A 144,179-nucleotide genomic window follows, 5' to 3' on the forward strand; every position below is an offset into this window, starting at 1 on the left:
AAAACCCAGCCTTTTATCCAGTGACAGGGTGTGACAAGGGGGGAATACAGTCCTCGTCCTTGTGGGAGATATGACCACCAGTCTGCCACCTGTACTGTGCAATTTCCTTCATTTCCCTAAGATGACTCATCCAGTTCCCTCCCCCCTTTTCTCTTTCGGTATTGCTTGAAGCTTCTAGTGAGAATCACCATTGGCAGTGTGGCCCTTCTGCAGGCTGTGCTTCTGATTTACTGATTGATTTTAGCATTAACAACCAGGCCTCTTCCCCAGTAACTCCAAACACACACACACACACACACACACACACACACACACACACACACACACACACACACACACACACACACACACAGACAGACAGACAGACAGACAGACAGACAGACAGACACACAGACAAGTGGGGACGCACACATTATCTATTGTCAGACCTCTCCTGCGGCTTCAAGATAAGCTGAGCCTGGAAGCTGAAGTCTTGATAATGAACGGATGCAACAGAGGAGTGCATTTTCATCTTGTTTCTATTAGTGGTACTTTAAATCCAACTACACATTACTCAAGTAAATCTAGAAATTGTCACCTGTTTCTTACAATGACAGATTTGGTTGACGAATCGTGAGTTGGTTTGGTTGTAGCACGATTGGCATTATATGAAGTACAAGAATACAGAACAGTGGAAAATAATCTCTTCTAAACCTTCTCCATATCATCTTCATAAGTGAAATTTAGATGTTGTGTTCACATCTCGTTTCTGCTGCCCCCAAGTGGCCAAAAAATATGTTATGGTAAGTTTAAAGTGAGACTACTATGTAACTTTAAAAAGAAGAGAAAGCATGAAAAGTGGAACTCCTAAGCAAGAGAGAACCCTATGCTCAATTCAATTCACTGAAGGTTTTCACAGCTACAGTCCTACTTGGTCTGGTATAATGTTAGCGAGCTTTAGATAGACGCTGTGTGGCATGGGAGAGTTAGCTGACTTCATGAGTATTTTTAGCATTAAGCGGTTCTTATTCTCACCATTAATTTGAACCGACCCTGCTAGTTTACTGTGGACTGTGTTGCTTGTGCAGGAGAAACATGTACATACTGAAGGTTCTGTGTCCTGAAATCCTCACCTGCCGGCATGTGGCAGCCATGAGGCTAACTATGAAAAGAGGCACATAAAACACATACACACACATGTACAGCACAGCATGAACTGAAGTTGAATGTGCATTGAAGAGTTTAATTTGTCCATTAGTTCTAAGAGGAAAACATCAACCTCATGCTAATTTATAATTTATGTACTGAGGTATTGTATGGTGAAAATTATTTTTATTATAAGACAAACGCTGCTTTTTACTGACATGGATTAAATGTCTTGATGTTTTGCATTCATTTTAATTCTGAAATGAATTATGTGCATCTATACGTTTGCACAGCTAAACACCATAGCATTCTATGCAACTACAAGTATGCATTATTTGTGTTGTAGTGGTTTATTTTCTATCAGATTTATTTGATTTGATCAGTTTTGTTTACCTTTTATAAGCATGCTTGTCCTCTCTCTTTAACTCCTCTTCACTTTGAACACTTCAATGAAAACATTTTAAAAAAAAAGGCTCCAAACTGATTGCATCAGACCCTCATGGCCTGTTTGTTTCTACGTTATCTCTCGTCAGTAGCCATCCTAACAAGAGTGAAGGTTACAGGAGACGCACCAGCCACCGTCAGTGAAGCAGATACAGTACAATAACTGAAGCCATCCTGGTGTTTTTAAAATGGTCAGCACTGAATGTTAGATGTTGACACAGCTGTGTACAAATTGGCTGGACGATCTAATCAAACTGTGACCGTGTGCCTTGAAGTCACATTACAAGAAAGAACCACGGAGGGAGTAGATGTTGAACTGCTTAAAAGGAAACATAAGATGTTTAGGAGTTTGAAGGGGCTTAACAGCAGTGACTACTGCTATAGGTTGTAGGCCAACACACAATAATAACAATGAAACTCATCTTGAGAGACAAAGATCTTCCCTCATAGATGTCTTGTGTAACTAAGGGATAAAATGACCAAGAACACACATCGCTCAAATAGTGTAATATTTAGTGTGTTTTAAAGGAAACCCTATTCCCTCAGTGTTGTCTTTATTTAAGGGGGGGGGGGGGGGGGAGAGAGACACAGACAGGACTGAGAACAAGAAGAACACCTGGCATGGTTGAAACCGTACAGCAGGTTATTTTTGCAGAGGCATAGAGTTGAACAACTATTATACCTCTGATGACATTATGTACATTATTTTACTGAGCTTGAGCCTTTTTTTCAGTCTCTAACTTAACAAAAAGGTAAACTGTGTGGTTTGGCCTAACAAACCTGGCACTGCGACGACACAATAATCTTAAGAGGCAGTGGGTGGATGGACGGACACATTATAATCAGTATAAGCAGTGGATGAAATCTTCATTTAGGAAATGGCCAGAACACTTCTTGGCAACAAGCTCTATCCTCTCTCAGACGGAGGGTGTGTGTGTGTGTGTGTGTGTGTGTGTGTGTGTGTGTGTGTGTGTGTGTGAGAGAGTGTGTGAGACAGATCGCTGCATGGGGAGAGCTGGGGGGATGAAAGGAAAAGATCTGCTGAGGGCAAATTTCCATTCTGCCAAAGTCTGAAGGAAAAAAAAAATGAGACAAACGTCACTCTGTCCAACAGTTACATCACAATGACCCTCATAACATAATTCTCTAGCAGGACTCTGTGCTGCCTATTAGATCATTTTCATTACGAAGACCAGCGTCCTCTGCATTTTAAGGCATCTCAAGACAGCTATTGAGACACAATAACGTTTTTTGTTAACATCTCACAGCCGATTACGTCAAATGCAGTCTGTGTCCAACGGTCAGGAATTGGTCACTGAACAGGTATTTGAAATGAACTCTGGACTATATGTAAAATAGTTAAAGATGGAAGGGCGCCCTCTGGTGTTAGATAAAACTCCCAAAAAAACGTGTTGCATTTGAATCCTGCATGGGGGGGAAAGTCACTTTACGGGCTTCTCTAGAAGCTCACATGTTGCAACTGTTAAATAAGTCAACAATTGACAAACTAACTCAAAGTGTTTACCAGAATATTTGAAGACGGGTGTAAATCAAAAAGTTGGCCGATGAGCAAGGGACAAATCATTTTAGCACACTGTAAGACATGCATGTTTATTATGTGTCAACTTCACTTTTGTATTAAAAATAATAAAGTTCAGGTTAAATATTCAATGTTTCATAGCAATGCATGAGAGTTAAACACTACACACAGCATGTTCATTTTAACCAATATTCTTCCACCTTGTTCCAAACACAATAAAAGACAGTTGTGACTAAAGTAAACTAAGTGCTGCTACATTGTAATATTTCATCCATTTCACAAATGAAAATACTACATGACGGTTTTGAATTTGCAAGTTTCAGTTCCAGCTGTTTAGTCCGCCACTAAAAATGTTCTGTTGGTGCTTTCCTGACTTCTCCCTTCAGGACCTTTTGGGAATCAGAAAAAGCTTGATGGTCGATAAAAACATTGTGACCTCTGATGTTCAGCATGAGAAACATTTTTAGGTTTTAGGGCACACATTCAAACGTGATAAAAAAAATAAAAAAATCTTTTTTCCTACTTCCACTTTACAGTTTAGATTTATTAACACAAGTCAGTCTTTTGTACGGAGCAAAGGGAGGGACGAGGCGCGATTTAATAAAAGAAATCATCGTTAATGACCGTGCATAACCGGCCGTAAGTGTCGTGCTGCCTTCAAACGCAGCGGGGATTTCATGAACTGAAGGAGAAGCTTTTCATACTATAAAGCAGCTGATACTGTAAGAACCACCCACATAGATCATTGCGGACTGATTTAGGCCTACTTACCTCCTGATTAAACCAGTGTGTAATTTAAATAAATTACTTATATTTTATATTTAATAAGTTCTTGCAGCACGTCTGCAGCATGCACCAACGGGTATGTCCACTCCATAGTTGTTTTTACCTGAAATCTTTTGCAAGGATCTCGCAAAACTATTGCAAGTCTTCATGGGCTCCGTCCGCCTGATCTTGCTCTGTTTTCTCTGATCATTTCTGTCAGCAAACTCAGGATCACTAACTGTATTCACAACTGTAAGGTAGCAGAGACCTGTGACATTGCGTTGTAAATGTAAGTGTTGTTGAAGGGCACAAACTGGTGGCTGATGATCTTGATGGCCTCTTGAGCAGCAGATCCTACAGGAACACCGTGAAAAAAAAAAAAAAAGAACATATAAACATCTTAGATTTATCAGCACTGCTTAGGTGAGACGTGTGTCTTAGGTTCTTTCATTTCTGAAGAGAGGTAATATATTACCTCCCAAAAATGCTGCAACTGTGTGCGGCTCTGCTGCACCATATCGACAGCTGCAGAAGGGTAATAAAAAAAGATGTTCAGAATTATTTGGCAGTCTTAATCACTCTCACCAGCAAATCCAAAAGTGTCCGTGACTTACAACTCATGGATGTAATCGTCTTTGATGTTGACATTGAGGCTGTACTCCTGCAGTAGGCTGTTCACACAGAGCTTCAGTTTGCTGATGTCGTCCTCCACCTGGTAGTTATAAACTCCTGGTAAGAGAGGACATGTGGTAAAAGATGGGGGGGGAAATAAATGACACTAATGAAATAACTGTGTTTCTGTATTTCTGTCATTAGGAGGAATCATTTACAGTAACTTGCAGAAGCTAGAAGAGTGGCCAGAAAACAGCTGTCGCTTAAAGACAAAGAAATAGGAAACACGTTTGGAGTTTCCTGTATGCCTTTGGGCAAACTCCAAATATGTTTCTTTATTTTGTGGAGCCATATTTTTTTCCATTTTGCAAAAATGGATTCAATGATTTTAGCCTGATCTGTACTTTTCTAGAACTTTGTCCCTGACCTGTTTGGAGAGCTCCTTGCTTAGAGGTGTTTCAGATTCTGGGGTGTTTCAGAACAGCAGTATGTATACTGAGATCATGTGACACTTAGATTGCACACAGGTGGACTTCATTTTAACTAATATTATGTGACTTTAGATTATATTTAGGGGCATCATAGAAAAGGGGGTACAGCACCTCTTACCATTTCTATTATTGTTTGGAATATATAATCCCCAAGGGGGCAAGAACATTTTCAAGGTGCTGTACTTAAGTACATTTAGACTGATGTTTTTTAATTTTGTGAAGTCAGTAAGTGTTTCACATCTTGTTCAAGGGTTTAAAGAAAGATCTGTGTGAACCCGGTCCTTACCTGGGTAGCGGGAGTGCTGCTGATAGAAGCGATCGACAGAGCGAAGCATCAGGTAGAAGACCATCTCGCTGTCTGGATTGTCCATGCTCGAGGCTGAGGACACGCAGCTATCGTTAATAGGCGAATCATTTTTGAGAAAATAGTAAATAAACAAGACGGAGCAGTTTAATCAGAAAGTAAATGAATCTCCAACTTACTGATTTCATCTTTATTTACTGAATCCACACTATATTCTTCAGCCAGAGACCTGCAGCGCACCACCCTCAGAAAGGATGAACTCTTACCTAGACACCAACACCTACAGTTAGCAATTTACTTATTGCAGGAGCAGCAATAGAGCACATTACGCTCCACTTGTATGCAGACAGAGTTATCTTGAGTCCAGAGGGAGCATATAGTGACAACATTACAAATCTTAATCTCTCCATGTTCAGAGAAATGAAAACTTTTGAAGTCAGAAAAGGCAAAACAACTGCATGATGGCAACACATGACAGATACAGTGCTTTGAAGAGCTGCTACATTAGTAACTCTAATAAACGCATTTCATTCACGCAGCATACCAATCTGTGTACATGCATGTTTGTCTAAAAATAAATCCCCAGTGGGTCTGTTTGTATGAATACACTAATTACCATGAATAATGAGATCAGGCAGTGTAATTAAAGGCTGCATCCAATGTACTCATGTACTCTGCGTCTCAAAAACACTCTCTATGGTATGTAGTATAGAGAGCATATTGCATTAATCAGGTTGAGATCAGATTTGCGTGGATGTAAATATACCAACTGAATATAAAATGCATACTTCATAATACTTACAGAACAGTTTGATGTCCTTCTCAGAGATGCTCTCTGGTGGCTGGTGGAAAGTAAAAGGAAATTCAGTGGAACATCCATTTTAGTCAAATACATTGTGGAAGTAGCACAAGACTCACACATTACATTACAGTACGGTCATTTAGAAGACGCTTGTATCCAAAGCGACTAACAATAAACACATAAATTGAGTATTTCAGGGGAAAATGTGTCAATGCTATCATAATTTAATACCACAGCTGCACGCTAGACAAAGAACTGAAATAACAGCCAATTTTGTTGTAGGGGCTTTTTTGTGGGGCGCATCACATACTGTAGATAGAAGCAGCTAATTGTATAGTAGCGACAACAGTAATATGCTCACATTGTTTTTATTTTGAGTAAGCATTCATTGATTGAATTAAGCCCTAAATCCTTAAAGATTGTTTCACAACCTACCTTTCCAATAGACTGCAATAGACATTCTACATGCTTAGAAACAGCTGCTGCATCCTGCATGGCCTTTTCCCTGTAACTGAAGTAAAACACAAAAATGAACAACAACACAGACCTACATTATCAAACCATGACCCGTTAGAGAGCGAGCCATAGAACCACATCAGAGAATGTGTAGGAGTACCTTTCTGTTGCTCTTGTGCCCTCTACAAATCTATCTCCACAGTTAGCACCCATATGTTTCACACTTACACATTCTGAAGGCTGATGAACTTCCGAGAGTCTGCGATCATATCTGGGATGGTTCCCCGTACAGGAAGGCTTCCATTGCCTTCATTGAGAGAAAACTCCTTGACGGCTCGCAGCATCACCCAGAAGGACGGAGTCTGGTCAACACACAGCAACACAATTAACTCCACACGTCAAACAAAACATTCGTCTCAAAAACTATGATATAACAATGTGTGTATTATTAATAGAATGGTATCAGGAAAAAAAAAAAAAAAAGTCAAAACCTGTGATGTGATGTTGTTACACTCCTCACTGTTGAAGAGGTCTTCAACAGCACTGGGGATCTGCAGAAAACAAGAGACGTTACTAGAGGGGTCTCACTAGACTTGACTGTCAACTGTTACACTACACAAAACGGACTGTTTCGGGGCGTAACAGGTGAGATGTGTTGAATGGGACACAACCAAGAGTGTTTGAGATCAGGCACCTTGGTGGGATTCAGAGCAGTGTTGACATTCTTGATGGCTTCTTCAAAGTTTTCTTCATCCTCTGGGACACCGTTCTCCTTCTTCAGGATCCCTGAAGGAACACACATCACACATGAATTCACGTCACACAGCCAAGTCACCGGACTTATAGGCAAATACAATCCAGAGGTTCACGGATACCTTCCCGAATAAACTGTCTGAAGGCCTCTTTCTCCTTGTAATTCTTCGGTGGCTGACGGTTGTGCTACAATGACAAAATAAGAGTGAAATGTTATTGTACAGCAACCCTTACAAATGCAGACAGGCATACATATCAGTGATTGAGTACTTGTCAGACATCGTGGCTCTGGGGAGGCCAAAGAAAGTGTGCTGTACCTCACTGAGCCATTTCTCCAGGTGCTTGGCAACGATGATGATCCACGGTGTGTGACTGTGATCCTGCAGATTAAATAAAGCACGTAGTACTATCAGTTGTGTAAAGTGTAGTGTATACTGACTAAAGTGTATAAACAAATGAGCTGAAGCTAAAGTACTCACCTTCTTGTCCATGCTGTCAAGATCGTAGGACTGAATGTGGTTCTTGAATTCGGCAAAAGGCTGGAGCAACCTCAGGTCCTCCAAGGCATTGTCCGGATGGGATTCAATCACTGAGGAGAAAGGCACGGTCACAACACCAGCTAGTGTGCGCTCATGCAAGTTGCAGCAAGTAAACAGCGTAGCCCGGAGCTCGTTTTTTAATACTATGGAGGAGCCTTCCATTAAGAATCAAGAGGAGTTTTTAAAGGGCAGATCCGGGCTCATCTATGGAACAAGGTGACCAAATAAAATATGACAGGCCGGTCCAGGGGTTTTATTGTATTCATTTATTATTATTTATTGTGTTTTGATGTTATGTTTTTCCTTGTTGTTGTTAAGGCTTTTATTGCTTCTATTCTAGTGCTTATTAGTTCTGCTTTTAGGACATAAAGATTGTGAAGAAAATATACTTGGACAGGGTTGTGAAGTTAATTTCGGTTGTTTTTCCTTGTCATTGGTTTTGTTGCTCATCGTTTAAAGGGATTCTGTGCATGCTGTCTGTCCTGTTAAACATAATAAAATAAAACTAAATAAAATGTCAAACATCTTTAAATCTTCACATTTTACATGGAAACTATGAGCCACAGTGAAATGACCATGTACCAAAAAGTGTGTATGCAGGCAGATAAGATGTCAATAATCTATGTAAATACTCATGACTATAGAGTGTAATTTATGACATGTTGTTCATCACAGTAACTCATTTGCATTTTCATGAGTTCATGCTCAACTGCAAACTGAAAGCATTACCCATATATAAATTATAACACCAGTTCAAAGTGTAGACTAAAAGGTTGTTATTTATTGAATGTGTTACAGTTTCGTAATACGAGAAGTGATCCCGAGTGAAATGCTGTTGAACTAACCTGTGTGCTCCTGCACCACCAGCCTCATGTAGCCGATCAGGCCGTAGCTTTTACAGACCAGGAAAGGTACGGAGGCACTCCACAGAACGGAGCCGAGCCTCAGACATGTGCTGTTGGATGTCAGAGAACAAAAAATGACAAGTTAATTTGACGTAAAATAAAGCAATAACAAATCAATTCAACAGTATAAAATGTGGCGGTGCAACAAATGTAGACATAAACGGCTAATTCTTAACTAACAAAAACACAACAGTTCTTGGTTTTAGGTGATTGTACACTAATGAAAACAAAGATATAAATATTATTCAATTTCGGTCCCCTAAATCCTATACACTGTTCCTTTAACATCAAACCCAGCCAAAGTGCTCAAGGCTCCATCCATGATGGACGTTCTTTGAAATGATACTAAAAATTTGAATTCAGCATACTATAAGTTCTGACTATAAAAAGTGAGAGTGAAGATGAACTGTATATCTCATACCTTTCTGGCAACTGGACCCCAATGACTACGGTAAACCTGTGGAAAAACTCTGGATTGTTGTCCAGAAGCTTGTTTGGACTCTGCAGATGTAACAGAAAATACAAAGGGATTCTCTGTCACTAATCAGAGCAGTGACACCGATTCATTTACATATTTACACAGCACATGGACTACTCAGAGGCTGCACATGTGTGGCCCTACAGTCCAGAGACATGCAGCTTAGGTTAATTGATTACTCTAAATTGCCTGTAGGTGTGAATGGTTGACCCTGCCTCTTTGTCAGCTGGGATCGGCTCAATTCATACTGAAACATTAGAAGTGTTGTGAAAGGAATATGTGACATCATGTCAAAACTTAAACAGTACCAACCTCCTCCACAAAGTTTCCAGAGACATCACTGTTAAGTTCTTGTAGCAGCTCAGTGGCAGCCTGTGCTCTGTTCTGCAACAGTAAAACTAAGGTCAAAAACAGCTTCATGAATAACCAAGGAGGAGGGATACAGATGGAAAATAGTGTGTGCATTTGCATATGTTCATAAAACAAATTAATTTCCTTCAGCAAAACATACCTTTCCAATGCTGTTGTTGCTCAGGAAAAAACTGCAAGACAAGATCAAGAGGGTCAACCAGGATCAAGAGGGTCAACACCCAAAATAACAATTAAATTCAAGCTTAGATCAACTTTAATAAACAACAATACGTTCATACTTGTTTCCAACATCTTCCCCAGAAACGGTGTGTCCATCCACTATGGTGAATGCTCCAATACCTGACAAAGAAATCAAAGAATTGAATCAGAAAGATGCTTTCATCAGCACCTGCAGCATCATCACCGACGAGGAGCCACATCTGTTTTACCTGGAAGTACTAGATTCTTCAGTATTTCTGTTCCAGTTGCTGTGGCGTTGATGAGACAAACGTGTGCATTCTCCAGTGATTCCTGACCATGGTCACCCCACAGTCTGAAACACAACATGGACATGTGTTGCCACCTAGTGATACAATCCATCCTGAACCGCTGTAAAAAACACAGCAAGCCACCGAACGAGAATGACTTAAGCCAGCTCGTGTAAAGCTTCTATAGCGCTAGACTACCGTGTATTGTTACACTTGTATAACCATCAAACACAGTGAATATAGGGCTACATGATGCCAGTGACGGCTGTCATTAGACGAGCTGGCATGTCTGATGAACGAGCAAACACAACAACAGAGCAGCACATCCTATTAGCCGTATAGCTAACGTGTTAGCTCACCGATGCTGTAGTTACCACAACGCAAATAGCAAGCTAACGCTGGCTAACGTTAGCACTCGCGCCTCTTCTGGGACCTCTCAAATGAAACCCGCAGGACATTTAGCTGAAGTCATACGAAACCTACGATACAGTTTATATTTACCTGAGTTGCCTGTCGTATTTCTGTTCTTTGGAGGCTTTGGTGGCTGCCATAGTATATTTTCAATGAGTGAAGTCTACGGACGCATTTTAACTTCCTCAAAGACAGATTCGACACAAACATACCCGTATTAAAATCCGGCTGAGCACTTTCGACACAAATTCTCAAATAATGTAAATATAGTGTTAATAATAATAATAATAATAATAATAATAATAATAAAGTAACAGAAGCTCCCTTACCGGGAGTTAATGTATGCATAAGTATCTGCTATTGTACTGCCTCTAACAATTATTTCCATAATCAATTCATCTGGAATCGTTTTACTTAAATAGTGAAACATTTTCTAAAGGTGATGTCATCAAATTGCTAATTCTATCTTCAGGACAAACCTAAAGATAGGCCTGTTCAATGTGAGAAAAGCTGCAAATCCTCACACTTGAAAAAAAAAATTCTAAATCATAACTGACTGATCAATCAATCAAAGCGATCAATTAATCGCTTACAAATGTAATTGTATCAGCTCGAGCATTGATTTAATAACAGTGGAATTGATACACAGTCAGAGTACGTCAGTGCTGTATGACAATAAAATATAAATACATTGGTTCATTGTTTAGCCTATCTTGAGAATAAAACGAGAACAAAAATGTTTGAAAAGTATAAAGGGTACGATCAAAGATTTAAAACAAAAAACAACGTCGAAAAATATAATTTAAATTGTATTAAAGCAGATAATGTGTATATGACCATTACACATGTATTTGTACTTTTTGATTTCCCTCTAAATTGTGTATTTCTAACCCATATATTATAATCTATATTGATGATTTTGTCTAATTAGTAGATGATAAAATATGTTATTATAATTTTAGTATAGAAAATACATCATATATTGTAAACAGTCATATTGTAATCATCCAAAAAGGACTGACTTAATGCAGCTAAGCTGTAAAACCTCAGACAGGTGTGGACTGTGTGTGTGTGTGTGTGTGTGTGTGTGTGTGTGTGTGTGTGTGTGTGCGTGTGTGTGCGCGCGCGCGTGTGTGTGGGCGTGAAGGGGCGTTACACAAAAGGGATAATTGCCATTCCCCTTCGGCCTCTACATAAACTTCATCAATAGCTGCATGGTCTGATATACGTGTCCGTCCTCCACCTGCGCACCGGAGTGCAGAAGTCAGACACCGACAAGTTGAATCCGCTTACAGGGACGATGACTGGGAATCACTGGGGATATGGAAAAGAGGACGGTAAGATCTCACAGCATGCAGGTTTCTTTACTGCTTTCCCCATGATCCACAGTGGCGGCAATTAACCGTATATCCGACAATAACATTCATGATTACTGTTGTTTATGTTTTGCTGGGTTGCACGCAGAGGAGCAACGCTGTTAATGCGAGATTAGCCACATGCTTAAAGGGATGCCTGCTGTCACTTTAAACTGACCTTCCAACCGATTTGCACTGGACTCTTGAGTGCGAGACGTTACATTGCATCAGTGTCATGGCCAATTCAAGACAAGTTGCTCCACTTACTGTGGCACGTTGTTTGGTGTGGAAGAGACAGTCTCTACTCAATTGATCACTGATTTATGTTTTATTCATGGGGTTTTGATTTATTTCAGAATTGATCTTCACCATGAGAGCTGAAGCTGAAGGCACACATGCAGTGTTGTGTGTATAAAGACTGCAGTAAATTATCTGTTGATTTCTTATGGTCTTTTATGATAAGGTCCTTCTGTGTGGCACAAAAACTACCCCGTTGCCCAGGGGGACCGGCAGTCTCCCATTGACATTGTCCCTCATCAGGCTTCACATGACCCCAGTCTGGGTCCGATTGTCCTGAACTACGATCAGTGTACCTCCATCAAAATCGCCAACAATGGACACTCTGTTGTTGTGGAGTTTGAGGACTCGGATGACCGCTCAGGTGAGAAAAAGCTGGTCTTTATATTTATAAAATTTACAGTTGACTCTTTTTTTGAAGAAGAAAGCAGAAATCCCACCTACAAACAAAACCAACTAATCAGCTCAAATGCATTCTGCTTTTAGATCTGCACAATCTACAGAGGTCACTCTTCTAGATGTGGTGAAAAAATAAAACAACAATAAAAACAGAAATGTGACTGGTTAGCAACATCTTGGCAGAGATTATACATTTATATGACATGACCTATGACTGTATTAGAAATGTATTGACTGCAATTATTAACAGAGATAACGGTTAAGGGATAAGCTATCTGTTGCCAGCCGCATGCAGCGGGAAATCTGCGCTAAAAGTTTGCTTTCAATAAACATAATCTTGAAAGGTGGGATTACCTTGATTTATAAAAAAGTGCAAACCATGTGCATAACTGACCATAATCAAAGGTTACAAATAAACCTCTGATTATGCTGCAGGGAAATGCAGCCAGCAGTTAACTGTATGAGCATCTGTCTGCTGGACAAGAGATAATAACCTCAGGTGATCTCAACGGTTATTATGACCCCATTTGCTTTTATCACTGGGTGGATCCATGTTAACCACCCCGTCATTAACATGAATGATAAGCTCAGAAATGTTGGGCTGTTTGGCTCAGACAGTTTCCTCAGAGCAAGCAAGTAGCTATCACCTAAAGTAATTAATGAAGGTGGAGACCTGTAGGAAAACTAATGCACTTCCTCAGCACTTCTGCGCTGTTTAAATGAGGTGCACAAATCCCCTAAACCTGCTCTTGTCAGTTTGCCCCGTGTGGCCTGGTCTGGGTGTACACATGCATATATTCACATGTGACGGTGTTTTGTGTCGCTGTTCTTTTGGTAAGAAAAGGAGGAGGGAATAAAATGGATGCGTCTCTGTGAAGACCTATACGGACAAATATCGTAATCCAAACTTTTAACAATATATTATATTACGAGTTTAAAGATCTGCCTCTCAATGTTAGAACAGCAAACATGACGGGGTTGATTATAATTAATGCATTTCTTTTATTGTATTATTAATTTTGGCTTTTACAACATTATTATCACCTTTAATACCCTATTCAACACATCAGTTATTTAAATGTCTATCTACTAATTGCCTCATATTCAAGATGAATAATTACATTTTACTTAACAGATTTTCTTCTAATGGATCACACTGTTCTTGTGGTCATCCACATCTATATTTTAATATGGACCAGATGAGTGTTTTGCTCCTCGTTCCATTCATGCCTAACATGACCTAGACTGGTGTGGCCTGTTTGTCAGAAGGATGTCAGCAGCATCACAATGAATAAGAGTCAGATTAGACTGGCGTTCATACCCAGCAGTGCAAGCCATAGGCTCTGAAAACAGTCTGTATTACTCTGATAATGGGCTGAACGTCATCATGACATCTATGCAAGTTAACTGTTCATCCTTGTTGGCCAATAATCCTAAATTTAAGCTAAAACCAAACTAAAAGTAGCTTTAACGTTGCTTTATTTAGCATAGGAGTGTCTATTTGTGTCTCCAACTAAAGCTTGTGCCACAGAGCTCTTATGCTAGATTTGTTAGTAAAGCAGGCGGTCTTTCTGTCGGCGCTCATGTCTCAGCTTGGGAGTTAGAATTTGAAGAAAGTATGCTAGGTTGCCAGGTTGACTCATCCTGCAGTGGTACCAAGCTCACACAGGATGCTCTGTGTAGCTTTTTGCTGGAAAGCATTTTGTCCAACACCTACAGACAGTGTGTGTGTGTGTGTGTGTGTGTGGGAGGGGGGGGGTCTTAACCTTTTTTCATTTTATTTCTCTCTACATCTCATCTTCTACAGTGATCCGGGGAGGCCCTCTTGACAACCCCTACAGGCTGAAACAGTTTCACTTCCACTGGGGCGAAAAGGGCTGCCAAGGCTCTGAACACACTGTCGCAGGAAATAGCTATGATTCTGAGGTCAGTGTCTCGATACTTCACTGTGTCAGCATTTAACCCATTTTTGACTAAAGTGTAGTAAGATACATGTCGTAACATATTTTGGTCTGACATAAAATCACCAGCTTCGATGCTTAAGATTACCATCTTTTTGCATCTGTATATCAATGGCATATGTGACTTGATTTAATATATTTAACTATTAAAGCCATTTTTATTTCTATATGTCTTCCTATTTGCCCTTCTAGCTTCATTTGGTACACTGGAATGCTGTCAAGTACAAGACGTTTGGGGAGGCGGCAACAGCTCCTGACGGCCTCGCTGTCCTCGGCATCTTTTTGGAAGTAAGCTGTTTCTCTTAAGTGCAGTCCCGTATCCATCCCTGTGCCCCCTTTCCTCTACATTTTGCATTAGTGTAACAGTTTCACAGTTGTTTTTTTAGGTGCAACAGAGTCAAAGGCAGAATGACGTGTTGTTGTCTAGCAACTCAGTTTTTTTTTCCACCGCTGGCATTATTTGTGCGAACAGCATGGTAGCATAGTAATCACACTCAATTAGTATTTTCATTCACTCCACATTTTGAATTGCTGACAAAACTCTCAGGATGTGGGCGGTGCTTTATAATGTTGGAGAAGTTACAAGAGAAAAATGATTAGTCACAGCGCTGCGTTGTGTTTAGCTGTAGTGCTCTTATGATCACTGTCACCAGTGTTTTGGTGCTGCATGTTTTAGATACATGTCAGCTTCAACAAAAATGAAGATTTGTGATATTTTGTAGATTATATAGTATGTGTAAAGATTTTATATTGATTCCTTCCAAAAGTCACAAATCATAAAGCAATTTCGTCTGTTATGTAAGACAGGTGACGACCATAGATGGCTCCACATGATAACAGACGCTCTGTTCACAGTGAAGTTTAAGGTGAGCACTATACTGGATTTTATTAATTGTAATATTCTTGTTGTTTATGGCCTGCTCTCGGCATCATTTGCCGCCTTACAAGAGCTGTTGTATTTTTATTTCTGTTAAAGGGCAGTGTTGCAGATTTCAAAGGTTTCAACCCAAAGTGCCTCCTGCCCAGCAGTCTCCACTACTGGACCTACCTGGGATCACTGACCACACCCCCTCTGCATGAGAGCGTTATTTGGGTCGTCGTGAAGGAGCCAATCACTGTGTCGGAAAAACAGGTGCGTGTGTGTGTGTGTGTGTGTGTGTGTGTGTGTGTTGCAAACATGTTCCTTTAATAGATGCTAGATTTTCAGCTTGTAAAACACTGTAGTAGTTATTTATTATTCCAGGTCATGTGGCACAGCCATTCATACACAGCATTAACCCCAATCCAGCAGTGGGAAACCCTTCTGGCACAAGATCTATTTCCATACAACTAGATCTCCCACCACTGCTTAAAAGGGGATCTACAGTTCTATAAAAGTTTAAAACATCTCTAATATATATATTTTTTTCAAATAAATGAAAACAATATCAAATAGATATTCAAATCTGAATCAAGACAGTGATATGATTTTATACAAAACAGACATATTTTCTTAATTCCCAACTGCACATTGATGCATGTTAAACACTTTTGAGTATTACTGATTGCTTTCATATATTTCTTGTAGCTAATGATCCGCACCCATATTTCTCTAATCTTCTCTCAAAATGTGTAGTTTTTAAATATAAAAGGCAGATTCCGATTTAAATAACAGTTTATACCTGGAGACATGTACTGGTATGTTTTAGCAGTAAGTCAGTGGAGCTCAGTTGATGCTGCAGTTGATCAGTCAGTTGTGACATCCATGTTCCCCGGCCTGCATAATGTTTGGCTCTGCTCTGCTAGGCTGCAAGGATCCACTGCCTCTTCTGTTGTCAAACTAAAGTTGAGCGTCGGTATGCTAGGATTGAGTAGTTGTGGGGGTGGGGTTTACCTCTATGCTGTAGGATGTCCAGATATTTGCCAAGCATGAGGCTATATTTAGAGACCAGAACAAGAGCGAGCATCATTCATGGGGGATGCCGTGTGTAGGGTTGGCTTGTTTTGTATCCACCCGTCTTTGCACTGAATTTAATCAGAAAGTTTAGGTCCAGTAACTCCAGGTTGATGACAAGTTAAGCTGACTAACCGGATGTCTGCAGCACAAGCCTTCCAGGTCCCTCTGTGAGCTGGCCCTGTGGCGACTGCTGCCAGCCTCTGGATTATACTCGCACACATTTTTAACTCAAGGACTGTACACAAGGAATCGTGAGTTTTAATGATGGTGGCACCTCGGGTGTAGCCATGAGCGATCTTTCTGTAAACCCATGTGTGTAGCATAGCTGGGGGTGAGGCTTAAGCTAGGCAACTGGCCTCACAACCTATGACTCCAGTCTCAAGCCTTTGATCCCCTCCAGCTGATTATCCTGATGGATGGATGGCTGGATGTGTGCAGGGCTTTAATTGAGAAATGCTTGCATGGAGACGCAGCAGGGAAAAGCTCTTGCATAACAGGGTATTATTTTGTTTTTTAATTTTCCCTCATAATGGTAGACATAGAGCTGGAAAGGAAATGGCAAAAAGAGGGTTATGTGTGGCTGGTTTCAAATTTTAAAAGGGGCATAAAGAATATATCTGATAATATTCAATGTAGTGGGTAGGGACATATAATTGTATTGTTGGTTATGGTCTTTTAATGGGAGTTGTTGACAATAACGTACACAGTCTCACCAGGGTCTGGTATGGAGCTAATGTTGTACACAGAGCCTGTTTAACAACAGAAATTAAATTTCGTTGCAAAAATATAAGGAGAAAATTCTCTTTCTGTCTCTCCAATGTAGCTGGGCAAGTTAAGAACGCTTCTGTTCACTGGAGAGGAAGAGGATCAGAGGACGCGCATGGAAAACAACTTCAGGCCTCCACAGCTTCTCAAAGGCAGGAAAGTGCGTTCCTCCAATTAATGTGACCCCCAGAGATCTGAAGCCGTAGACAACAAAGGCTCTTTTTGACAACAGTAAATGCATTGATTTGATTGTACTTTATTACCCCATGGTAGCTTGTCCTGAGGATTTCTGATTTTACTTTGTACAGAAGAGTAATTCTCATCACTGCCAGCACATTGACATGCATGTGTCCCTCTTCTGGTCAGAAGCTTCAATGGCAGAGTGAGGAATCAGTTTTTGAATGTTTTTAGGGAAAAATAAAAGGGATGTCATTAAGCAATATAATAATATTAACTATTGGCAAGTTTGTTCTTTGACTACTATGATCTATTTTGAGATATTTTCATATTATTATAACAAGCTATATGTTAATACAGATTTACATGTTGGATGTGTTGCAAAAGCAAGCTCTTGTAAGTTGCTATCATATGTAACTATTATGTTATATTATATTATATTGCAGACTAGTATCATACCACTCTGCCGTCTGCAGATTCACAGTCTCAGCCTCCTCACTGATCCCGATTGATCCCCAGCTGATCCAGCCCATTGCTGGTGGATTCCCAGTCCCTATGGCCGTAGATCCCTTCCAGTCCAACAATCCCAAATGAAGGTGCTCCGTTTGGACATGACTTAGAGCATGAAAGTCTCTGGTCCTTTCGAGCTCAAGAGACTTTGATATTTGTCCCCAGCAGGGTGATAGATTTTAGTTAATTCTGGAGAGCTTGCTAAAAATAATATGATAACAGCTATTCTCATTTGGGATTTATTATTTATATCTCCTGCAGCTCAAACAAGATGCCGTGTGAATTCAATATTTCAATCTAACTAAATCTTTGGCTTTAAACTGCGTCCTACCTGAAGTGTTTAATTTCCCCGTGCTGTGTTTCTACTATGCAGGACGTGATACACACTGTTATCAACAGCTCACCTCTGAAGCCGCACTTGTAAGAGAAACACATGTGTAGTCCGGTATGTAAATGCCTGGTGTCTCACTTGGAAGAGTTATGGCAGCTTTGTCTAATGCAGGTCCTTATTTAGATAGACCTAGATTGTACTAATGCAGAGGTATGGCAGTGATAAACTTATTTTGTTCCCATACAATAAACGCACACATGAAGAATGGCACCTCAGTTATAATTATTTAGGTTGTTTATGTGAAAGAACATTACAATTGTAATTTTTGGGTGGTTTAAGTATTTATTTTATGATTCAAAATTGTATGATGTTTACTGAATGAAATAAATGAAATAATTTAGTTTTACAGTGTTTTCTCATTCTATTTAGAATCCCAGAGGTGATATTTACATATATAGAAACAAGTCTTTCTGTATTTGATCATTTGTTCTAGCCTGTGCTTCTCTCAACCAAACACAGCAGATTTCTGCTCTTGTATGTTTTTGTTTCAAAACCAGACAAACGGCACATGGCAGGTTGTTGACAGGAGTACAAGCATTGTTCACCTTCTTTGTTTAAGCCGCTGTGACTGAACCTTGTACCTGGTATCTACAATAGGTTTGTTAATTTGTCATTCAAGCAAATGTTTAAACTCACTCTCACTGATCAGAAGTAGCAATACTGGCCTCAAGGTAATTAGTAGCCAGGTTGTAGCCCAGAGGGACGAGGAGATGGAACATGGACTGTGATCACAGTCAATTATTTACTAACTGCATTAATTGAGCCAGTTATATTTAGCTCTTGCATTCAGCATGCTAGAGTGTTTTATAGTTGATAATATCAATAGGCTAATATTGTAAGAAATGCACATGGGCTGTAATGTGGAGGGAGGCCATTACACCTGTTTTCTCCTGTACCTTTGTTTCTGTCTTGGTTTTCTGAACGGGACAAATAGAGAGAGAATATCTTGTATCAATAAAGTGTCTTATCTGTTGAGATAAAGTAGATACGTTGATTATCATGTAACCCTGGCCCTCTTAAATAAGAGTGTACATACAGGTAGAAACCTCCCCCTCTCCATCCAGAGATACACAAACATAAATGAACAACTTTGTGTGAATAAATATGCCAATGTAATTTCATTCATTCTGAAAAACAGTTTCCCATTTGGATTCATTAAGGGAATTATAAGAAACAGATATTTTCAGTCATTTTTTTTTTCTGTCACAGTTTTGACAGTGGGAAGTATGTAAAGTATCATTTGAACACCTTTTTAAAAATCTTAATTGATTCAAGTCTGCGGCTTCAACATGTGGCTACAATATTTGTCCAGCAGATGGCAAGATGGAAGTTTATTTGCAGACTAAAATCCTATATTGTGTATCTGTACCCTGGTATTTTAATGATAATTGTAAGAAAATATTTTAACTGAAATGGATTGAAATGTTTAGCAAGGTCTGTCAAAGGTTGGATTGTGATGATAATAAATGCTAATAGTATCAATCTGAACTAGCCTGAGTTTAAAAACATTGGGGCCGTATGTAACACAAGGAAACCACAGAATACAGACTTGTACAGAAAACATAACACACCATTTATTCAATTACAGTTCGAACCCATTTAATTAGAAAACAGTTGAGTTTATTGACACCACATTGTGTTGTGCACAGTGACTTGAACTTGTGTAGGTTTTCCTGTAGGGGGCAGCATCTACTGTCTGTTGTACCACAAGCAGCGAGAACTCTGGTCTGTCGTTTACCAGACACAAGGATTTAATTTAAAGAAGTAAAAATAAACCACAGGCATCTTGGATGCACGGAAATGGCTTCAAGTGTTTCATAGAAAATGGCTGACTACAGCAGTAACACATATCTTACATCCAAAGAGACAGCATATTATTTGCTATCAGTAACACTTGACCTTGCCTTTGTCCGTCCTTCATGCCACTATGTAAGTATTGTTTGAATCAAGAGGTTGCATTACACCGTCTGGTTTCATTTCCATCTTATTGCTGATGGCTGTGGAAAAAAAAACAGTTTCAGGTTAATGAATAAAGAATGAAAGTGGGTGTGAGTGAAGTATATTCAACACATACAGTATTTTCAAATAATCCTTCCAAAATAGCATCAGTGAGCTTTATGGAGACTGAGAATACCTGAACGGGCACATCATCCTCAGCCACAATCGATGTGCCATGTAATATAATATCACAGTCAGGCCTCAGAAATAGAGTCAGTCACACGTATTTTTAGCATCAGGATATCTACTTGCTTGTTGTAGTGATTTTTCCCAGACACAGCAACATCTGAGCAACTATGAAATACAAACCTGCAGGACGAATGAGCAGCAGAAAAAGATGCTGGTCAGACAGACGAATTAAGTTTATGAGAGAATGACTGGATGATCAATGTGTTTGTTTAAATGACGATAGATAGATAGATATAAATTACTGGATTGAGATTCAGATTGACTTTATTCGCTGGTGCTTTCAGTACAAATACCTAAAACTTGTTTAGGAGCACTACTTCAATTAATGTTACATTCCACCACAGCTGAGGGCATGAAGTTTGAAAGATGAAGGCATTTACAGGACAGGAGGAGATTAACATAAAATACTAGTGATTTGCATTATGGGAAGTGTAGGATCCAGTGTTTTAGAGCTCAGCTCACATTAAGTAAGTAAGTAAGTAAAAAAGCTTGCCCTTTGCTGCTGTGTGTTGACCCCTAACTTTGTGACGGGGTAATATCAAAATGCTGTAGAGTCCCTTTAAGTGACGGTAAATTCTGATTTGATTTTTTTGACAGTCATGAAGCTGAAAAGGCTTAACCACGTGTTCCACTAATACCACAGTCACTGCTTCATGTGGACCAGACTACTGTATCTAACCTTTTACTCTCACAGTTTGTATGACGCCACAGTCCTCACAGACTCAGTCACTTCTTCTGTTTCAGCAGTAAAGCTGAAAACCAGACTCTCTACTACTTTCAAGTTTTCCAATATTGTCAAGGACAGAGACAATCAGGGAACAAAACCAATGGTGCAGTTGCCATGGATACAAACAGCACATGTAGCACAACACAATTGTTGGCCAGCTCATATCTCCCCTACTTGTCTACGAGCCGGTGATCCATCGCCATCACCCTGTCAGAAAATAAAACCATACTACAAAAATATCTGACCCTTTTTCCCCCTAAACACCTCTCTGGTGACACGTGTGTTTCTGTATTCATTAGGGAGCTTTATTTAGCAGCAGGTTATCTATTTTTCAGTGAACAGGCCTGTGATGTTCAACTTATTCTATCCATACACACTCACAGACACACACACACACACACCTGTCTATCCTGGATGCTGATGTTTTGCCTTCACCCAGGTTCATGGTCGGGGTTTTCAGGTTCAACTGTAAAAACTATATACACCTTTTATGAGTCGTGTATATACACCAAATACCATTAAGGGTGTCAGGCAGTGGCCTTGGTTCACGGAGTGGATTATAAATCACAGCAGAGGAGAAGAGATGAGGTTCCTTCTCTTGGGCACTCTGTTGGTGGTCTGTTATGATAATTAAAGAAAACAGAGCCTCTCGGCCATGGGAGAGGGGTCGTGATCTGTAATTCTATACTTGGCCGTCAACTCATATACCATAAAGGCTTTGATCTATGGACTATATTTCAGATAAAATCTGTTCGCTCCCTCTGGCCTTGGTATTTGGTTTTTGGCCTTATCTGTTACATGCCTATACTGTAAATGTTGACTGAGACGCTGACACTCAGTTTGTGAGGTATGACAGTCACACCCTGACACCTGATCTTCACAGTGTGGGCTTACCCAGCATTAAGTCATGACATATTCCGAGTAGGCAACAGACACCTACACGGTCTTCAGGGAACTCGTCTGACTTTACACGGTGACCCTTAAAGCCCAATGAGTCAATCCAAGATCTCACTGTTTGCACAGGGTGTCTATGACAACACACACAGTCAGCGCTGCATCACGGCTCAGTCAACCCCTGTTTATTTCATACACCTCTGTTTAATATCAGTGTCAGACACATTTGGCTTGCTGAATAGATACATAAGACTTACTGCAGTAGACTTAAGAATCAGATATTTACATCCAGGTTGATGAGAGTTGATATAAATGGTCACAGATATACATGAGTTGAAATTGGTTAGCTAGCCTGTTGCTTGGCAAACCGTTTCCAGTACTGAGTATTGACATGATACATTTTAAAGCCATCCTTTTTGGCACCATTGTTGTTGTTTTTTAAATGGTGTACCATCGAGCTGACACATCATATAAACTTCATTACAACGCCACCGCCGACCATTTATTTGGAATGACTGTTGATCATTAGACAGCATGTTTTCATAAGTGTGACCTTACAAGACTAATCCTGTGAGGCTGACTTACGCACAGTGATGCTTTGAGCTAAATGTTTGCATGTTAACACGCTCACAGTGACAATGCTAACACGCTAATGTTTCACAGGTAACATTTACCAGATCCATCATATCAGTTTTACTTTTTAGCATGTTAACATTTGTTAATTAGCGTTGAACACATCAGCACAGCTGAGGCTGATGGAATTGTCAATGTTTTTTGCATGTATCATAAACCAAAGAATTTGGCCAATTGAAATTTCGACCTAATTGTGGTGCTAGAGAAAAAAGTTAAGGGATCAATATTACAAGTCATCCTGAGGGGAACATGAATGTGCGTACCAAATTTCTGAAAGTAGAAAATGAGCTTATATATTTCTAGTGAAATATAATAGATGGTAAAGATGAATGAAGTTTGAATGTGAATGTATTTGGTCCGTGAACTTCAGAACAAGTAATTGATTTAATTTCAATTCAAGTGAAGCAGTTTGAGTGAACGTGTCCAAAGCTTTATTTAAATTTCCTGCCCAGACAGGCTAATTAAAGAGTGATCTGACAAATGAATGGGTCTGACTGGGATAGACCCATGTGATCATCTCTCTGTCTGTCTCTCTGGATTGTCTCCAAAAACATCACAGACCTTTGGCAGGTTTGATCCATCCCGCATCTGCTATCTGCTACAACTCCCACAACCAACCACCGCCGACACATTCAAGTCAAAGGGGTCAGTCATGCACCCAGAAGCGTCACAAGTTTCCAAGATCCCTATCCCCAAGTCCACTGGGTCAAAAATAGTCCCTGTTAGCCTTTTATAAATCAGAGTGTTTCTATAAAAAGCCTTTGGCTGACCAGAAACCTGGGCTGAAGCCACATCACCCTATCTTTAGCTTTATTTATGTCCTGGTGTTGACAGCGCCACTTGCAAAGCTTTCCAGTCACCGTTCAATAGGTCACATGTGTGCCGAGCCCACGGCCCGATGTTGGAAAGCACCGTGGAGTAAAAACGGTAATCAGTGGGCCTACAGTGCCGGTCAGCCTGCATCCCTTACAGAAACAAACCGCCTAACAGCTGCTGAGTTAACGGCTTGATGATTCTTGCCCTCAGATTCTTTCCATCCACTTAGTGTTTATGGAGCTTTCATCTGATGACAGATAAGCATGTCCACTATTGTGAAATGATGATTAGCTTTATGTCACCTGACAAGAACTATTGTTAGATGATGGCTGCAAAAATAGAAGGACCCATAACTGTGGCTTTCTTTCACTAATGTCACCGTCTTGCTTGTCTCTTTTATTCATTTCATACAAACTCATTCCCAGGTCTTCCAATGAGAGTCTCAATCAGTCATGGGGATAACGTCTTATTCAGGAGTTCATAAAAGCAGACAGCATTATCAGAAAGCTTTTCTATCACAAAATAAGACATGAAAAGAGGAATGAATGAATACAGGATCAATACAGACAACGATGACATACAGATGAATCTAGGGCGAGAACAAAGGATCATGTTTTGCAGTTTAAGTGAATGGAACAAATATATTCCAAACGATAAACAAGGTAGTTAGATGAGTCATTTATTTTATTTCAGTTCTTCTGACTCAAATGTGTGCAGATTAAAGATTGGATGTATTTGCAGGAAATGTGACTTTGGTCTGGCTCACTGGTTAAATTTCCTTATTTTTTGTCAGTTCAGTGCCTTTATTGTTTCCTGGTGTTGGTGTATCTCTCCCCTCACCCAATGCATGCTGGGATAGGCTTGAATTACCTGTGTGAAAAATATGACGAACAACGACTGCAGTGGACGAAAGGCAGCAAAATACACTGGGCAAGTTATAAAATCTATTAAAATGTACAACTCAATGCCACAAAGTAACACATATGTAATTGTAATAAAAACCCCACACTAAGCCTGTGTAAAGGTGTGACAGCTTTGCAGCTTGCTTTTAGAGTTGTGACCTAGACAACCTGTCAGAGATGTTAGCTTATGGCAACATCCTGATGTTCAATAGAGACTGTCAAATGTCATTTCATTAAAATAATAAAGAGTATAATGCAATGTAATTGTGGTGCTAGCTCTTCAAAATGTTTTACATTCAGATAGGAGAATAAATGCTAAGTTAGAACTAAGATATCTACCCCCAAACATGCTGAGCAAACACATCATTAAGGTGCACCTTTAAACACACTGTATATGGAGACACAGCATAGAGTGACAGTATATCAAAACAGCAATGCTTAAAACTGCTAAAACTCTTTTGGGATCTGGGATCCGTCAGCTCTGTGCACCTCACATTAAAGGAAACTCTGAGGAAGACTGTGTTTGTCACTGCTCCTCCTCAACCTTTCCTCTTCTTCCTCTCTCCTCCTAACCCCTCTCTCATGTGTTTTGGCGAGAATATTTCAGAGCAGAGTTTGCCCACACAAGGACAGCAAGGTCTCATCCCACTCAAGCTTTAGTTCATGACTGATGGCCGAGGCCACATTCAGAGTGAACAGAGACGGTGTAGGTGGACTGTGTGTGTGTGTGTGTGTGTGTGTGTTTCTTTTGTCTGTGTGCGTTGGTTTGTTACTCTCTTCACAAGACCACAGCATTGTTACACTAAAAGCCTCGGAGCTTCCAAATGTGGGGGCGGCATGTCTTAATGTACGAGTGCCTGTTGCTCTTTCAGCGTCTCCGTGAAATGATTATTTTAACCCATGCAGTAAAACGCCGGTCATTGTTTCTATTTATAATCTCCTATTGAACATGGCATTGTATCTGTGTTGAGTCTGAGGGGCATAATCATGCAAATGCTTGTTCCAAGATGGAGATGTGTCAGAGCTGGTAGATGATGTGTGTGGGATGAGTGATTGGAAAATGTTTTGATGTAGTTGTTTTGATGCTAGTTAGCAGTTTCTGCTAATGTCACTATCAGGAGATGTAGGTGTGTGGATGATCTGTGGTGGCTTTCCTCTTTATTACAAGTCTTTTAATATGATGATGACCATTTCCTCCTAAACGTTAAAATGAAATGGACTAAATGGAGCTTGAGGCGGGACTCGGTTTCCAATGTAAAAAATGAACAGACAACATGGACGACAAGAGCTTGGAAGAAAATGAAAATTTGAACATCTACAATACTACAATTCTATGTCAGCTGGGAAAAAAACTCCATCTGCTGATGAAGATCATGTGGTCGGCTAGAAAGCTCCAGAACATACTGACAGGATTGTTTTTTTTAATTAGCGATGGAGTATTCCTCATGCATGTAGTTGAATATTCAGCAACAAGTGACATTGAAATATGTGGAAGTGGAATTATACCTAAGTGAAAAGATACACAACGGCCTTTTATGTTACCATAGAAACGGGTTGCTGGGTAATAAAATCAAGGGGAGGGGGGGATGACGATAAGAAAGCAAATGTTCACATCCTTTGTTTCCTTTTCATGTCAGACTCTTTAACTGTTCCGTGCCTCCATCACTTTCACATGGCTTTTTCAAGAGTGCTGTGTGGAATATATTAAAACAATAATCATACAGGAGGCCTTTGTTCTGTTTGATGAATTGAGTTGTAATGAAATAATTAAAGGACAAGTCTGGTGATATGTTATATTTTTCTTATTGACACCAAACCACATGAAATGTATAAAACAAAAAACTAATTGATCCAACTAACCAGTATGACCTGAGTAGCCGGAGTCTACTTGAGGGAGCTGCTTTATGGGTACTTTATGGGCGGCTGTGGCTCAGGAGGGAGAGCGGCTCATCCATTAATCGTAAAATCGTTGGTTTGATCCTCCAGTTGATGTGACTGTATTCCAAACTGAGAGGCTGTGCAGTCGGTGTATGAATGTGTGTGTGCTTTGAGTGGTCTGAAAACTAGAAAGGCGCTATCCGTAAAGTTTTTTATATACATATTATTTTGGGCCAATGCACAGAATCTCAGTATTGCTGTAAATACTCACTGGAGCACCAAATCCTGAGCTGAAAATAGTCCCCTTTATTACTCCTGCTTGAGAGAAGTTTGCTAAAAACTACAGTATATTGATGACTCATTTTTAGAAGAATAATAAAAGTATAGAATATTGCCAATATTAGCACCTTTGTATTCATATTATGGTCAAACTCAAAGTGTAGACAAATAGTCAGATATATTTATAAACATAGAGTCACAGATTAGAGATTATGATGATGTCCCACAGTTAACATTGCTGATGTTGTGTTTATTATTCAGTAATCGATTAATATAATATCCATAGTTAAAGATGTAGGGGAGGGGAGGAAATTATTACATTACATATTTTAGAAGAAATGCGTAAGAACAAATCTGAATAATCTAAATATACATCTTAACAAAATAATCATTTATAAACTGTTTGTGTGAACACCTAATTCCTCATGAATTTATGAAAAATTCTAAGAAGTGTAATGAAGCATGAATAATAATTCTGCTAATGATGACTGTACTGCTGATCTACCACTGAACACTTCTGAAACCCCACATATTAGAGGGCGAGAGCAGCATTTTCACAGTGCAGTGTGACAGAGTCTGGTTTGCTTTCATGTGCGTATATTCCAGCTGCTTCTGAAAATTGTTGATTTCCAGCTTCCTGTCTTGATGGCCTGAAATGTAAAAGTGATTACAGTCCCTGAAATGCCATAAATAGAAAAAAATGACGCAAATACTCTGTCAAATGTCCATTTCATGTGACAAGCAGTTTAAACTGTCTTCCTGTTCAGGATATCAAATTACTGCATTGAACGAATTATAGAAAATAAGAGACAGAACTGTGACCCTTTGTTTTTTAAAGGCTTTATCTCGAGACATTTCAATTCTCATGTGTCCAAACCAGCAATTCTGCTGCCCTCTTTATTTGGTGGTTGTAATGCTAAACATAATTAATATTATTTTTACAAGGGACATTGTTATAATAGAGCACATCATCTTGCAAGAGTTTAACATGCTAAGAGAATATAAATGAGTTATGGATCTGCTTTTGTATAAAGACGGTCCCCTATATCTGTCCGTTTCGTCTGTGCGCTGAAAAATAAATCTGGTGTTCATACATGGCTCCAGGTCTGTAAAATGGAAACAAACAATATAAAAATACTGTGAGTGAACGTCCTGTATTGCAAATGTTACTTAGGTAAAAGTATATAAGAATAGACAGCTAAAAGTCCTTCAGGTATCAAAAGTATAAATCCTCATAAAATGCCTCAATCACCCACTTTGAGTGTGAAAATGATATATCATATTTATTGGATTATCATTATTATTACTGGTTGCATTACTTTGTAACTAGCAGGTAACTATCACATATACTGTTAGATAGTTTAATCTATAACGATGCATCATATTTTATAAAAGTCATATATGTTTTGTAACTGGTTCCTATGTCAAATAAATGCTTTAAAGTAAAACGTACAATACTTCCCATTGAATTGTAGTCAAGTAGATTTATAAATGAAAAGTACACGTCAAGTACAATCACCTAAAATGTGTACTTAAGCACAGTACTTGAATAAAAATACTTTGTCCTTCTAGCAAACAGGATTAATAGCGTCTCCTGTGACAACCTTATTTTAAAGATGAAGGAAGACTGGACTGCACAGTATTTTCATTCATGATTCCCTTTGCTATGAAAAGCATGTTGAGTGAATCTCAAAGTTTCTGCCAGATTGACTCTTAATTAAAATAATGTTACCGTAAAAGTGGACAGCTGGAGCACATCAGTCACAATGATGCAACACAACGCATGCCTGACTTGTGTCAATATTTTGCAGCGCCATCAGTGAATCAGTTTATGGAACAAATGGAAAGCCCTAACAGCCCCGGTACTTTCTCAAATGCCAGTAATTACAGCCAAACATAATTTACTGAAAGAGCAGGAGATGCTGGAACAACTTAGAGCAAGTTTAGAGACACTGCGGGTAATTTATTGCAGCATTTCTTGAGGTCATTTCAAAGGGGGAATGTCCATGATATTAACCTTTTAAGATTTTAGTAAAATATTAACAGGAAGCAGACGTCCTAAGTGCTCCTCTGTCAACGCCGGTGGGAGTTTTTATTCCACAGTTATTCAAATGAAAACGTGTATGCTCATAACGCAATCAGTGGTACTAAATGAGATGATAAAAAGTTGATTGCCTCCAAATGAATTGTGATCAAAGATGTTGCAATCAAAATTCCAATGAGCACTGTATATGAATCTATATTTAATCTTTGTACCTCTGTAATGTATGAACATACGACAAATCACTCTCTGACAAACAGTGAACAGGTCTCTCACAGAGACGTTGTCCTCAGTCAGAGTAGATTTGTATCGCGACAAATACAAATTGGATTTTGAGAAAGAGATGCTCAACCTGATTAAATATGCGTCAGACCGGGACAGTTTCTAATGCTTTTTGATATTTAACCTGCAGCTGCCCTCTGCCTGATGAACATAGGGGTTACGTTGTTGCAGCTTTTAAGCATTGATAGTGGGGGCTTTGCTGGGCTGATGTTAACAATCAAATTGTCACTTTTAAAGTATACCAGGTGATTATGGATGGTAAAGTCCTTTCATGGTATTAACATTTCTACCGTATCTTAGCAGTGATTTGGCAGCAGGAGCTGTAGAGTGTTTTTTGTTGACTCAAAACAAAACAATGTGATCCACTTATGGGATGAAAAATCCAACTAATGAAAATATAATAAGTATGTTTCTGGTGGTGTCTTTATGTTGCAGCAACAGTTCTACAGCTTAGTAATTATGCTTTTTTGCCTTCTTGCCAAGAGTCTGATGCGAAGATCAATACCACTCTCATGTCTGCACATTAAATATGAAGCTGGAGCCAGCAGCTGGTTAGCTTAGCATTAAGATCCATAAACTGAAGTTTCTGCTCCCGGCCCCAAAAAATTGCACGGCGCAAAAAACCATGAGCATTAAACAATTATCAACCAAACAAGACATAACGTGTTAATTAGGGAGAATTAGAGGTGCTGGTATGGGGCATGGCTTTTCCCCCATTTGGAAACAACGGGCTAGCTGTTTCCCCTTCTTTCCAATCTTGGTGCTAAGCTAACTCGCTGCTGGCGTTAGCTTCATATTTACCATGCCGACGGAAGAGTGGTATAAATCAACTCTTGACGTGAAAGCAAATACATTTTTCCCACATGCTTGAAAAAAAAGCTGTAAACTTTGGAAGCTAACTTGTTGGCAAACAATTGGCAATTTTCATATCCAGCAGCTATGAATATTTAGCAGTCAGTTGGAGTCCATGTGAGCCCATCTGCAAGTGAAGGGGCGAAAAAACATTTACTTCCGGTGGAGAAGCAAATCTGCATCTTCACATTCATAAGGAGTTAAAATTTGGTGAACTTTCAACGCTAATGTCGCCCCACCGGCGTTGGTCACTCGTCTGCACTCCCGCATGTGTGACCGTCCCTATAAGTGTCATATTTATAATAAAATGTCCTGCAGCAGTCCTGATACAAAGCAAGCCTCTGACAGCGGCAAATGGGAAAACTATCAAGTTTGGAGCCAAAGTGAAACTACACGATCTTCAAACAAGCTAAAAATAGCCGAAGCCGTGGGGAAACTCAGTAAAGAGGGAGGAGGGATTAGGAAAAATACTTGTCTGTGCCGGTAACCGAGCAATGGAAAACCGGCCAGTCGCTTGGGGAAAACCGTCCACTGCTTCACTGCTCCTGTCCCTGAGCGTCAGACTATATCTGGTGAATTATCTCTCATTTCCAAAGCTACTTGGAGTGATTGGAATCTCGCCCCCGTGGCTCTCTATGGCCCTGCACCCCAAGTCGGTCATCTGAACTATCTCTGTCCTTGGAGGATCTGTTGGAACATATCAAGGTTAAAGTTGGAGGTTCATTAGCTTCCAAACGTAACGCTTGACCCCATGTCACAAGCTAATCCCTTCCCTTCTGCTCTCTCATCTCCCTCTGCGTCATCCTCAGTGTGCTTTTCTGTTACTTGGAGCTGTGTTGCTTTGATTGGAACAGCTAGCCGGAGATATAAATAGCGTAATATAAATGGGCAGTGGTTGCGTAGGCTATCATCAGCATTGTCTGTATATTTGGCGAGTCACTGCACATTAAAATGTCCAGTTGAGTGAGCATCTAGCCTTGACACACATGTATTTGTGACAGTGAACATGTAAATGTGGTTATTTTTAGATTTGGCACCTCATTTCTGCAAAATTATAAACAGACTATAAGCAGCTACAAATCTGGTTATATGGCTAGTTTACTCCACAACACTCTACAAACCTGGGAGATAAAAAAAAAGATGCAGCTGGTAACCTTCATACAGATGAGGCCTGCTGCTGTGTGCGTAATCATCTATTCAATTCTGTAATTCTTTACTATAATAAAAAAAGATTCCTGAACATTGGATCATACTGATGAGTAAGGAGGAAGCTATTTTGGATCATTTATTGCTGACGCTACAGGACAATGTGTACATTTACATTTTTATAGGTGATGGCAAATATCATAACATTAATATAGTTTGGGTTAATAGGCCTTTTTTATGGAATACTGTACCTTGATATGTCACAGTAGGACAAGCACATGTGTAAATAATAAAATGAATGATGGCTGAGTTTGACTAAGCTTCTTCAGTGTTAGGGTCCTGGTATTCTTCAGGTTGACTGTCACACTGTCATGTCTTAATGGGACACTTGAATACAACAGAGCCATCGTTAATGTCATCAGTATTACCTGTGCTTTTCCTACGGTGTCACAATGTATGCTGTGAATAATGGCTCTATTGCTTTTAGGGGGGATTAGGATTAAATTGCAGTCAGTGTCAGAGTTCACATTTGTTGTAGTCGTTAACTGAGAGCAACAGGAACTGGACCGAATGTAGACAGAAGGGGAGGCCGCAGGATGATTTTGGCGATTTATTAAAGAATATGGTTTACAAGCTGGAAGTCCAGACGTAGGTAGATAATGGCAGTCAAGCAACAGCTAGTGGGTAGCAGGCAGGAAAACAGGGAAATGCAAATGACTGGCAGCAGAGCATAAACTATAGGAGCACAAAGCACTGGGAGAACTGCAAACAAGAACGTTGCTTACTGGGTCGGACTCTGACAACCTGACACTGAGACCAAGAAAACACACAAACTAAACACACAAGGAACTAATTAACGAATGGAACACAGGTGTGGAGGAAAACAGACAGGTAACAAAGACAAAGACAGGAAATAAAACAAGACAAGACACAAGAGGAGAGGACTTTCAAACTGAAACTGAAAACAAACTATAACAAAGCACTAAGAGCTACCTTGATTAATTTTAAGGCACTGCAAAAGAGAACAACTGCAACATTGTTCTCTTGTCTGTGAGAGGAACATTTTGTCGCGGATGAGCAATTATTTAAAATTAACTAAACTTTTGTCACTGCAGGCTAATGGATGAGTATGTAGCATCTATTCAATTTGTACAGCTTTGTCCATTGTGAATGAGAGGGGATTAGTTCATTGGACACTGCTGGGTCGTATTTATAGCAACACTTTGGTCTGAATATAGCTTTGCCTGCCTGTGAGGTTGTCTGGGTCAGCAATTATAAAGCCTTAATCACAGAGACTGGAACGCTAATGCAGTTACAAACACAGGACGATTTCAGGCTGTCTCATAAGATTCAAAATGTTTTGTTTTTTATTGTGGAAGCTAGCGGGTAGAAAAAGATGAAGTGAATGAGTGGATCCATTGCTACATTGCACTGATGCATTGCTACAGCACAGCTTATATACAGTTACAGTATACTTGGATGCAATGATAAGAACAGAAGAATAGATATGAAGATAAGAAGTTAAATGAAATTATGCAGTTAAGGTGCTTTCAACATGTTTAAATTCTGCATGTATGTGTTAAATTCGATTAAATCACATCTCAGCATTTTCAGGTGTATTTCTTGTGATTTATGGTTTTACAATAATATTTTTGTAACCAAAGGGATCAAGGAGATACCATCATATTTCACTGACCAGATGTGTTTCACAAATAAGAATAACAGAAACATGGAGTGTAAATTATGTATTTGTATTTGGACCAAGGTTAAAGAAATAGTGATTTTGAGAATAAAGTGAAAATATTTAATTTCACTTGAACTTAAAAATAGAAATATCACACATTTCGAATTATGACTTTAAAAACAGAATGAGTAGGATTTTCCTGAAAAACAATGTACTGATTCATTCAAACTCAAATAATATGTGGCAATCATCACTTATGACCAACTGGAAGTGTGTGGCTGTGTTTATGTCTGCAGAGATCCTGCCCTCTGCCTGTATTTTCTTATTTTGTTGTGTTTGGGCTTCAACCTTTATAAAAATGTAGCAACCAGGTGCCAGATTGTAAGCATGCATCCAAGAGGAAAGTAATACAAATGACGGACACAGTGCCAAATAACGCATAAATAGAAGACAAAGCTTGTGCCAAAACGAGTGTGAATCTGGAGTTGGCTTTCACTCGCTGGCGAGCACTGTAACCCTCGTTGAGGAGGAGGGGCCAACTTTGAATGTTGTGTTTACAAACCACAACTGAGAAATCCTACTCATTCTGTTTTTAAACTCAAAATGTCATGACTTTTTTTCACAAAAAATACAACTTGATTCTCTAAATATAGCAACTTGCTTTCCTGTAATATTATGCCTTTATTCTCACAATTAGTCAATTGTTTTTCTAAACCATCATCCTACTACTCTGTTGTAGTAAAAAGGCACCGGTTTGAAACAAAATAACAGGTCTACAGCAATAAAAAACTTACAACATAAGCCAACTTCCTGTCCCAGGCACAGGCCTAAGCACGAAACATACATTCTAATAATCTAAAATATCTTGTAATTTTGCTTTCAGGTAAGTGTACAACTAAACTTTGATCTGAAATATACATAAATTTTCAGAAATTCACAGTCACTTGATGAATTCAGTGCCCTGAAAGCAACATTGTCAGATGGGTCCAGTTGGCTGAGGCAGTGAGCAAGATAAACAATGTACTATCGCTCTAGTTAGATTGAAATCTTCAGGGGAACTCGCTCCTGGTTAGTTTTGCTCGGCTGTTTGGGGTTCTGGTAGGAGAGTCTCACAAACACAACAATGAGAATAGTCCCTGGAATTGAAAAACAAAAAAACACTGAGACAATCAACAGCATTGCACAGTTATTGTACAATGGCCCTGCAGAGACTACCACATACTACTGCACACACATTTATGATATGTTATAGTGGCAGTAAAACTGATTCTCATTCTCTCTGCTTACCGATGACTGCAAAGGTGCCAAGCAGAATTCCCACTGCAGACTGAATAGTTGGCATGCCCTGCAACTGCTTAGTAGCCATTTTGCAGTTCCCTCTAACGTTGCAGGGACACACTGTCACTAACAGGAGAGGAACAAGGGAGGTTAGTTGTGACTAAACAGGAAAAGAGGAAATACGACTCATTGAAAGACTTTTTCTATTATATTTAGGGTTGATGTTTGGCCCCGAAGTTATAAACAATTTGACAAAAACACTGATCAACTTATGATTTATTTGAGAATTCTGAGAATTCTTCATATACACTGTGCAGTAGACAAGTGAAATGTGTTAGTTGTTTACCTGCCCATACATATATTTATTGTCAGGGCCAAAGTACTTTCAGTGCCAGAGGTCCGACGGACCCTGGTGCCCCCTAATGCGTGGAAAGCCTTAGTTGGGACATAGTTGCTCACAGAATTTGATACTCACATTGCTCTCATCATTTCGGACATATTTCACTTGGCTTTCCTCAGTTCCACCTAACCGGAAGGTGGCCATTTTCAATTTTGTTTGCAAAATTTATATTTTATATAAACTTTTTCAGATTTTGGTCGGGATAACCCTCCAGCTAATGCTAATTGCTAAATTGCAAAGGAATAGTTGATACCTCAAATAATGATGTCATAGATCAGGGGTATTCAGTTCACAATAATGTCTTACTGGTGTTATATACTGTATATTGAAGTAACCTAACAGTTGTATTAACATCTGTATGTAGTCAACAACTAACTGACTGTTATTTCAAATATAGAAAGTCCAATTGAACAGATCTCAACAATATTTACTGTAAGATTTCAAATTTAACTGGATGAATTATTAATAATACATACTCTAATAATAAATAGATGTTCTTCTCTCATTTCAAGTACAATATGGGCTGCATTTAAAAGTAAAATACATAACCAAAAGCTTTAAAAAAATGAATTGAACAGAATTATCCTTGTCCTGCAGCTTAAATTCAGTTTATTCAGGTGTGAAGTGATGTCAACCAAAAAAAAGCCCTTTCTTCTCATTTTGTAAAAAGAGAAAATTGTGTGCAGGGACTTTATCTGTGGTTATTGAAAGCATTTGTTTCAGCTCTATTCCCCTCTCAGTTATAACATCACTGTTGGGCAGTGAATGAATGTGTTAGGATTCTGATCATATTGGGCTCTTATATTGTTTATTATCTGTGCCTTCATTTGAGTGGTTACATTTGCTCAGAAGATTTGTGCTTTGTTTCGTAGTGGCGCTTCACATTGCTGCAACTAATAATCGCTACTGCCTCTGAAGATACTGCGATGTACTGGTTTTTAACTATCTGTGGGAAGATTGAAAATATAAGTCTGTCCCTTCTTGTAGCTTCTGGTTTCGCTGTCAACTTTTCTCTTTTAGGAGCACGCCATGTGAAATAACTACTCTGACTCACGTACTTCTCCGACTATTCGGTCTCTCGCCTCGTTTCTCTCGTCTGTGTAAATCTCAGTCTAGCCACGTTGCTTATCGGAACACATATATTTGATTGGCTGATTAGCATCATGTGAGAGGATTTAAAACGCTTATAGCTGGTCTGTGTGTTTACTGGACCGCTGAACGAGTGCTGTAAAGGCTGGAAAAGCTGCGCCTGTTATAATAGATAACTTTACAGGTAAGCTTTTGTGTGTGAGGCGGGCAATTTGTATGTTTGGCCATGACAAGTTTTTGCCTCAAATTTCACATGCTGGATAAAAGGCCTGAAGACATCTACATGCCCATGTTGAGTCATAGTCATAATGCCGTCTACTGACAACAGGAAGTAAGCCTAATGTGACATAGCGGACCCAGGAAGTTGTAAAAAATGTGCAATACATAATTTCCAACGCCACGCAGGAAATAACATCTAAGTTGTGCGCTCAGTGTCCGAGGGTCACGGAAATGCAAGGTTACGTTAACGAGCAACTTGCAATTACTCTCTATATGTACAGAGGTTCATTGCTGCTTGCAGCTTATATGATTTCATATTGAAGGTGAGTGACAACACAAACTGAATTTAACTGCAAAACAGCAAGCAAAACTAAAGGACATTACTCTGCACACCCACTATTCACTGAACCATAGTTTATTCTAACCTGTGAATGAGACGTTACGTGTTCTTTTGTGCTATGTGTATAAGGTGTCAGCAGGCTGCACTGGGCAGAGCACAGTCTTAAGAGAGCTGTGTAATCACAAGCCTGGAAAAATCATTTGTAAAGCTCCATTGCATCATTATTAAACAAGAACAGCGCTAGCACAAGCTGGCACACACAGGGGTTGATTTGTATTGATTGTTCCTACGCTCTTGTCCCATAACCTCCCTGTATTTGCTTTAGCTTATCAGCAGGAGAGTCGACGTTACCTGGCAAGTTTATGAAGGTGCTCCTGGGAGGAGAGCTGCTGTCAGAGATGGTGAAGGGCACAGTGTAGACCTCAGGAGCCAGGTACGGGATGTTTAACGACAGGTTGGTGTGAGTATCTGAAAGACAAAACACAAAAATGACACATAACAATGTGATGTTAATTACAATTTTGTATTAAAAAGAATTACACATGTAACATTGTCCAATTTTTCTTCAATGAGGAGGTAAAGGTTGTCAAAGGCTAAGACTGCATATTTTTGTTTTTCTTATTACATTTTGTTTACATTTACTTATCATCAAATGTACTTATCAAACTCACTCTGAACTTGGCACAATAGCAGAACCCTAAACAAAGGTCCAAATTCACAACTGCAAGCTGTTGTACTTTTGATAACGTTGGAGAAATAACTAAGTGCATGTCCCCTGGTATTTATATTTGGTGGATTGAGATACATATGCACTATAGTAACAAGATTGTTTTCATATTTTCTGCACATAAGGAGAAACAAAGCATCCCTTCTTGTGCAGCAATACAATTTAGTACCAGTTATATACATCACACATCAGAAAAGTTCATTCGGAAAAGGTTTTAATATAAGCTTACATCCGATATGTATACAACAATATTTTACCATTTCTACTAGCAAAGGCATGCATACAACTGCATAACTACACAACACACTGAATAAGAGAGACTGATGGAGCTGTGGAGTGGTCTGGAGTGTGTGACTCTTTATCTTATCTCTGTAAATCAGTCTAAAACACACGTCTGGCTGTGTGACGTAAAAGCCCTGTTCCCTAAAGAGAAATGTTTTATCAAGTTGTTTGAACCCTTATCTGAGGGTCCTAAACTACACGCTCGCACCTCACCATCGTTCCCCTTCATGTTCCATTTGTCAGTCAGGGAAAAGCTGTGCAGGCTGTTAATTGATCCTCTATCTGCACTGCTTCTCCTCTGATCTGACGTTTTCACAGGTTGGATCTGTGACCACCTACCTACCCAGAACTATTTTGGATGATAGTGATACCAAAAAGTAATTTTTACATTCTAGTGCTATCAAATGCACATTAAGACTGTATGCTTCACATTTCTCTCTTTACTGCCGTGAACAGCTATTAGGAGTGGAGGTAAGTGGAATGAAAGTGTGCTGCCTCATTAATTGAATACAGCATTGAAAAGAACTGCCAATTATTTAGACATGGTACATTTGAGAGTCTCTGAAAGACTTGAGATGAATGGCGATGACACACACACATACTCTCTCACACACACACACACACACACACACACACACACACACACACACACACACACACACACACACACACAACCTTGTACTTCCATCTTTGTGAGGACACTGACTACGTTTACATGCACCAAATATTCTGTTTTTTGCCCGTATTCCGAAAAAGACAATATTCCTACTAAACTGAAAATTAATATTCCAGCAATCTTCCTGTTTACATGCAGCTGTGCATACTCCATGACGTAAACGGTGGCAGAGTGTTCGATCATGCAAACACAGCCTTTCTCTTTCATTTCTTCAACCACCTTCTTAAAAAAAGGTTGGTATTTTTTTCTATGTGTGCAAAACTGTTTGTGGATAACTACTGTACAACACACAGAGCTGACCGTAAACAAGAAAATGACTGTGTGTCGCAAACTGCGGTGAAAACTCCCATTAAGACTCATATTCCGAATGCGCTGTCTAAAGAACGTTCCCAAAAAACTGAATATTATCGGCATATCCCACATGTCTTAATCGGTAAAAGCTTAATTTGGGATAAGACCTATTTCGTAATATCCTAACGGAAAATTCCATTTACATGACTGATATCAAATTTGAAATACTGTCATATTCAAAATGATAGTGTAACATCAATGTGCATGTAAACAAAGTCACTCATAGACATGCTGCAGAAATGAGTTCTAAACATAAATTAGTTTGCATTTTGGCACTCGCATCCAAGTCAATGTTTTTTTTTGTATGTGTTTCTGGTTTGATGCCTGAAATAAGGTCTTTTTTACATTGAATACGTCAGTAGATAGCCCTCTCGTGAATTTTGAATCTTCTAAGTGTCTTTAAGAAGGCGGTTGCCAACTACTGGCTGAATGAGACTACTAAACGTCATCCTGCCGTACACAAGCCCACCTTGAGCTTAGTAGTGTTGATGTGAAGTCATGCGACCACGGTGGAGTTAATTTATAGCCTAATGTTGGCTTAGAACTTCTGGCGATTGCATTCATGCTTCAAAAATCATTAGAGTGGTGTTCATTTGTGAACATTATCTCACTGAACAAAACGTGTAGTTATCATTAAATTGTCTTTGCTACAGAGCTTATTTTCTGCAATAATCCAACATCCAAAGGAAAAATCCCATTGCCTTATTGTCTTCAGCATTCTATTGACATAATGCATGCCCTAGCCCCTTACCTTAACCTTAACCATCACAATGAAATGCCTGACCCAACCCTTACCCTAAACCAAAACCAAAGTTCTAACCTGAACCTTGAAACCAATCTGAGCCCTTAAAAACAGACCTTTGAAGTTCTGTCCCAAAGTGAGGACCGGCCAAAATATCCTCAATTTAAAAAATGTCCTCACTCTGAGGGGTTAAAACTCAAATTGGTCCTCACAAAGATACATAGTCCAAGTATACACACACTCACAGGCATGCCTACACACACGTGTTCTTCTCTGCATGAGAGGTTGTGGTTGTGTCACGCAAACCATACAACTCTACAGCAGACATTACACTGGCACAAGTACACATTTTATTGGTACGACCATTACTGGCTGCGACCAGGTGCAAAGCATTCTGGGAGATTCCTCTTTTAGCCTCCATTAGCTGGCAGGAACCCAACGGTGACGGCAAAGAAATTACACAGAAGATATAATTACAGCTCGGCTCAATCAATACCAACAGGAACAGGGAGTGAAAGAGGGAGATTAAAAAAAAAACCTGAGAGGGAAGTGGCTGAGCTGTTTCAATGACTTAATGACAGACGTCATTGCAGTAAATAGTTAGCATTAAATGAACCCTACACTAGCAGTTTACAACTGCAAAAAAAGGATAATTACACAACACCTTCCTTCCTAGATAGGACCGACAAAATGATGCAGGAAGAAAATAGAACAGAGCAATTTGCACATCTTCAGGGCCAGATCACTCTGTTTCTTTGACTATCCGTCCTCATGGACGCTACATCATCCATTTTCAAGTCAGAGTAACTCAAAACATTAAGCACACTGTGGCAAACTCAAGGTCCACAGGCCTTGAGGCTGTATGACATCAACTTGTCCTTTCCAATAAATTATCTTCCTCACTCTCTACATTTTTTTAAAAGCAGGCCTATTAATAGCAAAGCAAACATGGCAGTTTACTTGGACCATACCAGAAGACACAACTTTAACATATACATCTTAAACAATCTCAAACTACAGGATAATATACAATGTTTTTCATATTAGTAATTAAATGATTTGATGTAGTAATTGTGATAGATTTTGGAATTTGGGCTAATACTTCTTCTATACATCTATTAAGAAGCAGGCTTAAAGAGGCTGGCTTTGAGACCATGTTGGCACCCAGAATCAGACAGAGTACTTGGGCATAACTAATACTTGAAACACCCAAATTATAATTGAAACACATTATTATGGGTCGACCAGGTTCAACAAGTCTGCATTCACCTCACCATTAATAGGTGTAAGCTTCCAGTTACGACGGACTGTGGCATCGCTGCGCAGGGAGAAGTTGAGTCGTCCTCCATGCTGTGGCCCGTCACTGTCCCGTGAGGCCAGCACCAGAGCTTGGTCCTCCCAGCGAGGCGTACACAGGTACTTCCAGGAATAGTCTCCGACCAGCACTGGACTGTTGTCGTTCACATCCAGGATTTGGACCGTCACCAGGGTGGACGCAGATAAGGAAGAGTTTCCTAAGAGGACCACGAGAGATGTGGAAAAGATGTGGGCCCGAACAAATACATCAAACAAACTTCTTTTACATCTGTATTCTAAAGACTTTAAGATTATTCAATAGAAGAAAAAAAAAGTGTGACTAATGGTTTTTTCACATTTAAGAGAATATATTTAGAAAACCATAAATCAAAGAATATTATATGTTTACACCTTAAATAACATTTGGGTGAATTATTAATTAATTGGAAAAGATGGATTCATGAAATACTTGTGAGGCTTTTATAATCATGAAAGCGAACTCACGGCCATCCACTGCAATGACCTCCATGGTGTACGTGCTGTTCTCCTCTCTGTCCAAGGGCTGCACAGTCTTCAGTTCACCAGAATACTTCCCTATTGAAAAATATTTCTTGGTGTCCCCTTGAAGAGAATATCTGCAAAAAAACATGTGCAACGCTGTAAAATGAGAACTCTGAAAGTAGATTATTATTCCTACAGCATTCATCAGTTAAGGCTTACCTGATTGGGTGAGAATCAGGGTCGTAACCTCTGATGGTGGCGATAACCCGTCCTGGCTCCTCGCCCTCTCTGACAGTCACCTCATAATGGCTTTGAGACAAGATAGGACCTTCATTCACATCGTCGACATAGATGGAGACTGTTGCTGTGGATGCAGGTCCGTAACGGCCACGGACCAGAGCCACTGGGTTCTGAGCACTGATCACGAGGATATACTCACTCTCACGCTCAAAGTCCAAGACCTGTCGAACCACACGTACACACACACACACACACACACACACACACACACACACACACACACACACACACACACACACACACACAGGTGCCAACAGTGTAATCCTTACGTGTTTACAAAGTGAAGTTTACCTTGTAAATGATGAGATACAAATCATGTGTAATGTATAAAAATGAAGCAGTAAAACCCAAAACAGTACAGTTTCTTTATCTTACTTCCAAATAAACAGTTTTTACTGTTTTTTGCTGTATTTTCAATAATAGCCAAAAAACTGGTCACAGCGAGATGAGCCAATGGATTCACTGTGTCACTAATGAAACATTTTCCATGACAATGGACTTAGATCAACTGCTACTGTATGGGACAATGAAATAAATTCCACCGTTTGAGCTCAATACACTGTTAAGAAGATTTGAATGTACATTGCACAGTATTTGATATATACATTGTTGATTGTAAAAGACAATACAAAGCACATACTAACAAATTAATCACAATAAAACAGTTAGACTTCTCAACAATATTTGAGGTATAGAAAGATGAACTGCCTTATAATAGTGTTTACATTGCAGTCAGTGATTTTAATAGATTTAAAGATTTCACAGATTCTAGAAGCAAACAAATCTAAAAGAAGCCAAAGGGATCATTAATCATTAATGCAATCTTTTCAATACTGCAGCTTGTATTTGCTGTCAGTTTTAGCCTTAAATGTGTTCTGTCTGCCCATGAAACAAGATGTTATCAAACCAGCGCTGCCTGACATCATGTTGCTCAGGCAGGAGTGCGTCTCTGTTGCCAGGGAGAAGAAACGCAGACCTTGGAGGGTGCATGAGTACTGCCGTTGACTGGAAGTGATGCATCAAACTACTCAGTGCACCAGAACATGTGCGTGGACTCACTCGAGGCTGTAGTCATCTGAACCACTATATTACTCAATGTCTTCACATGATGATACTACTTTTGATTTGTTCATATTGTACCCTGAAATACGGTGGACCGCTTTTATCAACCTTCCCTCACCTGCACTGCAAACAATCTGTAAACACAACACTGACTAATCATCAGCTTTTAAGTTGATAACTAAACAGTTGCTTATTTTCACATCCATGTATGGAGCATTACTAACTAACAAGTCATGTTTCTGACCACGAGATGAATGTCAGACCAATATTCACTGACTTTTTAGCTCTGTTTTGGTCTCCACCAACTCCTGATGAAAATATCTGGTTCGTTTGTTGCTAAATGCTCAGCTATTTTCACCAGCTCAATAACGTTGTCTGTTCGCTGTTTTACGCTAAGCAGGTGGGTTTAATGTGGGTTTTTAGAGCTTTTCTGCTCCAAACAGCTGCTGCGGCTGCTGCCGAAAACGACACTATGAGAGTGGTGAGCGTGAACCAAAACAATACAATTGCGGGTTAGAAAACCTAACATTGTACCGAAAGACTCTAAGAAGCGCCATACAAATCACCTAATCCGTTATAATTAAAATTGAAATGAAGCAAATAACAAATCTCTTTGTAATAAGTTACATCATTTCTCCTGCATTCTCATAGTTTTCTTACGTTACAGTTTAAGATTTCACTTTAAACTGATGACTCACACCTGTAGTTAATGGATAAATATGTATTAGGATTTTTCTAGTAATAACTTTGAATTAATGAATTAATGGTATATAATATATTAACATGATTAATTGAACCGCTACAATGAGCTCCAATTAATTTAAACTTCAAATTAATTCTTATTTCATTTTTTTCTTCAACAAAATGGTTTTGTATTTGACGTAAGGTCCTGTTCTCCGCATCCTCATCCTCATCCTGATTAGATTCCCTTCTCTTCCACCAGTTCGTTATACATTTACCGCAATCGGCAGCCTCTAGCCTGTGTGGTAAACTGCCATTAGTGTCTGCTCACAGTCTAATTATTCACTTGGGCTGTAAACAGTGTGTGATTCGTAATAATTAAATGTGTCTGCCTTCTGGCGCTGACTTCACGCTGTAACACGATGAATTAAAACATTTGCTGAAGTGTATTTTAAAATTGATTTTTTTTTGGTGAAATATTATATTCATATAATTTAATAATATAAAATATTTATTTATTTTTCAAAAGAAAGCTAAATAAACTACAGTATCCCTTAATACAAAGCTAGTTGTGATAGCTCACAAGGTCAATACAAGAGCTTTAAACACAGCTGCTCAAAGAGGCGACAGTTGAATCTGCCTGATATCATTTCTAAAAAACGGAAGTCCTCTTGTGTTAATCTGAAATAAAACGAGATCCATTTTTAGCTTTTAGATATCTCCTGCTTTATCTCAGCAGAGCATGTGCAGCTCACAGTTCAATCACGTTCGTCAACTCCCACAGAGAGGTTGAAAATAATAGACTCCTGCCTGGCCCACTTACAGAGAGCAGACCATAAGTACGCACACACACACACACACACACACACACACACACACACACACACACACGCACACACACAGACACACACTCGTTCCCTCATGCATCCCTAAAACGTCCTGCGGGATTATGCTGGGCAGGCTAAGGGTGATTCACCCCGAAGGACAGGAGAGATTATTGGGCTAAAACATTCCATTGTCATCTGGAATAATTTTTATTTGAGGCATGTTGACGCATTGGAATATTCTTTTCCAACCTTTCTGTCGGTGCCTCACACGTGCACACTGTGATATTAAAACCATGTCCTTGTAAAAATGATCTCTTAGGACTGCACAGACACCGTGGACAAAGGAGAAATTTGTTTGTAACCTCTCACGTCCTAAACAGGATAAAGAAAACAATTATCTGTTTAATTTGGACTTGACAGGAGTCTTAAGCTGATCTTTGTATTTGTGTTAAATAATCAATAAGGTGGTGGTGGTGGTGGTGGTGGTGGTGTGTGTTTAGAGGTCACCGTGTGGTTTGTGTTGATTACCTTTGAAAGGATGAGGGAGACCTCATTGGTCTGCTTGTCTGTCACCAATGTAAAGACCTCCTCCTCGTTTCCAGACTCTAGACGGTAGTCCACCTGCCAGCTGTCTCCTCCTCGAACATCTGCATCCCCTGCCAGCACAGCTGTTACTGTGGTGCCCACTGGAGCGTCCTCTGGAATGTGAAAGGGCCCATACTGATGGGAAGGAGACAGGAAATGTATGATTACCCAGCAGAAAAAAATGCACTTAAAAGGGCAAATATATAGTAATGATTTATAATGCAATTTAATAAAATTAGCAATCTTCTTTACACATGTAAACTCAAATCAAACCTCACTGAGAGGAAACCCCTCAAGGAAAATGTTATGGACAAAAATACTGACTGACTATCTGCTTATCAATATGCCGTGCTGTCGTGACAGTACAGTATATGTGACTACATGTGAGTGTATGTTCGCCCTCTTGCCCTCCTGGTGTTAGCTAACCTTTATTCACACACCTTTGTGTGTTTAGACAGCCGTTTAATCTTCCACTCACAGATGTCCTCCAGTGAAGCAGCCATTCCTCTGATCTATCTGCCCCATCTACAGGGTTGCTGAACCCAGCCCTGTCACCACTCGCCTCCCACATCACCCCCTATAGTGCTGCCTTCACATTGCCATGGAAAAAGCTGCACTTCTCAGGCGTGACCTGCTCAAGAGCATTTTTTCCACCTCTGTATATGTGTGTGTGTGTGTGTGTGTGTGTGTGTGTGTGTGTGTCTAGTGGTCATTATCTGAGCAAGTGCACACATTTGTTTGTAACAGCTTGAAATGAGCTTTCAGCCATGCTTGAACACTTTTTGGTTAAATCCTAAAGTGTAAAGGATACCAGACAGATGTTGTATAGAAATATATATATATATATATATATATATATATATATACAATCTTGTGTCAAGTCTGTATTCAACAATACTGTCACCTGTGATTGAACTGTATATTCATGCCAAAGCTCTACAGGCCAATTTCCACTTTTAAATTTAAAGGCGGTACCTTCTCTCTCTGCTCAAAATAAAATGTTCCTTCACAGCTCACTTTGTCTGTGCAGCCTTTCATGTCAATGTGGTCTGACAGAGAGAACAGCCAGAGACGGGTTCCCTATTATCACAGCATGATGGCTCTCCCACGTAACTCCCAACCCTCATGGCTTTTCTCTCTTCTATTATAGGGCACATTTGGGTGAAACGTGTGGGGATTTCCTGTAACGGCCTATCTTTAGAACATTTCTCTTGCATTCCAGCAGCTACGTCAAAATGAGGGAAGCCACTGTCACATTTCATGCTGGGCATGCAGCACAGATATTGGCGGAATTTCCAAAGATGATAAACTATTACAAATATATTAATGAAATATAAATGGATGCAATACAAAATCAAAGTAATTAATTGTTGGATTGACATAATTGCTAAACTTTCTTTTGTTATTATTTATGCATGTTATGGCTTTATTAGACAACTGAATGTAGAGAGAAATAGAAAATGAGGGCAGAGAGAGAGAGAGAGAGAGAGAGAGAGAGAGAGAGAGAGAGAGAGAGAGAGAGAGAGGGAGATAGGGAACGACATGGAGTCCCTGTCCAGAAGTGAACGAGGGATGTTGGGCTGTGGTCGGCGCCTTCACCTCTACGCCACCCAAGGACCCCACTATTGCTTATCTTAAACACCCAAAGTGGGTGGGGGTATAGACTCAACTCAGGAAGGCTTCAAAGGTGGCTGTAAACAAGAAGTGGAGAAGTAGATTATGCTGAGAATGGTTGGAGAAATTTCTGTGGATTTGAATTTAGATTTCTTGTTTTCACCGCAAAGAAGCTAATGTTTAAAATATATATATATTTTTTGCCTTTGTCCGCTGTGAAAACCTTTCAGCATTGGAAAGTATTGTAATTAACATGAATACACCGTGACCACAGCTGCTGTTCTTCTGATAAATAAATACTTTTTACAATCTCCTTTAAGCAGAAAGTGTATGTTTAATATGAAAATATTTTGGCCACGCTAAGTACTCTCATGTGTAGATTCAAAGTAGTAAGCTGCTAAAATAGCTGTGATTCTGACATCATTTCTAACACGTTAGTGGCATTTAGTAGCAGTATAGTGTCGTCATGATGTAGATTTGACTATATTATAAACAAATGAGTGGAGACCACTCTCCAAAGAAAGCTTAATCAGATTAAACTCAGAACACAGTCCACTTTGAGGACAAAGAACTGAATAAAACTCCTCCAATAACATGATGGTGCCATTGCTATAAGCCTGAGATTAGAGGGCATATCTAGTTCCCCGCCAGGAAAATTAGATCAGTGACCTGCAGAGCGGATTCACAGTTACCAGTCCAATAGCCACTTACGATGGCCTGTGATGTTTGGTCTGCCTTTTTAAAAAAAAAGTATTGCTCATCATGTCCTGAGCATGTCTGAATTTGTGCTCTCGTACCTCGTGTTGGGAGAAGACTGGTGGGTTGTTGTTCTCATCCTGCACCGTCACAACCACAGTGCACGAACTGTTTAGACCTGCCAGGAACATCATCACAGCTTCTGTTAGTGACTCAGGGTCAGCCCATCACACAAATTAATGAAAAATGCTGAAGGAACAGCAAGTACCTCATCTTGCATCCATCACGACCCGACGCGTGAGTCATGCAGACCACATCTGTCACCCCAGAGGTTAGCATACATGCATCTCTGGGCGTCATAGTGTCAGTGAAGCTACTTACTAGATAACAAAGCTAACAGTCTTTTGTTTGTGACAGTCATGATGGAAGCTGCAGTGTTTTACATATCCATTATCCATTATACATGATGTTACTCCCCACAGTGACTGATTCTTTTATGACTGCTTTGTTTTCTGTCCCTACTCTTAACTGTCACCGCTAGGTCCCATTGGCACAACGTTAGAGCGTCTTTAGCTTCTGGACGGTGACGTATTTCCAGTGAAACAGAATATTTGAGTGTTGTACATTTACAAGAGGGATTTAAATTAAACCATTTGCATCTGATTGCTCCACACACAACTCCCTTATCATTAAAAGGTGAAGAATGATTGATGTATGTCATAATAGAATGGGTAGGGATTAACTAAAATAAGCACATTTCATATTACTATATATATATATATATATATATATATACGTATATATATATATATATATATATATATATATATATATATATATATATATATATATATATATACTGTATATAGTTAAATAAGTGTACAAAATAAATGGCGATGTGATCTAAAATGGTCAAAGAGGCACTTTTAATTTCATCTTGACTAGCTTGCAGCTAGATTGGCAAGCATTTCTTATCTTTTTTATCTTATCTTATCTCTTCCCATCATTCTTATTTAAAGGAGAATGTGATTGGCCATGTACTCTATACCATCAGTTAATAATAGGGATTGGGATTGGAAACTTGGCTCTGTAATCCTCCCAACATAATATCCTACCTCAACAACAGTTGAAATGGTATTTATGCCTTTTTGTGAGATTTAGGAAGGGTTGCGAAAGGAAGACTCACAACATGAGGAAGGCTGTATTTTACATTGATGCAAAGTCACCTTTGGCATCCTCAGCAGTGATGGTGAGGGTGTATTGAGGTGCTGTTCCCTCCATACTGTCTGCTTGGACGGAGATGACCCCTGAGTCACGGTCCACCCGGAAGAGGGCGCGAGGACTCTCTGGAATTTGACCAACTAAACGGTAGAATATCCGCACGTTGTCCGTCTTGGGATCGTCGTTATCGGCTGCCTGCACTGTCAGGATTTCTGTCCCTGGAGAAACATACGCCAGTAAAGAACAGTCCTGAAAGACGAGTGTCTTAAGATCTCTTAAGACGCAATCATAACATACAGTTTTCTTTTAAATGTTATACTCTAAATATCTACTACACTAGACTTTAGCCTCTCGTAGTTTCTGTAATACAGCCAAAGAATAAAAATGTTTTTCTCTCTGCAATAAATTACAGTCACAGAGCACACTGAATGGGAATAAGGAGGGGAAGGATACAACAATAGCGTTCTCATTTAATCCCCACTCAGTAATTCCATTTAGATTAACAGATTGTCCTGTCTAATTCATTTCCCAGAATCAAGAGTATTAAAGCATCAACAAAAAAGCTTTTATGCCGGAGCCTGATATGTCACAACACACCATGTGCCTTTTATGAGCGAGGGTGCTTTCCCTGCTGTCCTGGCAAAAATCCCAATCTGCTTTCATAAAAGGTATCTGGCACTCTCAGCTCTTACATTACTGCAACGTCCCTTCCAGCCAGTGTTTCCTCTACCTTGTTGTGAAACAAGATTCCCATTATGTAGTAAATGTAACAAAGTATTATTCAGAGGTCTCATTGTGTTGTTTTAGAATGATCCCTCACTGCATCAGGACTTAGAAATATAACAAAGTAGTATTATGTATACAGTTGACCAAAGGAAACATTGTGACTATTGACATGTTGGTTTTGCGTTGGGTTTTAGCTTGATCACCTCTGATATGCAATACATAAATATCCACCTGTAGCACATGTTGGCGTAGACAAAATAAGACTTTTTATTTATTTTTTGAGACTGCTAAAATATGATGTCTGTTACCTCGAGCAGCCAGTTCCTTGACCACAGTATGGTACTGTGCCTGTGGAAAGGTGGGTCTGTTATCATTGGCGTCGCCCACCATCACCCTCAATTCCACAGGCTTGGCAATCTCTCTGCCATCTGGACGCTCAACCACAATGCTGATCTGGAACTGACAAGGCAAAAAGAGACACAATGTCTGCCTGTAGCGTATCAAAGACACAGAGTGGTTAGACATATCTGGTCAACGAAAAATAAATAAACAAAATAAAATGTAATTTAATTTAAAATTATAAAGGTGAGAAACGAGCTCTGTGAATAGGCACCTCTAGGTGCCAGAGGTGCAGAATGATGAGCACAAAGCTTACGATGTGAAAAGGCACCATCAACACCATCACTCATGAAGGATACTGAGTGATGGAGCTGTATTTAGAAAAGTGAAGTTTGACATGTAGTGGCTCTTTAATGCCTCCACAGATTATCAATCATATTTTGGAGTGATGGTGCATCTGCAACCTTTCCATCACTAGAGGTAGAGAAATAACAACAAGCTAAAGTCTTCTGCATCTTTCATTTAAATGGTCATTCAAGAAGACAGATGATGCATGTGTTTAACCACGTCCACTGGTGTTGTTCAGCCTCTCTAGTGTTGTTCTTTGGCCACTTGAGCATGTGTGCCAGAATATACTGTTCAGTGAGCCATTCAAAGCTCTCAGGAGCTGACGCTGTATGCAAAACTCAAGAGCAAAATGCAAACAAACAATGCTTTTTAATTTCTAATCCAACTACAGTTAATGATCCTTCACTTCAGTATGTGAAGAAAAGATTTTAGCTTTTTTGTCATAATACAATAATTATGTTTTGCCACAGGCAGAATTTGTGCAAGGAGCTGTTCAGGATTTGGGTTGTTTGCTTAATTACCTATGTCTGCTTTAAAAATAGACTGTGCTCAGTGCTTAGCTTTATTGCAAAAATGTGTACCAGAGTCCCTTTAATTAAAATATCATTAGTAATATGAAGTAATTAAAATAGGACTTTTCTTTTAAGGAACAACATGAGAAATTGTTTAGTGCCATCAAATCTGTCACTTCGTATTGTTCTTCTTCATCATTTTGAATTCACTACCGAGCTCCCAGTGATCAGTTGCTGAAAATAATTAAAAAGTGAATGAAATCGACTGAAAATGATTTGAAAATAGGAAAAGTAAGAATACATATCACATGTGATTCTGTTGGTTTTCCTAGAGAGGATATTGTGATATCCAGAAAATAATGATCTTTTAATTCAGAGCTAACTTTATATTAAGATTATAGCATAAACACAGATTCATTATCACACGTGAGACCAACACAATGTGACAGAGTTCAAATAAAGCTGCTTCTCTCTCTCTTTAAGGAACCGTGTAGCACCTGCAGCCCTAATGTTTTGACGCTCTAACCAGTAATCAGAAACTGACATGTATTATTATGCTGGATATGTTTAGCTTGCAGTTATACAGACCTGGTCTTGTGTCTCTCTGTCCAGAGGGGCGTTGAGATAAATGACTCCTTCTCTGCTGATGGTGAAGAGCATCTCTGGAAACTCCCCCTCCAGACTGTACTCTACCTGGCTTCCACTCCATTTTACCTACATAAACACACACGTAAGCACACACACAGGACAACAACATAAATCTGAGTACATTTTTTTTAATCTAATTTTAATATAAACTTGGTAAACATTTTAAATATATTTTTTATGCTTCCAAGCCGGGGACAGCCTCGGCCGGAAGCCTTAAGTGTTTGGGTCGTCCGTCTTCCCGGCCCATTCACGGAACCACGATATCTGAACAACGCCTCGAGGGACTTCCTTCAAATTTTGCACAAACATCCACTTGCACTCAAAAATTAATTGATTTGATTTTGGTGATCAAAACACATTTTCATCACTCAATAATTATGGCAATTATGACAATTAAACACAAGTGTCTCATAGGATGAAATGATGAATTGTTGGCATTTTACACAGACATGGATGTAAACTGCAACAACCGCAAGACAGTAATTCTACAATAAGGATCTATAAAGTGTATGTAAATGTGCCATGCAGAATAAACCTAAAGAGCTATTCAGCACGAGCCTGCATGATGTATAAGTACAAAGCTAAGCTACGTTTGATTACATGATGAGGAGCCAACCAAATGCTCTGACAATGATGTGGAACAGAGAGCACAGCCAAAACTAACTATGCAGGCTGAAGGGGATTTTCCACTCTGCTTTACAGCCCTCTGTCAAGGGCTGTGCAGTGGGGCTGAAAGGGCCCTAGTAGCCATCAAACAGCACCCAAGAAGGAGAGGAGCCCGTTCGCAGCACAGCTGACGGACACCCAGGGCATGTGTATCTCCTCAACTCACTGTCACACACTCCTCCCTTGTTTTGGAGATGGCTGCCCAAACACTATGCTTCTGTATACACAAAGCGGCTTCACACAGCTGGCTGCCTCTCAGCGGTATGGTGTGTTTCTAGACCTCAGAACTTTAAAGAGATAGGTTTAAAGAGCTGATTGATGATCGCCAACTGCTCAATATAAAGTTCAATTCAAAACATCTATGAAGTCATCTGTTTTGCCTCTGTCAGTGTTTGAATTTGCAGAGCACGTTTTGTCTCCCCCGCTTGCTTGAGTTACGTCAAGAGCGACTCGTGTCTACGTGTGCTTTCATCCAAGACACAGTGTACTGGAGAGTAATCAGCTGCTGAAATACAGTAAAACAAATAATAAAATATGCTGCATAGTCCTGCATTAAACACAAATCAGGAAATACTCAAATATGACAACTGCACAATAGATTGTTAATCTACACTATATAACTATACTATACTATAACTATTTTGATCATTGTTTCAGTCCATTTTCAAGCAAAATTGCAATCCTTGGTTGCATCTCCTCAAATGTGAGGATTTGCCGTGCTTTTCTTTGTCATGAATAACAGTAAACTAAATATAACAGTAAACTAAATATAATTTGTTTTTGATTGTTAGCTGGACAGACAAATCACTTTTAAAATGTCACCTTGTGTTCTGAGAAACTATGATGGACATTTTATTAAAAATAACAGTAAATAGATTAAGTGAGAAAATAATCTGCAGACTGATCAATAGTGAAAATAATCATTAGTTGTAGCCTTTTAAAATATTGATATGGTATCGGCCCCCTCCGAGATAAATAGTGGATATCTTTGAGGGGGCAGAGGCCTTTTTTTATTGCCTGTGAGATCATCACCAGTATCCAAATCTAGCAATAACAGCTGATGTTGACTTTAGCTGGTGACAGATAAAACTACAGTTTGAGCTGGAGGGCAGAACACAAACATTAGAGAGGCACAAACAAAGGCAGAGTTGTCTTGTTTTTGGGGTTCAAAACATTAAACCTGCAATAACAGATTAATAACAAACAAAAGAAAGTTTTGGCTACTTGGCAGCAGCAAAAACAAGTTGTAAACAGAACACTGACATATTATGACCTCATTTAGTTAAATTGGCGAATAAATTAGCAGACAGTTGCCTATTTACAGCAGATACTGAGCAACATTAGCATTTATTGTGATCAATTGTTAAAATGATATTTTGGTCACAGCAGCTTTATTGTTGGCGTTATTCAAACCAACATGAGATCGCCTGTGATGACTGTTAGCTGAAGCATCACTTTGATACAACTATCATTTGTAATATTGAACAATGGTTAAGGGGCTACGACGGAGGTCTAGTGTGGCTCAAACTAATTCTGCAACAAATAATCAGATTTCATTTGACTGTGAAAACTGACAATTCAATGCAGTTAAGAGCCTTGACTCATTCATTCACAGGCTCTGAGGCCTCTCTTCCACTCCAACGTCTCAACAGATTGCATTACAGAGTTCAAGTAGTTCTACACTGATTGCATTACGTAATCAAAGTTTTAGGCAGGCAATCAGAAACCTGCAATACATACCAGATTGAAATTAACCTCCCTAGCCCTAGTGCCGATAGCAAATGCCTGGATTTCATATTTAAAATTACAGCCAGAGCTTATTTTCATCTGATTGCAGAATAAGTCAAATTGATCACAACAGCAATCTCGGCTTAGTTTTACACAAAAAAATATGATGGCAGAAATGCATGAAGTAGCATACGCTAGACAGGAAAAAAACAACATTAGTTACAGATGAGTGGATGAGAACATCACTGCTCCATTTATCTGAGACTGTAGGGGAGGTGAGATTCATCTCTGCATGTGTCATAACAGCGGTTAGTCCCACCACCTACTGAGCACAGCAGTACAATCACTCAGCGTGGGCAAAATGAGGCTTCCCCCAAGTAAATATTTATGTCAAACTAATCCAGTTTTGTGTGCTTTAGATTCTGGATGTAACTAAATAGTTATCAAGTAGATGCCGCTTCAGTGATGGAACAATAGAGGCTTCATTTCTCACTCTCTTAACACATTATTTTTTATTAGAAATTAAAGCAGATACACTGAGGGAATCTGCTCAGTGAAATATTTTCACATAGGCTCATTTACATAAAGAGGCACAGATGCTATTCGTTGATATAAAAATTATGAACATTAATTATCATTTCAAAGTCACCAAACTGTGTGTAATAGTATTGCCAATTATATTTTACAACTAAGAAACAAAAAGATAGATCATTATTGTAGATTTGAACTGCCTTTTGAAAGCTATGAATAAAAAAATCAAATGTGCCTACACTTGTGAAACCACACGTTTTCTGTGGGTGGAAGGGGCTGTTAGAACAGGAGAGATGAGAGGCTGAGGGCGAGTGTGGGGGAGGTGGGAGAAAACAGGAGGAGGGGGAGGTACTGTGATGTACCTACTGGCCACAGCGACTCTCACAACCGGCACAATGCATTTAAATCAGCACCAGTATCCGCTCTACGAGCCTCCGTGTTATCACAGTTATCAGTAGTGAATGAAAAAAGTTGTTTTTTTTAATAGTGCAGGCACATATTTTTAAAATGTCTTCACTGCCACTGCTGGCAGATTTTTGTTTTTCCATGTGTTTGAAAACCTCTGAGGGCTTTGGAGTTATTTATAGGCATGTAGCTGATATGGCTAATATTATAACAACCAAAAGGTTAGACAAGACCCGGGACAGACACAGTAATGCGTTAGGAGAACCTGAGGGAAACCTATTAACAGAATTCAAATTACGGCACTGCATTAATGTAGAGCAGTGCTTTAAATCAAGTCAATCTCTTTTTACCGGAAGTCAGTGACAACTTTTGGAGTCGGTCCACAATAATGACTCTTTGGGCTGTGACTGATTTAAGGGAAAAAATGTTGATTTATTTTGGATTTCCATCTTTAGATCTGAAAATGTGCCTATATTCTCTAAAATCACCATGGTTACTTCTGTAGCTGTTCTGTTATTCAGTTCCAAATTTTAATTTCAACAAACTTTATTGGCTGCAACCAACAATCATTGTCATCATCAAGGGCTCTGGTGGTTATTTTCTCGATTAGTGGATTATTTTGTTGGTTTATAAACTACCAGAAAATAGCAAAATATTCATCACAGTTTTCCACAGTCCTAGATGATGTCTTTATATGTCTTATATCATCCAACAAAAACAGTCCAAAACTCCAAAATATTCAGGTTACAATGATGTAAAATAATTAACTTTACAATGAGGTATGATGTAGAAAAACAACAGATCCTCACGACTGTGAGACTGGAACCAGAGAGTGTTTGGCATCTTAGTTTAAAAAAAAAAGATTGTTCTGTTCTGTTAAAACAATGACTTTGCCAAAGCAGACTTTAAGGTTACATAATAGTTCAGATATTAAGTAGACATGTATGCCAAGAAAAATAAATAATTACTGCCTATGGAGTTGGTCCAGTTTTTTTTCTAGATTGCGTGAAATACTAAAATATGAATACAATATGATTAAAACAACAAGTATGTGAAGTATATTTAGCGTGGATTCTGCCGTTAATCTGTTCCATCTCAGAGTGGTGGGGGTTGGTTGGTTGGTGGGTGGGAGAGTGAGTGATTATGGGAGTTAAAGGGACTCAGTCAGGAGGTAGCCTGAAAGGATCCATGGCATTTGAACAGCATCAATAATTCAGTATTCGGTCACTTAGGAGGACCCAAGAGCCACTAAAACCAGCAACTGGTTATATCATGCCACTTCACCCGGCCCAGGCTATTGACAGAGTTTGTTTTATTGTAACATAATATAACACTTGGAGCTGCATAAACAATAAAGTCAGCACTTACTCCCATGTTGTTTTGCATGATTTATGGTAAAGATCAAATAAGTCAAAGAGGTTTTAATGGAGAAAACACTTTACGTGCTAAAGTTGTGGATGTGTGTTTCAGAGTGAACACATGTTGTTGGGTGTTGCTGTCCCACCTGTGAGATGGGGATCGGGTAGGGGCCTGGGAGGTTCTCCTGGAGTCGTACAGGGTCGGGCGATGCCCAGGTGTTTCCCGTCACCTCGACGGTAACGATGCCGCTGGTGAAGAAAGCGTTCGCCCTCCCCGCCATGTCCTTCACCATCACTGAGAGCTTGTAACGGCCGCACATCTCCGGGTCAAGAGTAGAGGCTCCTGGTGGTCACAGTGGGACAGGTGATACAAGAGCCCCTTAAATGATTCTTTCATTTTCATTTTACAAAGATCTACAGAATACATTGTGCAGTGATTAATGCCACGATGTTTGCAACGTATATGAGGAATCAAAGGGAAATAACAAAGTTGTGGAGACACAAAAAGAGAAAAAAATACATACAAACATCATTTGATTATCTGATGGTTTATAAACCACAAAATCTATAACAGACTATATTTTCCCTTTGATTACTGAGACATTACACAAAGTGCTCTACTCATCACTTAATTTTCAATTTCCTGCTAAAATGGAGAATAAATACCAGAAATAACCCACTGGGGAGGTAATCATGGCCATCAATTATAGCTAACCTGAAAATAAAGTAGAAAATTAAGAAGGTGATTTTCAATTTTCACTGCTGAAGCTCTGTGGAAACCAGCTGTGTGGGCCGGAAGGGACCGGCAAGCGTGAAAGTCATCCAGCTCCTGCCAAGCTGTGACAAAGGGCGATACTAGAGCTACAGAAATAGCAGCAGCATACAGGACTTCACTGCATCTAGTGTAATTACAGTATGTCTGTGTATGTCTGTTTGCCTAAGAAGTATTATTGGCCAACAGGACTGCATCCTTATTGTACCCTTACACATCTTAATTTGTATTTAATTTCACATATAGAATGCAGTAAGGCTGAATGTCAAGTAACTCGAACCCTAACAAAATAAATGTTTTTCTTTGAAATGTCTCATGTTCGGCTTCTACAGGATGTATCTGTGAACCCTTTTACTTTTCATAAATGTAAGCTTTTCTCTCATGTTCATCATATTTCAAAAACTTCGATGAGTATAACTAAAAAGAATAAGACCTTTTAAGGAGAGGGGTCACATCTCTGTGTAGCTTCTCTTTGAGACCATGATTGAAAAACTTTATTCAATCCAGAGCTTGTTTCCAAATCAGCACTACTAGAGCCCGAGCAATACTGGGTTTTTGAGGCTGATGAACATAACAATATATCAGCTGACACATCAACAAACAAACTTTTTGATTTGAATCCCTTAATTTCTTTTAATGAAATGTGACCAACATTAGTACCAAAGTCGGTATTTTACATTTTAAAAATAAACTTGCCTTCAAACTATGGAATGGCGAGACTGACGTCCACAAACATATCATGAACATGTCTCTGCTGCCATTTCTTGTTATTATCTGCTAAATGTTAATGGACTGTGTTTATTATTATTATGTTATATTACATGTTAATAACAAAACAAGACTAATGGCTCCATAACTATGTGTCTTGTTCAAATTGCTAACATGCAATAAAAAGCATTCTTGAGTATGGAGAGACGAGGCCTCTGAAGTTGCAAGAAGTTAACCCTAAACTGGAGCACATTGTGAGCTCCCCGAACAAACAAAAAAACATTTGTATAAAAACTTCCCGTTGGGGACAAACAAAGTGTCACTGGATACTTTCACTACAGACAGTTGGGACTGACCTTCCTCAGTGAGGGAAACTTCTCCGGTGATGGAGTTGATGAAGAACATTTGGCTGGAGGGAATCCTGGGTGTCTGTTCCATGAGTCTGAACCGCAGCTCGGCGTGGGCGGTGTTGCGGTCATCACGATCCAGTGCGTCCACCTGCATGAATGGGATTCCTGAGGGACGCAGGTGGTGCAGGGTCAAAAATGTGACTTTCTTACACACCTCTCTCCACCACAAATTCAAAGCACATCCACTCTCTCAGGATAGAACATGGATTGTTCCCAATCAGCAGGCACCAAACCAAACACATATTTTATGTATGTGTTTGTTTTTTTTGTGATTTTATATATAGAAAAAAGTATATTGGTACCAAGTTAAAAGATGTTACAACGAAATACCTGATTTGCAAATAAGACAACGTGATCCCATAATATCTTAAGCCATTACTAGAGGAAGTGACCCAGTAGGTACATGTGCCCTCGTATTTCTAAGTGATAAGTAGCACATAAAAACAGCTTCAACAAGCAAGCAGTACAATAGTTTACTTTTATGCAATTTATCTGCAAGTCAGATGATATTTCTCTTTTTAAAATAAGCTCCAAAGTGTTTTTTGGGGGGGTTATTCTCCATCTTTCAAGGTACAAAGGAAATAAAGGAATTTGGATAAAATACATTTGTGGAATTGTATCTGAGCTGATTGCTAGCCATGTGACAGTTTGAAGTCAGGTCTTTTTTAGTGTAATCTAAATTTTACTGATCCAGTATGCCACATCATTGATTCTATGAATAGAGAAGGTTGAGGTGTAAATTGCATTTTTCAGGGACACATCTTGTGAGTTATTGTATCTCATGTAGCGGTACTGACACATGCGATCCAGACTGAAAAAGGTTGTGCAACGTGGTGCCCTTGGAGCTCAAGGTTCTCGTACCTTTGAGGAGCCCGAGCTGCACGCTGCCTCTCATGCTCTCCTCTATGAAAGTGGGCACGTTGTCGTTCTTGTCGATGACACACACTTCAACGGTGAAGCTCTGGCGGTGCTCTGACGTTCTGAAGGACACCTGCATTAAACAAACACACACACACACACACACACACACACACACACACACACACACACACACACACACACGCACAGTCTGTAGGTATCTTTGATTAAAGCATTTCAACCTCGTATGATGAACAAGAATATGACAAAAACCTAATCATATTTGTTATGTGAATTTGATGCATCTTGAATTAATGAATTTGTAACAATTATTCATTATTTACGTATAGAAAATTGCTATCACTACTATATGATATGACACAATGATGATATGCTACCTGCAGGGAGTAAGACGGCTGTTTCTCTCTGTCCAGTGGTTTCAGAGCGTAGAGAAACTGAGCGTCAACTCCAAATATCCCCTCATCATCCCCTGTTACCACCAGGTCGCTGTAATTACCTGGCAGGCTATGGAGCTGTACACAAAAAAACATCAGTTAGTGCTCCTATTTAAAAGTCAGCCATATGCACCGACAATAAAGTGTAGGAGGAGGAGGAGGAGGAGCAGCAACGAAGAAACTGCAGTCATCAGTGATTTCATTTTTAGCTGTATTTGAACAGGATGTTCGGTTGAGACGTTGACTAATTGCAGCTCATAAAGCAGGATTAAAACATAAAATAAAGGGAAGGTGAGAAACACATTGATAACAATTTGTTCACTAACTGAGACTGGTGAAAAGTACTTACTGGTGAAAAGTAACATGTTTATGGACAATGAACCTGTTATGGTGAAATGTTGAGACACAATAATACAGCTCCTATACTAGCTTCAGCTGATCTCCACTTGTCCCACATGCCTTAAAGGATACATCTGGTGATAATTTATATATTTCTTATGGTCAATAAATCCGTTAAAAGACCAAAACCAACCATGAATTGATCCAACTAACTTGCTATCTAAAATGATTAAAAACGCATTAATGAGCCACACCATTGCGTTTGGGGACATGTTCCCTAATTACCAGGAACATGGCCACTGCAGTTTAATTTGAGTCAGTTCCACACACACCATCCTGCTGCTTTAAATACTCTATAGCGCACTTTGTGTGTATTAATCCGCTGCTGAAAATAGTCTACAACAAATACATTAATTACTGCTGTTTAAATGTTTGCTAAAAATGACAGTGCACAGATGTTTTGGGGAATTACTGAGCTCTTTATGAATTAAACTATATAGTTTGTTTGAATAGTTTTTAAAGCTTTATGTCTTCAGCTGGTTTGGGAATGAGTGCCAGTGTATTAAGAGATGGACAAACACTTTTAAAGGGATTTGTTGACAATACAACATATATAGAATAATACCCACTTCATCCTTTACATTTTCCTTTTGCCAGCATCCTGCCACTAAATTGGTCTGATGACCAAATTGTTGTTATAACAACTGTGTAATACTTTAAAGAAGGCTCAGCCTCAACACGTATAAGCAAAAGGTTCAGATGTTTTGAATTTCCTAAATGAAGGCCCTTTAAAGCAAAAATATCTCAGGATACAAATGTTGGGCTGGTCATTCACAGTAACCTCGAAGATGATTAATGCTGCATTGTTGTCCGTTACAAGGTTTGCTAAATCGTTCAAGCATTTCAAATAGGAGAAGTGACAGGTGTAGCCGTCTCTGATGAGCAAACCATCATGAAGAGCTTTTACTTTGAACTAATCAGGAGCAATTATTATGTCCTTTCCATTTATAACAAAAAGCGGTTATCCAACTCCTCCATCCCGGCCATTTAACGTGCTATTTGAAGAGTGTTAATGACTCTCAGTCCGACGCAAAGACAGAAATTATTAATCATGTTCCACACAAGATGTGGGGACGTCACAATACAACCAATCAAAGTGCCAGATACTCATGGTGCTGTACAATCCAGAGGATGTCTGAGTGACATGTATGAACAAAACACTCCGCCTGCCTCGCAGCTGGACTGAATGCAGAGGCTGATGCCTGAACAGCACTGTGAACACTCCAATTATAGTCTAGTGATGACGGCAGCGTGTTCATACATCGTCAAGCCTACGTGCATATTGGACAAAAGAGGCTGACGCAATTTTGGCTAACTATACTTTCATCTTTTGCCTACTTCTGTGGTCTTTTCACCACGTTCCTCAGCACTAAAAGATGATCAAACTCCAAACTCAAATGGCTGGCAGGCGAAAATGTAGTCATGCAATGTTGAGGACAGTGGACTTTAGCATTAAATCTAATTAAATATTGAAAGATCACTCTCTTCATCTTCATCAAGTGAACTGAAATGCCTTACCTTGGACAGATACCATGGGAATATACCATCGTAGTTTTCAGGGACACCAATTTTAACATTTACCCCAGAGCATGGTGCAAACGTGTAAAGTACCACCAACTGCAAAACAAGATATCGAGTGTGTCTTAGTGACATTGTTCATGCAGTAACTTGTTCTAGTAAATGAATAAAGTATTCCAGTTAGGAGTGATTTCAAATAAAACAACATCTTACTATGATAAGCATTGTTGTAGCTCCTCTGTCAGCCATGGGTCCCTGTAAATGTGGCACATTCACAGCGTTTCAAACCACATGGCTTCGGTCTTGTTACTGATTCACCACCATGGTTATCTTTCATACACACAGATTTAACCGTTTATGTCAGAGGGCCTGCATTTAAATGTACAACCACCTACATAGCCATTTAGAGCTGCCGCTGTTACATAGCACAGACGACCAATAGAGCCACGTTTGATTTGGAAGTAAAACATTTGTCCGTAAAAAAAAAATATCAAGTTGGCTAAGATTTGCTGTTTTTAGCAATACCAAATCATCGCTTAGTCACAGTGTACAAGTGACAGTAATGCCCTATTTCCTCCATTATCGCAAATTCAAGTCTCTAAAGTACAACAACAAACTTTAGATATGCTGTAGCTCAACAACTGAATGTGATGACAATGATTAAGGTGGCAAAAAAACAGTAAATGGCTAAATGTATTAAATTCTCTTTCCATTTTAAACAAAAAGGTTCTGTATCTTACCTCGTCCAAATGATATGTGTTCCCTCTGAGAGGTGTGAGAGGAGTTTAAATTGGGTGGAAAAATTGCACACTTGTATTCCTTCGGTGGATTAATGGTTAACACCTTCAGATACACATGCTTAACTACCTTGTTTCCTTCCTGTGAAACCAATGGCCAGTGAGGTTCCATTCCACTGATACGATCAAATGAATATTCATGAGGATGTAAATCGCCTGAACAACATCTCCCTCTTTTCTGTTGCATTCTGCTGAACACTTTGATTCAGGAATAATGACGTAGAAGATTTTATCTTATGATGTTTTTTTTTTTATTTTATTGAAAAAGGAAATCAACGTAAACAAAGAATTTCCAAACAATGTTGAGGTTCACAAGACTTACATAACTTATTGCTTTACTCATACATTCACGTCCTGAATTTAATGTTATGGAACAACATAGAAAAACTGTTTTCTCATATCTTTGACTAGTCGGCAATAACTTGGCCGAGGCACGAACCTGCGTACCATGTTTCAAGTAAATATGACTCCAGATGACCAAGCATTGTAATTCTATACCATGTCTTTTAGGATAATGAGATGAAAGTTGCATTTCGCATCATTCATGTTTTAGTATTTACATCAATCTCCTCCAATTAAGGAGCGCAAAAAAAAAACCACAGCAAGGCAATCTGTGCAACTCATGACAAATAACAAGCCTTTGTGGATTTTTCATACATACACAGCATATTATGACAGCAACATGTTTAAGGCAGACAAAAATAATAACAAAATAAAATAGACGTTTGCAAAGCTTCATGCAGGTTATCACCATTATCATGATACGACTTGAATAGGGTCATCTTTATTAATCAAGTCCACTCTTTGCATTTCGTTGGTGTCTAAAAAGTAAAAATATATTTCTGTACAGCTCTATTAGTCCTTTAGGGTTAGTGTTAAAACACACACAGCGTCTGGTCTTCAGAGGCCAAAGAAAAAATGTCCGTCTGTCCCGTCTGCTCCTCAGAGAACTGTTAGGTCATGGCAGGACTTTGACTTCTGCCTAAAAGCCATCTTCTTGTTCTTGCGTGCAACCATGCGGCCCAGAAACCGCTTGGCCTTCTTGCCGATGCTCTCTCTGCGCCTGCAGTTGGCCATGCGTCGTGCGTTCTCCTCCTTGCTGTCTTTCCTCAAGCGGATCTGTCTGACGATGCCCTCGAATAGGTCATGCACATTGTGGTGAAGGGACGCAGATGTCTCGATGAACTTGCAGTCAAATACCACTGCACAGGCGCTTCCCTCTGCGATAAAGAACAAATGGAGAAAAAACTTTGAGTAGATGCACATTAGGGGAGCTCAAGTAGATTAAGGCTTAAAGATGAAAATGATAACCCTATAGTGATAATAATTTTCAAACTTTGGCTTAAGTTTCATGGGTATTTGAAAGTAGGCCTGGCCTGAACCTGAGCAGTCAAGTGAAATATGTGGCCTGCTGTCCCAAAGCCAGTCAAGCCTGACCAGCACTGTCAGATTTGATCATGAAAAGCCTCAAGAATAGCTTTTTAGTTTTAAATGATAAATATTAGACTTTTATTTAAGCAACCAAACATCCTAAACCACTTCCCCTGAGCTTAAAAGTTATACTATATTAACAAATCGATCATCTGTGGCACATTTTAGGTTCAAAGGTTAGTTAATCATTGTGACCTACCATCTACAGACACCTCTCTGGACCGCACCAGGTCACTCTTGTTGCCCACAAGGATTATGGGAATGTTCTCTGACTGCCTGGCCCGGCGCAACTGAATACGCAGCTCTGACGCCTTCTCAAAGCTTGATTTGTCTGTCACTGAATACACGATTATGTAGGCGTCTCCCATCCTCATGCACTGATCCTGCAGCCACTGGCTGTTATCCTTCAGGAGAGAAACATATACCAGGTTTAGCATCAAACATGGCTAATCCCATCTTTTTCCGAATGTAATATCCATGGAACAATATAAATGGAGCATACATAATATATAACTCACCTGTTCCCAGATGTCATACAACACAATGGATGACTCTTCTTCATCCACCACGATAGATCTGTCATAAGTATTCCCTGAGGAAGAAAACAATAAAATATTATACACACTGACAGAGAAGGGAAAACACATCTCAACAGACATGTTTGTTGCTACTTTTATTCTCACTGATTTTAGCACTTTCTTTTCTTTTGTAGTCTTTGATTCAGAAACGTGATCACAGCCTGTGATTAAGCCACTACTAGCCTTTGATATTTTTCCTTCACATTATGCTATTGGATGTGATTCTGACAGCCGTGCTACTGAGGGCAGGGCTGGTGCCTCGCTCTAGATGGAAATAGCAATAATCAATGCATGTACACTCATGCAAAAAGTTCTGTTTTTTTAATCCATCAACTAAACTTTTTCTCATACATAATTGTATTTATGTATGAGATTATTTATATTTATTATAACTTAAGTGGTGTTGCTTCTTTTAAGATTATAGGTAAAATATTTCAAAAAATAGAAAGTGGCTTTCAAAGTGTAAATATCATGAACATTCATTCACTAAACATTACACCTCCAAGCATGAGTAATTGCATCGTGTGTTGTTCAGTATTATGTTGACTAATTATTACATGTATCGCCATGGACAATAGGGGGTGTGGTGGTGGTAGTGGGGTTGCTATAGGGTTGATGACTCATTCTTAGCATCTCCGTTTACCTGCTTCATCCCAGTCGTGACCAGCCTCCTCAACCCCTCCGAAGACGCGCGCCAGGCTGGACTTGCCGACGCCGTGCTCCCCGAGGAGAACCACCTTGTACACCGGGGACTCCGCTTCGCTGCCGGTGGAGATGACGGAGTCGGAGGAGTCCGACGCGCAGCTGCCTCGGTGCTGCTCGTTCGGGGAGTAGGACGTGCAGCGCAGGAGGTTGGACAGCTCGTCCATTTGCCCGGTCTGTGGCATCGTGGCGCGCAAGTCCCGGTCGTCCACGGGCATGCTTCTCCTGTGTAGGTTTGGTAGATTCATGGGGAACGGCATGCTTCCTCTTCTCCTGTCCATGTTCCGCAATTTGTCACCCTTGTTTAAAGTCATCGTGCTTGTACGGAGGATCTGTGGATAAGTGTGACATGCGTAAATCTGTGCTCTTACGTTTAATCACATTTAGATAGGTCTACAGGGGAAAACAGTAAAAGTCGGTATATAGTGAAGCGTAATACCACACGTTTAAGTCATGTTGTAAAATTAAAACATCTATTTGGCTGTGTAGCATAATTAAGAAAATATTACATCTTCTATTTCTGAAATGTCTCTACTCAACATAAAACGTCTAAAACTAAAGATTAAAATGTAGGTATTAAAGATACTTACTGGGAATATTCAATCCAACGAGGGAAATCCAATAATCCTTGGTTTGAAGAGTTGTTGCCGAAAAAGCGGTTTTGTTTGAGTCTGATCATAAGCGCTGCTCAGGATATTTATATAGGTCTGGGAGTGACGTCGGCAGGGATTCGCCCCAGAAAATCACGTCTCCGTTTATTATAGTGGTGCGTAACGGCACCATCATACAGAGGAGGGGGTGTATGACTGGAAGAGCTGAGGAATCTCCCTTCCGCATCGCCAAATGGAGAGCTACCTCTGAGGGGGCGGCCAGAGATGAATCCTTGAAGAGGAAAAGCCCACTTAAAGCTAGAGTGATATGAATATTTAATGTTAATTTGGGAGATAAATTTAAGGACGGTGGAAGGATACCCACATGATGCAAGATGTTAATGTGTACAGCGTAATGAGGCTTTTGCGGAAATGGAATGGCTTGTCTTGTTCAGTGTATATCTGTTTCAGAGCCTCAAGGTGGAGGTCAATGCTATAATTATACAGTATCATGGGAATTTAATTTTAACATTTGGCATTGATTCCGTGACACCCTTAGGTTAGCATCACACCTGAATTAATTTCCGTGCATAGAAGCAAACAAATTAAATCATTTGGCATGAAAATGCAATGAGCACAGACAAATTCTACACACGGCATGTATTTATCATTCATTCCTATCTTTCCATTCACCACCTTGCTCTCTGAAATATGAAATGAAAGGAAAGCTGCCACAAAACCATGATTCTGTGCTCATGCAGTTGTAATTCTTCTGAGCTGATAGGCCTGCTCTTTACCAGCAACGCTTGGTTTTGCTGATCCATGCCTTACGGGAATAATGCAAATATGCTTTCAATTTAAAACAGCAAGGCTGTAACACATCTCGTTATGCTGTCCCAAAGAAGCTCAAATCACTCCAGATCAGTTTCCTTTTTGTTTTTACTTCTGCATATGTTTTGCATCCATCATCTTTTTTCATATATTTTCTTGCACACTATTATTGTAATTATGTGTCAAAGACTCTGCATGGTGTGTTGCTGCCCTCTTGTGGCTTTAGGTCTTGTACTACAGTTTAATCTTTTAAACTCATATCCAGTGAACATGTATTTTCTGCTTTGTCCCTTTGCGAAATGTAAATAGATAAGGAAATGAATGCTATTGCATTTCATTTTTAATCACTTATCCGTGTAAATATTGATCAGAAGCTGTCTTAGATTTTACTTGTTTTTCCTCCTAAATCCATCCTACATGCAAATCTGGATTGAGTGCAAATTGATAAGGCATTTTTGCTTTTTTATGTCTTGGACGTCATTGAATTTAATTTAAATGAAATGTTTTGATTATCTCTGTCTGTGTGTTTTTTTATTCTGTATTTGGATAGCTTCCACATACTGTTTTTTCCTGGGGTCCAGTTATTGATTTAGATTTGTTCCCACATAAAACAACAAATGATTGTCTGGACATGTTTTGCTTTCTTCAAATATTCCAGGTGACAGCTTGTAGAAATACTGCTGTAAATACACAGTGTGAGGATTGTGATCACACACTTCCAGGCAAACATCAGGTCAAATTTTGGTCAAACATCACTTGATTTCCCCACAGATACATGTTTTAAAGGAAGGTATTATGAGAAGACATGAAATAAATGTTTTAAGGGATTATTCAGTGTGGTTGCAGTTGACTGATCACTGCTAATGTGGGCTTCTTTCAATGTGAGCTGTTCCTTGTGTGGCCTTTATCATCTTTAATGTTTCATTTGTACAATAAAACAAAACATGTGAGTGGAACATATCCAGCACATATATATTGCTTGAAATAACTTGGATATGACAGCTAGTGACTATAGCTACTGATATTCTCATTCAGCTGGAGTAAATAGAACTGCCTTTGCCGCTGTAAATTATTCTTAAAAGGGAAATGATGTCACCACCTAATGGCCATGATAAACACAATGAGTATAAATGATAGCCCGACTGATTTTTCAGGCCGATACTGACATCGCTATGTGGTAGTGTTTTTTACAGTTGAAAAATCAACATTGCTCTCTGATGGAAAAAGAATGTCAAGCTGACACTGTTTCTAAATTACCTTCAACCTAGTTTGGCCTTTCTGTAGCGCATTGAAATTTCTTATTTATCTGCTATGACCAATGTATTTGCAGTAGGATAAAATTGGTCAATATATCAGCCTCTAACATAGATAACAAACTACACTAAGATAAACATTTACATTTGGTTATTTTCAAAAGATTTATATTCATATTTAATTTGATATTCTTAAGTATTTACTGACCCGGTCTGCGGACAAATAGAACAGTATAGAGTAAATTATCTTCGTAAAGCTAACACACATTATTTGTTGGACAAACATATTGACTCAACATTTGGGTATGTTGGGTAAACCTTCATTTCTAGTTGTGGTATACTGGAGTTAATTGCATTATTTGAGGGTATACCACATTGTATGGCTATTTAAATGGTCTGTAGGGGGTAGTAACAAGTAGCTTTTTGTGGTAATCTGCTGGTGAATAATACATTGTCTTTGCAGGCAGTGCCAGTACAATATGTCTGTGTGCTGTGGACGGTGCTGGTTTACTTCATTGAAAAGGCATTTAAACATGCTGTACTACGATGATGGTACATCCGGACGGGTTGTGTATGTTCTTATAATACATCCATGGTATAAAATCAGGGAACCGGAAGCCAACCCCTCTAACGTGACATTGCGCATGCGCATGTTTCTCGTGTCTTCGACCTCTACTACAAACCGGTGAGAGCAAACCTCCTCTGTCACGATCTGTGTGTGTGAGTTAAACATTTAAACGTGCCGCTTGTCTTTAACTCGGTGTTTTTGTAGCTCTGCCAACCGCAGCAGTGCTCAGCTCTTCTGCTTTTAAAACTAGCCTGCTTTTTGAGCGACATTGTTCGATTTGCAGCTAATCTTGACCTTACTTATATATGTGTGTGTGTGTGTGTGTGTGTGTGTGTGTGTGTGTGTGTGTGTCCACGTAACTTTGTACACTTTGTTCTTTCATACTTAGCACACTAGTTGCAGAGGCAACCGACCGAATCGTTTTAATGTTTCTCTTTCTGTCGACAGCAGACTGAATCAACGCCAGCTCCTTTGGTTGACCTGACCACTACGTCCCGTCGTCATGTATGCCTGCGCTAAGTTCGTCTCCACGCCCTCTCTGGTGAGTGAGTCTGCCCGAATGAATGGAGGTAAACGGGCTCATGTATTCTGCCTGTGCGCTTAGTCGTGAAAGTGTGCAAAAAGCTGTCAGTCTGTGGCATTCGGGGCAAACTACCTGCAGCTTTAATTCGTCTTGCTAGCGCTAGCATGAAGCTACGTAGCCGTCTTTGACCCTCTGCTAAAGTCAGCTAACAGTCCGTGATCACACCTGCAAGGACGTCCTTGTTTTGAACACTATCAAGCTCAACCTCGCGGGCGGTATCCTCGTGAGAAACACTTTTCCACCTTTTTGAAGCTAATATGAATCAGTAGCGTATCAAAGGATATAATTTTGTTAATTGAGAAGCATCCATATTCCAGTTGAAAACAGACCATAATGGGTCACTGTTAACAGTGAGTCAGTGGTGTTAATGCTAAAGTAACCTTACTGCACTTACGTGAACATTTTAAGATACTGAACTTCACTTGAGTATTTCCATTTTATGCTACCTTTTTCCCTACTTCACTGTATTTCAGAGCAAACATTGTACTCTTTACTTCATTTAAGAGCTGGTGTTACTTTTCAAATTTAAGATTTTACATACAATACACTGTCATTTACAAACTATGATCCATTGTGTCATAGTTTAAAACTAAGTAAGTTAAAATGAACTCCACCGTGACCAAAACCAACATGTATCGACTGCTTACACATAAATATGTCAATAATAATGGTCCAGTAATATAATGTATAACAGTGACAGTAACCACTCAACATTATGAGTATTTTTTACTTTAGTGAACATTTGAATGCAGGGCTTTTACTTGTAATGGAATGTTTTTATAATGTGGTATTGCTAACTTTAACTGAGTAAATTATTTGAACACTTCTTTCACCGTTGACCATATTTAGTACAAGCCGAATGTACTGTAGATGAATCCACATGCTTTTAATTCTGTCTTGAGCAAAGTTGATGTATTCTGAGCAAGTGTAAAGCTATACAGACAGATGTCAATACAACATGCTGGTAGAGCAGCTTACCAGTGCACGACTGTCAACTAAATGTCTTTTTTTTTTTCTTTTCCTTCTTCACACAGATCCGTGCTGGATCTCGGGTACTGTACAGACCACTGTCAGCAGCAGTAGTCTCAGATGCCAGGAAAGCCGAGGTAAGCAGCTATTTGTGCTGGAATTATATCTGATTTATAGACTGAGGAAGGGCTCTGCGAAGCTATCACAACTCCATCGGTCTCCTTAGCTCGTCTCTCACTCACATACAGTGACTAAACAAATAAATAAAAAACATGCATTTAAGTGCAGGTTAATTTAACAGTACAATAATGTGTATTTGAGAAACTGTCACATATTTTAAGTGAATTTTAAAATTGGGATTTTATTTATTTTGTATCTTACCCATAGCTATTACAGCACTTAAGACGCAAGGCTGCGTATTATAACATTGTTTGATGCAGCTAAGTTTTACACAGGCATGTTTTCATGTTTCCAACATTACGACGGACTGGCGAGGTGATAGTGTTGGAAGCTTAATGTAACGCGTCCAGCTTCCTATTGAATAATACCATTAGATGTTTTGTTGTCGGCAAAATAAATGCTGACATTTGCATTGAAAAGCTAGCTGTCCGTTAAGGCTAACACTAGCTAAATATAGTTGCCACCAAATGCAATGCCAACTCTGCATCAGTATGCACTAAAGCTGCACTTATGTTCACGTGTGTTTTTTGAAGAACTTTAAACAAGTACATAGTAGAGACAGAGTCAGTCAGAGTTTGGCTGAGCATGTTTAGTATTCCAGATAAATAAAGCCGATCAGCTAAAGATGTAACAACAAAACAGACTGACATTGAGCAGCAACACTTGCAAACCTTTGCTGATATTTTCTAGTCATTTCCTTGCTGCTCTCTGATCCTCTACTGTTTTGTTTTGTTTTGTACTAACCTCACTTATTTCTGTGCGTTTCAGTCCGCTTCCCTCCTGGCACCGCAGAGCATTGCAGCCTCCCAGCAGCAGGTGGCAGTGCGGGGTTTCCAGACTAGCGCTGTGAGCCGTGACATCGACACTGCTGCAAAGTTCATTGGAGCAGGAGCTGCCACAGTGGGAGTGGCTGGATCTGGAGCTGGAATTGGAACTGTGTTCGGTAGCCTTATCATCGGCTATGCCAGGTAAATTAAACACATCTGTTATCTTAGGACATCTTCACTGACTGACATTAGATGGTTGTTTGTTTATAGTAATATTTATGAAACCATCAGAGGTATACTTGATTCCAAATGTTTACATGGTCAAAAAATGTATTTAAATTTAAAGTGTAAAAATATATTTAACATTGTCGAGGATCGTTGCTAGAATTATTTTGTAACATGTGTTGGGTTCTTCATTGGGAGCCTTGGAAGTCACTGGGATTGTCGGCTGACTGAAATGTCGTGACAGATGTATTTTTAACATTTTGTACCTCCAATGTGTCTCAGCTGCTTCTCTCTCTCTCTCTCAACAGGAACCCCTCTCTGAAGCAGCAGCTGTTCTCTTACGCCATCTTGGGCTTCGCTCTCTCTGAAGCTATGGGTCTCTTCTGTCTGATGGTTGCATTCCTTATCCTGTTTGCCATGTAAACCAGTTAGGCATTTGCTGCAAAGGGATACATCACAATGTTAATAAAAATGAGCTGTTTGAGATGCCCTTGAATGATACGATAATGTCAGCTTATCGTGTTGCTTATGCTTGTTCGTTGGTGTTTTCTTAAAGCTAAAGATTGTGAACCCTCTGATGTAAGAAACTCTGGCAGACCCAAATCAGTTCAAATGATAGTTTTGCCATTATATTGTATATTTCATCAAATGTTTTTGTTAAACATACAACCAATAACATAAGTAAAATGTTTAATTCATCATGTTTGTTTTTGTACATTTGTAAACAGTTAAGATTCGCAGACAGGAGTCAAATTTAAAACCATTCACGTTTTCGCAGCCATGATTGCGGTATAAGTCAGTTATGTAGATTTGACGAGTTTAATTTGACTGAAGATTGTTGTGTTCCTTCACCCAGCCCCATCAGAATTGATGGGGATGCTTGGATCAAGCTCGTTGTACCAACAGCTAATGTAATGTAAATGTTGCCACAGCCAGAACAACGTCGGTGTTTACAGTACGAGAAGTTATTGCACCTTCTTGCAACCTTTCTGAACGGCACTTGACATTCAGGAGCAAACGTGTGTCTGCTTCCTCTTCAGAACAGAACTGGCTTAAGAGTGAAGAAGAACAGCAATACTAAATTCAAACTTGTTTTGTGAGCGAAGTGTTATTAAACACCCTCAGGAAGTGAGGGTTTCAGGTGGCAATGCACGTAAACTAGCATGCTAGCTTTCGGTTAGCTAATGTGATAGCGTGCCACATAACCGTTAATTATGCGTTTCTCCTTCCTAATGTAACTGTCAGTCAAAATAGAAACAATAGAAGCACTCGTTTTCTTAAATGAGGTACAACAAATGACAGTCATGACATTACAATTAAACGTTGTTTGGGTTAAAATATTTCTGCAGACGTCAAAGTTAACAAGTTTTCTACCTTTAAGCCTGGAGACAAACAAGTGGTGACATTTCATATTCATCTGAACAATGCAATTCAGGCAAAGATATACATGATTATAATGGTGAGGCAAACACTCAAACTGTAAAAATTAAAGTTCACCAGTGGTCAGATACTAATTGCCTCCATGTCTTAATTACATTTCTGAGTATCTGGGGACCACAACTATGTTTGGAAGTTACTGAATAACGTGACAAAATAACACAAATTAGAAAAAAGAAGAAAAAAAAAATTACACAAATAGCAACATTGCTTTTCCCCATTAAGCACCTCTTGAAGTCAACCTACCGAAACAAATCACTGACGCGTCAGGTGGAACTACAGAGCGACAGACAGAGTTGAGGGAGGACGGTTTTGAGAAGCGTACGTCTGTGTGCCCGAGGTTTATGCATGGATGTATTAAGAGAGCAACAACAGTTAGGACATGTTAATTAGCCAGTAAAAAAAGTGTCCGAATGTCTAAATATATGTTCTCAATACACACGTCTTCCAGGAGGATAACTAGTTTAAAAACTAAGAAGCTGACGCCGTCACCTCCGTGGTGTTCGTGGTCGGTTAACTGTCACACTGGTCCCGATGTTTTACAGCCGAACGAGCGACAAGGAGCTCTCAATAACCAGGTAAACATACTTTTATTAGTATGATAAAAATGACGTATTGTTTCCTTGTCTGGTTCTGACAACCAGACAGTTTTACTAACAGGACATATTTTACACTTTATGTCCACCAGGGGTAGCGAGTGAACAAGACTGTGTTCAGGAACATGAAGGGAAGTCCTCCTTAAACTAGAATGCACGTTTTGCTCTTCCAGTGGTTCTGTAACAGTAAGACCATTAACGTGTAAATTAGAATATCAAGACTTGAATTGTTTATTCCAACAGCGGATATTTTGTCATTTGATGTGTACTCATGATATTTAGGTCCAAGGGTCTTTGACAGTTTTGATTCAGAACATGTCCCATTGAAACTGCGTTGTGCTGTCACAGTTCACTTTAAGGATGCTGCCTACCTCCGTCCCTCTCTAGGATTTATCTCTAGATAACATTTTCACTGCAGTCTGTTTGTAACAGGTAACAAAAAGGCGCAGAAAAGCAAGATCTTCATGTCAGCCAGTGCTGGACTGCTTTGACCAGCAGTACAGTCAGGAGCTTGGAGACCTGTGGGCATCAGCGAGGTAGATTTAGTTTTTCTGAAACAATTATTGCAGCATACACACAGACAGGGTTTGTACCAATCCTTCATCGGGATTGCTTTTCTCCTGCAGAGCAGTGCTCCTGGACCCTCACTCTTGGCAGTATGGGGTCATGCTCAACCGCTTCAGCACTGTGGCCGGCATCACGCAGATCCTCCGATCTCAGGGCTTTTCCACGTTGCTTTGTAACGCCCCGTCAACAGTGTCACATTCAAAATACCAAGCAGGAAAAGACTCTCTGTTGCCACCTGACCACCTCTCCAAGTGCCCTCCTAATGACCCCCACCTCCAACCTGACGGCACCTCTCGTGCGCTCGGTCAAGACCTTCAATCAGAGCCTTCGCTCAGTTCGTCCCGTTCTACACTACAGTGTTACATCCATCCACGTCCACTGCGGTTTCCCTCTCAGGCTCACCGGCCTGGCCAGCTGAAGCAGTACTACCTCCTGAATGCTGCCTCCCTGCTGCCAGTGCTGGCTTTGAAAGTCAGAGACGGGGAGAAGGTTTTGGATCTTTGCTCGGCCCCTGGGGGCAAAGCCGTAGCCATAATGCAGTGTGCCACCCCAGGTAAAACAAGCACTTTAACAGGACTTTGCAAACTTTTATTTTATTTTATTTTCATCATGCAAAGAGCTATAAGAAAGTGGATTTAGTACAGTTGAAGATAAAGTAAAGTTAATCTAAATTATACACTTCTGAGTTGTGTAATTGTTTGGCAACAAGAGCTTTTTGCTAAAAATCTTTGCACTTTAATATGTATTATGTACTTTGCATGTAAGTTGCCACAGTTGAATCTAAATATAATTTTTGCCTGCTGTGAATAGCCTATTTGTCTTGATTACTATAATCAAGTAATGCTGCCCTGCTTGTGTTCCAGCACTTCTCTGCTGCAATGAACCAGACCCTCACAGGCGGGACTGGCTGACCAAAACCCTGGAGTCTTTCTTGTCTCAGTCGCTCACCAGCAGAGTGATTGTGTCCGCACAGGATGGACGATCTTTTGGGAACATTGAGGCGGGAACATATGACAAGGTGGGGGCCAGTGAGGGTCATGTTTATGTCAGCATGCGGCTGATTTTTGCTTCAGTGTTCAACACATAGAGGTGGTTAGAAATGAATGAGAACAGCAAGCCTTTGAACAGAAGCTAATAAGCCCAGCGGAAGAGAAGAAATCTGTCCATTAATAATTAGAGCCATGAAGAGGCAGACAAATGGCCAGAAGGTTTCAAAGGACTCAAAGTGATAATGGACTTAAATATTGAAGAAAAAAAAAAGGAAGGCGCAGAATGAAAAGGTTAGTGAGACACAATGTGAACAAAGACTGAAAGGCATTGGAGTGGTACAGACGGACTGCACAGATTCAAGCTGTGTTGTGACACTGAGGACAGATTTGTTGGAAGATTTTCAGCTGAGGTGAAAATGTAATTTGTATTTGTATTGTTTTACAGACGTCCAGCATTTTGTCTTTTTGTCTCCTGTTACCTTCATTAACTATTTACATTTTCTGACTCCTTCCCTTTTGCTTTCCTTCTTTGATCCTTTATGCCTCTCGCTGCCATTAGGCTCTTCAGCTCTCCGACTCTGAACCGCTCACATTTCTTTCTCTCTGTGTTGCAGGTTTTAGTCGATGCTCCATGTTCCAATGACAGGAGCTGGTTGTATTGTGGCAGCCAGCAGGGGGAACAGAGACTAAAGGAAAGAGCCAGGCTGCCTGTGCTCCAGGCTCAACTGCTTAGGTAAGTCCAATCCCCAACATAGAGAAGTGTCTGCTATGTGTTACTGTTGTGGCACCCATTACACATTATTACTTAGTATTACTGAATGTGATATATTACCGTTAATGTCTGAGGGTGGACTGAAACACAACATTGTTTTAGTTCAGATGAGCAGTTGTGAATCATGTACAGTTGCACACAAAGCAATGTAAACACTATATAGAAAATGTAAAAACCTGACGCCTTCATTACCCACAATGCAACTCTACAGTTTAGTCAGAGATTTGGATGTGTAAAGTCATTAGGGATTAATGTAGCCTCGAGCCGCTAGCCTCAACCAGAGATCAGCAGCAGGCTACAGCGGTCTGATCATATCACCAGATTTATTTTCATTTTCAAACTTTTACTCTTCACACCCTACTGACGTTGACTCAAGTGACATCACTCAAGGTAGTTTATCAGACTTCACACAGCTCTCACAAAAAGTCCTCAAGTCCTGAAAGGAGACTTTGATGTGTAAAGTAGGTGGAGTTCTTTTTGAAGTCCCTTGTCATTAGGTGCAGTATTTGCCGACTGTTTACAGGTCTGCGCTGTCAGCCGTGCGTCCAGGGGGTGTTGTGGTCTATTCAACCTGCACTCTGTCCAGCTTTGAGAACTTTGCCGTGGTTGAGACAGTGCTGAATGACTGTCCTGAGGCTGAACCCGAAGACCTGTGGGAGGAGATTGGCATTCCTTTATCAAAATACTTTACATTTAGGAGCGCTCACCCTGGTCATGGACAGACGCCTCACAAGCCGTCCCTGCAGCCACAGAATGGCCCCTCGTCCTCTTATCACCACAGACTCGGCATTTTAGTAATTCCTCAGCCGGGCAAGACCTGGGGACCCATGTTTTTGTCTCGGATTAGAAGAAGGAAATAGTGTGCATCCTCCTGTGCAGAAAAGATATGTGCAATAAAATGGCAAAACAACACATTTCCTTTGTGCAACTTTTGTTACCTGTACGTTTAAAGTACCTCCTGGAACTTGCTTGTAACGCAATCACACAAACCGACAAACATACTAATTTGATATGGAGATCTTGTGTTCACAGCTTTTTCATCTGCCCCCAAATGGCCAAAACAATCAGTAATTGCAGGTTTAATGGTTTTCGTTTAGCTTTTGCAGTCCACCCTCTTTTTATTTATTATTATTTTTATGATTTATTGTTGCTTCTATGGAAACTACTGACACTGCAGGTGTACAATTAGATGAAATCGACCAAACATGTTTTTTAAGTGCTTCACATTAATAACTGTGTCTGTGTTGTATAATGCAATTGATCATTCTATAAGCCGATGTGAGATTGTAATATTAAAAATGTATTCAGTGTATTCTATTAGGAGTGAGTGCTTATGGTGTGAGTTTTAGTTTCTCGTTAGAAAATGAGAGATGACATTAAACGACTTTGCACCACAGAAACTCACATTGAGAATCTCCTTCTTCCAAACCTTATCTCACTAAATCAGGTTGCATTCATAAAACTTTGATTGCATCTTGAATTGAGTCACCATTAAATCTTTTAAAGGTTTCTCTCTGAGCACTTATGACTAATGTTTATTGGCTTATGTTTGTTTTTAAACATCCAAGTGCCATAACACTATTGCAAATGTCAACACATGGACATTACATAATACATACTCGACAGGAGGCTGAAAGTTTCCTGTCAGGAAGATTAGTTTAATAACCAGGAAGAGCAGTAATGGTACAATTAACACCGATTCTCTTCCTTCATTCCTGTTATTACCTCCTGCATTGTCCTACTCTGAATTAACACATGCTTCAAGTCTCATGGGCAGCAGTCTTTCATCTGTCATCATACCTCCTGTCAGAGTGATTTCATCTCCTACAGTGGCTCATTACCCGGGTGGGCTGTTCTTGTGTCAGGCTCGAGCGAAAACTAGACTATTTCATCGCAGTGCTGTAGCTTTTCATCGGGCTGTGATAGCTCAGACCAGAAGCAGAAAGGTGTTTTGAAAACAACTGTCGACCATAACACACAAGAATTCATACATTATTACCCTTTTGAGCATCACAGACTGACAAAGACGTGCTGTTGCAAAGGCAGTTGTTTGAGGTGAAAGCCCTTATTATTTCCTCTCAGATATATACGGCTGGTGGTGGTGAGCGAGCCAGCCTTTGAGACACTGTCTTGGATGCGATTGCTGAAATAAGAAAGGTGCCTTGCACCGGTTTCAACCGACTACGCCGCGTGGCCATAGACGCGAGCATTTTTAGGTGCATTTCTATTGCTATTTTGTTTTGTCTGTTCTACTTTATCTCTACTTCTGTGTGTCGAAGTAGCTTCGGTCTCTGATACGAGGGCATCATTACGCCACCAGGACTTCAAGTAGCGAGATGTGGAGATGAAGTGGGCCTTCATTGAGGTGAACCATGTTGCTGACCTTTGTGTGAACTCCGGTTTGTTGATGTTCCCCATATTGCAGTGTTTCCTCAAGGGGAGAATCTCTAAGCAGCTTCTCCTCCACTTCAAAGGGGGAGAATGTAGGCCTGCTTTGCATAATCAGGTGGAGAACAGCTTTTTGCCAGAGAGGCAGGAATTAATTTGTGGCACCGCCAGATGTAATCATTAAAACCCAAGTCATTGACAATGAAGGGAGGAGGAGGAGGAGGAAATGGAGGTTGGATTTGTAGAACAGTATATAGAGAAAGAGATATGGAGTCCTGAATGCCAGAGGACAGTATCGCTAAGCAGGCTAATCTGGCGTTAGCTGTGCCTGGTAACGCTCAGCTCTGTCTGTCTATGCTGCATGTTTCATTACTATTTTAGTGGTGTACACAGTGATGACAACACATCAGGAGAACTGGTATTTAGGCAGCTATATGTCAGCCAAATACTGAAAGTCATTTGTGTAGGCTTTAAAGCTCCACTCAGCCTGTAAATGTACTGCACAGCTCAGTCTCACTGCTCTTATTAACCCCATTTTGTTTTCAGCAACAACAACAACAACAACAACAACAACAAAAAGCCCTCAAACCCACTGCACTCTAGCGGCTTAGCACCAAGCAGCAGACTGACAAAGTTAGTGAGTTAGGTGGTGACTTTTTGGGTAGATTAATATACACATTATGATCCATTCTCACAAATCACAGATTTATGAAATGGATTATTTGTGGGCTCTAACCCACAATAATCAACCCGTCAGTCTGACATTTCCTTCCTTGTGACGAATGTTTGACTTGAAGCGTTTGACACTCAATGTGCCAGACAGTTAACAAGTGGGTCTATAGATTTAGTACATTTTGGGGTATCCATCACTCATTTCAAATGTCATAATTTGTCAATATTCCATTAGTGGAAGTGAGAGACCTGGATTGCTGCTCTTGATTGATTGTCACACAACTACTGATCTCTGGGGGGGAAATAAAGTCTGCAATGAATGAATACTTACAGAGGTCAAGTCAAAGGGTAAATATGGACAGTGCAGGCAGTGTGGTTGCACTGGGGCCCGTGGGATGAGGGGGCCCATAGACAGAGAGGGCCGATGTGAGCAATTTACCTGGTCATCTCAGGAACACGCCTGTGTTCAAAGAAGAACTGTATCAAATTCATAATGGTGCCAATTCATTTGCTACACTTGCCCTCAAAAAGCAAACCCATCTCATTCAAGGTTAGGGTTAGGGTTACAATTTACAATATATAACAAAAGTATAACAAAGTTAACTATAAATACTATGAATGAACTTTAAAAAAATAAATGTTCAATTAAATTAATACATTTTTATTTAGTTATTTACTGTTATGCAATGATGATTGCCGGATAATATTTATATTTTTATATATTTCATGTGATGAGACAATAATATATAAGGTAGCTAGTTTCAGTGGAAAATCTGTCAAGACTGACGAGACGAGCACATCTGCATGCAGTCAAGACTTTCAAACGTAATAAAGACAGTAAGTAACTATAGGGCCCGTCATAAAAGCGCGCATTCGGGCCCGTCTAAAAGAAAATTTCCTGGCAGAGGAAAATAAATTTGAGGAAAAGTGAGAGGGTAACTGAAACAGCTTCAAGATAAGCAGATATTTCCCTCCTATTATCTGTCTGGCATACACTGACTACAAATGCAAAAGAAACTGCAAAGAGAAATAAAGATGATTGTTTTGTTTGTTTGTGTCTTAGAGTGCAACGGAACAACAACACTTGGATAAAACCATTGTGGTTGTATTCTAGTTGGATAATATTTAGTGTTGTTAAAAGCCACACAGGGTGGTAAAATGTGTTTGTTGTATTTTTGGTTAAATGTCTTTTACTGCAAACTTCTTTTAATTGAAAAGGGACTCATGGGCTAAAGAAAAAGCACTCGAGCATCAAGAGCACCTCAGGACTAACAGCAGTGGGGCCCCTGATGAGCTACACCAAGAACAGATGCGTGTGGTTGTTCCTACGTGAGCCTCGGCAGCTGTGAGGAGGAAGACATCCATAACATCCTGCACGAGAAGACAAAGCACAGGCTCAACAGACTGAAGGCAGGACAGATTACACTGGACCGGACATCCATTTATCCTTTGAGGAAAAGACAGAATTGATCGTGAGATATAAAAACAATATAAAAGCCTTGGACAGTCTTGCAGCGAAATCTGATTTGAGAGAAAACTACCAGGTCTTTTTTTCAGTAAAGGCATCACTTTTCCACAAATGAAATGCAAATTTGAACAGCAGATCAGTATAACATGGAGTGATTAAGGCAATTTAGAATGTGAGTTCTATTCTAACAGTGGTTCACTATCTTTTCCACTTGTGACCACTGCAAAAGCAACTGAAGACCACTCTGTATTACAAAAGGAAGGCAATGAGAAGTAAGCATGATGTATAGCAGAGTTACTGTTTGGTTTTCCACATCATAAAATATATCACAACCTGCCCAAAATAATCTTGTTGAGATATTTGAGGTACTGACCTAGTGTTCTTTACAGAATGACAACACATTTTTCATTTATTAAACAATAATACTACATGATAAAATAACACAAGAGAATCAGACTTTAATCAAAAGAAAGTATGTCATGAGACTTGAAAACTTGTATTTGCCCCTCACAACAAAAGGCAGATTACTATTTAAATGGAAAGTAATACAATTTGTTTAAATAATTGTCCACCTAATACAAGATTCTGATTTTTAACATGTGATAATCACATCAACCACTCTCTGAGCCTGGACTCCTGCTTCATTATCGGTTTGACATCATTTTTAGAAGATATTTCTCTCATTCCAGTACTTCTTATGTGAACCCGCTCCATAGCTGCAGTTCAGTTGCATTAGATCCTGCCTTAAAGGAACATACACACTGAAGCCCCGTGTTAACACTTATTTGACCTCTGCATGGATCCCGGCGGTACGTGCTCTCCAAGAATAAAATGTTCGTCCAGTAAAGGTGCACCCAGATTGAGTTGCCTCATCTAAATTTTCACTTCACTTCTATAAAACTTCCCAACTTCAAACCTTGTTGAAGTGGACACTCTCAGAGTGAAGGAGAAGCATGAATAATAGATTCTTCACCCAAAGGGGATAAAAAAAAAAAAAAGGGAAACGGAAGTCAGAGGGGGAGAGGTATGAAGGGGCTGATTAAAACTGATAGATTTCACACCAATGCTTTCAGTTTAAAACTTCATAAAAAAAATATTAGTGGGGGGTGTTATTGAAGCAATTAAATGAACAGCAGTTCCTCAAATTAAGAACATGTTCTCAGAGCAGTATTACAGAAATAACGAGGTAATTCAGAAATAATGGTGCTCCTCCGGAGCCTACCTTTAAAATGCTATTCATCACATTTTATGTTAGCACTTAAGCACTTAAATAATACATTTATTATTCATATTCAGCAGGTCATAGTTACTGTTAGGCGTTCCAGGGTGCCATCTCTCTATTCTCAATTTTTTTTCACACCATTTATTTCCTAGTTTGATAAAAACTTGAAAAGGTTGCCTTTGAAATCGAGTACTGATACAATGACACTGAATACTTGTGCTACGGTAATAAACTAACTGTGCTACTTTGGCAAGGTTGATCTATCACATCGATACAGTTTGGTATTTGTTTTAATACAAAACCATATAAATTGCTTCAGACTATCCAAAAAGTTGTATCTAACATGTTAGGAAACAGGAGCGGCTGCACTGAGCCACACTGCTGCTTTGAGTTAGTATCTACCATGTTCACGATCTTAGTTTAGCACGTTAGCATGCTAACATTTGCTAATTAGGCTGAGGGAAATGTCTTGAGTTTTTCGGGTATTGGACAGATTGAAATGTTGGTCTCTCGGTGGCACCTGATGAAATGTCAGAGGATCACCTACATTTATCCTGCAGAGGGACGTGAATGACAAATCATTCACTAATAACGTTAGTTGTTGAGATATTTCAGTCTGGGCCAAAGTACTGGAACGGCAGACCGACCAACCGACTGCCATTGCCACTGATAGAGCCATGCTGTGGTCATTGGTGCAAAGAGGATGCTGCTTCACACTGCAGACTTATTTCCAATTAAAATGACTCAGTTGTCAGTGTGCTGACCAGACAGGTTGAATGCCTGCCTTGTTCCAAGGGTTTCACAAGGCATACAGGAGGTGACACCGAGGCCAATGCAGCGCATAATCTGAAGTCAGCAATAAGGCAGGTGGCAGAAGGGAAATGTCTCCTATTTATCCTCCCTGTTGATTCTTTCTTTACCTGCCTCCCTGTCTCCTCTGTGCCTTCACAACTTGCTATTCTCTCGGTCTCCTTGTCGCTGGATGACTTTTTCCTCTCCTTTCCTCTGTGTCTATCTGGCTGTCTGTCTCTAACCCCTTCTTCTCTCTCTCTCTCTCTCTCTCTCTCTCTCTCTCTCTATCTCTCTCACTCTCTCTCTATCTCTCTCTCTCTCTCTCTCTCTCTCTCTCTCTCTCTCTCTCACTCACTCTCTCTCTCTCTCTCTCTCTCTCTCACTCACTTTCTCTCTCTCTCTCTCTCTCTCTCTCTCTCTCCTCTCTCTCTCTCTCTCTCTCTCTCTCTCTCTCTCTCTCTCACACACACACACACACACTCAGAGGCAGCCTTTGATCTTTCCAGCTCTAGCACACAGGTAGACAGTGATGCTGTATAGCTTTTCTCTGCCTATTAATGTCTTAACTCTTGCTCTGCCTTTTGCAGGAGGCCTACCGAGACATCATTTCCCCACACCACACGGCATGGACACCCTTAATCACAATCATACTGTGTGTGTGTGTGTGTGTGTGTGTGTGTGTGTGTGTGTGTGTGTGTGTGTGTGTGTGTCTGAGGAATAAGGTAAATTCAGATGTGTGAGAAAGTGAGGAGCAGGTTTAAAATCCATATAAGCTGAAATAAATGTGGTGACAGCAATAGCGCCTCAGTGTCCTTCTGAAAAAATGTAGCCCGCTGTTTGTTTCCATAAGTATTACACAGCACACACTGGCTTGTTGTGATCTGATGCAAATAATCATTGTGTGACATGACATAGATAGATAAGATATCAAATTAAATGAAACTGAAATTAAAAACATTGAGGGCCTTATTACAACTTCAAACAACAATATCATCACTTAAGCCATTTTATTACTGCATAAATTAATATATGAAGGTATCAGAACAATCTCAGAGTGAAGTCTGCCTGTATGTTTCATCCTAGACTTTGCATCATCTAGGTGTCATTATGTGGTCCTAAATCCTGAATCATTAATCATTCCAGGAGAATGGGACAAAAATAAAATGTCTCTGGCAATAAAGTAAACTGGTAAATTAAGATAAATATCCATTGTGCTTGGTGCCAAGATTGCTTTTCCTGTGTCACACAAAAATAATGATATCAAGAGAGCACAATCCTCACAGTTAGAGATTTACTGCAACAGCTATGGTTCTCAGCCACACTGACACGTTTACCCGTCACCAAAAAAAACAACAACCCACCTTTGAATATAGTTTTAATTCTTCAAACACAAGCAATCAATCAGCAGAGGAGACGTTTTTTACAGACCCCACAGTCGTCATGGGCAGAGGCTGAAGTCAGTTCTTCATATTTAATCACAATAAAACTCTTGAACTCCTAAAACGCACAATAATTGAAACCCCCAACCATGTCCAATTGAGAATCTGTTGCTAATCTTACTCTAAACATAACAATGTCCAACTTCTACACCCAAACTTAACCATCTGAAAGAATTTACCTACACAAAAAACCATTTTCAATCAACAATACCAACCAGCATTTTTATTATTTAATCATGACCACAATCTTCCCTAAGCTTGACCAAGGGATTTTAATTAACTACATCAGCCACGCTACACGATGAGCTAACAAATAACTTTAACGTTTTTCAGACATACTTAATAATAAATAATCTTAGCATCATTGTGTTATCTCAAAATTGTTTTTTGCAAGTATAAATATAGTTGCAAGTGAACCAAATTCAGAGAAGGCATATGCTTGCCTTGTTCTCGTCTCTCTCTGTGAACCAGTGTTACGTCACTCTTCCTCACCTCCTTCTTCTCTGTCTATTCATCTTTCTCTCTTGCCCAGAGTGATGGCTCTATTACCATTCCTCACAGTCGGGCTTCAAAAGTGAGCAAAAAGGGAGCAGGATTTCTTGACCGTGGTAAAAAAAAGAAAATCTTTTAATGTCCCCCCTCTACATGTGTGCTCAGTAGTGAGTTGAGACACCTGTTATACAAGAGGTTTCTGGAGTGCGGCTGGGCTTTGGAACGATTCAGTGAACTCAGTACTTAACAACAGAGGAGGGTAAAAACTACTGAATGTATGTATGAGGAAATCAATTAGTCATAAACTCTGCTTCCTAAAAAAAACTGATATGAACAAAGCAGTATCATGCCATCTAAGTTTTGTATTAAAATATCTTATCAGGTAGTTTCAGCAGTCAGAAATGATGGAAAGTCATTTTTCATGCATCTATTTTCCAGCTGCACATCCTTCCTCTGTGTATGTTCCCCGTTTCTGAAGTCCCCCCCACCCCCTTAATCCTCTCTTTCCCTAAGTGCTAGCTCCCAGCCCCGAGCCTCGGGGATCCACACGACTTGATTGTGTTTTGATGTTCTTGTGAAACTTACAAGTGCACTCAGCACTCAAGACCCATAACATACATTTCCAAGACCGTTCACCCAGAGGAAAAGCGGCGGAGGAGAAAGGAAGAGTATTTACTATTACCGCTGTCAATACAGTGTACACACTCAGGGCGGCATATTATGCATACAAAACCCTACATTGCATTACATATGAGGGCAAAAACAACATTCTGTATATCGACTTGGATGCATTTGTAAATCCATGAATCCTTGCCTCTTGACCTGGACTGACTATATGCTGTATGCTACTGTATTTTCCTGTCTTGTTATCTCATTATTTTAGTATATTTTTACTTATTTCTACTTTTACTTTATTTTTGTACTGTATTACAATGATCAACTATTGTAATTATTAACCTACATCAAATTTGACACACACAAGGTTAAAAACACATCACTTGATTACTTGATTCTTCCTGTTACTCTTTATGTCCTATAAAACCTTACATCTTAACTGGGATAGTATGACTATGAGTTGCGTTTGATTTGAGTCTTTATATAACTATCAACTTGTCCAACATTAGAAGTGTTTTGAATTACTCAGGTCAGTTTATTGTTGGGAGATGTCATCACACTCTAAGAATGACTCAAAAGAAGAGAGGAGGGAGGTGTCAATTAAGCACTGGTGGTACATGCCCACACACAGTTCTGAGTGGAGGTCCCAATTAGGCAACATAAGTGAAAACACCTGTGTGGGTAGACAAAGTGAATGAAGGGCCTTTATACTTAGTATCACATAACAAAAGCAGCCATGCAAACCACTTAATAACAACCATAAATTGAATTGCTTACTATAAGCATTAACACTGCCTTACATATAAAACCCAACTAACGAAAACAATGTACGAGTTCAACAAGGAATCATTCATAAAAATCAAATGATGAACCTATTTAATGTTGAGTCAAATATGAAAAATCTACAAGATAACTCCATTTAAAGACTTTTACATTTTTAAGCTGATCATGCTGTACTGATATAATTGTGAATTTGGCCAAAAATAAGATATTTTTATTAGATTTATTCATTCATTTGCAGATTCCTCTCTATGTGGATACCAAGATTAATATATATTTCTTATGTTTGTTTGCCGAACAGCAAATAGGTCTCCTTTTCTTAATTTTCTCACAGAGGAGCTGTGTAACACTCAGACAGTGGCGGGCTGTGTATTTTATACCTGGGCCTTCAGTGCTGTCCTACTACAGATGAACCACCTCCTAATAACCTCATTATGACGCCAGCATGACAGGATGCTTCGTCATTACGGGTAATGCATGTTGTCAAAATCAATGTAATTAACACAATGAAAAGAACAAACTCACAAGAACCAGTCACATATATTATATGACAACAAAGCAGGTAAAATAGCATAAATCCCAAATAACACAATTCAACAGGCCTCTGCACATTCCAGCAAAACTGCGGCACTAAAACACAGATTCCGCAACACATTCAAGAGCACCATTCAAATATTATTCACATCAGAGGGAACAATATTAACCATATCATAATAACGACATGATAGACAAATTTAAACAGTAGTAACGCTACTGCAGATGTAAAAAAAAAAAAGCAGTTCACTTACCAAAGTTGCTGTTCACTTAAAGACAAAGTCCATCATTCTTTTTTTGATTACAAAGAGTTTAATACCACGGTTGTACAGTACATCGGTGCGGTTCAGTTCCAGCAAGAGGTCGTTCTCGATTCATGGACGCTAGTGACAGTCGAGCCTCCCCAGTTGCATTTCTTGAATACGTTTTAATTCGTTTGAGGGCTGAAAATGTCCACTGGACTGAGGCAGTAGATTTTGGGATTGTCACCACCAAACATGCCAAAACATGAAACTGAAGAATCTAAATGGAAAGTCTTTCCTACATGTCAAAATGTAAACATATAAGTGAAAGGTTAAGGATAGGTTCACATATTTCAGGTATATCCCATATGTACAGTATGTTATAAGGGATATAAGTCTCTGTGATGTCTCTTCTGTCCACACGGATGATGAAGCAATTTCAATTTAAGAAATGTGGGAGAAATCCACACTTCTTGTTCTGTGTAAAAATTACTTCTAAAGTTCAGCTGAATCTAATTTTAGGCTTCAGCAGACCGAGTTGGTCAAACCAATCGAGTATCTTCCAAAGTTGTCCACTATGGTGCACAGAGTCAGTTGATGCTGAGAAAAGAGAGAGAGGTGGTGTTTGTGTTTTCATATTTCTCTTTCCTGGAGGTGAATCACAGCGATGTGACAGGTGACTATTGGCAAGAATATCAAAGCTGGACTGAATGAGGTCTTTTTGTCTTCTTCCTGAAATCAATAAGTACTATATTTGAGGAATAAAGCTTTGGGAATTCAATATACTGAAGTTATATTTATTAAATCTTGTATTATACCATACTTTAAATAATTCTTTGGGAATTCAATAAAGCTATTAACACTGTACATGTTTATATGTAAATCAAACTGTAAATAGATTGTGTGAGATTGGAAATGCGACAAATTCGTTGATGTCCTTCATGTGCACTTGTTTTCTTATATAAAACGATAAGAATCATGTCTGAACATTAACTGAACCACAAACTGTGGACCAGAAATTAATGTTTAATTATCTCCTCTCAGGGGGTCTTTTTCTTTGAACTGTTGTCTCTAATTTCATGCCACACACACACACACACACACACACACACACACACACACACACACACACACACACATGCAGACATGTTGTACATGAAAGTAAGTTCATATGATCATAATTATAATAATAATAATTATTAATAATTTGTAAGCATTTTTCATTAGCATTTTAGTTACCATCCTTTTGTATTACTTTCTAAACTGATACATATAAATACATGTGAGATTGTTTTTTAATTAATGGTAGTTGGAATGCCAACAAGCACAGAATCATGAATGTCAAAGCCTTGGGGACAAAAACACACTGTAGGTCTAAGTGTGAAAACATAAACAGACAGTCTTTTGTGTTGTTGCTGTTGTGCCACATTCATTATGCAGAGCTAGTTTAAATGAATAATGCATGTGACTAAATGGTTCTACAGAAGTAGTTCAATTATCATCATGAATTATAAATGTATTATTAAAAGGTGCTTGGAGATTTTGACAGTGAGGTTGTGCACAATCACTTTGCCAGACCTGTACGTCAAAAAACTCTTCTTCAACAAAACCCACCAATCACAAAAACACCAGGCAGAGCGAAACAATTTCACAAGAATGAATAAAATCACACTTGTTCGAGGCAACCGATGGCATTTACTCAACTGAAGGCAACTGATGCATCTTGAGTTGTTTACAGTCAGAAGTAGTTCAAATGAGCTCAGGAACAAAATGTAACAAAGTGTGTTGAAACTGAGTCATCAGCATGTGTTAACAATAAAAAAAACTCACATCTACTTGTGAGAAATTATCGTATTTCCTTTACCTTCTGTTGATCTCTTAATTAAAAGGTCAACTTCATTCTTCTCCACTTCAGCTTCCTTCACCCCTTTTCCCCAGTCATGTTTCGTTCCACTTGCCTGTCCAAGAAAATTAGAGGCCATTTCAATTATGAATGGGCTTTAAGATCCAAATTAAGCTTTAATAGATACACTTCAGCATTCCACATACATCCATACATCTATTTTTCATATCGCACCTGCTTAGTGCATTCAGTGTCGGGGGTGTAATGGAGCCTTTCGTAGCATGCATTTGGTAAAAGGCAGGGACAAACCCGTGTCAGGCCAAGGCCAGGTCAATATCCACACTTTTTTTGTTGCTCAGACTAAAAGAGAATGAGAAATCTGGTGTGACCAAAAAATGACCAAAGATTTACTTTTCGGCAAAAACAAAGCTGAACCAATTTTAGCTGTAGTTTTGCATTACATCATTAGTGAAATACAGTGCGTATTTGCATTTAATATGACAGCTTAATTTGTTATATACATTTACATTAGAGGCAATTAACAGATAAACCAGACAGATTTAAAGTTAATCCACGATGAAATGGTCAAAGTCTTCAAAATAAAGAGAGAATGTAAAAGAGAAGAAGAGCAAGGACTCTTTTTTTTAATGCAGAATTGAAGTCAATGGCATCCAGTGGTTAACATACTAAATAAATGATTGAATATGATTGAATGTCTTTACAATTTTGATGCAGATTCTGATTCAGACATGTGTGGCACTTGTTGAAGACAATTTGAGGACAAGTAAGGTTAATCATGTTAACTGAAAGGTAATGAGGTGGAAGAACTAGTGGAGATGAAGTAGCTGGCAGGAAGTAGGAAGACACAGCGGGTCAAATGAGCCTCCAACCGCGATCAATGAGCCATAAGTTAGAAGATTAAGTGCAAATGGACAGAGATGAAGAGAATGTGATGAAAGTGAATAAAACGTGTTTTATATGGGACAAGGCTAAGAGTCTAAGAGCCTCCGTGAGAATGTACTTTGGCACAGCGGTGCTTTGAACTAAATGCTAATGCTAGCTGTATGTTCACAATGGCAATACTAACACGCAGATGTTGCAGGTATAATGTTCACCGTCTTACATGTGCTTGTTAGCATGCTACCATTTGGTAATTAGCACTAAACACAAAGTGCAGCTGATGTAAATATCATTAATTTTGCAGGTATTTAGTCATAAACCAAAGTATTGGACAAATTAGAATTTTGACCTGATGATTCCGTGAAGGGAAACATTTAGGGATCACTAAAGTCTTACCGATGATCTTGAGGTGGATGTGAATGTCTATGCTAATTTTCATGGCAACATACAATGGTTGTCAAGACAGTTCACTAAAAACCACAAATATCAACCTCATGATGGCACTAGCAACAGTAAAAGTAAGTCATAAGGGTAAGGTTCATCCTCTGGAGACAATGATTGTCTGTACAAAATGTCAGAGCAATCCCTTCAAAAGTTGTTGCAAACTGGAAGACAAGGATTAGGGAGAGCAATAATATGTAAGATGAAAGGGGGAAGAGGTATACAGAGAGAATAAAAAGCAAAATGTTGAGTTTAATATTAACCAAATGTTTAAGAAAAGTGTTTGAAAACATAATTTCATGCAATATGAAGGTTTGCTCTCTTCAGATGAGAAAAACAAAGCTCAATAAATGCAACATACAAATACCAATCATGCATTATCAGGCTTGTATCACAAAGTCTGGGAACAATATTATGTTATTGAGTTGTAAAGTTCCTAGCTTGAACACTTCGTGGGAAGATCTAGCTTGCGGAGAGTTTGCTGTGCTGGCTGTCTTTGTGGTCAGCGAGAGGGCAGCAGCCTGGTGCCACTTCTGTTAAATCCCTCCTGGAGGAGTGATACTTGGGTGTCACTGACTCATCTTATCAAACTGGGCCTGAGTTTAATCCTCATCAGGTCACGTTGCTGAAAAAGAGAAAGAAAAAGCTGATATGGGAACTGTCAAAGTTTTGTATTGTTTTTCCTGGTGAGCTTTGGACTTAAATAAACAGACTTACATTATTATACTGTCTGCTGATCCAACAAAACTGTATCTGATACAAAAATTCAACATAGACCACTACTTTCATGGGTTTAAATGCAGTTTTGTTAAATCATTATTATGTATGTTATTATGGATTCATATAGCATTATCGATAGTTCTCTCAAATCACATTGTGTGCAGGCATGTAGTTATAAAACACCTTTGAAGGGCATGAAGCCTCTTACATCCCTTAATCACTCAGAGGATCCAACATCCCACTGGGCCTCTTAGACACAGCTTCAGTCCAATTCCTAAACCACAAATCTGGGCTTCCACTCCTGCCATTGAGATCGATCTTATAACAACAGGTGTTCACAGGTGTTCAAATGTGGTCACGCATCGACTGAAAGCCTTTCTCAGCTCTAGAACAAAGGAATTCAGCTCAGTGTGCAGCGGGCAGGGGAGGGCCGCAGTTTATGTGATGTCCTCTAGATGTTTGATATGTCACCTTCTCTTTGCACTAGAGATGTAGGGTTGAATACCCAAAACGTCCTCTGACTTGAAGGAAGACAGAGGATTTACTGCTGTATGGACAGGTGATACTCTTTACAATTACTATATTAATAAAGTCAAACTCAAAGTATGACAAACCTCGTTTACACATTTAAGCTCAGACTTTGTGAAATTTCTTTTGGGCAATGTGATGATGGTGGTGACTCATGAAGAGCGCCCTGTTTTGCATGTCTTAGAAGAGATTTTCATGTTATCTGTATTTATTTGTGTGTATCTATTTGGTACCATTTATTTATTTTCACAGTTATAGCAATTACTCCAAGGGATAAGAAAAAACACATTAACAAAATGTTAATTGTGACCTTTTTTGATTTTGACTAAAAGGAAATTTCTCCCTGAGGGAAATAAAGTTGATCAATCAAACACTACACGCTTGCAAAAGGGCAGAACGAGCCTAGAATGGATATTAAACTTAACATACGCACAACTTAATTTTCATAAGGCCCATTTTCTCGTTCAATGCTCACTGTTCCATTTAATAGCAATGAAGTTGTGGTTAATAGCCACAGTAGAGGTGGGCTTAGTCCACTGGACTGTAATGTTAGCGTTAGGATTCTTCCTGCTGACTTCACAGCTTTAAGGCTGTTGTGCCTTTAGATAGATAAGGCTCTGAGTTTTAAAAATACTGCTACTTGAAAGTTCAAATCCAGATTTTTCTGGGAAGAATGCATGCCTATGGAAATTATAAATCTCAGATGCTTTTGTGACTCAAAATGAAGTCCCAAGTGTATATTTTAATACTTTGGCTGGAATTGAAGAAAGGTAGGAAGAAATACCAACAATAGTATACACTTTGATATACATAAAGGAGTCCATGTGAATCCTGACAACCTGACAGGTAGCTGAACCACTTTTAAGTACTAGTTCGTTTTACAATTCTATACTGGAGGTAGCGCGGATTAACAGGTATGGTTGATGAGCACAAGTTATGGTCTGTACAGGGACGAGGGTACTACACTTGGCAACCTCACAATGACAAGACTGGTGAGGTGACATGAAGTCACTGAGCTCGGCTGTTGTTTGCTAATAACACCATGTATATCTCCCTACAACAACAAATCACTTTTTTAGATATAAAGTCTACAGCCATGCCAGCTGGTCCGTGAGGCTGTACTGTACCAGGCAGAGCTTTTGAGCTAAATGCTCACCATGTTTACCATCTCAGTTAAGCGGGTTAGCATGCTAACATTTGCTTATTAGCACAAAATTAAAAGTACAGCTGTGAATATCGGCAGACCAAAGTGGTGGACAATCGACACAGGGACTGAAATCTGGTCTGTGGAGAACCCACATAGCTCCTAGGACTTGGAGCCGCTAGACTCACAATCTGTCAGGAACTGATTGTCGTGCCTGCACACTTCATACAAATTCATGCATTGTACATTTCAGAATCACTTATTGAAAATTATATTAGCCTCTCTAAATGCATTATAATTCCTGTACACAAGAAATGATTATTCATGTGATGAACAGGGCCAGTCAGCAACAAGCTTAACCGATCCTATTCCCTCCCATTCACACACACATACACACCTTCTAAATGACTGTACCGTCTTTCTAATTTTCTATCAATTCCCTTCCCACTTTTTCTCTAATCATAGTCAATAAAATACAATTATGTGTCTCTGTCTTTCTCTGTCTGCTTCCAGAATATCTCACTTCCTCATCCTTCTCTCTTTGCCGAGCTCTCCTCCTCCTTCCTCTTCGCTGCTGCTACTGCTGCTTCTTCTTCTTCTTCTTCTTCTTCTTCTTCTTCTTCTTCTTCTTCTTCCCTGTCCTCACTCTTCTGCATGGCCAGTTCCATGTCAGCCCTTAATTGTGTTTTGATGTTCCTCCAGACCTGCAATCGAGCTCCATTCTCACCAGCCAAAACAGAACAGACATTTGTCAATGCACAGGCACCGTGAGATTCCCCACTCTCTTTTCCACATTTTCTGTGGTTGCCCTCCATTTCATCTCATTTGTCCTGCCTTTCTTCTGTCCTACTTTTATCCAGACTTTCCTTATCTATCTATCTGTCTATCTGTCTGTCTGTCTGTCTGTCTGTCTGTCTGTCTGTCTGTCTGTCTGTATGTCCTAGAAGACTTCAGAGAGTGTGCAATGGAGCAGTAACATTAATGTAGGAAGAGACCAAAGACCTCCTTTCCCCTCTGGGGCCCATGCCACATGTAATCACTGTTACTTATAAGGCAAACACACACACACACACACACACACACACACACACACACACACACATACACACACACGTACACAGTTAGTCTGTCCTAACACTGAACTAAACCCAGCTCAGAGAGTAAATATTTGTGCTGTGAAAGCTCATACAGAGAAAGCTCCTCACCTCAGCACTGTGCCACCAAATCATGAAATATTCACAAAGAGAGAGATGGGGGGAGGGAAGAGAGGACGAGGAGAGAGAGAGAGAGAGAGAGAGAGAGAGAGAGAGAGAGAGAGAGAGAGACAGAGAGAGAGAGAGGTCACACATACCAGAGTGAGATGGACGGAGTGAAAATAGTGCGTGGGTAGGTGGCTCGATGCAACAGCAGAAGATCTGAAGGGGAGGAATGGGTTGTTGGTGGAGAGGAAGAGGAGAGAGAGACGAAAAAACAGAAGAGGTGTTGGGGGAGGCCGAAATAATGAACAACAAGGTTGAAGGCTGAGGAGAGAGAGAAAGACACACAGATAGGAGAGAGGTTTAAGAGTGTGACAGGACAAAAAGAAGGCAAAAGGAGCAGAGTGGGAGAAGAGGTATGGTTGCTCTAAATGTGGAGGACAAATAAAGACGTCGACTGACAGGCAGACCAAATCAGGAATAATCAGGCAGCACAATGTGTGGTGCAGCAGAGGAGATGTATAAGAGCAAATGGATTGCAGGAAATGATGCTCGAAAGCTCTTTAGGTTCCAGTCAGTCTGCAGCTGAAGAGTGATAATCCCTATCCAGAACATAATGAGGGTTTATTCTTTCACAGGTCATTCTGTCCTGACTTCTCACGAGTAGATCTTCTCTATTCACTTCCACTCTGCTCACTTTGCAACGTTAAAGGTTCATTTACACGATTTCAATCTGTTCTCTCTTTTCTGATGCTTGAGTGAAGTTTACTTTGAGCTAATTCTACTTGAACAACAGTTCCAAAGCCCAGCTTTACTACACTTAAAAGCTTTCTGTTTTATCTGCAATTGTGTTCACTGTGCTATGCTCACTTTAGCCGTGCTAGCAGCATTGCTATGGATGGCAATGTCAGTCTGAAACCTGGTCCATAACTTTGATCCAGAGGGAAATATCTTGACGATTTGGTACAGATATCATGTTTCCCACAGACTGAACTGTAAAAGGTTTTTGATGATATCTTAACATACTGATCTTTCTGCTTGCATCATCCTCAAACTATTTCTGTAGCTTTCAGAAACTGACAATGTGCAGCATCATGAATTCTCCAGGAAAGAGTAAATGAGCACTGTTTTCCTTGTTTGACTTATCGTGTCTTGTCCCTCTCCATGACAGCAGGCTTTTCGCCCCACCTTTGATTGAGGCCATTTGGAACAGCTAAACACTTTTACTCCCAGACGTGGACGGAAGTCCTGCTGTTAGTTTGCATACCTCTGCCTACAGTCTTGTTCTCCTGATGCTCCATATAGAAACCTCTCACATGGTGCTGACTGGGTCAATTACAGCAAGGCTGTCTGTACACAAAATTACTTTTCACACACTTGCGTATGTGGAAAATGTTGTGATTATTTCCATCTAAAGTGAAGAGTTAGAACAACAGTGGCATCTGTAATGGCTTGTGTAATCTCTGTAAAGGATAAGTGTAAATGACGAATCAGTCTTGAATCATTGTTACACAAGGCAGAATCTGTGTTTCAATATTTGGAGTAACAAGATGTGTCAGTTATTCAGTTCATAGATGTACGAGATTGAAGGTGTCGTGGTGGATTTAAAGTGATTAAAGTGAGTCACTGAAAAAAGGGGAAAAATGTGTCTAGCAGTGCTGAGACATTGCAGGTTGTGATCAGAGCATGAGCCTTTGCACTCTGTACATCTGTTTTGTGTCAGGACAAAACATTTTTTTCATCTGTCTTTTTTTGCCAGTTGTGTTTTCTGTGCCAACATCACTTTGTTGAGCGTTGAACATTAAATAGATTTGCAATTACATGTGTAAATGACTGCAGTGTAGAGATTTGAATATGTACAGTTTATCTCACAAATAATGTACAAACAGATTTTGATAATTTAATCAAATCAAATTTAAAGATTATAACTAGGCCTACAAGTTTATATTCTCAAACGAAATGTTTCCTGTTCGTGCAAATAATCTATTCAAGCCCACAGCATGCAGCTATTCATTATTGCTTATTGTTTCCTGCTCCTTTACTGTAAGATCTGCCGTTTTAAGTGTTTTTTTATGAGCCTGAGAAATGAGAAAATGTATTGTGGTAACTGTGTTTATTGACACAAACGGGAAAATGAGGGTAAAATAAACTTAATTATGAAATTAGGAGATTCAAACAAAGTTTAATTCATGAAATGATTCCCATATTCATTTTTCACCTTCATGTTTTTCTATTGTAGCAGCTCTTTGACACGATAAATACTGTAATTCTAGACCTTGATTGAAAGCTGAAGTCCTTTACTCACCATTATTCATTAACGAATTGGTGGGTAGTCCACACATAATGCAGCTGCTGAACACTATCCCTGTTAACCTTTTCCCATCAGCAGGGCTCCAAAGACTCCCGTTTGCATTAAAAATCTTAGATGGATACATTAGAGTTTAGACAATGGCCTTCCAAGAAGATTTGCACTTCTAAAAACACATTTTCCAGTACTAACCATTACTGGATGTTCAAAAATCCCCCACTCTGCAGCCAAGAGCTCCATGTTATTTACTTGCATTCATTCATTTGACAGAAGCTTTTGTCCAGAGCCATATAGTAAAAGTTGAATGTACTGCAGCCCCTTTTGTCTAGAAGTTTAATGGCTGTACGTTAATTTTGTGAAAGCTAAACGCTAAACAACACCGCTAACACAAAAAGCAGAAGGAGCCAAATGTGTGTTTAGGGTTAAACAGAGACTCAGTTGCCGACACAGACATGAGGTACAATCAAGAACTGTAGGTCTAAGAGAGACAGCAGAGAGGAACATCTATGAAAACATAAATACATAAAACAAGGGGGGACTTGTGGTCAGCTGATAGTGAGTACAGTCAATCATTCCAAAAGTTTTCCAACCAAATGAATGGTTAAAATGTGGTCATTTTCAGTTATTGTACGGTCTTGTACTTGGAATTTTAAACTTTTTAAACAAAATAATGCTTTAAGGATACAATCCAAAATCTATTCTCACTTTGTATCTTCATCATATCCTGCCAATTATAGCAGAGTGGAAATACTGATGGGGAATGGAAATTGTCCAGAAACCTGAAGCAGCAAAAGCAGAACATTTTAATTTAGATCAAATTAAATATTTGGAATTAGGGGAAAACTCATTTCTAGTTGACTAATGCGTCTGTGCTAAGCAGGTTGGAAACAAGTACTTATCATGTAAGTGAATGTCTGAACAGACTAAGACTTTATTTTTTTAACCAAGCCCGTCAAAACAAAATCTCAGAGGCAAACTCCTCTGCAGTGTGGTGCCGCTGTCCATGGTGCTGAAATGCTGTGGTATTCTCAGTGTACACTGAGATACACTGAGAAAAGAGGTGAGTCCTGCTTCCTTCATTAAAGGAGGCCAGCCTTTGTCTTTTTGGGGGCCCCACACTGTAACGAATTGCTGTAAATTTACGGTGGATTTTCAATGGTATCTTACAGTATTTCATAATAACTGTAAGATACAGTTAAATGTTCATCCCTCGCATGTAAATTAACAGTTAATCAGGTTGCTAATATTGGCGGAGCTAACGTTAGCTCAGTAACGTTAGCTAGCTCGAGCTCAAGTAGCTTTAGAAAGGTTAGCGAGCTAACAGCATAGTTAGTTAAGGTAACATAAATAAAGTTAATCACCATTTACAGTGTTAAGATGTAACGTTAGTAACCTAACTTGTGTTTACTTGTGCTCTTATTGAACCGACTGAAGGACGATTATCAAAAGGGAGAGCGGACCAGAAATCACAGACGTGTGTTCAAGACGATGAACAGTTGAGTTAACGCTAACAGTAACGTTATGTGCGTTTTATCCCAGGAGCAACATTAACACCAGATCAAACTCATTTTAGTGTTGAATGTTAGTCCATTGTGGTCCATTGTCTTAGCTTCATTTCTTCACCTAACGTAATCAGCTCATCACATAGGCTAATCTGTTGATTTAAACTGTATGCTATTGTTGTATTAGCTCTCTGCAAAGACTTGCACTGATATGTCAACACATGTGAGGCACATGCGAACCCACAAAGCTTATTTTAGGTGTGCTTATCCTGGATGTCATAGAACTTTCCAGAAGTTCAGAACATTGTGTTTCAAATTTTGTTCTTTTGTTTGTTGTCACTGGTCATCAAAGATTGAGAATACCAGCCAGAAGCTGCAGTCAAGTCCTCTTTTAAGGTGTTCTCTCTGTTTATTGTTTTCATTCATGTGTGAGTTCATGCAATTGAAATTAACTATAAATGTGTATAAGACTTGTTAACAAGCTAGACTGTGATGCAGTTCTATTACACTGTTCTTAATGCTATTTTAATTCAGCGTTTCACCCTTAATGCTATTTTAATTCAGTGTTACACTGTTGATGCTAATGAGTTCAGTTAAGCTGGTCATAAACGATTTTATTAGTTTATTCATTTTCTTCTAAGCATCCCTGTAAGTTAACATTAGCCATCTACTCAAAAATGACTGAATTGTTCACAACCTGGGTTGAAGGCAAGTGGCAACCTCCGTTGCTGAGAAATGAAGCCAACTCGGAAGTTAAAATGGCTACTTGAAGCTGGCTCCGAAAGCCAGTCCAACTCTACTGACCCCAATGCTAAAATTCCCAACTATACAGAATAAATAAGCATGTTTACAGCCTGGTACAAAAATAATTTTGGTCTCTATAGCTAATATCCTGCTGCGTCACCCTGCACCCACCTCAGCTACACCAACAATCCACTTCTTTGCCCATTTTGGATTAGCCTGGAGTTAGGCCTAGTCATCACTGCCAAGATGGTGAGGCCAGAGCCACCCACTGATGGCTTTTTAGAAACATATGGGTGACGTCACGGAGACTATGTCCGTAATTTATCAAGTCAAAGCTTTTCACATGGGCGGCCCCCGAAAAACAGCGAGCACCCTGGCATTTGTCTACTTAGTCCATTTCTGAAGGCCAGCACCAACTTGGTAGACATGTTAGTTTGGGCTCTAAATGGTTCACTATGGCATTACCGTTAAAACTGTTGCAGCCCAAAAAGGAAACAAAGTTAGGTTTAGTAATCATCTTGGTGACTCACTTGGTGTCTGCACAGGGCAAGCAACCCAGACATCCACATTCGCTGTGTACATTATCTGCAACACCATTTATTTCCGGTTCAAGCCCATAAACAACATACAGGAGACAGCATTTGTTGTCAGCAACCTCATGCTTAACATTGTTGAATTGTTTGCCCTACCTAAATGCTGCAATTCCATTGTCAATATGAGGCCACAGCTATCACTCAAACAGTTAAAGAGTGACTGATTTAACCCATCAGTCCGAGCATCACATTAACAGTAGAGCTGTGATTCTGAAAGCAAAAGGGTCATTATACCTTCTCCCTGGGGACTATTAACAATCATCTTCACTATTGTGTTACAGATTAAAGCTCACAGGCCATTAGTCAGGACAGGCTGAAGCAAGGATGAAAATCTTCACGACGTGCTTTCACCAAAGCTCAATTACTATCTCAAGGTTCGTCATAATGAGCAGGTGCACTGTCGAGAAGTATCAACTATAATACGTGATGTAAGCACTTTAAAGGATTAAATTGAGAATCCTGTGTATTTTTCATCACTTTGTGCAATAAATTCCTGCAAAAAAAACCCCCCAGCAATATAAAAGTAATATGACAGTCTTCAGAAACTGCATAATATTAATGAACCACTGTTGTGCTGCACTAATTTATGTTGGCGAGAATGAGGAACATTACGTTTCGCTACATGAATGGGCAGCAGATTATTGCATTAAATTTTCACTAACAACGATGAAGTGACTTACAGGAACATGTAAATGAATGAATGTGTGTGTGTGTGTGTGTGTGCCTTCACCCCACCAGGTCCCATATCAACTTATACTCTATTTGTCTGCTCGCCTTCCTCCCCTGCCACCATAAATAGAAACTGGCCCAGACACATTACTATTCCTACAACATAGTCCAATGCAGGTAACCTACATCATGGCACAGATGGGATACACCGACTTCAATAATGGCTTCATATTTCCTCCCATCTCCTCAGCGTCTCCCCCTGAATCAATAACAGAGAAGCCCACACAGTCCGTCTGATGGAGGTGCGTTTTACATGGTGTCAAGTGAGAAATACCACAAAGACCAAGTTAGATTTGCACGCATGGACTTGAAGTATACAAAATTGGCTTGCGCAAGAGCATCCGTCCTCTAAAAGACGGAGAGAGAGAGAGAGAGAGAGAGAGAGAGAGAGAGAGAGAGAGAGAGAGAGAGAGAGAGAGATGCACGCAGTGATACAGAGACACAGTGAGGGATGCACTGGCTGAAAGTGCGGCGGGATTTTCCCCTTTTCTCTCCCCCGTCTCTCTCTCTCGTTTTGGGATAACAACATTAAATTAAAGGCATTAAAGACAAACAGGCTGACTTTGCCACAAACGCACATCCAGGAAGTTTGCTTTTGGACACTTTTTGGATAGTCTTCACCTGCCGATCTGTCCGTGTTTCCAGACAAATACTCCTCCATTTATTTGATTAACTTGCAACAGCTCAAGCCGGCGGGTTTTTCGTACGGTATGGCGGGTTGTTTTTGTCGTCTGGTCGCTCGCGTCCACATGGAGGGGTTCGGGATGGCTGAAAAATAATTAAGTAAGAACTCGTGTGGATCCGAGAGTCACCTTCCGAGTCTGGATACCGCGGGGAGATTTCAGTTGCCTCTTACATGAAACCTCCTTACCTCTTCATTTTGGGGATCTATTTAGGAGTCTGTGCAGCGTTTTAGTTCAGAGCGCACTTGTGTCTGAGTCAACGATGTGCTCCGGTGGGAAATACTTTGTGTTTTTGTTCTTGCTTAAAAGTATCCTGTCGGACCCGGGTACCACAAACCAAGGTGAGTACAAAGAGCGTCGAACCACAGACTTGGAGCAAGCGTGGATGCACCAATTTTAAAGATTTTAACCATTTCAAAGCATTTTTTTTTTGCCTAAACAGAACTGATCCTCTGCTCTTCCACACACACGCACGTCCACCCGCAAAAAAAAACAAAGTAACTTGATATTTTGCAGTGTTTTCTTAAAACTGTCTGCAACCAGAACATTTGTTTCACTTGTTAAATACTTTCAACACGCTAAGCATATTTAAAATGTACCTTCACTGGTCTTTGGTGCCATGCAGAGTAGTGGTGTAATCTTTTCACAGGTGATTCTATTTTGTACAATAGATAATAAAATGACACCTGACTGACTAATGTGTTTTTCTTCAGGTGTTTTGCTATATCCCTCCAATGTCAATTTGTTGGTTGAACCAAACTGAGTAAGTCTCTTGGTTTTAGCTTTAGATGTCAGACAACAACAACAACAGAAAACGCATTGAAACATGCATGTACAGCTTACAAATCTAAATTCCCCTTGCTGAGCTGAACCAATATGCCAGCCTTGGTTTCAGTAGACTTATCTGCCCTAACCACGGATAGCTTACACAACACCGCTTTGAAGGACTGGACATGGCAGTAATGATAATGTCTTTTAAAATATATCAGTCTGGCTCTGAATGTATCAAAAACACATTTATTCATGCAGAGCTTCAAAATGTTGGCTTAACCAAAAGATGTCAGTCTTGGTTTCAGTGAATTTAACCGTTGTCTCGATCACTGATACTGTGTTACAACACACATCTCTGAAAGACTTAACATGGCAGTATTAATACTGTACAGTTACTCTGTCTCAAAATAGATTCATTTGCCTCTGGATTTTACAAATAATGCACATCTAAAGATGTACAGCCTCGACATGAACTAAAATATGTCAGTTGCTTGTTTTTAGCAGGAGCTCAGTTGATCTATCTCTACTACTCATTGATAATATATAGATTACAACACACATTGTTGCCAGTGATTGTCATGTGGTTGTTACTTTTCTCTCAAAATATATCAATCTTATTTTGAATGTGTAAAAAAACCCAACACATTTATACATTTTACAGCCTCCAAATGTGTTACCTTAACCAAAATGGCAGTCTTGGTTCTAGAGCTAATCTAAATCCAATCATTGATACCGTATGTCATACAACACAAATCTTTAAAAGACTGAACATATCGATGTTCTTGCAACTTTTTCAAGCCATTCCATCTGAAAATATATTAACTTTGCTGTATTTTATACAAAAAAACCCCCATTTAAAACCCATTAAAAGTCTAAACATGTCAGTGGAACTCATGTTTCAGTAAGTTTTCAACCTAATCGAACCTCATCTTAAAAATTCAATCAATTGCTTTGAATTCCAATGAACACACACTGAGATACACATTTACAGCATCAAAATGCAAAAACGAAAATCATACCTATAGGTTCTGTTAGCTGTTACAGACTCTGAGCTAAATCAGCCAAATTATGGATGAGGCTCTGACATTATACTTCACCTGCAAAGTCTGAATGCGCAGAAACATTGCTATAGGCACCACAGACTGTAAATGTCAGCCTCTGGCATACTCTGCCAGCTATACTGATGCTTATGAGTTGCCTATTTCTGTCACTCTGTCTTCTATGGGTTCATGCATTCTCGGATGAAAATATAACAGATTTTGGCCCTCACAGACACTTGTGTTGTACTTACTTTATTATGTTATGCACCTATGTTGGGCAAGTGGTTGTCATTAAATTTACAGAAATACATGATTTCCCACTTCAGAAAAGATTCCCGTCACATGGGCAGTGTGTGCAGTTGTATGTATATGAGAAACACAGGACATAATCATTTCATCTCCCCTCAGCCGCACTCATGGGTGAATCGTTTCCATAACGTAATCTGTTCTTGACATCTTCCACTTTGCACATTTGCAGAGGTCAGTTTAATATTCCTTCCTGAATGTTTAATGTTTAGGATACACATTTTCAAAGACAACTGGAGCCCATTCGCTAGCCAAATGTCAAAGTCTCCTTCACTTAATTTTTCTGCGTCTTGTGTCTGTGTGTGTTTGGTGTGAGTGTGTGTGTGTTTGTGGGCTCAGTTTTCCCCACAGGATGCCTGTCTGCTTGTGGTGGTGACAGGCTTGAAGGGGAGGAGATACACACAGGGGGAACTTGAAAAAACGGCAACATGAGGAGTTTAAAACATAGTGAAATCCAACGTATATATATATGTGTGTGTGTGTGTGTGTGTGTGTGTGTGTGTGTGTGGGTGTGAGTTTTCTAATGAATGTGAATCGTTTGTGTATGTCCCCTCAGACTGTGAGAAAGTGACAGAGATGAGATGTTGTTTTTATATAACAAGGTATTTATTGGTCATATTGCTTTTTGCTGTCAATATACAGTAATGACCAACCACTGTGTCCGGCAAAGGGCTATCCCGTCGATTGGAGTGTAAACTCCTAGTTACAGTTGGCGAGCTATGATTGGACACCTGCTGTTTGGGGGAGGAGTTTGTCTGATAGGTATTCAGTTCACAAGCAAATCCTCACATCTGAGAGGCTGTAACCAGCAAATACTTGGTATTTTCTCTCGATAAATGGCTCACATATGAATCCATTACCCAAACTGCCATTTTTGTTAACCAGCTAATCACTTATTGACTAAACACGTAAACATTTCTTTGTTATCTAGTATGTATTTTAAAAAGGAGAGGTCTGGCATCACTGTAACAATTCATCCCGACAATCAGTAGCATTGAGGTCTTCCTCTTTAAATACAAGGATGCATGCAGCATCATCTGAATTAGATGCTGCTGTCGACTTTTATTACCATCTCATATAGAAAATAATGATTCTTGCTCTCCCAATGGCTTTCTGAAACCACATCCTGGAAACTGAAAAAAGACGAGGGCCCTTATAGAAATGTCTGTCTCTGAGGGAGCTCAGCCAAGTGCTTGTCTTCTTGAATATCCTCAGCCAAATACTTCAATAATTTAGGATTCTAACTTATTGCCTAGTTCTTGAGTCTACATGAGCCACTTGCAGGGAAGATGTATAGGAAACTTTTCCCAGCTTTAGTCAGATGTCAACCACAGACACACGCAGCAATTTTCAGAAAACAACAATAAAGGCTGTGTAATGAAGAGATCTGAATGTACGGTTGGTAGGTGAGGCTTTTTTAAAATTGAGAAATCACACATGTAGTGCCACTGCACAACAAGATTTGTTGTATTCACTAAGAGTGGTGGGAATTATAAGTCAAAAAAATGTGAAGGTAAAAATAATAGACCAAACTTTATCATGTCTCTTTAATAGAGGATGAAACCCTTGCTTAAAGGAATAGTTTGACACTTAAGGAAATACACTTATTTGTTTTTTATACTGAGAGTTAACTGAGAAAATGTATGTCATATGGTAAATATGAAGCTGCAGCCAGGAGATGGCTATCTTATCTTAGCATAAAAACTGGAAGAAGGGGTAAACAGATGGTTCTCTCAGTAGGTAAAACATCCGCCCACCAGCCCCTCTAAAGCTCACTAATAATCATATCATATCTTGTTTGTTTAATCTCTACACAAAAATAAATCTTAAAAGCGTCAAGTTGTGGTTTTCTAGGGACACTGGAGTTGTTGTGACGTTAACAGTGACTTTGTTTCTGTTCAGTGTCAGGTGCTACGTATGTTTAGTCTGTTTCTGGTACAAACGTTTTTGTTCAGTTTTGGTTCAAAACTAGGCCTATGCAAGCTCTGTTATTAAGATTAATAGCTCAGCAAATCTTAACCACCTACAGGAGAGTTACCACGTTGGGACCGGGGTTGTTTTCAGTGAGCTTGTAGCAACTGAATACACTCAGCTCATCTTTAGCATTCATTTGTACTGAACACCTCACTCAGCAAGTGTAGATATCGAGATATCAGAAGAGAAACTGGGGCGAGTTACTGCTATGTGGATTGTTTGTGCCCACCTTATTTTCTAAAATGTGACTCTTCCTATGGTCCTATAGAAAGGTTGCGGATTATTATGCTTCCAGACACAATACCCAGACAAGAGTAATGTGATTTGTCCTCCTGATAAATACTCATTGGCGTGTGTGTATGTGTGTGTGTGCGCGCTTTGAGTGAGAAATTCTGTGTATCAAATTCAGCACTATGGTCTTGGGTCATCTATTATTTCCTGGCTCCAAATACAGTTTCAGGAATTTAATTATGTTATGACTATATTACTGTGTGTTTGGGTGTGTGTGTATTTGTGTGTATGAAAGGGACGGACAGACAGACAGACAGTGAATGGAGTTGGTGGGAACATTTTGCCACTGTCAAACATGCTATGGAACATTGCTCATGATTATGAAAGATTGTTTTTGTAATTTTGTCAGAAATCAATATCTCTCTTTCTTTGTCTGTCTCGCAGTCTGTCTCCCTCCCTCCCTCTCTCCACGTCCTCCTCTTAAACAGAAGCGAGGCCATCTTATTATAATTCTGCCCTTAATTACCAGCAGGGGATCAAGGCTAAATGAAGTCTCTGTAAATACTGAAAGGGTTCATTTAGTCTCATCAAATTATCTATATATCTTCTCTGGTTATCTGACTTGTTCTTAAAACAGTAGCAACGCCATTGAATTAATCCAGATTTGGCAAAGTCGGGAGTGACAGGTCGTCTGAAGATGTGACTCTTTGGTCTGTAGTGTCGACCGCTGAAGTGGGACGCACTTTATCGATAGAGATTGTAATTAACTGTCTGTGTGGAGACAAAGGAAATTGCACATTCATCATATCAAATTGGCTCAGGGGGTTTAGCGAGGGCCAGATAATGGCTCTTCTCATGCCTGAGCCGTGACCAGAGTGCAGACAGCTTTAGATTGTCACACTTGTATGTGGACAATGTGCTCACGGTGGCACGCGAAGAAACAAAGTTGTTAACATGCTAAAAAAAACACACACCACCAAACACTGATGCTGAGATTAGATTATAGTTTTTAAAATTCAGATTGGCTATTAGAGCGATAAATTCAAGGCTGATATTTTTCAGTCTGAAGTCGACATAAGGCAGACTGGTGTGAACACACGCTTAACCCAAAATGCAAGTATGGTTGAAGTTGAGCGTGACCGTCCCTTATTATAATATACAGTATGTCTTGTCCTGTTTTACTTCCTGCCTGTGTTTGTTTCCTACCTGTGTGAATGTCTTGCCCCGCCCTCATGAGTTTCACTTGTTGCTCGTCAGCCCTGCTGTCACCTGTCTCTCGTAAAGTCAGGCAACTAAAACACGTGATTTAGTTCAGGGCACGATCATAATTGCAATTAATAAAACAGCAAATGCTAAATGAAGGTCTGTGATGGAAAAAAACCTCTGGTCTCCTGCATGAAAGACTTGCCACATGCCCATTCACCTCCACACTGTCCTGTATTGCCTTGCTGTATATAGGCTACACTACTTCCAGCATTGGCACTGATAATTGGAACTAGACCTAAATTGGGAGGAATCATCCAATATGGGCGTCATTTTTTTAAGGGCATAATTATGAAACGCCCTTCTTATCTTGGAAAGATACACCCTGCGTAGCATTCAACTGCTACGATTAGCCAGGTGTTCATGCTCGCGCAAAGTACCGGAATCCCAATTTGTTCAGGTACTGTGCCCTGAACAATGAGCCATCCCGACCCTAACGTCTAACCTCAACCAGCGACACAGGGCAGGTGCCACCAAGAAAAGCTTTGGAATTCAAAATTGAGCATTCTCGGGCTGTTTTAACACGTGACAGGATGATATCAATTGGCTCAAGGGGGAACTTCATTTCTCTGAAGAATATAATACGGTTCATAAAGGTTGGCTGTATTTGTCTTTTATCTTTCCCCTTTGTTCATCTCTGACTTATCTTTGATGTCATGAAGCACAGAAAACTCCTGACCTCTGAGAGGCAGAGTACTAATCACCCAGACTTCCAGATGGAGGGCGGATCTGTGTTAGTGTTGGTGTTGTCCTGGACTTTCCTAAGAGCTGTTATTTCATAGGTGGTTGAATCTGATAAGGGCTTTACAGCTCTGTCAGCTCCTCATTGACAGCTTGATAACTATTATCTGCTCTCTTCCCTTTTTGTCACCTCCAGTTCTCTTCTTTTTAAAATTCACTGTCCAACCTCTCTCGCACTCTCTCTCTTCCCCTCTCTGCTCTCTACTGTCACTCTTTGTGCTTATACTGTCGTTCTTCCAACTTGTCCATCTTACATGACTTTCTTTTGCCCTGCTCTCTCTCTCTCTCTCTATCTCTCTCTCTCTCTCTCTCTCTCTCTCTCTCTCTAGTGGTTCTGTTGGACACTACGACAGTGCTAGGGGAGCTGGACTGGAAGACCTATCCTGTCAATGGGGTGAGTGACATTAGCATTTCTTCAAATAAGAATATTCACTTAAGCAGTTTGGGGCTTTCAAACAAACTTACTGTATTTACAACTATACAAACGTGAACATAATCAGTCAAACAAGTTAGCAAATTTAATAATTTACACAAAAATGAAATGAAAAGGTTTGATGTACCAAATTTACTCATTAAGTAGAGAATATCTTAGACCTGAACTTCCAAACTGTCCCAACCGGATCTACAACCCTTTCTTTCCAAAACTGAGCCCTTCAGCCTGAGTAGTCAAAGTATGTAAAGTTTTGTGCTTACGGCAGATACAAGCAGAAGACAGGACCTTGGGTCTCATTAAAAAAATAACCAGCAGGCTACATATTTTACATGTCAACCTTCCTGACAGTAATCAGACCAATGTGCCATCCATTGGGTGACTTTTTGGTTAAAAATGTCTATATGGTTAAAACCATGCTAGATGTGATTGAAAAGTGAACTGTTTTTAAGATTTCCAAGTTACAATTAAATGTTTCAACAGTCTTTCAATGCTTTCCTTCAACATTTGCATCATCTCAATTAGCCGAGTCACGTGGAATGGATTATTATGTGAATGTAGATTTGCATTGATGTTTGGCGTCTAGGCCCTGACCTCACCAACACAAGGAAGCACCAAGCACAACACAGCAGGGAGTTGAAAGACTTAAGTTTTGCTTCATTTTAATGAAAAGCTGTTTAAAGGAATGCTTCTCTCCCAACATGAGCATTTGCATATCAATTACTCACCCTGAATTCTTGTTTTTCTTGCATGCCTCCACGGTGAACGAAGGATCAAAAAACTGAGAAAATTCTTGATGAATCGAAGCTCAGCACTTCCCAAACACATGCAACTTTGCTAAAACCTTACTATTTAAAACACTTTGGACTCCCGAGTACAAGTAGCACGCCTGCGCAAGCCTGAGACTGTTTATGTAGAAGTGGTCTAAATAATAAGGTTTTAGAGTAGATGTATGTGTTTGGAAAGAAGTGAGCAAATGACCGGATAAATGAGACTTTACTACACTAATATACTGCAAGAGTTGTGTGCGAGTTTGTAGACGGATGTTTAATTTAACAGGGAAAGGAAATGGAGCTGCCATTTCCGGACGGGGTTTTTCCAAATCCTGAAAACATGTCCTTGTTACAGAAACCCAGGCACATCCTTATCTTACTTTTGAGAAACCAAAATGTGTGATCCTGCTCTCTCAAAGAGAAACAAGAACCCTGTGGCATGTAAACACCCTATCCAGCTTCTGGATTTCTGATGGCTGTCTGAGGCCATGTCCACACTACTCCGTTTTCGTTTGGAAACGAAAGCGTTTCAGCCATCATTTTCGAAATGATCTCCGTCCAGACTAACACGCCTGAAAACGAATATCACGCGACTCTTCACGTACACTGGGCATGCGCCGATGTAAACAGTAGATTGGCGTATTTTTTGTAACTAAGCAACCAAAGTAATAAAGTAGTCTTTAATAATGAAAGGTTGTGTTTGATACTTAAGATCTTCTCTAAAATCTTCCTCTATAAACTCAAACAGATACAGTTCGTGGAAAGTTTTAGAAGTTTAATGTCAGACTTAACGTTAGTTACAGCGCTGCGGGTCTCTCTCTCTCTCTAACCGTGACTTCAGACGGCCGCTCCGTAGGTCCGATAACGCCGCTGGTCACGCCGCTCACTGATCGCTCCAATAACAGCCATGCAGACTTTAACTGAACAACAGCTGCTCGTAAAGACAACAAGGTCAGCAACGTCTGTAATCAGTTGTCTATGTTGAATTAACCTGGTAGTCGATCGATAATCAATGTTGTTATTTAAGTTTTCCGGTCACATGATAGGGGTGTGACGAATCAGGGAAAGACACTTCATGACTGCTAATAACCAATCAAGAAGGGAACGCGGGTGTCTACGTCATCATTTCCAAACTTATCCGTCTAGGTCCGTCCAGACGAATACGCTACCCGGAGTTTTCAAACGTACCCGTCCTCGGAAGCGTTTCCAAACTCCTGGTGCTGGAAAACGCCGGCGTAGTGTGGAAGCTCAGTGTAAACGTAGCAAAACATATGCGTTTTCAAATAGAAACGGAGTAGTGTGGATGTAGCCTGAGAATGCATTTCTGTGACTCGAGTGACAGAGTAATTAGGCAGAGAAACAAACAATGTGATGATTAACAATATCATGGTCTTCATGTTAACTCAGGTTAAAGCCTGACACCATGGTAAACTGGTACTAAGAAGAGGTTGTTAAGATTCAACCGGTGTTTTCCAACCAATTGGCTTGAGACCCTTTACAAAAAAACACAGAACACAATATTTACTTCTCTTCTACCTCAATAATCTAATCTCAGATTTATCTGATCTAATTGTGTCAGTATGTAAATTAGCTCCAGCTCAACCAGCTACAACAGGAACAAAATACTGCTTACACATGATTTCATTAGTATAAAAAAATGTATTAATGTCATATACTATAATATATCAGCCACAAGGGACATCTTCCTGCAGAACGAGTATGTTTAATTTATTTAATCCTTCAACTGTCGCCATGACGCTGTGTAGAGGCAATCTCAATCACAGATCTGAATTTGGAATTTTGTAGCTTTAAGTAGGATATTAAATTGAGAACTTTTGCTTGGAATGAGTATTTTTACATTATTGTACTGGTACTTCTACTTAACTACAATATCTGAGTTTAATACGCTTTATCCTAAATGCATTACACGCCTCCGTAGATGGTAGAGAGTGATTAGAAACTTGGGTAAAGTTACTAAGGAATGATCAGGGATATGGATAACTGGGTTACTCTATGTCCAATATAAACCTCATATCCTGAATATGAATGTTTATGTTTATTCAAATGGATTTATATCAGCTGTGTGCATGTAAACACTCCAGACCTAAAAGGCGGGATATCCACAAGTTTCTTGTGATGTTTTTAGTGAGGACCAGTTTGAGCTTGACATCATGAACCCTTCAGACAGCACGTAGCAGGTCCTGCCTTATTACAGCTTTTAACATGAGTGTTATGGATTATTAATGCAGATGGGTTCAGCAATTTAAACATTACTGGCATAATGTTACTGGTAGGATATTGCTATTTAAACATCAAGTTCTTTATCCTGTGCTCCCGCTTACATCAACTCTTTTCACAAAGAATGCGCGATTAAAATATAAATAACAATACACAAACTAGACTTTTAGAGATCATTTCTGAAATGCAAAGGCAGAATAAATCTCCTAAAACACAAAAATCTTGACTTAATAGTCTCTGGGTTTCTCCCCTCGTGTTTTTTATTAAACACACACAACAATGTTTATATGCAATGAATACAGATTTGATCAAGCCTTTAGAACGTCTAGATATCAAACTAATCTAATTGTAGCATATCAGTCTTACATGGCTAAGCCTGAAGGGAAAATGCTGTAGATTTCATTCTTACAAATATTTCAGCTGCGACTGCAACCATCAGCAACAACAATAATTTGTCCATGATGTTGTGTCTAATTTGGGACACGAGGTGGTGGCGGGACTGTTTGTGCTTTCAGGCTATTATTAAAAGTGTAATAAATCCTTTGGAGCAAAACCAATAAATAGTAACAAAATACTGAGATATTTTAAGGGCCAAATACCAATATTGCAACAGCTTCTCCTCCCTTGCACATTGCCTACACAGGTTTTTGCTATGGGGAGCAACAACGTCATTAATTGGTTGAACACAAACACAACGCCACCACCCAGATTCACATCGAATCAATAATTCATTACTACTACAGAGATTTAATGATATTTTCATAACACCTCTCTGTCTCTTTTCCCCTTAGTCTGACAATGACAAATTGTCTTATTTTAATCTAAACCTCATACCTCTCAGCCTCCACCATTGTTGGTAACACAACAGTATCTGTGTGCAATGTAGGTACAGGTGTGTGTGTGTGTGTGTGTGTGTGTGTGTGTGTGTGTGTGTGTGTGTAACGTCCTGATGTCTTTTTTAACACCTATTAAACAATGATCCTCACACTAGAATTTCACCTAAAATGGGATTTCTTTTATTTCCCTGCTGTACACATAATCTCACAGATTTTTGTTGATACTGGTTAACTCTCTTTCACTGGGATCGTCAGAGTTACTAATACCATCATGTTTTTGGTAGTGAGTTCATCTGAAAGTGGCTTTAAGTGACTCACTGGTCAATCATATCCTAAGCTGAGGAAACACTAGCTTTGTAGTATTGTTTTAACCAGGTAACCATGAGACCTTCTTCCAAGGTGAAAGTTTACTGAGAGATTTTGCTTTCTCTGCAAGCTACAAGTGGTTGATGTGACAGTGATGGTCAATGTGTCAAATGTGTCTCTGTCTGGGCTGTTATCATGCAGTTCGTAGCTTTACCCAGGAAAAGTCACGCTCTATAATTTGTATGTGACCCATGCGAGGGTCCAAGGAAAGAGGATGTTATATGTTGTCAGCTGAGGCAAATTTATTTATATTGGGCTGTACAAATAAAATAGTAAAATATTAAAGGTTAATAAACCTCACGGAAAAGTTTAGAACTTTAAGGCCTTTTCTTCAATCATATGGCCTCAAAGGATGAATGTGTCCCTTTTGACTATGAGGCAGGCAGCATTAAGGGTTTCCATATTTATAAACTTGGTCCACTGCTTTTGTGATTAAAGCTTAAACACTGATGATCCAAATCCACACATAATGATGAAATATGATCAGATGTAAGTTTTTTTTTGGTTGGTATTCACAACCTGTTTCTCACATATTCTGTGATATTGAGACAAGTAATTGGCCAGTGTCAGTATGTGAGCATGATTTATTAAAATGATCCTATACTGTAGTTTATAGGTTGAGGCCAAATGCAAAAGCTCCGCTGAAGGGTTTAAGTATTGTTCGGCATTAAAAGCACTGAATTAGCATTAAATTATCACTATAAATGGCACCTCTTTTGCTCCTTTTCTCTTGCTCTCTCATTTCTCACAGTTCTCCCACTGCCACCATTCGCAGTGTAATAACACACATAAGCCATGAGTAGGCGAGGAAAGGCAACTTGGTGGGAAGAGCAGTCATTGTGTGAGGCAAAAGTAAAACGTACAACGGCAGGCTTGTGTTAAACTTAGAAATAAATCAAAACTGACACATACATTCCATTTTTTTCTGTTTAATTTTTAATGAAGTTGATTGAAGTCAGTTGAAGCCACGTCACCTCACTGCTAGTAAAGGGAGAGGCTTCTGCTCATGTTAGTTAGCCTGGTCTCTATATCACTGATTTAGAAGATGATATATTTATCTGTGAGGAACATGTTCCATCTAAGCCTCTTTTCAGCGATGAACAACCTGCATGACAACTTTGCATTGACCAACTTCAGTAGCTGCCAAAGTTTTCTGTCAGGAGCTGACCTTAAGCTGCCAGGAGCCATGGTCCAAAAAAAAAACCCCTCTCATAACAAGTACAGTTAGAAACTCACCACAAGTTGTTAATGTCTGAATGTCTCTACACAATGATAGGGCTTGGCAACTGCTTCTGAATGACATGGAGAAGGCTCGTGTGTGTGTCTCTGTGAAGTCAGTGGGGGGCTGATACAAGCTGGTATCATCAATTTTCAAAGCAGGATGCAGAATGCTACTTTTCCTGAGAGGTAGTAATCCTCTCTGAAGTCCTAACAGTGGGTGGAAAAGGCATATTGGGACTTACATGCACAGGTTTCAGCCGCTCTGTCCAGCATTGAGTCCTGGGGACAAAAACTGTACGCAGAGGAGAGATGGGAGAAAACAGGCTGCACTGTGTTCAACAGCATCCAAGTCAAAGATTGTGCATCATCATTTTTTATACTGGTTTTTTATCATTTGTGTTTAAGCTGTCACAGACACAAATAAATCTACTAAAAAGAAGTAACAGAAACACAGATTAATTATAGTGGTATTTTCCATTTCATGACCAATTTTCAAAAGGAAAACGATAGTCAAAATAAAGTGACATCATAATCTTACACTGACAACTTCATTTTGGATTTGTAGGAGATATTCATGTCAATTAAGTTAGAGGCACTGTCGGCTGATCATCACATTTAATATGACCATACAGTGTGTCTCCTATGGTAACGGGACAAAAGGGATTCAAAAAGGATTTTCATTTTTTATTAGTGTTAAATTTGCACAGCGCATGCAAACGATGTTGCAGAGCCTCAAAGAGCAGTTGAAATACAAATTGCAACATGTTGTGCAGTCCTGCATCAAACAAGCTGACCGGTTCATAGAGCCTCCTGTCACCATGCATGGTCAAATCAGAAAGAAAAATATGTTTGCATTAGTACAAGTATATGGGTGACTGTCGCTAAGTGGAGAGCAGGGCCGCCTTTCAATCAGAGGGTCGGCGGTTCGATCCCCTGCTCCAGCTAGTCTCATGTCAATGTGTCCTTGAGCAAGACACTTAACACCAAAATTGCTCCCGTAGCTGCGTCTACGGTAGATAGATACTGAATTGTAAGTCGCTTTGGATAAAAGCGTCTGCTAAATGACTGATGCAATGTATGTAATGTATAAGTATAAAATAAAAAAAGTCAGCTACACAAATGTCTCTGATCAGCACAAGAGAACTGTATGTTTTTCCACATGCATACATGATTAGCATCTTCCACTGTTAACATATGAGAACTATCACTGCAGCCACAAGTGCTAATCCACTCAGCACCGCTCCACTATATTAATATGGCTGCTGTATGGAACTGATGTAAACTGAGCAGCTGCTATGTGTCTTTCAACTTCAAGTCTGAAGATGGACTGAAACTCTTCATGTAAATGATCATCTATGAAGCAATAATGATCCTCCGTGATTCTCCCACTTTTTCCTTTAAATCGGCATCTGTATGCAGACAACGTAGTCATTGATTGCTGTGTTGCAAACTTTGTTAAAATCTCTTTGGACGTGGAGTGAGTCTAAAACAGCAAAAGTCAAGAGGACACTTCATATGGGGCAGATCTAATTGTAGTGCGAGTGTGAGGTGTTTTAATTGCTTTTTGGATCAAGTGAGGACATTTTAACAAACTCAAGGGTCACGATGCCAAACTAACAAATTAGACCCAAAATTGTTTTTTGCATTAATCGTGGTTTTCAGTATTTCATCACAGGGGAAGCCTCCACACTAAGTAACAGTGAGCAGGTCAGTTTACCAGAGAACCTGGTATTGCACTCCAATATTGCAATATTAGTGTTAGTTTAACACATTAATTAGTTCCACACCTTGTACTCAAAACCTGGTATCTGTCTGCTACAGTCTGCTGAGCTCGGGGCTAATAGGCAGAGCGATTAGTAGGTGCATATCTGATTGCCTCAGAGAGCGTGGGCTGCAGCTCATCTTTCAAACTCTGGGTTTGCATTTGTTTTCTCTGCTCTGAACCATGCCACATCCCAAGGGGGCATTTTAGAACACAGAGGCACACAGAGTGACAAATTACCATTTTCTCTTGTTTGTATGCATAATGGAACTTCAATTACTTAATGCTGATCTTATGCAAACCAGAAAGCCTGTTTTCTGTAAAGATACAAAGTTTCTGTTTGTGCACTGTAAGGAGGGCACTGAAATGACTAAATATAGAGTGCATATGTTGAAGAAACTCCTCTCGAGCGTGTGAGTCTTAAAGCTTAAAGTTAAATTCCTTTGACTTCTAAAGCATTTCCTCTTTTACACACTAGCAGAACATCTCAGAAATAACAGGCTGACTGGCATGTAACAATTCACTGCACAGGCTGCACTTTGGTGAACACATAGGAGCGTTTGAATTTTGGATTTTCAGCCATGCTAGCGGCTGTGATGACAATGTCAGTCTGTCAGTCGGTCAACCACTTTGGTCCCGCTGGAAATATTCCAACAGTTTTCTGATTTAGCCATGGGATTTGCTGTGAATATAGTTCCCTTGAGAACAAAATGTAATGACTCTGGCCATCCTCTGACCTCTAGCACCCCCAGCAGTTGGCCGGATGATGATATGTAAAAACATTGAACCTCTGACCTTTCATGTAGGTCCATCATCAGGTCAAAGTTTCAGCTCATCTAATACTTCGGTTTATGACCAAAAACCTGAAAAACTATAGACATTCCCATCAACCTCAGCTGTAATTTGCTAATTAGAAAATGTTAGCATGCTAACAAGCTAAACTAAGATAGTACACACTAACATCTACATGCTAGCATTATAATTGTAAGCATGTTAGCATGCTAATATGAGCATTTAGCTCAAAGCACCACCATGGTGCTGAAAAAGATACGTTCACATTTTTGTCCCATACGAACATTAGAACAGTTTCTGCTTGCTGTGACCATAAAACAAATTAGTTGAATTAAATGTTGATTATATAATTAAATATATTATGATCAAATACCAAGAAGTTGCTCCTCCACTTCCAACAGCAATGATATATGCATGATTACTACCTCAGAGTCCACTTATCATAAAGGCACCGGCACAGTATTATTGTCAGGCTGGAGTTCCAAATGAAAGAGGAAGTGATTATGATTGATTAATCATTAGCCACTGGGTGTCTATAGAGCTAATTTAGATAGCTTAATTAATATTAGATTAATTGCTTTTGCACTGTACGCTCAAGTCAAGGTTAAAGTGTTATTAAATAATTTATATTTGAAAACACTCTACCTCACTTGTTTTAATTTCCTCTACAACGCAACTCTGTCTGTCATCTACCTCCCTTGGGTCTCTCTTTGTGCAACACCTTTAAGATATTCGTGTGTCTGTAGGTGTGTGTGTGTGCGTGTGTGTGTGTGTGTTCTAAAAAGAAAAAGTATATGTATATCACATTCAACACAGAAGCTTTGGATGATTTTCTCCTATTGAACATTTAATTTTGTAGAAATCACGGATTCAGAGTTTCTCAAGGTACCAACGTAGTGGCAAGTGAAATCAATCATAAGTGCTTTCAATTTAGCTTATATGCTTTATCACATTATCCATGCTCCAGTCTGTCTTAAATCTTTGAGAAGGCTTCACTCATCTTTATCTTGGAGAAGAATAGGACAAAAAAAACAAGTAAATGTAAAAGTTATCATGTAATCTGTGATATTAACAATAAAAAGATCATTTGTATCTTCACATGTATAGCCTATATTTAGTTTTAACCTGCATTTGTTTAAAACACTTGACATTGTACATTTTTTCCTGAACAAGATGTATTTATGCTATCCGAGCCCGTCTTTTTAGGCAACGTGCTCCCACCCAACACAACAATGAACTTTTAAAAATGTACTCTGTTAATGTAATTGCAGAGTGGGAGGAGTATGTATAAAATAACATGAGCCTCTAGCATGAGCTTCCTCGACCGTTACTTTTTGAACCCTCTCTGCATGTCAAACGAAGAGGAATGTGCAGACTGAACTTCAAGGTAAGAATATATATTTGTATTGTTGTAGAAATTATACAAAATAAACCAGAAGCTTTTTGTGTAATTTAAAACTAGCGTTAGCAAGTGGCTTTAAAATCTTTGCCTCTAGTGTAATTTGAAGCTATTCTGTTTATAAAATAGTTGCTTTATGTGTATTTGAAGCTAACATTAGCCAGTAGTTAGCTTCAAAATAGTTGCTTCTGGTGTAATTTGAAACTAGCTATAGCATGTACAATCTAGGGGCTGTAATGTAATTTGAAGCTGAAGTTAGCAAGTGGATAGAGAGTGACCTGCCCTAGGTTAGAGACAAGGAGACATCCAAGTGCACAACCTACACATTGCTTGATAGACAGAGTATACTTATTCCACATGCAGCAAAAAGTTTTTCTCTGTGTGCTGGCATGCTATGTGTGTGAGGTCTAAGTGAATATTTGAATATCAAAAGTGGCTCATATTCTTCTGTTTCTCTGTGTGCCGGCCAGGGTCCCCTCAAGCTGCACAGATTGAAGGCAGAGTTGCGCTTCCACAAGGCTGAAGTGTTGCCAGCCTTGTCCATGGTGGTGGCTCAGTAAAGAACAACCAACGAGTGAGGTGTAAAGTTGACAATGGACTCTTGAGTAAGCAAGCAACCTGCAGCACAGCTGACCTTTGGCCTTGGACTGCTCTCTCTTCTTCCCAGCCTCTATGACACGGATTGCTTCCCTCCCTCCTTAACCACTATGAGCACAGATATTTCACTTTTGGATTTTTTAGCGTTTTATGATAATAAACTGAGTTTTAAACTTTTCCTGTGATGTGGTCTTTTGCGCCTTGGTGAGACTGGTTGGTCAAATCTGGAATCTGAATGAAAAACTGTCCTTTGTTTGTCTTCTCTTGTGGGGTCGTCCGGGAAAAAGTATTAGACTCGCAGAAAGATAACCAAAAAGAGAGACAGACCAGGGTTTTGATTTTAAAACTTTCTATTTGATACATCACAGGGATGCATAGACAGTGAAAAACAATGTGCAAAAGTGCTTTGAATTCAAAAGTGCAAATGTTTCAGTCCATTTTGGACTTTCCCTGTAACTTTATAATGGTGCTTGCACATTTGGAAATACAAAGTAGATTCCAATTTAAGTAAGTAATATGTAAATCTAGAAAATGAGTAGATTTTAATTAAAAATAGACATTTGAAACTCTTAGAATTAAATAGATCCCTCACTAAAATATGACTAAATAAATGCTAGAATACAAAAAAATTAAGTAGTTTATACAAATACTAGTCTTGATATATGTCAACATTATAATCTAATCTAATCTTTACTTTTTTATTATTTCAGTATATCTAGCAGGATTTTTTTTTATAAAAGCAAAGGTTACATCCTATGCGGAAGTCTTTTACTGGATAGTGACACCCCTTTAATGTGAAATCTATTCAGTAGCTCTGTCCAAATTTAGGGGATGGATCCTGGAAAGGCAGCATTTCCAGACCAAAACCATTGAAATAGGCTGACATGATGTCCCATTGTGAGGATTTCTCCAAATGTGGTCAAGATATGGAGCCTTCTTTAGCTCACTCGTGTGACCTTTACAGCCCTCAGTATACCATGATACATTGTGCACCATCACTTGCTCAATGGAGCATTTGAGTGATCCTTGTTAACTACCCCCTCTGTGGGCTGCATCCTTTGGAGAATCCAGTCTCTGATAAGTGACATGGTTGCAAACTTGTCACTGCAGCTGACCTGATCACAGTGTAGAGAGTGAGCTGTTGTGAACATTACTGTTGTATTAATATTACTGAAATACTGTAGAGACATAACCAAAAGAAGCATTGATTTGAGACGTTGTTCAACCACAGCTTAGGGAATGAATTCCCCTTAGTTTCCTGGGAAACAGAAAAATTACAGCATGTTAACAAATTGAAAGCGCACACAAGTTCTCCCATGGATCTCATGCTCTACAATTATGTCCAGCTGTGTAACTGACACAATCTCAACTGACCAGTTGTTGCCACAGGAGTTGTGAGAAAGAAGTTCTGTCAATACACGTTTGGGCTTTTGAAGCTCCGATCATCACACCGTTAAAGCAGAGCAGACAAATGAGAGCGTCTGGCTGATGCAACAGCTTGAAAACATTGGTGAAACATCGGTGTCTTTCAAACGTCATGTTTTCATAGAAATTAAGTTTTACTACATGCAATAGGTGGTTCACAGTTTCTTATGGAACGGATCTAAAACCAGATCATTCATGGGTGCCTCTATTGTAAGATCCAAACTTACAGTAGGGTCAATACTAATACATTTTCTACAAAATAACATTCTAGTCACTCACACCAATCAACAAATTACGGTTATCTTAGGATCAGTTCACCCAAATGACACTTGATAATGGCACCTATTCATTTTTCAGATTGTATGCAATAATGTTACTCACTAAATACTTTTTAAATGTACTAATATTTGCTTCCTGTATTGTTACAGTGGGATGCTATCACAGAGATGGATGAGCAGAACAGACCCATTCACACCTTCCAGGTTTGCCACGTAATGGAGCCAAACCAGAACAACTGGCTACGGTCTGGATGGATCCAGCGGCAGGCTGCACAGAGGGTCTGGACCACATATCCCTTCCCTAAGACACATTTTACTTTGCAAGACATTTCAATCAAATGAAGTAGTCTTGATTCAGGGCCTGATTGTGACATTGTCTCCAGGCTGGCAAAGTGTCAGGGGAAAATGGCAGACATATACCGAAAAATAACAAAAAAATATGATTTCACGCTGATAGAGAGGATTCCATTGAAGTCAATACAGAACAGTGGATGATAAATCAAAGGTGGTGCAGTATTTCTTCTTTGCACATTGACTGGATTGCTGCTCATTATGTCTGAAACCGAGCTGTATCCCTAACTACCGTTAGTGACAAGACAAGTGACAAGACAAGACAGCAGTAGCCCGGTTGTCTTGAGAGATTTTTGAACGACTAATGTGCACTTTTTTGTGGATTGTATTTTACTCTTTTTACTATTACTTGTTTGTAGTTTTGTGCTGTCTTTTTTGCCTATTTATGATGCTTGCACCTAACTGATTTTTGTATAAGATGTAAACAAAAAGCCTGCCATTGGTCAAGCAATATGTAGAGCTTACTGCAAAATGTCTAATAGGCCTTTATTTGAGATGTTAAATGATCTTGGGATGACTTATTAATTAATCTATATTTTAACGCAGGTATATGTGGAGCTGCGTTTCACCCTGAGAGACTGCAACTCCATTCCTTGGGTGTCTGGTACCTGTAAGGAAACCTTCAACCTCTTTTACCTGCAGACAGAAGAACCGCTCTCTGCAGGGACACGGTTCAGGCCTACTGACTATGCCAAGGTTGGTTATGGGAGCCGCATCATGAAAAAAAGTTCCCTGTTGTGCTACTGGTATGATTCAGTAACAATGAACTTTGCTAATAAGGTGTTTGTTGTTGGCTTCAAGGTGGACACCATAGCGGCAGATGAGAGTTTTACACAGACAGATCTTGGAGATCGGGTTCTCCGCCTCAATACCGAGGTCAGGGAGGTGGGACCGGTGACACAGAGGGGCTTCTACTTGGCCTTCCAGGATGTGGGAGCTTGTATTGCCCTCGTGTCTGTCAAGGTCAGTGAACAGAGGCGGTGCAACTTATGTTGGCATGAGATACAGTTATGAACTTGTCAATTCTATTTCTTTCACAAGACTGGCAGTACTTCAACTTCCTGTTTTTCCATTTCTTATAAGGTGTTCTACAAACGCTGCCCGTCGACTTTAAGGAACCTGGCAGCATTCCCTGACACGGTGCCACATATGGACTCATCCTCTCTGGTGGAAGTAAGGGGCGCATGTGTGGAGAATGCAGAAGAGAGGGACACACCCAAATTGTACTGTGGTGCTGATGGAGACTGGCTGGTACCCCTGGGCCGCTGTGTCTGTAGTATTGGCCACGAGGAGATGGATGGCCACTGCCGGGGTAAGGAGTGTGTTTGTGTTTGTACTCATTTTAGAGCAGAACAGTGAACTAAAGCTGGAAATACAGAGAAGGAATCAAATGGTGAGAGAGAAATGGGGAGACGAGATGAGAAGGCATTGCAAAAACCAATCTCCAGGGCCTCCCCAGTCATCTGCAGCAGTTTGAGTTTACAGAACTACTATTCCCTCCTCTCATTCTAAGATCCTGCATCCTTGTCTGATCCTCTCAATCGTTCTTCATCTCTTCACAGCTCCACCCCTTGCCTCTCATCATCTTCTCTCCTCTCTTGTCCACTCTGTTTTGCTTCACTTACATGCCCCCGCCCCTCCTTCCTCCCTCTGTGTCCCTTTATTTGCTCTGTTTTCATTCCTCCCTTTTAATTCTCACTCTTGCTGCTGTCTCTCATCACCATCCTTTTCTGCTATGAGACCCTAAACAATGTGGATAAGAAGAGATTAGTGTATGTCACTGAGGATTTTCATTTGACATTTCAAAATGGCTCTCACGAGGAACCTTCTGGACTATTTCAATTATTTGGTTCAAATGGGAAAGTCGTTTCTTTTAATATCAAGCTGTTTTGGCTTTCTGCTGTTTATATGTCAGTTGTTGTCTTGATAAATATCATGCTGTGGTAGATAAATGCAAACATTCACCCACATAGCATTTACATAAACACTCTGAAATCGAACAAGTTTGATAAATACCACAAAGTTTCTGTGAAAGGCTTTTTTTTAGGATGCCTCTTCTCTAATTAGTCGTATCAGCATTATCAAAATATGGCCTTTTGTCAGCAAAACAGATTAAGAAAATGTTACAAAAAAAAACTGTTGAGTGGTTCCAGATAGTCTTTGGCCTGGTTTCGCAATTAGACTGTGCCGACAGACTGGGGGGTAGCTGGCTAATTGCCTTCATTTGTTAGTTTCACAGCTAATTTAGCTTGCACCTAGTCTTTTTTAAAACTCCCCCAACCCGCTCTTTTATTTACGAAGCTCAGACTTGCTGTTGTAATTAAGGCAGGTAAAAGGAGCCACACTGCATGATTGCAATTGAAGTGCACCTCCTGTTACTTGCAACATTTTGCAGACTTACAGAAGTCTCAGCTGGTCGGGGTGAAATTCATGTAGTACCCCTGTGGTGATATGGTTACTCAGGTTATTACAGAGAGAACTCCAACAGTCATTAGCACACTTGATATGTAGGGCAGGCTGTTGTATCTCCTTTATTTGCTCTGCGGGTGTAATTTCTCTTTTTATCTCCTGCTCTTTTCTGTGCTTCGTATTTCTCCTTTCTCTCTCTTGCTCTCAATCATCTCAGAGATGTAGTTAAACAACACAGAAGCCTGTCAGGAGAGATTACTGATGAGACGGCAGCTTAGGAGCAGCACTCTCATGGTGTCCCTCGTATATGTCCTGCATCTATATTCTCCCTGTTCCTCCCCTTTGACAGTAGTTGCTGCTCTCGATTGTACTGTAGCTGCAACAGTGTCTAGGGGATCTTGGCAGCCGCTACAATGAACGGGTCGGTAACTCATGTAGCAGGAACCCACTGGACACTTGGAAAACAATGTACGCTTGTCTATTTATTCACTCATAGTGCATGTTCTTTGAACTGACAAAGCTAAGTTGTCAGACACCTCAAGTTGACTGTAGGAGATTTTATGTTGCAATATTGATGTATATATTGCTTGAAACCTATTGAGAAACTGCTCATGCATTAAACAACCAGATTCGAATGTCTGTTTTCAAATAATACAGGAAAATAAGCAGCTGAAAAAGTTATTGTATCACATTTTTGTAAAAATCATGTACAGATCTAATATTGGCAATAAAGCAGTTCTGCTCTTGATTTGCAATGGTCGAATACAACCAGAGATATAAAGGACAGCTATCAAAGTATTAACGCAACAGCAAAAATTCCGACAGTTGACAGATCTTTATCGTCTCACAGTATATATCATCCTGTTGCCCAATGGAACCGATTTCAAGGAGATTTGAGGATGATTCGCCAACACAAATATTTTTCACAAATACTCGTGGTATTCGTTATCTCTAAGACTGCAAGTAGTATTGCCACTGTAGTCTTGATTCTAACCTCGTAAAGCTAGCTGGTTAATTGATAATGACTAACAGCACACAGCTCCTATCACACAGTCATCAGTCACAGTCAGCAGTAAGATAATTGTAATGTAATCCCAAGAATTTAATGCTGCACAATAATACTGTATACGTACATACTAGGGATGCTCGATCAAATATGCCGGATCAGTATCAACGGTGATACTGACTTTATTGATCAGGTATCGTCCATGACTTCAGTGTCGTAAAATTCTGTGTTTCCGCTTCCACATATATTCATTCAGTTTACTTACATGAAAATGATTTTAATGAGTTGAGTTATACAGATATATAATGTGTGGTTTAGAAATCAGTTTCGGTAGACACCTTAAGCTGACCTGAGTAAATGCACCTAAAGTTTGGTTTAGAATTTATTTCAAACTACAAACAACTACAGAGAAATGTAATCCACCGCAATCACGATTTAATTCAGAGGGCATCACATGCAACGGCCATACTGGTATTAAGATTAATTAGTGAGTTGTACACAATTACCTAGTGATTGATGTAGCCAGTCACTACATTACAGTCTCTGTTATGGTAATGCATTACTCACTTACACATATATTTACTGCATGTACAGCATGTCAGCAAAATGCAACATGGAAATAACACATAAAAACTGTTATGAGGCCAACAGTATTCAGTTTTGACGGAGCTAGACCAGCAGTTTCCCCTTCGGTCCACTCTTTGTGTCTGCTAAACATTTCCCAAAGTTATCTCTGCACTGGACATGGACATATTGTCTCACTATGTCTAAAAAGAAAACAAGCATATTTCCCAAAATGGTTGTTCCTTTTTAGATTCACCCTTCTCTGAAATACTGTTGTAGCATCCTGGGTAAAGGAAGCCAGAGCTACTGCTCTATTGGTTACAGTCGGGTTCTATCGAGTTTGATCTTCTCAAACTGCTTCTTTGAACTCATTAACATTAGCTTAGAAGAGGTGATCGATAGTAGGAACACATTATGGTCTTGCAATTAATGATTTATGGCGTTAATGAATATTTTGCATAGTTCTTGCAGAGCTTGTGCTGTAATGAAGATGTGCACTTTGCAAGTAGTTGCAGGAAGTTTAGCCATGAACTTGCGGTGACTTCTGCTTTCTCCTCGTTTTCATTTTGGAACACTGCTTCAAAGGGTACTGTGATCAAAGCTGTCTGAGAGGCAGCATGGGGAAAGAGCAAAAGAGGGAGAGAGAGAGCGAGAGAGTGTGAGAGAGAATAGGGAAAACCCCAGCGCTCTCAAATATAAGCAGAGAGCTGCGCGAACACGTCCATCTTTCCCTCCCAGCTGCCTAAACAAAGGCATCAGCGCTTATCAAACCCTGCTTTCCACCCCAATAGCATTCTGCCAGACTGTTTTGACATCTCAATCGAGTGTTTTATTATTCTATTCCTTTCATTCAGTCTCAGCCACAAGAGGATTACTCAGAGATAGGCTGGTTATATCATGACCTAGATAAGGCAACATCATAGTGCTAACGCATTTTGTTCCACGTCCTTTCGTTACACAATTATATTCAAAAGGAGGCAGTGAATTGTGGGCGAAGCTAATAGAGACGTCTTTTTGAATTTCATTTGAATCTAAATGAATGTGTAGACAAAAACAAAAACCTACCACTAAGCTAACTGATTATGCAATAACTAAAACATCTTCTATATTAAAATATTTTGGTTTAAGCTAAACCTTTTTAGTTGATCATTTTGGCAGCTAACACCTCCTGTACTTTTTATGAAGTCGATACGAACACAGATCAGTTTCTCTTCTTACTGGAAAGATGAATGATTTTCAGAGTCACACACTATAAAGTCCATCAGTGTTTTCCTTTTTCTCTTTGTCCTCTTGACCCATCTGTGTCAGAGTTCTCCGGAAATTGCCAAAACGTAGCTTTCTCACTGATGACCTCTGCTGTCTCAAGACACAGGATTGATTAGTACAAACTAGTGACCTTGAATTCAGGTAAAGTGGAATAGGAAATGATGAAATCAATACATTCTCTTAACTGTATCTGAGCCACTGCTCCCCTCCTCTGTCCATTAAGGACGGTGTTTACTCTGGCCTCTAACGCAGCTCAACCAGACTAGAGCATCACTCATTCTCTGTGAACTTTCCATCTGCATATCAAAGCTGAGAGTCCAGGGTAAACATAGTCTCTGGCTCCATCTGTTTCTGACAACGTAAAGCCAAGAGAAAACTTCCAACTCTACACACCCAAACAACTCAAATTCTCTTGGTTGGCATGTCTTTAATTCCTGCAAATGTGCAATTGATGAACTTCCTTTGCCCCTGTAGGATATCTATTTAAACTCAAATTTCTCACATTCTTAAGTGCTACTGTTGACCTATGCCAAAGTTTAATCACTGCAAGGTCTTTAGAAAAATGTATGTTTTAAGCTGCTCTGATCAAATTGCAATGTGTAATTTAAAAGGGATCACCTGTCGGGATGAACCCAGAGAGAATTACTCTGCAGTTCCCCCTTAGCTCGACAGAGCTTTACAGCATTTTGTAGGTCATTGTTTTGGTTTTCCAGCCTGCAACTTCACTGTTCTGATTCACTCACTGCTCTTATTAGCAATGTTTTCAGCAGGCAGGCAGTCGTTTTAAGCGAAAACACTCTCGAAACCCACTATACAAACCATCACCACTCAGACAAAGTTAGCGACTATTGGTAAAAGTAGTGGAGCATTTAGCAGCTAAAGAGCCAAGTACTCCCCTTAATAGTCTAGTTGGTGGAGACCAAGAGAGGGCAACAAAGTGGGAGATTTTTGGCCACAAAGTCAACTCCAAAAGAATGCAACTATAGCTCCGATCGGCTGCGAGTTGGTAATAGTTGATAATATACTGTATATACGTACAGCTTGTTGCACTGCCCCCAAGTGGCCCAAAAATATATTGCAGGTTTTACTTTAAAATGTTTTACTATATTCTGACATGTAATACTCCAAATGATTAATCAACAAAATAATTTGCAGAATAATTGATAATGGAAAAAATAATCATTGGTTTCGGCCCTGACGCTATTAACTGGTGAAAACGTACCTCCGTCTGCTTCATTTTTTGTATGTTATCTGTCGACAGCAGTATTTGCTCTGAATGGGAATACCTATTTTGTGCCAATATTGCTCCTTGAATAAGAATGTGTTCCATGACGAAAAGCCAAACAGCTGATAGGGTACAAATTGGATCTCATTATGTGCCGGTGTGTGCATATGTGTGTTGGGGGAGATGTTTTCTAACTTTTTGATAGAAATAGTGCTATGAGTATTGTAATTGCTTTTTGGTGGTGATCTTGCCAGCAAACAGCGTAGAGCATGGAGCAGCTGGAAATTCAAATGAATCTGTGTGTTTGTTGCCTTTGGCAGGAGCTCAACATAGGAGGAAAGTAATATCCAAGTGACTGAGGTGCCTCAAAAATTGGAAGCTGGGTGACAAATTACTCTTCCCATTAGGAGCTAAGCAGCAATGCGATTTTGGCGAGGATATATGTCTGTGTGTCAATATTTCATCTCTTTCCTTTTACATATCTTTATACTCAATTATGTCCACCTGTTTATGCAGATTGTTTTTTCCTTGTATCTCTTTCCTTCTTGCATATTTCATTTTCACTCTACCTTGCATGCCATCTCTCATTCGACCTCTACGTCAAAACCACTGAACATTGCTTGATTTAATACTGCAGTGACCTTTTTCCACCAAGTTTTAAGATATATATCGTCACCTTGTTAAAATAATTAAGTCATTTTTTCAAGTTTTTCAGGAAACACAAAAAACTGAGCCATATGTTCAATATATGATATTTTTTAATTATTTTACTCAACAAGGTTATGACAACATATCACTATTAACATACTAATAACAATGTATGTAATTTTTGTAACGAGAAAAAAAAATACTTAGGCAAATTTTTGAACATGCCTGTGTGACTTAAGCAATTTAACACCTTTAATTCTCTCAACTATAAAGCATAACAAACTCACTAACTTAACATAATGCTGAGGAGGCATGTGCATCTCCTCACTTCTCCTTCCAGCTCTACTTTGCTGAGTTCTTGACTGATGCCTATTAATGTGGCAAATTGTCAAAGAAGTGATGACACTCAACAGGCATGATGTGTTTCATTGACTGGAGGTCCTGGAACTTTCTCTCCTTGATTGGCAGAGCACATGGGAACATTCTTATCCATGCTATTGGCTCATTTGGCACCTGTACCCTCTGTGGCAGTGCCTCTCACACAGAGTCCTCTGAGACTCCGTGTGAGACTAAATAACTATGCCGTATTTATAGCCTAGCTTATATTATAGTAAACCTCATCACTTACCAACAGGGGATAAGCTTTGAATCATGGAAATAACTTCAGTGGCTTGGTAGATTTTTCTCCTCCTTGAAGCAGCCGCCATCTTGACAAGCTCGTACAATTGCCTAAGTCACATTGTCTTTTGACTTAGGCAAAATAAAATGGCCTAAGTCTCACTCTTGACATAGGCCAGTATACTAAAGGTGTAGAATCGCATGATCTGTTAAACTGAGGATGTAGGCGATTTTACCAGAGGTGGGCACTATCATAAGGAGTTGATCTAAGCAAAAAAAAACATTTTTGTCAAAAAATGACTTAGGCGATTATTTTAACAAGGTGACGATATGTAAAATAGACAGAATACAGAATAGTTCTAAAGAAAGAAAATTCAAATGGATCAACAATTAGTCCATTAATCGATTAGTCATGCAACAGAAAATCAATTGGACATGACTTTGATAATCCAATAATTGTTGAAGTGTTACAATCAAAAATGTGTGGATTTGCTGCATTTAAGTTGAATATTCTTTTAGTTTTTGACTGTTTATTGGACTAAAAGGGCAATTTTATGATGTCAGCAACTCAGGCATTCAGAAATCAACATTTCATAGACCAAATGAATAAAGATCATTATCAACAGATTCATCTACAACAGATCATTTTTAGTTGTAGCTCTAAATCTGGTGGTGAGGTGAAGCCAGAATTGGTGGTTAAACTTACTGGTGCACTGCGGTGAAAAGAAGCATTCATAAATCTTTCCGTCAAACAAAAAGAAAAGAGGTTGGCAATTTTTACATATTTTTTCAGCTTCAGGTGTCTTTAAATACAATTCATGAACACCTGAAAGCCAATCAAAACAGAGCATTTTCCATGGACAGTCTAGGGCTTACAGTTATATTGACAGTGATAACATGATATAGTTTTAGATTGCTGGGAACAAGAGATGAGATTCATTCCACTCACTATGCATCATTGGTGAAACATTTTGATAGTCAAAGCTCAACAAGATCAATCTCTGATGGACGGGAACAAGGGGAGACGTATTCAACACAGTCCAATTTATCTTTTCTCTCAAAATAGTATATTCCAGGCTGGAGTGACAGGCTGCTCTTCTACAGGTGGTCTCTACGCAGGGAATTGAGGTAGAGAGTGAATTATATTATCAACTGAATGAACAACTGAGCTGGTGATGGCAACAAGTTTCTAGCCTGGGGTAGACTCACGTAACAACAATCTAGCCTGAGGTAGGAAGTCTTATCCTCATTCAACCTGTACTCTCCCACAGGTCACCCAAGCTGACAAACATGTAGATGCTAGAGATACTGCATCAGTTGGTCTGCATTACAATCTGAGGGATTTAGTGTACCTAAAACTACTGAATTTATCAAATTTGAATTTCCATTACTACATGAATATAAGTAGAAGGAGCAATTTAATTCAACTTACTTCCAATTTACCAGGATAGTCAATGCACTAACAATGATTTCTTACAAGAACTACCCAGATACTGGGTAGCAGCTGGACATTACTCATGCAACGTATAGTATAAAACTTATCTCTGTAAAATAAAAAGCGCTTGTATCAACAGAAGGATTATAGTGGTGATAATGCATCATACAACAACAGACTTATGTTATATGGTCTCTGTCTCTGACGATGTGAGGAAGAAAAGAAACAAATGTGGCTCCCTACTCGTAGGTGTTGTGGGGAAATTATTAGAATGCTGAAATTATAAAATCCCTCCGGCTGTCTGCCATGAAGTTTTGATTGAATTTCATTACACCGTCTTATATCTGGCATATTTATTTGATAATTTTGAAATTGTTACCCCACCCACACATATATTCTCATACAAATCACTCTGCAAAAATGATCCCCAGATTCCCAGAATATTATATAATCACATTGTTAGTGTTTTATTTCTCTCTGCTGAGATAAGTCTGGGGAGAAGGAGGCAATCTGCAATGGTTTTGTCATCTTCTGATAAGCCTTAAGGGAAAGAACGAAGCAGAGGACAGCAGGAGGATGGATGGGAAAAGGAAAAATATTGGAAGAAAGATGGAAATAAAAAAATCAAGAAAGGGTGAGATGTGTGGCAGAGCAAAACAGTTAAAGAAAATTGGAGAGATAAGGAAAGGAGAGTTGGTTGAATAGATGGGAAAAAAGGAAACGAAAAGGTCAAACAGGAGAGAACTGGAGGAAGTAATGAGGTCGGAAAGTAAACCGGGGTAAGGGCAGAAAACTGCAGAACACTTAGGTCAGTAGAATGGACCAGGTAAGTGGATGGAGGTTTTAGTCTGAAAGCAGACTATAATTGCATTTTCATAATACATTATTTGTATGTTAATAGCTTTTTTTTTTTAACATGCCAGACAAACAATACCAACTTTCCTTTGTGGGGCTCCAGAATATTTTCCACAACTTGGTGTATACAGTATCTGGAGGCTGAGGTGAGGACGGGCCTTTCATAGCATTGTCACCAGCTCCTGTCCATTGCCTTTCACTGGACACTGTTTTTAGTTGTTAATGTTTCTAACATTCCTGACGACTTTTGGATCGTAACAGGAAGCCTAACATGAACAACCTTTTGCTGTTCAGCCTATTTTTATATAACAACTAAAACATCTAACGTTAAAGGAAATGCCTATTTAGCCTTACTAGACCACAATGAAAAAAAGAAAGAAGATGTGGTGCTGTAGGAGAAATGGGGCCTTACAGGGGTTCGCCGTTTGTTAGACTGGACAATGAACAGCACCTTAAGCATGGGGCGTATACGCCATTAAGGGATAACAGTGATCCACCTAGATCCACTATTCTAAATGTTTCAGTCCCGATAACAATACCTGGGCTTTGGCTATTGGCCGATACTGTGTACCGATCCGATAACAGTGTTTAATTAATAATTCCACTGTGTGGAAGTGACTGGGATCATTCTTTTATGTGTACAGCAACAGGCATCAGGCTTGACTTAAACAATGCTTTCCTAACTTTGTAAAACTAAATGTCACAAGTAAACACATAGATCTAAATTAACTGAATTGTTGTTCATCAAAATAATGGTATCCGATACCAGATCGGCCCATCGTCACCGATACCCAATCCAGCTATTTGAGGCAGTAATGGACCGATATTAGTATCGGTGCATCTCCAATAGTACCTCAAAAATAATAATGTCAGACCACAGGTGAGGGGAGAAGCAGCTGGAAATGTAATTAAATGTGTGTGTGCTGATGTAAATGCAATTGCACGAGGAACATTGAACTTGTGTAATTGGCTTCTTCCTGCCCCTCTCTTTTTCCCCAGCTTGTAGGCCTGGCTTCTTCAAGGCATATGCTGGGAACACTGAATGCTCCAAGTGTCCTCCACATAGCTCCAGCCATGACCAGGCCGCCACCATCTGTCACTGCGACAAAGGCTTCTACAGAGCTATCAAAGACTCCTCCACCATGGCTTGTACAAGTCAGTAAAGTAGTTACTAAAACTCTTTCTTTCTGCTGGGTCATTCTTAGTTCCTGTTTGCATGTCTGCCATTTATTTTGGTCATCCCATCCCTCCCCAATCCATTTGCACTTTTTTATTTTAGCAAGATGATTAAGCTAAATTTAGATCTATCCTCCATAACTATAATCCTCAGTATTTAAATAAAAACAAAAAAATCAATTATGATGTACCTCATTTATACCATAAAACATTCTGAGAGTAGCATCCATGTAATTGACAAGTAGCATGCTGGAATTAAAGAGTTAGGGCGCTCTGAAAGCTTACCACCCACACTAGCTAACACATATTTAAAGACACACTCACTCACTCACTCACTCACTCACTCACACTAACTTCAGTTCTGGTCACTTTGCCAAACCAGGCATTGCAGAGTTTTGAAAATTGGAAAAACATCAGATCTGTGTACTATCCAGGAAATTGATACACAGGCTGTTAGAATAAAATACTGCAAAATAGGTTGAAAACCAACCATCTACCCAAACACCCACTTACCTACGCACATCGCACACACATCACATGACAGATTCACATTCTTGCTGCTTTTGGTGATCATGTGCCCAATTAAGCTTCATTCACTATAGGTCAGATGAGTGGTATATTTGCTGTTTGCTTAATACTGGTTCTTGCATACAAACCTGCATTTTTGCACAGTAGTATTCCACAAGTACGGTGTTATTGCTGCTTATTTAATAATTTTTTGTTATACCGTAGTGTGTCTACGGTATACCAAAAAATATAGCTGGTTATATATCTTAGTGGATCTCCCAAGAGGTCTAAAGAATCTCAAATGGCACCATTGGTCATAGATCATGGGTTTTGGTTGACTCTATTCAATCAGGCAATAACCACACCCCTCTACATGTGTCATGCTGTATTTGCACAATACCTGATAAAGTGATCAGTGCGTTATCAATGAGTAATCTCTCTCTGATTGTCTTTTCTTTCCCTCCAGGGCCTCCATCGGCTCCCAGGAACCTGGTCTCATTGATCAATGACACGGCTCTCTTCTTGCAGTGGATGCCTCCCAGCGACACAGGAGGCAGGAAGGACATCACTTACAACATCCTGTGCCAGCGCTGTGATGGAAGAGACGGCGACAGTGGCGTGACACAGTGTGAGCCATGTGAGCCAGACCTGCGGTTCATGCCACGACCGCTTAGTCTGACCGGTACCTCAGTGGCAATACTAGATTTTGCGACGCACGCTAACTACACCTTCCATGTAGAGGCGGCAAACGGCGTCTCTGGGCTGGGGGTGTCTGCACGGTCACTGGCGAATGTTACCGTCAATACACAGCAAGCTGGTGAGTTGCAGAGCTTTTGTTCACTTCAGTGCTACTTTACAGTTCTGTTTGATTCACTGTCTTCAAATCCAGCTGTGGCAATGATGACAAGCAAATGTACCTCCCGCAGAATTATCGGGGTGAATTATGTTGATATTCTTGACTTGGATAAGATTTACAATTAATTACTAATTTCATGAGTAAACAGATTAAACAGAGAGTGAATTAATTGATAAATCCATCAACAGACAATTAATTGCAAACATTTTAGACATTTATTAAGCAAAAATGCCAAGCATTTCTGTTTCTCATCACTGTGATTGAAATACCTCGGGTTTTGGACCGGTGGTCGCGCAAAAAAGCAAATCAGAGACCTCACAATGGTCTTATTTTAACACTATTTTCTGTTTCAACTATAACTTTACAACATATTTAAAAGACTAATAATGAAAACAGTTGTTAGTTGTGGCCATGGATTTTATAATTAAAGAAATCAATTTTAAAACATTTTGCAGGGCTGAAATAGTACATGGTAAGCTAAAAATATTGCGACACATTCATCATGTTAATCCTGCTGGCACGGGCAAAATGGCCATCTGGAAAGGTGGGAATTTTCCCGGTGGACCACTCAGCTGGGATGGCAGGGAGCCAAGCAAAACCGGTAAAATAATGTTTACAAACAAGCAGGTTACTTCATCACAGGTTTATCTCGCCGCTATACAAAAATACACCTAACTACTTAACTCACATGAGCATTAACAAAGTGTTGCCCAAAAATACTGAATTGATTTATAACAGGATGTGGAAAAATAGTCCACAATTTACCTTTTGGGGCATTTGTCGGATTAAATGTGGACTGGATGTGAGGGACCATGTATAGTGATACCTGGTAATATGACTGTCCTCTGTGTTTAATCAATTACACTGTATCTCAAGGCTTTGAGTTGAGTTCAGCAACCTTGGTGCATAACTATTGATTGAGTTGTTTTTTGTTTACAAGACATCTGCAGTTTATGTATCCCATTTGTTGCCCTTCTGGTGGACAGATTGTTGAGAGTTAACATTCAACTAGCCACATTAGCTCTAAAATATTAATATAGGTTAAATGTGCATGCTTATGCTTGACATATGCAGATGCTGTAGTTACATAATATCAGATTTTTAGCTCATAAATACTGTGTTTGCATGGGAGCAGATTGAGATATTTATGCTATAGTTGCAGGACCGTTTATTTATTCTGCAGCTAGATTTGCCATTCTCCCTTCTGAAAACCCGTGTCTTTTTCCACAGTCTTTGTCTTTCCGTTCAGCTTCATGTGTCAAAAAGTGAAACACAACTCTGACCCTTGAATAGCTGACAGAGCCATTATGACCTGAATCTAGTCCTAATTAGCAATATCCGGCTGACCTGAGATCAACTACTGATAGAAGTTCTCAAGGAAGCACTTTCTTTGGCTTGAATTGGGAAAAATAAGAGACCTGAGTGTTCTAGTGACTGCTGGATCCTGAACCTGATATTTTAAGGGCAAGAATATTGATGGCATGATTGATGGAGAAGGTTGAAATGAAAGAAGAAAAGGGAGTGGATTAATACATTATACTGGGATGTATGTGCACATTTTCTAGCAAGCCATGAATGTCTGATGATAACAAGACACAGTCATCAGTGGCTCAGAAATAAAAATAGGGAATTATCCGTGCTAAATCGTCTTTGTGTGTGATAATAGGCTGCCATGATTGTAGCCGTAAGATTGTTGCAGTTTGTCATTTGTATTCTGCAGACTGAAATGAAGTGCAAAAAAACATACATATCATACAACAGTTTATCTAATTTTCCACTATTTGTGTTTTTGAGACAACAAGCTGAAAGTTTAGTCTGCAATTACAGCCAATCTGTAGGCTTACAGATGGCTGTTTGTCCAATTATGTGTACAATAGATGGCAGGAACAAAGTCTCTTATCTGGTCTGAATTCTCAGTCTCAGTTTTGTGGTATCTTGATCAGAATGGTGCTATTTAAACAAGACTGTCGATGCTAGCATTCTGGTGTTTAGCAAGTTTAATTTGAACCATGTTCACTAGCTTAGTTTAGCGTGTTAGCATGCTAACTTTTACTAATTAGTACAATACATTAAATAAAGCTACTGTTGAATGTTTTGCAGTTTTTAGTTTGCAGTTATTTAGAAGTAAATAAAATGATTTGCCAAAATACACAATTTTGACCTGATGGTGGCGCTAGAGGAAAAGTCAGGAGATCACCAAAGTCGGTAAGATTCATCCTGAGGAGGAACATGAATGGGCGTATGTATTTCATGGCAATCAATTCAGTAGTTATATATTTTAGTCTGGACCAAAGTGGTGGACCAGCACCAGACTTTGTTAAATTAAAAAATATTACCATTTTCTTTCTATCAAGTTAATATCATTTTTTTACCAACCCTTTTGTGTTTATTGGCTCTTCTTTTTAGGATTTAGTATATTTGGGTTTCTGCTTCTCTCAGTTTCTCAGGTACTATGGAGTGTATGGTTGCTAAGGTCTTAATGAAATATCACCGTCATTCAAGAGAAGTTAATTCAACGATTCAGTCAATTTACTTCAACAGTCATTTATTGTGGCTTCTCCCCTATAGTATACAGTGAAAACTAATCAATATTGAAACAAATATTTTGCTGATAGGCTGTCATCATACCATGGAAACCAGACGTCTGGTGTGTTTGTGTCACTTCACACCCATCTCTGTGGCAAAAGCAGCTCGACTGACGAGAGGAAGTTGTAATAATCTCTGTCGAGGAGGAGAAGAAGCCTGTGGGGATGTTTTCATTAGGATGTTTAGAATGGATTAACTTGTCAAACTGCCTCTCCAGGTAGACACACTGTATGCACACACAGCCAGGCAAGCATGCAAATAAGCAGGCAAACAAATCCATACACATATGACATTCGCACACACATTCGCTTCACCCATGTGTACCACCTACAGCCGTGCACATGGTCTGTTGGTCATTTCCCAGCTCTTCGCGGTGCTCACTCTCGTTTTTCTTTCTCCCACACACAGGGATCATTTTTTTGTAGTTCATTGGACTGAAATGTTTACATAAATCCACCGGTAATTCTTCTAAATAACTCCCACACTACTATTGAACAGGTAGCATGCATGTGGTATTTAATGTGTATTTTAGCTGTACATAGAGGAAACTCTTTCAAGAAGCCTCTTGATGAGGCCATGTAATAACAGACCAATATTAGGTGGTTGTTAAATGCAAAGCATCCGTCAAGCACTCAAAGAAGCACTATAGGTTCAGATGAGGTAGAGCGCTCGTTGAGCTGGGCCAGAGGCTTTTTATAAATCTGCGCTTGTCTAAACTTTTGTTTGGATGGACTTTGGATGGACAGGCTCATTGCCAATTAACACATTTGCTGAAAGATGATTCATGTAATTGATTGTGATATTATGTCAATGATGGAAAGATAGCCAATCAAAAGCAGAAATAGCAATTAACAGATTTTTTTTGTGTGTGTGTATGAAGGAGGGGACACCATTTATTTTCTGTTGGCATGCTATCTGTTTGTAAATTGCATATTAATGTCTCATTATTCTTTTAATGATGCTAAACCTTCTCTTCCCTAATGCCGGTGTGCTTGTCTAACCTTGATAAGTTATAATACCCAGTTTAGCAATATGTATGATCGCTCTGTCTTTGAACAGAGTGGAGTGTTTATTGCCTTTGTCGACGATATGATACACTGGAGTTATCATTCAGTTTTGTAGCAGTGAGAGCTGAGCAATGTTTATTTAGTCACAGATTCTCAGAAGACACATTTAATCATCTGGAATGCCTCTTTGTGTGCGCACTTAATTTCACTTTGCAAAGCAGGAGGCTTGTTGAAGCTGATGAAGGTCAGCAGCTGTTGTCCTAACGCCTCTCAAGGCAGCAACGCAGAGCAGTGTGAGCAGGATGATCTCTGTGTTTACGAACAGCGAACTGCACTCCGCTCAAAAACACTGTAGTTATTGCTCAGCGGAGCGTTTCTCACCGACCATTCCTCCCACAAAGTTCACTGCAGCATTCTGTGACGAGGCAGAGAGAAATCACTGCAAATTTGTCTGAGGTGTTTGCTGCACAGAGGAACAATGTGATCCTGTGACAGGAGCAGAGCGACAACCACAAAGACAGACTCACTCTGTGATAAAAGCTTGTGTCCTAGACTGGTAGAGGCTGAAAATGACGCTATTGAGCCTTTGAAAGTTTGGAAAAAAAAAGATTACACTTGTGAAGTTTTCATGTGTTTGGGTTGGTGGCACACGTTTTATATTTGTGAAGCTGAAAGAATCTAAATTAATTGAATTACATATCTAATCGAATCAAATCATTCGCAAAATGATTTAATGATGCATTGATTCTGAGATAATCAAAATCGAATAGCTGCCGGTCTAAATGGTGAAATCCCTACGGAGTTGTGCTCATTGTCTTTCAGTTAACTCAAGGCTCTACTGCTCTGCTACTGCTTCCACAGATCACACTAGTCTTTAAAATCAGATCCACTTCTTAGTAATAAGTCTCATTGGTATTTTTTTGTATTGTCAGCTGACTCATTGTTGGTCATATTTGACAATAGCAAAAGTTTGAACAATCAGTGAGTTTTTAGGTCACTTCACGTTTATGAGCATTTCTAGCCTGTGGTTTGCAGTTTGATTACAGCTTCACGCGAACGGTGACTTCATCACCATGACATCATTTTAGGATTGACAAATATTAGAGAGCCTACCCTCCAATCTGACATTGAGCCAGTCGATGCTGTTGGCCCTTTTTTTTTTAACATCTATGCCTCTCCACGGCATAAATGTTTGTTTTCGCGCTGTCTGGCACTGTTGGTACTATCAATCAATTAGGGCTGTTTTCCTAATTGATTCCCCTCATCTTTCTTCTTATTCAACAATCAAGAAACCACAAGCCGTCAATGCCAGTACAAGGCGAAGAACGACAGTTGCAGCTTTTCAGGAGAATTCCCAATGTGTGTTCTGAGCATATTTTGACTCTATTTAACAGTGCATAACATTGTTAACATCTTTCCGCAATGTTTTGAGATTAAGAACCAAGATTTCTAGATAGTTCTTGTACGTGAACATTTGCTTTTTATAATCCTTACAAGCGTTCACACTATTAGAACACTATCAATGTTTAAATGTACATATATAGTATACTGTAAATGTCAATGTGACTGGTGTGCTGTATGTATTTCTATGGGCTGCTGACAAGTTGAAACATTTGGGTAAAAGGGTCCTGAGGAGAGGTTTATGTATTTAACCTTTACTCAAGTCTATCTCACTTCTGAATGTTTACTATTCTATTTTTGTTTTGTTTTAGCTTTGGTATCTTCATCACCCTTCATCAACATTTTTTCCTTTACAAAACAATAACAAGAGTCAAGCAAAGGTCACACATTCTAAATCCATGTGTAAACATTTCCCAATGTTTTGCAGTGCCCTGATTCAGGAGATTTTCTCTGTTTTACTTTGTTCTCTTCCTCTTTCCCCCAGTGCATTCCCTTTCTGTTTTCATCTCCTTTGCTGTGGGAATAAGGCTGACGTCTATTTATATACTCAGATGCTGGGGAGATGCAACCTCGTGGGATTTCTTTACAGCTCTCCCTGTTAACTCTTTCTATCTTCTACCCCTCCTTTATCTTTCTTCATCTATAGATGAGGGTTAACCTATTTTCAGATGTTGCCAATAAACCATCTATAAAGTTAATTTGCTCTCCATTATCTTTTGACGTGTGAATCGTGATCAAACTGTAATGACCGCAACGGCTTCTTTGAGCCGCTCATACATAGCAGTAGGTTTCTAACCAACGGATTGATTCATCCTGCACCTAAAATAGCTTCTTGCGTAAGTGTTCTGAGGGTTTTTATAGAGTTTCTCACAAAAATGTCCATGCACAGAAAAGCCCACTGCTCAAGCACCGTTACACACACACACACACACACACACACACACACACACACACACACACACACACACACACACACACATACATACATGCTTGGTGATAGATACATAACATTATACCATATGCTGCAAAAAGAAATCCCCTCTAGTAATGTGATTTTCATGGACATTTTTATCCCATAAGTGGGTTGTGCATATTTATCTGCCTGGTTTCACTGGTGCCAACTGAAAAACATCATCATTTCCTATTAAAACATGAAATTCATGAACACCATTCTTTCTTTGATATGTTTTGACTGATTCATTAATATCACAAGCCCATATAGTTACACTTTCATCTATTCATTTAAATGCATGATGCATTTAATGCAGTTGATGCATGATTTTGAGATTTTAGTTATTGTACATTTTTACTTTTCTTAGTTAAAATCCTTTACTGCTTATATTACTTATTTATGATACTTTTTGATGCATTCTTTTTTTTACTCTGTCTCTTGTTTGCACTGTCCACTTTGCTGCTGTAATCCTGTAAATGTCCCCACTGTGGGACTAATAAAGGATTATCTTATCTTCATTCAAGGAATCCTTTCATGGTTATAAATGCTTGTGAAACTAGCAATAAGCCATAACAAACATACTTGTGGTCTATGTGGAATGTTTTTTTTTTTAATTACAAACTGAAGAGTGACAAAACGTGACTTGGGACAGATTTAGACATGTCTGCTGGTCGTACATAGAGCGATATGTATTTTGTAGCTGTTCCTCTTCAGATAAGTTGAAGTTCGCCTCAGGTTTTGTCTTTTTTTGCCTTTGCTTGCATACACTTTTACAGTGGATAACAACAGATATTTCTGTCAGTGCTGTGTGTTAAAGCTGAAATTATAAGTAGTTAAAATGGCAGACGGACAATTAATCCTTCTATTTTGAAAATCAATCACTCATTAGTCATTTTTTAAGTAAAATAAGCTAAATATTACGGAGAAAGAGTTCTTGATCCCTATCTTTGCTTTATGAGATCGTCAGTTGAATATGTTTCTGCTTTGTGCTGTTGGTTAGAGAACACAAGTCTTTTTTTTTTTTTACCAGTATCTGACATTTTCTAAACCGCACATTAATCGATTAACAGAGAGAACAATCAGCAGATGAATCAGTGAAAATAATTATTTGATGCATCCCTACTGTGCAAATGTAATTAGCTTTTGTTAAGGATTACAGTGTTCACATTGTATTGGCCATGTGTTCACACATCAATCAGACAATAAATAAACAATAAAATATCCACAGCTAAATCTGAAATGCTTCCAGCTACCTGTCATATTTCACCTTTGACAACTTGCTGAGAGATTTGTTTGAAGGAACTTGTGTTTAATATAGTGCGCTTTGTAATTATGACTGCTTTTTTTTTTCTGAAGTAGACTCTAAACCGGTCAGTATTGAGCTAAAACATTCAGTTATGGCATGGATGACAATCGCAACTCACTGGAGTTTGTCCTTGCCTGTGCACTTTTGCACCGAGTGTGCTGTCAATACACAGTGTTTATTTGTGTTGGTGTGTCTGCTGTTTGCTATTAATAACTGCGACGGGCGGCCACACTCAGAGGCTTGAGATATTCCCACAACATCTCCAGGCGTCTCTGTGCAACTCAGGCACCACCTGCCACCAGGACAGAGAGGACACATGTTATCTGGAATAGCATGGCTGACATGTGATGTGACTCTGCAAACTGTTTAATAGACAGCACAGTCCAGTGATTGGGATCCTGTCCATGTGTGCTACGTGTGATGCTGTATGTTTAGGGTGTGTGCTGATATTTTGATGCGCTTATGTGGGCTTTGTCTCCTTGGATAACCCTGTAAGAAGTGTAGGATTTTAATTAATATGACACACCTCTGTTTGTTGTCACAGTTGAGCTGCTGGACTGTGAAGCATGGTGTCTGGACCGAGCTGCTGCGAGGAAATCTTGGCCTCGTGACAAGATGTGAAAGTCGCATCTGAAACTCAAGTCTTCTGACTTAATTCAGTGACACTTACCTTTCTGAAGTGCTCCATCCAGCCTTTGGCCTTCTGTGTTTAGTCGGTCATCTGCTTCTCTGAGCATTAAGACAGTCTAAGACATCAATCCGGGTTAGAATTTGTATTCCGACAATGATCTCTAAAACAGCACGCTCCACAACAGAGCGACTGGATCTGTTAGTTTGCCAGATCTCATATTCTGTTCAAGCAAAGGCTTTATGAATAATTGATGGTAAATATTTGACTCTCTGCTGGGTTATTTTGTGTCTCCTCAGCTGCCTTTTGCAAAATATGACCCCAAATTCAGCAATAATGACAAACATGATAAACAGTTGCTGTGCGTCTAGTGGTTTGGTTAACAAAAATGTTTCTCTCAGGCTGTACATCACAATGGAGCTGGACAGTAAAGTAGTTGCTTCTTGGCCCTCCTTTCCCTTTAGGTATTCCTGTAATAGACAAACAATTCTCTTGCAAACTGCAATGAGGATTTTTCATTTCTCAAAAATTGTTTTTCTTGAGATTTTCTTCTGTAAACCGGAGAGTGGAGGAGTAACATATGCAGCATGTGTTTTTCTCAGGCTGTGTTTCAGACTTTCTTTCCAGTGTGGAGTTTTGAAACTTTTTTTGTTCAGTGTTGATATAGTTCTTTCGTGATTGCTGAAGATACTTTTAAAATGTGTTTTACAGTCGAGTCTCTGAGCTCAGTGGATTCACTTTAGAGTTCGCTGCAGTGGCTCGAGCAATACATGGCTGAGATCACTCATTTCTTCATTCCCTTGAGCTTCTCGGACAGCTGACTCTGAGTGGCTCAGTCCTGCTGCAAACTTGCCATTTTTCTTGCTTGTGTTTTTTCCCAATCCTTACACCAATTACTCTATGGCATATGACTCTTAGTACATACGTTAGTCACTAAGTCTAATAAGTTCATTATTTTGTAATCACAGCTGAAATCCTTGCACTCTGACTGCATCCTCAGGTCCTGCTCTGGTGGGTGTAGTCAGGAAAGACTGGTCCTCTCAAAACAGCATTGCCCTCTCCTGGTCAGAAGTGGAACAGCTGCCCTCAGACATAGTGGACTATGAAGTTAAATACTTTGAGAAGGTAAAATCTTTGATTGTACTAAATGATTGTTTCTTTTGAAGGCCATCCATTACGCTGTGTTTGTAATGGACTCAGAAGCTCACTTAGTGAGGGACTCAGGATGCCTCAGTGTTCTACGGAACGACTCAGAAGGTCTTTGTTCCAGCAGCGCTTAGATTTTTTAATAAACACCTTTAGATGGGTTTTTTAGATTTAGCATCTTTCTGATGTCAATCATATTTCATATGGCATTTTTCTGGTGTTATTTATTCGTTGTAATGTGTTTTTGTCTGTTGTGCACTGTGGACTGTGTCTATTGTTGTCTGTATGAGTTTCTGGTGGCAAATGAGTTTTCCCACTGGGGATTAATAAAGTTTTCTAATCTAACCTAAAATAGATAGATTATTTTTTCTTAGGCCATGTTTATGTGACATATGTATTAATTGCTTTGTGTTAACAGCAGTTTGCACTCAAATGAACCCCAAGTGATTGCATACAGTACACATCATGCTACACACAAACGATCACTGCTCACAGAACAATTAGCATTTTTAGCGTGCAGAAAGTGTAAGTGCAGAGTATCTTTAATGCAATGCTATGTCTGCTTTTTTCACCATCTGCTCTGATAGTTAATAGGATGGAAATGTGTTTGGTTGAAAACGTTGATGTGATAATGGGTTTATGCAAACACGTGTTTATCTGTCCTGCCAAAACATTAAGCTTTTCTTTATCAACTCTAACAATCTGGTTTTTTTTAGGAGCAAGAGCAGCTGAGCTACTCATCAACGCGGACTAAAGCCCCCAATGTGGTTGTGACGGGCCTCAGACCCTCGACTGTCTATGTCTTTCATGTTCGTGTTCGCACTGCTGCTGGCTACACAGCGTACAGCCCCAACTTTGAGTTTGCCACTGCAGCTGAGGGTACGCCTGTGGGGGAGAGAGCATGAGGGAATTGAGCCTTTTGTTTGTGTTTGCGCTGGCTGTGTTTTAGGAAGGAAAGGCACTGATATTCACTCATCCAGTCAGTGAGATTTGTGTTGAAATTCCATTGTATAGAGGTCTTGTTTTAAAACAATGCACTGGAGAAGAAAGGAGGTTTAAAGCCAGAGAAGTGAAATCATCTGTGTTGATCAACAACCTTATAAAATCTTGGGATAGGTTTTATGGTCATTCTCTGCTATGGATCAGTGAAACTCATCAGTGCTTCTTCAGGCATGAGCCATTTATTTAAATGTTTATAAGCTCTGTAAGTTCCTGATGCACACATTACGCTCCGCTGATTCTAATCCTGAAATATGCAAAAAATGCACATCCTCCTACAAAATACACACTTTAGGTGATGAATATTTAGATGTCCAACTTCATATTCTCATACTCCCATATGCCAGTGCAGTTATATACTCGGATTGAGCTACAAATATTCTCCCTCACCTTATTCAACCCATACAATGCTCGCTCTCACATAGCGTTATGTCACAGAGTGCAGTGATGTTTGAGTTTCTGGGTTGTTTTCCTACTTACCTTCATTTTATATTAACTGTTGGAGAAGTCCAACAATATCAAAAAAGTTAGCCTCAGTTAAATGTAAAATAAATGCCACTTTAGATTACTAAATGAATGTGTATCACAAATATAATATTAATATTTCCAGCTGCTCAGTTTTTGCTATATATAAATAAATAGACACACCGCCATGGAAATAAAATAGGACAGGAGTGAATATTCCCATTAAAATCAAGCAGCACAGAAAATAAATATATATTTTTACCATTGTTTTCATAAAATTGAAACATCTTCATAGCACCAAGTAGTGGGTCAGTTCTGTGGTTTTAACCCTGGGAGAGAGCTGGTCATAGTAACATACTGACTGGCCTGGCTTTGCTTTGTTCTCACTTTCCTCAGATCCTGATATTGCTGATCAAGGTCAGGTTCTGGTGGTCGTCACAGCATCTGTAGGAGGCTTCTCCCTGCTGGTCATCCTGACCCTCTTCCTCCTCATCACTGGACGGTAAGACACCCCCTGTTTCTCTCTGGTGCTGGCTTACTGTTAACACACACACACACACACACACACACACACACACACACACACACACACACACACACACACACACACACACATACACACACTTGCACACACCTTTGTTCTTCTCTTCTCATGGTCTCCAGTGTGACGCTACAACCCAAAGTCTGTTAATGGACTCTCTTTTTGCCACCAAGCAGACACTCTTATTTTCCAAATGGCTGAACCAATTTTCTGCCTAATTACTCAGCATGTAATGCAAGTACCAGCAGTTTGCTCTATTCCATTAACTTCCACAGGTTCGCTCAGACCGTTGTCTTCACTTCGCCTCTGGTTCACAGGGTTTTACCATTAGAGGCACTTATTAATAAACAATGAAAAATGGCCCCGAATCTGTAGGTAATTTGTCTGGAGTTTTACCAAATTATGAAGTAAACTGAAGTAATAATCTTAGATCACACAATTGGCGAACTTAAAATGCTGAGAAGAACGAATCGATTCCTACGAGTGGGTCTTGCATGATATCTAATAAGATACATTTCCACAGTGCAGTCCATATTTTAACACATGTTGAATATGTTCAATGAATGCATTTTGGGAAAGGGCTGTGTTTCTTAGAAAATCTCAGATATCCACTCCTGCTACTTCTGGCTTCTGGCCCTTTTGTTTGTCCGTAGCATACCTCTAAATTTTACCAGTCCTGACATATATTTGTACAGCATTGGATACAAATACTTATTATACGTTAGCCCACATCACAGCTGACTAGATATCTGTCAGAAACCTTTATGGCAAGGCAAATTAATTTATATTGCACATTTCAGCAACAAGGCAATTCAAAGTGCCTACATAAAACATCACAAAGCATGAAGACAAAGTGCAAAAGAAATACGCCACAAAAGGACATTCAAATACAATGAAAGAAGTCATTAACGAGTCAAGAGAATAGAACATTAAAACAAGCTATGAGAATAAGAATGAAAGCTACAGTTCAGAGTAAGAGGAAATTAATAATGAATTGTATAATAAAAGGCAGTGGCAAACAGGAAGTGACTGTTGCAGCTGGACTGTAATTTTCTGTGAGTTTGTGTCAGATATATGGAAAATAGAAGCTGAATGCTGCTTCTCCATGTTTAGTGTTGACTCTGGGGACAGAAAGCAGACCTGTCCCAAACGACCTGAGAGGTCTGGATGCTAGTATTTTGAAATCGATTCTTTGACAGACAGAAAACCAATGTTAAGACCTCAGAACTGGAGTGACGTGATCCACTTTCTTGATCTTAGTGAGGACTCGAGAAGCAGCGTTCTGAATCAGCTGCAACTGTCTGATCGATTTTTTTAGGGAGAACTAATGAAGATAAATGCATGAACAAGTTCCTTCCAAATCCTGCTGAGACATAAGTCATTTAATCCTTGACTTTGTAATGGTCTTAATGTGGCTGTTTAAATTCAGTTCTGAGTTCATGACTAGATGAAGATTTCTGGTTTGGTTTGTCTTTGTTTCATGGAAGACAATTCTGGCACATACAATCATTGACAAAGTAGTCCCTGTCCTTTAAGTATAATTTAAACCAGTTTAGTACTGTGCCATAAAGTCCCACCCAGATTTCCAGATGGTCTGTTTATATGTTGTGGTTGATCATGTCGAATGCAGCACTGAGATCCAGTAGTACTAAAACTGAAGTTTTGCAGGATTTTTGGAGGATTTTTGTGTATTGTTTCAACTTTCTCAGGTGCCAAGAATTAGCCACAATACAGAGCCACTACAGTATGTGAATGACACTTGACATTACCTGCTTTATCTCTTAATTTCTCTTTGGCGTGCAGGTTCAACTATCACTAAAGGTTGTTTTTTTTTCATCCAGCTTATCAACTATTTTCATATAAAAAATCTCCTCTAAAGTAAGAAGATGCAAAGCATCAGTCAAATTGAAATGGTATGATCATTTTATCTTTATATTTATCTTCTGTATGGTTTGTGCATGGAGGAAGCAAATTGTTCTTTTTGTTGAATACTATGGCTTGATTGCGACTTTTGTCCCGACACTCCCTCTCTGTGGCGACTGAGCCTTGAAAGCCTTGAATTTGTGGGAATGTGAATAAGATAAAAGCTAGGAAATGGAAGAAAATCAAAAGGACTACATAAAGGCAAGAACAAAAAATTGGCCAAAAATAATGGGTTATAGAAAAGAGGAAAATTACTCTTTTTTTCCACCAGAAATAAACCATAGACCGGTGACAGCTTCTGCCGTGAACAAATGTTCATTTTCCACCTTTTGTCACGAGGGCAGTGAATCTGTTCGACATCGGTCCGTGTTTCTTTTGGTCATTTGATTTCTGTTTCAGAAACGGGTTTTAAAAAATGTGTAGTTATTTGATTCTAATTTCATAATCAAAAGGGGATGAGCAAAATTTAAAGTTTAATTTTCTCTTTCTATTCTGTATAACAAAAAATAAAATCACCAAAGATAAATTAATTTTCATATTCTGTGGTCAGAGGACGGTACCATCCAGCATCAGACTTTCATAAGATAACAGAGCCCCCGTGCTTATGTGCGCATCAAACCTGTCATTTTGATGAATTATTCTGCACATCGACGGGCATGTTGGAGAAGAGGTCACACAGCTCCATGAAAAAATATGAATGACTTCAAACTTCGCTCTGCTTACAACTTCCTCAGGACAGTTTGTTTTTAAATACCCATTTCTGAAAGGAAAATTAAGTGACCAAATGATACACCGACCAACGTTACGTGTGCCTTCTGCTGTAATGTCAAATAATGAACTGTGTTGTACAGAAAACACGGAGAGGGTTGTGAGCAAAAAGAGAAAGGAGGGTAAGGAACAAAAATGGGATGTACAGGGGTGTTTTATGAGGTGATTCTTACTCTGATGCCGACTGGTTCACCTGTACAGGTGTCAGGGGTACATTAAGGCCAGGATGAAGTCAGAGGAGAAGAGGAGGACTCGCTACCACGGTGGACATGGTACTGTATATAATGTTTCTTATTCTGTGTGTGTTTCAAAATTGCTTGTCTGGGTTTTCACATCAGTGAGCATGCATTCCTCAACAGACTGTATGCTCCAACTCCCAGGGCTTTTGTTTAGACACAAGTTAGACAAAGAGCGGCCACAGTTTGCCTCGGAGTTGCAATTTCTTTTATTGCAGTCTTCATCATGAACCACCACTCACAGTATCTCATACACCCATTATTGGATTTTGACAAAACTGGGTAACAGCTGCTCTGTTTTAGGAATTACAGGATTGACCCCAGTGTGGTTTGTCAATTGCAGGTAAAAACAGGGTTATTGATTGGCACCACAGGGGAGGCATATCGTTCTTGGGGAACAAAAATGGTGTCCTGTGATTTACTAAGACAGTTCAGTGAGAGCTCTTGTAGGATTCGATCTGAGGCCTGCAGGGACACAAATGTGGCTCCTTAGAAAAATCCAACCATTCTATCATCTGTGCTCCTGATTTGGTGATTTGTGATTGATCCAAGAAAAACATGAAGGACTGTGAATGAAAATATTGTAACATGCTGACATACAAATACCCCCCCCACACACACACACACACACACACACACACACAATTTTACTCAAGGCCTGTCTATGTGTGCACTACTTTTGTGTGTGTCTTCGGGCTTTCTCCTTTTCCTCCAGTATGCAGAAAGTTGGACAGACTTTTGCTGCAGAATTATCTAGTCATACTTTTTTGCTATTTTAATTTTGCATATCATCAGTCGTCTAGTTTTACTTGCAGAACATGATGAAGAATGATAACAGCCTTGCCAATACATAAATATTACGAAAATAATTTGAATAGTTATAATCCTTGCCTCACACAGACTTATTTGTTGTTCTGTTCTTTGCTGTTGTGTGCTGCGGAGGCATCACCTAGGCAGGCGAAGCCAGCAGCCTCAACAAACTGTAAGAAAAGGCTTGTTCTACCACGGAGCTGAGCTTAGACACCCTGGAGACAGAGGAGAGTGTAGACGCCAAACTGGAATCTTTCTCAGACGAAGCCTTCAACCATCTACAATATGAGCTGACAGAGCTATAAAGTACATTTAGTCCCCAGCTCATCTGCTCGAGGTGTACCAGGGGCTGCTTCAAGTTATCATTTGTGCCAGTCATCGTGCACAGTGCTCACTGC

The 144,179-nt window shown here is 39.5% G+C and overlaps 7 protein-coding genes across 14 annotated transcripts in view; 4 read left to right on the top strand and 3 right to left on the bottom strand.

The window, feature by feature from the left end:
* Positions 1–3,150: 3,150 nt before the first annotated feature.
* On the bottom strand, positions 3,151–10,640 carry nae1 (nedd8 activating enzyme E1 subunit 1). Its single transcript, XM_068730210.1, has 20 exons — positions 10,555–10,640; positions 10,015–10,118; positions 9,865–9,925; positions 9,726–9,756; positions 9,527–9,598; positions 9,158–9,237; positions 8,677–8,786; positions 7,772–7,881; positions 7,610–7,672; positions 7,415–7,478; positions 7,234–7,325; positions 7,031–7,090; positions 6,768–6,901; positions 6,519–6,594; positions 6,084–6,123; positions 5,461–5,547; positions 5,264–5,356; positions 4,489–4,603; positions 4,350–4,399; positions 3,151–4,228 (listed from the first exon to the last, which is right to left on the bottom strand). Exons 1-20 carry the CDS (start codon positions 10,602–10,604, stop codon positions 4,119–4,121), a joined length of 1,602 nt encoding a protein of 533 aa, XP_068586311.1. The 5' UTR covers positions 10,605–10,640; the 3' UTR covers positions 3,151–4,118.
* Positions 10,641–11,678: 1,038 nt separating this feature from the next.
* On the top strand, positions 11,679–18,601 carry ca7 (carbonic anhydrase VII). Its single transcript, XM_068730211.1, has 7 exons — positions 11,679–11,801; positions 12,283–12,480; positions 14,323–14,441; positions 14,669–14,764; positions 15,280–15,342; positions 15,453–15,608; positions 17,236–18,601. The coding sequence occupies exons 1-7, from the start codon at positions 11,765–11,767 to the stop codon at positions 17,353–17,355; spliced, it is 789 nt and encodes a 262-aa protein (XP_068586312.1). The 5' UTR covers positions 11,679–11,764; the 3' UTR covers positions 17,356–18,601.
* A 13,635-nt stretch (positions 18,602–32,236) lies between these two features.
* On the bottom strand, positions 32,237–60,662 carry cdh16 (cadherin 16, KSP-cadherin). 3 transcript variants are annotated; one of them, XM_068730207.1, is made up of 18 exons: positions 60,585–60,662; positions 60,058–60,099; positions 59,845–59,943; positions 57,871–58,005; positions 57,476–57,605; positions 56,561–56,719; positions 54,871–55,067; positions 49,977–50,102; positions 48,498–48,648; positions 47,469–47,681; positions 46,344–46,420; positions 43,876–44,067; positions 40,697–40,938; positions 40,481–40,611; positions 39,955–40,194; positions 36,254–36,370; positions 33,864–33,980; positions 32,237–33,712 (listed from the first exon to the last, which is right to left on the bottom strand). In XM_068730207.1, exons 2-18 carry the CDS (start codon positions 60,091–60,093, stop codon positions 33,612–33,614), a joined length of 2,463 nt encoding a protein of 820 aa, XP_068586308.1. In that variant the 5' UTR covers positions 60,094–60,099; positions 60,585–60,662; the 3' UTR covers positions 32,237–33,611. The 3 variants fall into 3 exon arrangements, with proteins under 3 accessions (XP_068586308.1, XP_068586309.1, XP_068586310.1); XM_068730208.1 differs by lacking the exon at positions 60,585–60,662 and having other exon boundaries at positions 60,058–60,104; XM_068730209.1 differs by lacking the exons at positions 32,237–33,712; positions 33,864–33,980 and having other exon boundaries at positions 36,039–36,370.
* Positions 60,663–60,868: 206 nt separating this feature from the next.
* On the bottom strand, positions 60,869–64,048 carry rrad (Ras-related associated with diabetes). Its single transcript, XM_068731105.1, has 5 exons — positions 63,943–64,048; positions 63,294–63,684; positions 62,591–62,664; positions 62,272–62,476; positions 60,869–61,861 (listed from the first exon to the last, which is right to left on the bottom strand). The coding sequence occupies exons 2-5, from the start codon at positions 63,664–63,666 to the stop codon at positions 61,584–61,586; spliced, it is 930 nt and encodes a 309-aa protein (XP_068587206.1). The 5' UTR covers positions 63,667–63,684; positions 63,943–64,048; the 3' UTR covers positions 60,869–61,583.
* Positions 64,049–66,652: 2,604 nt separating this feature from the next.
* On the top strand, positions 66,653–70,017 carry LOC137887479 (ATP synthase F(0) complex subunit C3, mitochondrial-like). 3 transcript variants are annotated; one of them, XM_068730515.1, is made up of 5 exons: positions 66,653–66,711; positions 67,042–67,135; positions 68,212–68,283; positions 69,095–69,294; positions 69,627–70,017. In XM_068730515.1, exons 2-5 carry the CDS (start codon positions 67,097–67,099, stop codon positions 69,739–69,741), a joined length of 426 nt encoding a protein of 141 aa, XP_068586616.1. In that variant the 5' UTR covers positions 66,653–66,711; positions 67,042–67,096; the 3' UTR covers positions 69,742–70,017. The 3 variants fall into 3 exon arrangements, with proteins under 3 accessions (XP_068586616.1, XP_068586614.1, XP_068586615.1); XM_068730513.1 differs by having other exon boundaries at positions 66,670–66,746; XM_068730514.1 differs by having other exon boundaries at positions 66,681–66,746; positions 67,045–67,135.
* Positions 70,018–70,123: 106 nt separating this feature from the next.
* nsun3 (NOP2/Sun RNA methyltransferase 3) lies at positions 70,124–74,593 on the top strand. Its single transcript, XM_068730512.1, has 6 exons — positions 70,124–71,333; positions 71,784–71,887; positions 71,978–72,471; positions 72,782–72,936; positions 73,522–73,640; positions 74,203–74,593. The coding sequence occupies exons 1-6, from the start codon at positions 71,169–71,171 to the stop codon at positions 74,537–74,539; spliced, it is 1,374 nt and encodes a 457-aa protein (XP_068586613.1). The 5' UTR covers positions 70,124–71,168; the 3' UTR covers positions 74,540–74,593.
* Positions 74,594–97,760: 23,167 nt separating this feature from the next.
* The window catches only part of epha6 (eph receptor A6), a 51,212-nt gene continuing 4,793 nt past the window's right edge, over positions 97,761–144,179 (top strand). For 2 of the 4 annotated variants that reach the window (XM_068730125.1, XM_068730126.1), the window contains exons 1-12: positions 97,835–97,995; positions 104,310–104,374; positions 116,248–116,376; positions 116,995–117,144; positions 117,250–117,411; positions 117,532–117,760; positions 127,474–127,629; positions 128,624–128,974; positions 137,894–138,018; positions 138,756–138,918; positions 139,900–140,005; positions 142,937–143,007. In XM_068730125.1, coding sequence (XP_068586226.1) covers positions 97,917–97,995; positions 104,310–104,374; positions 116,248–116,376; positions 116,995–117,144; positions 117,250–117,411; positions 117,532–117,760; positions 127,474–127,629; positions 128,624–128,974; positions 137,894–138,018; positions 138,756–138,918; positions 139,900–140,005; positions 142,937–143,007 — 1,786 coding nt within the window. In that variant the 5' untranslated portion in view covers positions 97,835–97,916. Of the gene's footprint in view, positions 97,996–104,309; positions 104,375–116,247; positions 116,377–116,994; positions 117,412–117,531; positions 117,761–127,473; positions 127,630–128,623; positions 128,975–137,893; positions 138,019–138,755; positions 138,919–139,899; positions 140,006–142,936; positions 143,008–144,179 lie in introns of all 4 variants that reach the window. The other 2 variants (XM_068730127.1, XM_068730124.1) reach the window with 2 other exon arrangements.

Source organism: Cebidichthys violaceus, unplaced genomic scaffold (genome assembly GCF_023349555.1).
Source record: "Cebidichthys violaceus isolate CVI_PGR_0920_01 unplaced genomic scaffold, fCebVio1.0.p SCAF_5, whole genome shotgun sequence".
Lineage (NCBI taxonomy): Eukaryota > Metazoa > Chordata > Actinopteri > Perciformes > Stichaeidae > Cebidichthys > Cebidichthys violaceus.

What these genes read in the sequence shown, in the direction of transcription:
- nae1 (XM_068730210.1), bottom strand. Translation starts at nt 10,604, where the DNA reads ATGGCAGCCACCAAAGCCTCCAAAGAACAGAAATACGACAGGCAACTC. An exon ending in AGTAAATAAAGATGAAATCA is followed by an intron (nt 5,357 to 5,460) that starts GTAAGTTGGAGA and finishes GCGTGTCCTCAG; the next exon opens with CCTCGAGCATGGACAATCCA. An exon ending in GCAGCACTCCCGCTACCCAG is followed by an intron (nt 4,604 to 5,263) that starts GTAAGGACCGGG and finishes CTCTCTTACCAG; the next exon opens with GAGTTTATAACTACCAGGTG.
- ca7 (XM_068730211.1), top strand. Translation starts at nt 11,765, where the DNA reads ATGACTGGGAATCACTGGGGATATGGAAAAGAGGACG. An exon ending in GGACTCGGATGACCGCTCAG is followed by an intron (nt 12,481 to 14,322) that starts GTGAGAAAAAGC and finishes CATCTTCTACAG; the next exon opens with TGATCCGGGGAGGCCCTCTT. An exon ending in TCCTCGGCATCTTTTTGGAA is followed by an intron (nt 14,765 to 15,279) that starts GTAAGCTGTTTC and finishes CTGTTATGTAAG; the next exon opens with ACAGGTGACGACCATAGATG.
- cdh16 (XM_068730207.1), bottom strand. Translation starts at nt 60,093, where the DNA reads ATGGCTGACAGAGGAGCTACAACAATGCTTATCATA. An exon ending in TCCCATGGTATCTGTCCAAG is followed by an intron (nt 58,006 to 59,844) that starts GTAAGGCATTTC and finishes TTTTGTGTACAG; the next exon opens with CTCCATAGCCTGCCAGGTAA. An exon ending in CAGTCTTCTCCCAACACGAG is followed by an intron (nt 44,068 to 46,343) that starts GTACGAGAGCAC and finishes CCTTCCCATCAG; the next exon opens with TATGGGCCCTTTCACATTCC.
- rrad (XM_068731105.1), bottom strand. Translation starts at nt 63,666, where the DNA reads ATGACTTTAAACAAGGGTGACAAATTGCGGAACATGGACAGGAGAAGA. An exon ending in TCACGACTGGGATGAAGCAG is followed by an intron (nt 62,665 to 63,293) that starts GTAAACGGAGAT and finishes TTTCTTCCTCAG; the next exon opens with GGAATACTTATGACAGATCT. An exon ending in CAGAGAGGTGTCTGTAGATG is followed by an intron (nt 61,862 to 62,271) that starts GTAGGTCACAAT and finishes TCTTTATCGCAG; the next exon opens with AGGGAAGCGCCTGTGCAGTG.
- LOC137887479 (XM_068730515.1), top strand. Translation starts at nt 67,097, where the DNA reads ATGTATGCCTGCGCTAAGTTCGTCTCCACGCCCTCTCTG. An exon ending in TCGTCTCCACGCCCTCTCTG is followed by an intron (nt 67,136 to 68,211) that starts GTGAGTGAGTCT and finishes TTCTTCACACAG; the next exon opens with ATCCGTGCTGGATCTCGGGT. An exon ending in CAGATGCCAGGAAAGCCGAG is followed by an intron (nt 68,284 to 69,094) that starts GTAAGCAGCTAT and finishes TGTGCGTTTCAG; the next exon opens with TCCGCTTCCCTCCTGGCACC.
- nsun3 (XM_068730512.1), top strand. Translation starts at nt 71,169, where the DNA reads ATGTCTAAATATATGTTCTCAATACACACGTCTTCCAGGAGGATAACT. An exon ending in AATGCAGTGTGCCACCCCAG is followed by an intron (nt 72,472 to 72,781) that starts GTAAAACAAGCA and finishes CTTGTGTTCCAG; the next exon opens with CACTTCTCTGCTGCAATGAA. An exon ending in AGGCGGGAACATATGACAAG is followed by an intron (nt 72,937 to 73,521) that starts GTGGGGGCCAGT and finishes TCTGTGTTGCAG; the next exon opens with GTTTTAGTCGATGCTCCATG.